Genomic DNA, 144,179 nt, shown 5'->3' on the forward strand with positions numbered 1-144,179 from the left:
AAACGGATACAAAATTGGCTTAACAACAGGAGACCGAGGGTGATAGTGGAGAGTTGTTTTTTCGGACTGGAGGCCAGTTACCAGCAGTGTTTCACAGGAATCGGTACTGGGTTCACTTTTGTTTGTCATTTAAATAAATGATTGTGATGAGAATATAGAAGGCATGATTAGTTCGTTTGCACGTGACAGTGGACACTGAGAAAGGTTATCCAAGGCTACAAAGAAATCTTGATCAAATGGGTCAATGCACTGTGGACTGGCAGACAGTTTAATTTGGATAAATGCATTTTGGTAAAACAAACATGGTCAGGAATTACACAATTAAAAGTAGGGTCTTAGGTAATCTTGTAGAACAGAGAGACCTAGGGATTCAAGCACATAACGTTTTGAAGTTTGCGTCCCATAGAGACAAGGTGGTTAAGCACCCTGTTTAGCACGCTTGGCTTCATTGCTCCTTTGAGTATAGGAGTTGGGATGTCATGTTAAGGTTATACAGGATGTTGGTGAGGCATCTTCTGGAGTACTGTGTCCATTTCTGGTTCCCTTGTAATAGGAAGAATATTATTAAACTTGGGACGATACAGAAAAGATGCACCAGGTTGTCGCTGGAATGGAGGGTTTGAGTTATATGGATAGGCTGCGACTTTTTCGACTGGATTGAGGGGTGACCTTACAAAGAGGTCTATAAAATCATGAGCGGTATAGATTGGGTGCCTTTTCCCTAGGGTGGGAATTTCAAAGACATGAGAGGCACGCTTTTAAGCTGAGAGGAGAAAGAGTTTTTTTTTAAAAGTTGCCTCTCATGTCTTTTTTTAGAGTGTTTCATTTGTGGAATGAACTTCCAGAGGAAGTGGTACATGCGGGACAGTTACAACATGTAAAAGACATTTGGGTAAGTACATGAATAATGAATGTTTAGAGGGATATGGGCCAAGCATATGGAATGTGGGACCAGTTTAGTTTAGAAACATGGTTAGCATGAACTAGTTGGGCTGAAGGGTCTGTTCCCTTGTTGAATGACTTTATGATTCCTCTGCCTATGGTTCTTGCATTAGCAAGGGAACCAGACTGGCATCATTGTGAAAATTAACATCTTGTACTTAGCAGACTTAATTTTGAAACAGATCGACCTGAGGATGCAAACCTGAGGAAGCAGGGACCAGTGAATAGATCTCATGTTTGCTGTACTCCTGTGGTATTGTGCAGTGACATGCACCTAGAAATGTTTCTGAACAGGATGTAATTTGTAATATAATGAATGATTTCTGATGCCATCAGAATAACTGAGCCATCGGTTTTTTCTCACTCATTGTGTTATTTTCTTCACAATTAATTGTGTTGTTTAAATCACAGTTATCCAGCAACTTTAATTTTTAAAATTAATTGTTGATATACTCAATATGTAATTTATTACACTTTCATAGAAACCCAACAGCATGGAAGCAGGCCATTCGGCCTATGGATTCCACACCAACCTTCTGAACAGAATCTCACCCATCCCTGTAATACCACATTTTCCATGGCTAATCCACCAAGCCGATGCATCCCTGGTCACCGTGGACAATTTAACATGGCCAATCCACCCAGCCTGCACATCTTTGGACTGTGGGAGGAAACCTACTTAGACATGGGGAGCATGTGCAAAGTCCATGCAGATAGTCACCGGAAGCAAGAATCGAACCCAGGTTCCTGGTGCTGTGAGGCAGCAGTGCTCACTACTGAGCCACTGTGCTATCCATGCTCATTATGTTCGTGTGTTAATTAAATATTGCCAGTTGACAAGATGTTGTCTGACTTGTTTAAAACATTTGACAAGAAAGATTAAACAGATTTGTGTAGAAGCTTGTGGGGATTTGAATTGAGGATGGGTAAAGCTTACGTATATAATGCAGTTTTGATTTTTCACAAGATGATTCAACAGAACAATCTTAGACATTATTCACTTTTAGGTTGGGAGGAAAAGCACACAAAGTTCCATAGTGATGGTGTATCGTGAAGAGGTAAAGGTTAAATTAAGAAGGCGTCAAGTACAAGAACTGGCAAATCATGTTGCAGCAATATAAAACCCTTGTTTTATATATTCCAGATTTGGAGTATTGTGTGCATTTTTTACAGTCACTCTACCAGAAGGATGTGGAAGCTTTGGAAGGAGTGCAGAGAAGGTTCACAGGATGTTGCCTGGTCTCAAGGGCATTGGCTATGACAAAAGGTTAAAAAGACTAGGATTGTTTGCACTGGAAGGACGGTGGCGAAGAAGAGATCTGATCAAGGTCTACAAAATTATGAGAGGCATAAGTAGAGGCTTTTCCTCGGGTTGAAGTTTCAAGGTGAGAGGGGGAAATGTTTAAGGAAGATGTGCGAGGGAAGCCTTTCACGCCGAGAGTGGTAGGAGCCAGAAGAGGTGGTGGAAGCAGGGACATTGGCAACATTTAAAAAGCATCTGGATAGTCACATGAATAGGGAGGGAATAGAGGGATATAGACAGAATAAGGGTAGAAGGTTTGTTTGTTAGCTTAGTTAGGGCATGATGATTGGCGCAGGCTTGGAGGGCTGAAAAGCCTGGTCCTGTGCTTTCCTTCTCTTTTGTTCTTTGTTCTAAATCTTCTCCCTTGCCATGTATTTGTTGGAACCGAACAGGATTTATAATACACAGTCCTCTGTTTCAGAAAGAAGTGTCACTGGTGAACCAAAACTAACATTGATATGAAATGTAAATCCATCTGCATGACTGAGCCATGTTACAGATATCAAGGAATGATCAGGTATGTAAGGATAATGTACAAAAAGATCTACAGGATATGGTCTGGACCAAGACTCCAGTTTCAGTCCTGGGAACTGACCCAGTATCTGGTGACACATTAAGTAGGACATGGTTGAACGGCAGGTGCCCAGCTACAAATCTAGGGCTCAGGCTCTCCAGCGAGGAGAAGAATACAGAAATAGAGAACATTTACAGCACAGAAGGAAGCCATTTGGCCCAAAGCATCAGTGCAGATTGGAAAAGGGGTGGAGCCCCTGTCTCACTTTCCAGCTCTTGGTCTGTAGGTTGTGATCTCTCAGGTGTGTATCTGAGGTGTTATATAACTGTGATAAGAATTACCACACTTTCAAATAGTGTTCCTAACACCCACTGCCCTCTGAGTATAACACACCCTGGTAGCATGGTGGCTCAATGGCTCGCACTGCTTCCTCACAGCACCAGGGACCCAGGTTCAATCCTAGGCTCAGGCGACTGTCTGTGTGGAGTTTGCATGTCCTCCCTGTGTCTGTGTGGGTTTCTGCCCACAACCCAAAGATATGCAGACCAGGTGAATTGGCCATGCTAAATTGCCCGTAGTGTTCAGTGAAGTGTAGGTTAGGTGCATTAGAGTGATGGGGAATGGGTTTGAGTGGGATACTATTCAGAGGGTCAGTGGTAGACTTATTGGGACAAAGGGCCTGTTTCCATACTGTCAGGATTCTAATTCTAATTCGTAAAGAATCATCTGTGCCTGTCCTCGAATTTTATATATTATTGTCCCTGATTATCAACCTCTCTGATAACAGAATAGGTCTTTCCTATAGACTGCAGCCAGACCTGAATAATTATTTACATTTCAGTGTCCTCTATTCACAAGAACACAACTTCAGCCTGTCAACCAAGACAAGGCAAGTAGAGGAGGAGATCTCCAAGCACATCTCATTTACAACTTGTGTTGGTACTGTGACTTTAAGATGAATTTATATAGTGAATGGCAGAACCCTTAGGAGTATTGATATGCAGACGGATTTCCGTGTGCAGGTCCATAGATCACTAAAGATGACAATGCAGCTGGATAAGATAGTAATAAAGGCCTATGGCATGCTTGCCTTCATTGGAAGGGGCACTGAATATAAGGACAGGAAAGTTATGCTGCAGCTTTATAGAACTTTAGTTAGGTTGCATTGGAAATTTTGCGTACAGTTCTGGGCACCATACTACCAGAAGGATGTGGATGCTTTGGAAAGAGTACAGAAAAGTTTTACAGGATATTGCTTGGTATGGGGCATTTTAACTATGAAGAAAGGTTGGATAGACTAGAATGCAGGAGGTTGAGAGGCAACCTGACTGAAGTTTATAAGATTGTGAATGGCATGAATAGAGTGCAAAGTATGAGGCTTTTTCACAGGGTGAAGGAGTCAATTTCTAGCGGACATAGGTTCAAGGTATGGGATGAGGGAGGAATTTAAAACAGATATGCAAGGCAAATTGTTCACACAAAGGGTAGTGAGTGCCCGGAACACACTGCCAGAGGAGGTGGTGGAAACAGACACATTAGCAGCATTCAAGAAGCACCTGGATGAAGACATGAATAAGAAGGGAATTGTAGGATACTGATCCTTAAATGAAGACAGTTTTAGTATGGAAGGGCAAAATGTGTTGGTAGGCCGAAGGGCCTGTTCCTGTGCAGACTTGTTCAGTTGGCATTTAGAGTTGCCTAGTGAAGCTGGTGCAGATACAGCTCCCTCTACGCTACAGCAAAAAGCCCAAGGTCTGTCTCTGCTGCTCAATTGTTCTGGTGTTCCTTTCTCCTGGTCTGGAAGGGAGATATTCCATGAGAAAAATCTGTTGCATTGAATTTGCCCTCGCCTAGAGTGTGTTTATGAGATGCTGCTATATTGGAATAGTCGATGATTAGTAATTAAACATATTATTTTATCAGGTTTTACAATAGAGTTATGCCAATTCTTCTTTTGTATCATTTTATTTAACTGTATTATAACAATAAACATGTTTTGCTTAAAGCCCTATGTGGACCAATTGAATCACATCTGGAATGCAGTACCTTATACTTGCCTTCAAATAAGGTAGAAATTCGGGTCGAGGCTATCTCTTTGATATATTTTGAGGGGGTTTGGTCTGGTTCATAACAAATCGATATTCAGTCCTGAATACTAGGGAGAATGATGGTGCAACAGGGGGTGCAGCCGGAGATGATGCCTCAGTTGAGTTATCACTAGACTATTATCCCGGCTCAGTCTGGCCTGCCGACGGACACAGACATTTATGCTCAGTGTTCCTGGGTTTGGGTGTAAAGTATCCCAGATTCCCACTCAGTATCAGTGCAATGACTATACCTTGAATCCATTTATGGCAAAGATAAATAATACAGGACTTATTCAACTGGAGCAGGTCCCACCATCTGATCGAGCCAAGTACCCACTATCTGTGTCTCAGAGAATTCTCCGCTCAGACTAGTGGGGTCATTACACAAGTGAAAATGCACAAACTGATAGTGAGAATGCTACTGTTCTACATTCGTGATTGGTTCATCAACAAGTCACAAACATTCTGCGTTTCTGGTATCAACAGGAGAATATATAATGGAAATTAAAGTCTATGTACTTGTTACAGATTTGAGCATTAAATAAAATCACTTCTGTGACCTCTAAATAGGAGTTAAAAATCACACAACACGAGGTTATAGTCCAACAGGTTTATTTAGAAGCACTAGGTTGTGGAGAATAAGGTTGTAAGACACAGTTTATAGCAAAAGTTTACAGTGTGATGTAACTGAAATTATATATTGAAAAAGACCCAGACGTTTGTTAAGTCTGTCATCTGTTAGAATGACCATGTTAGTTTCACTTATTTCATATGTAAATTGCAAAACCTTTTTTAAAAAGTTACATTCTCAAGTGCACTTTAACAACTGGTGTCATGTCGGCCCAGATAAGGTCTTGAAGGTGTTAACTCCCTGTGAGGCTGTCTGTGCCACAATGGTCAAACTGATTCTAATCTAAAAAACATATTTACAGAATCTTACATGGATTCACGCAGTGTTTGAGAAAAGTAAAATGTAATTCTGCAAGTACAATTTCACCCCACAAACTTATATGTGTATGTGTGCATGTGGTGGGTGGGGGGGGGGGGGGGGCGGGTTATGAGTGTCTGTGGGAGGGTGTGTGTATCCAAATCACTCTAAAGATGAGATTATGAAAGCACTAAACATGCTGAAGAATATAGAGACTGATGAATGCATTTGTTGTTAGCTGTAGTCATGTGCGTTTGTTCCTGTGATTTATGCTTGGGAATGTCTCCGAATTGTTAACACTTTGAACCATCACACACCATTGTTGCCTGCATTTCCCTTTGCTGGGCACTTGCACAAAACACACACACACACAGTCTCATGTGTATTTCCCTTTGTGTGAATATCACACTGACCATAGTGTATTTCTGTCCCACGTCTCTTCAAATACAACAGAGCTCCTAACACTAATGAGAGCCTGATATTTCATTTCTTGAACAAATTTGTGCTGATTTGTCTTATAAACTTGCTTTCTGCTGCTTTAAGTTTGAAGCTGCAGCTTTTTGCCTGGTATGACATCCAGCTTTCTGATTCTTGTTGGAGGAGGATTCATCTGACGTAAGTGAAGTATTCCATCACTGTGTTGACTTACACCTTGTAGATGTGGGAAAGAGTTTGTGGATTTAAGAGGCAAATATTTACTCACACACAAATATCTGAAGGATTCTATCAAAAATAAGAAATCTACATACTAAAAATTAAAATAAAAAGCCGTATAATAAGATATTGAATCACAGATTAAAAGTAATGTCCCAGAATCCAGCATTTCTATTCTTGAGCATGTTGTTTCACAACAGCAGTGTGGGCAGTATTGTTCAATATGGAGATGTGAGGAAATGATGGTATATTGATATTCTCACCACATCAATACTCTCGAACCCTACATTAATGCTTTGGGGACATGGGTTCAAATCCCACCATGGTAGATGGCATAATATAAATTCAGTAAAAATCTGGAATAAAAAGCAAGTCCAAAATCAACCATGTAAATAATGCTGATTGTCATATAAATCAAACACGTCTGGTTCACTAATGTTTATTTAGTAATGATTTGGAAATGCCAGTGTTGGACTGGGGTGTATAAAATTAAAAATCACACAACACCAGGTTATAGTCCAACAGGTTTAACTGGAAGCACTAGTTTTCGGAGCACTGCTCCTTCATCAGGTTTATTTCATAGTCATCCTTATCTAGCCTGGCCTACAAGTCACTAAAGACCCACTGCAATGTAGCTGACTCATAACTACCCTATGGGCCTAGTCAGTAACATTTACACTCCCTGTAAAGGAATATAAATCTTATACCTCCTAGCTTCTGGAGTAGAGTCAATGAGGGGCCACTTGTGGTGCAGTGTGAGTGTCCTACCTCAAAGGCAGAAAACCCAAGTTTAAGTCCTCACTACTCCAGAGCTATGTCATAACATTACATTACCTACAGGGTGGAAACAAGCTATTTGGCCCAACAAGTCCACACCGACCCACCGAAGCGCAACCCACCCAGACCCATTCCCCTACATTTACCCCTTCACCTAACACTACGGGCAATTTAGCATGGCCAATTCACCTAACCTGCATATTTTTGGATTGCGGGAGGAAACTGGAGCATCCGGAGGAAACCCACGCAGACACGGGGAGAATGTGCAAACTCCACACAGAGAGTCACCTGAGATGGGAATCGAACCCAGGTCTGCTGGCGCTGTGAGGCAGCAGTGCTAACCACTGTGCCACCCATTTCCTGTGTTCTTCCCACTTGATATTTGTGTGTTTGCTGAGGTAGGTGGTAACATTTCTGGTAATGTTTCTTAGTGGTTGGAATATGGGATCTGACTCGAAATGTTTGTTAATGGAATGCCAGGTTGAGTGCCAGACCTTCAGGAATTTCTGTGCATTTCTTTGCCATACGTCAAGGACATTTCTGAAACAAACACCAGACTACTCTGACCCCTAGGTATTATGGTAGCCCACAAATCAGCAATTACGCTACAACAGCTACTGATGAGCATAAAGGATCCCATACCTGCAACTAACAGAATCAACATTATATACAAAATACCATGGAAAGATTGCCACAAAAGGCACACTGGAAAAAAAAACTAGCCATCAGGATACATGAACACCAACTAGCCACCAAGATATATGATCAACTATCACTTGTGTCCATACACATGGACAAAGAAGGAGACCAATTTGACTGGGACACACGTACCTATCCACGGACAAGCTAAAGACATGCATGGGAATCCCTGGAGGCCTGGCACCCAACCTAGAACTCCATGAACAAACATGTAGAATTATACCCCATACACCAACAACTAAGAAACAAAACCAGATATGAAACAACCCACCTCAGCAAACCGGGAGACATAAATAACAACCAGGACAGAACACCAACGCTTCACGGGAGATGGACTGGTTATGTTACCTAATACGGTGTTGAAAAGTCTGCAAACAAACTTTCCAACAAGCAAGTCAACAACCTCTGATCCAAATCGTTTTGATGAACAGCAGTGGACCCAGCACCGAAACTTGCTGAACACCACTGGTTACCGGCCTCCAGTCTAAAAACAACTCTACAATCTTCCTCTGTTTTCTATTGTCAAGCTAATTTTGTATCCAATTGTATCCCATGTGATCTAACTATACTAATTAGTCTACCATGTAGAACATTATCAAAGGTTTTACTAAAGTCTATGTCAATAACATCTAATGCTCTACCTTTATTAATCCTTTTAATTACGTCCTCAAAAACCTCAATCAAATTGATGGGACACAATTTCCCAATCACAAAACCATACTGACTATCCTTAATCTGTCTTTACCTCTCCAAATGCAATGTATTTTATAATTTTATTTTTATAAATATGATATTTTATAATCTCTTCAACAACTGGCTCGAAGGTAGAAGATAGTGTGCTGACGCATGATTGCCTTCAGATTGGGGGCCTGTGACCAGTAGTGTGCCACAAGGATCGGTGCTGGGTTCATTGCTTTGTGTCATTTATATAAATAATATGGATGTGAAGTGTCGTTAGTCAGTTTGCAGATGACCACAGAATTGGAGGTGTAGTGGACAGCGAAGAAGGTTACCTCAGATTACAACAGGATCTTGACCAGATGGGCCAATGGGCTTAGGAGTGGCAGATGGAGTTTAATTTAGATAAATGTGAGGTGCAGCATTTAGGAAAGGCAAATCAGGGCAGGACTTGTATACTTAACACTAAGGTCCTGGGGAGTGCTGCTAAACAAACAGACCTTGGAGTGAAGGTTCATAGTTCTTTGAAAGTGGAGTCGCAGGTAGATAGGATAGTGAAGGTGGTGTTTGGTCAGAGCATTGAGTAAAGGAGTTGGGAGATCATGTTGCGGCTGTACAGGACCTTGGTTAGGCCACTTTTGGGATACGGTGTGCAATTTTGCTCTTCCTGCTATAAGATGGATGTTGTGAAACTTGAAAGGGTTCTGAAAAGACTTACAAGGATTTTGCTAGGGTTAGAGAGTTTGAGCAAAAGGGAAAGGCTGAATGGGTGGGGCAATTTTCATTGGAGTATCTGAGGCTGAGGGGTGACCTTATAGAGGTTTATAAAATCATGCAGGGGCATGGATAGGACAAATAGACAAGGTATTTTCCCTGAGATGGGGGAGCTCCAGAATTAGAGGGCATAGGTTGAGGGTGAGAGGGGAGATATTTAAAAGGGACCTAAGAGGCAACTTTTCCACATAGAGGGTGGTGCATGTATGGAATATGCTGCCAGAGGAAGTGGTGGAAGCTGGTACAATTACAACATTAAAAGGCACAGGATGAGCACAGGAATAGGAGGCATTTAGATGGATCTGGGCCAAGTGCTGGCAAATAGAACTAGATTAGTTTAGGATATCTGGTCAGCGTGGATGAGTTGGACCGAAGGGTCTGTTTCTGTGCTGTACATCTCTATGACTCTATAACTCCATGTAACACCGATGACAGATTCACTGGTCTATAGTTCCCTGGCTTCTCCTTAGAGCCTTTCTTTAAATAAAGGCACATTAATCGACCTGCAGTCCTCTAGTGCCCCATAGATATCTATGGTAGGGGGCCCACAATTTCTTCTCTGTCTATCCACAACGTCCTGGGATACACTTGATCAGGTCCCAGAGATTTATCCACCTTTATGTGTTTTTAAGATCTCCAGCACCTCCTCTTCTGTAATGTGGATTCTTTTCAAAACATCAATATTTATTCTCAGTTCTCTTGCCTTCATGTTTCTCCACAGTAAAAACTGGCACAAAATTTAGTAAGCCTGCCATCATCTGTGGTTCCACACAAAGATAACCTCATCCATCTTTAAGGTGCCTTATTTTTTCCTTAGCTGCTCTTAACATATGTGTTGAATCTCTGGATTATTGTTAACCTTATCTGCCATGGCTATCTCATCTTCTTTTGTCCCCCGATTTCCCTCTTAATAATGGACCTATCTATCTCTCTTGAAATACTCTTCAAAGGATTCACTTGATCCCAGTTGTCTATACCTAACATATGCCTCCTTATACTTGTTCAAACAGAGCCTCAATGAAGGCAGCATTTGGTATACATGCCGTTATTGCATAGTGCATTGAGTATAGACTTTGGGAGGTCATGTTGCAGCTGTACAGGACATTTGTTAGGCCATTATTAAAATACTGTGCGCAATTCTGGCCTCCCTGCTATGAGAAGGATGTTGTGAAATTTGTAAGGGTTTAGGAAAGTTTTCCAAGGATGTTGCCAGGATTGGAAGATTTGAGCTATAAGGAGAGGTGGAATACACTGGGGCTATTTTCCCTGGAGGCTGAGGGGTGACCTTACAGAGGTTTATAAAATCATGAGGGGCATGAATAGGGTAAATACACAAGGTACTTTCCTCGGGTTGGGCGAGTCAAAAGCTTGAGGGCACAGGTTTAGTATGAGAGGGGAAACATTTAAAAGGGGCAGTTTTTTCACGCAGAGGGTGGTGCGTGTATGGAATGAGCTGCCTGAGAAATTGTTGGAGGCTAGTACAATTACAACACTTAAAAGGCCTCTGGATGGGTATATGAATAGGAAGGGTTTAGAGGGATATGGGCCAAGTGCTGGTGAATGGGACTAGATTAATGTAGGGTATCTGGTTGGCATAGACGAGTTGGACCAAAGTCTGTGCTGTATGTCTCTGCGACTTAATGTCTTCATCCACTGTACTCGCATTTACCAGCTTTACTCTAACAGGAACATAATGGTGTCCAGAAAGAAAATCACTGCCAAGGTGCTGCAGGGATTAAAATCCCAAATTTGTGATGATTTTTGCATCCCCAGGATTAAGAGGCGATTGGTGAAATCTCTCATTTTCTGGAACAGTCTCAGTGGAATGGAATTTTTTTTAGTCACTTGTGGGACATGAGCATCACTAGCTGGCCAGCATTTATCACCAGTGCCCAGTGGCTCTTGAGAAGTTGGTGATGAGCTGCCTTCCTGAATTGCTGTAGTCCATGAGATATAGGTAGACCCCTCAGGGAGGGAATTCCATGATTTTGAACCAGCGACGGTGTAGGAATGGCAATATATTTCCAAGTCAGGATGGCGAGTGTCTTGGAGTGGAACTTGAGGGGTTGGGGTTCCATGTATCTGCTGCCCTTGTCCTTCTAAATGGAAATGGTCATGGATGCTTAGCTATCTACTAATCTGTCTCTTCACCTTCAGGGATCTGTGGGCAAGACCCCTGTTCCTCTGAGTTTCCTAGTGTCCTATCATTCACTGAGTACTCCCCTTGTCTTGTAACACAGGAACAGGAGATCATTCAGTTCCTCAATCCTGTTACACAGGAATAGGAAGGAGACCAGTCAGTCCCCCAGCAGATAAGATCAGTGAGCTCAGAATAAACCTTGGCTGATGGGAGGGAGATGGAGCAATCTGGGATCATCTTGCTGTGTGTGAAGCCTGCACCCTCACCCCGCATCCCTTATGACAACCCGTGAAAAGAATGAGTTCTGAAGTCAGACAGAATCTTTTGCTTTATTTAGGAATTGAAAGGAACTTGTTGCGATGCCTTTGCCCCATCTCACCTTCGGTCCCAAATTCCCATGCATCGACTGGTACACTCTCCGTGGTTCGCTGAGGATCAGCCCACTGTCTTTTAGCGCAGAGCGGAATCGCTGGATCTACAGAGCACAGAGAGATGGAGATGAGATGAGTTTGTTCGCTGATAGCCCCTTGCTGCCCTCCCTCTCTCTATCCCACAGGGTAGCTGTCACTTCTCTGCCCAATCCTGAGGCAGTGATTCTTCTCCTCCAGTCAAATCTACCCTCTTCTTCTGTAATACCTCTCCCAGACAACTATCCCTATGGGATTGTGATTCCTACCTCAATCGATGAGCCTAAAAAAATTCTGATTGTTTCCTCCTCCCCCACAAACTTTCTTTCATTATTCCAGGGTTTTGTGATTGCTATTTGGACTGACAAACTCCCATTTTTATCCCAGGTTAAAACTCAGTTTAGAAGATTGCGATACTGCAGACTTGAACTGTTTCCTGAGATGTAAGGGACAAGGAGAAGTTGTTATGAAGGAATTAAAGGCAACATTCCAATTAACCATACCTGGGAGAAAAAGGAGTCAAAGCAACATAAATAACCCGTTTCCAGGGTTAGCAAAGTTAATTGTTTGACAACCAGCTGTCTTGTGACTAATAGGTAATTAATATTCCCTGCATGAGGGATGTACTGAAGTGAAGGGGTTACTGGCACAACATGCAATGTTTTGAATAGAAAGTTGGCATCAAGTGTAACAAGGAACAGAAAAGCTACTCCCAATAAGAAGGCAATCCAAAGACTTGAATACTCCAGAATCAATATTGTGGATGAACAAATCTAAAGGAGCATCAATCATGTCACATTACAAGGCAGAAAATTCTAGAAGATTTCAGATTCAGGATTCCTCAGCAGCAGAACTCTGAAGAACGGCACTGTACAAGGATGATACCCTGGACATCCAAAGACAGACATTGTAGGTCGTAATCGTAGCTAAATTCCACCATGAATCAGGTAATACCCAAGCTGGGTTGTGAGGCCTAACTCGCTGACCGGAGGTCCTTATTTTGGCTGCCACGTGCAATAAAGATTAAGTACAGACTAACCTCAATTATCCGTATTTTGGATTATCCGAACAAGGTCTCAAGGTCTAATAAAAATATTACATCAAAGAGGTAGGTGAATTTGGATTGCCTGTACTGAAGAACATGTGAAAACACTGGCAAAATCAAAGAAACACAATCACCTCAAGCAACAATGAGTGGAGTTTTTGGTTTCACGTAAGGATTAGTTACACAGTCCTTTTCAAACGTGTGCTTTATTTCCGTCACTTTACTGGGCAGTTCTTGAAATAAATTGCCGAGAAAGTAAACATGCGCAAGGCAGTGCTTCTGATTTCCTACTGTGACACTGAGTTCACAGAAACTTGATAAATGCTCTTGTGATTGTAGAAGCTGTTCAGGACCTTGCTTAATGCAGGGATTTCATATATTTATGTGATGTTAAGGGTTTAAGTCCTTCTCAGTTTAACCTGCAATTTGCAGAATGCAAAGATTAGTTTGTTCAAATAGCAGACTCATCAAAATTATTGATTTAAACAAACTGTCTGGTAGAGCACTGCGATCCGAACGAAAAGGTGCTCGCCCAACTCATTCAGATAATAGAGGTTCCTCTGTTTTAAGACTGGATTGTCTTGGAGATTCCTTAGTAAGTAGCCAAATTAAAGGTAGCTTGTGGTAATTCACCCACAAGATCTAATTGAAGTTTGTAAGATGCTAAAGGAGATTAACAAAGTAGACGCAGAGAAGATGTTTCCCCTTGTGGGGCAATGTAGGTTAAGAGGCTGAAAGATTTGGGAGGATGCACTGCAACATTGAGTCAAAGTTAAAATCAGATCGGCCATGACCTTATTGAACGGCAGAGTAAGCTGGAGGAGCTGAGTGGCTTCCTTACGGTCCTCGTTCATATGAGAGGTCATCGTTTTAGGCTTAACATATGGCACGTTTAATAACAGACATGACGAGGGTTGGTACCTGGGACTTCGATGTTGTGGCCATTACAGAGATGTGGGTAGAACAGGGACAGGAATGGCTGTTGCAGGTTCCAGGGTTTAAATGTTTTAGTAGGGTCAGAGATGGGGGTAAAAGAGGGGGAGGTGTGGCATTGCTTGTCAAGGATAATATTACAGCAGTAGAAAGGGTGATGGAGGAAGACTTGCCATCTGAGGTAGTGTGGGCGGAGGTTAGAAATAGGAAAGGTGAGGTCACCCTGTTCGGAGTTTTCTACAGGCCTCCTAATAGTCCGAGAGAAGTAGAGGAAAGTATTGCCAGGATGATTCAGGAGAAGAGTGAAAGTAGCAGGGTGGTTGTTATGGGGGACTTTAACTTCCCAGATATTGACTGGGAAAGCTATAGCTCGAGTTCGTTAGATGGGTCGGTGTTTGTCCAATGTGTGCAGGAGGGTTTCCTGACACAATATGTAGACAGGCCAACAAGAGGTGAGGCTATACTGGATTTGGTTCTAGGTAATGAACCAGGCCAGGTGTTTGACTTGGAGGTAGGTGAGCACTTCAGGGGCAGTGACCACAACTCGGTGACTTTTACTCTAGTGATGGAGAGGGATAAGTGTGCACTGCAGGCCAACAGTTATAGCTGGGGGCCGGGAAATTATGATGCGGTGAGGCATGACTTAGGATGCGTGGATTGGAAAAATAGGCTTCAAGGGAAGAACACAAATGATATGTGGAGATTGTTCAAGGAACAGCTAATGGGTGTCCTTGATAAGTATGTACCAGTCAGGCAGGGAGTAAAGGGTCTTGTGAGGGAGCCGTTTAATAAGGAATTGGAATCCCTTGTGAAAGGGAAGAGGGCGGCCTATGTAAAGATGAGGCGTGAAGGTTCAGTTGGGGCGATTGAGAGTTATAAGGTAGCCAGGAAGGATCGAAAGACAGAGCTAAGAGCAGCGAGAAGGGGTAATGAAAAGTCCTTAGTTGGTAGGATTAGGGAAAACCCAAAGGCTTTCTACAGGTATGTCAGGAATAAAAGGATGACTAGGGTAGGTATCGGTCCAGTCAAGGATAGTAGTGGGAAGTTGTGTGTGTGGAGGTGGAGGAGATTGGTGAGACACTGAATCAAAACTTTTCGTCAGTATTCACTCAGGAACAGGACATTGTTGCCGATGTGAATATTGAGTCACAAGTGATTAGAATGGATGGCCTTGAGGTACGTAGGGAAGAGGTCTGGGGAATACTGGAAAGGATGAAAATAGATAAGTCCCCTGGGCCTGATGACATTTATCCTAGGATCCTCTGGGAAGCTAGGGAGGAGATAGCGGATCCATTGGCCTTGATTTTTATGTCGTCAATGTCTACGGGAATAGTGCCAGAAGACTGGAGGATAGCAAATGTGGTCCCCTTGTTCAAGAAGGGGAGCAGGGATAGCCCGAGTAACTATAGGCCAGTGAGTCTCACTTCTGTTGTGGGCAAAGTCTTAGAGAGAATTGTAAGGGATAGGATTTAATGAACATCTGGATAGGAATAATGTGATCAAGGATAGTCAGCATGGTTTTGTGAAGGGCTGGTCGTGCCTCACAAACCTTATTGAATTCTTTGAGAAGGTGACCAAGGAAGTGGACGAGGGTAAAGCAGTAGATGTGGTGTATATGGATTTTAGCAAGGCGTTCGATAAAGTATCCCATGGCAGGCTAATGCAAAAACTACGGAGATATGGCATTAAGGGTGCATTAGAGGCTTGGATTAGGAATTGGCTGGCTGGAAGGATACAGAGGGTAGTAGTTGATGGTATAGTTCATCTTGGAGCGCAGTTACTAGCGGTGTTCCAGAAGGATCTGTTTTGGGACCATTGCTGTTTGTCATTTTTATAAATGACCTGGAGGAGGGGCTTGAAGGCTGGGTGAGCAAGTTTGCGGATGACACAAAAGTCTGTGAAGTTGGGGACAGCGAAGGAGGATGTGGCAGGTTACAGCGCGATATAGATAAGTTGCAGAGCTGGGCAGTAAGGTGGCAAATGGAATTCAATGTAGCTAAGTGTGAAGTCATTCACTTTGGTAGGAGTAACAAGAAGATGGATTACTGGGCTAATGGTAGACTACTTGGTAGTGTGGATGAGCAGAAGGATGTTGGTGTCCATGTACACAGATCTTTGAAAGTTGCCACCCAGGTAAATAGTGCTGTGATGAAGGCATATGGTGTACTGGGCTTTATTGGTAGAGGAATTGAGTTCCGGAGTCCTGAGGTCATGTTGCAGTTGTATAAGACTCTGGTGTGGCCTCATCTGGAGTATTGTGTGCAGTTTTGGTCGCCATACTATAGGAAGGATGTGGAGGCATTGGAACGAGTGCAGAGAAGGTTTACCAGGATGTTGCCTGGCATGGTAGAAAGATCATATGAGGAAAGGCTGAGGCACTTGGGACTTTTCTCATTGGAGAAAAGAAGGTTTAGGGGAGATTTGATAGAGGTGTACAAGATGATTAGGGGTTTAGATAGGGTTGACAGTGAGAACCTTTTTCCGCGTATGGAGTCAGCTGTTACTAGGGGACACAGCTTTAAATTAAGGGGTGGTAGGTATAGGACAGATGTTAGGGGTAGATTTTTTACTCAGCGGGTTGTGAATTCATGGAATGCCCTGCCAGTAGCAGTGGTGGACTCTCCCTCTTTATGGTCATTTAAGCGGGCATTGGACAAGCATATGGAGGTTATTGGGCTAGTGTAGGTTAGGTAGGCTTCGGTCGGTGCAACATCGAGGGCCGAAGGGCCTGTACTGCGCTGTATTTTTCTATGTTCTATGTTCTCATAAGGGGATTTGCCTCTCCAGAGTGTGATAGTCACTGAATAAATTTGAGGTGGTAGACAATTTTTTAGTCAGTAATGGTTTCAAGACAGTGGGCAGGACTGTGGAGTTGAGGCCGGATGCAATCAGCCACAATCCTGTTTAAGTGAGTCACCCATCTTTCCTCCTAAACTAATCAGGACCCTCATTCTCTTAAAGTTCTCGGGACTTACCGACTCTGCCCGGTATTCCCAAGGGATAGCCCGGAATTGGAGGTAGCCGATCCCGGCCTCAAGGCAGCGTTGAGCTAGCACACGGCCCACAGTCTCGGCTGCAGTGACGTCCCGGGTGCTGTATAGGTGCTTCTTGATGGACCACTCTTGGGTCGAAGCTGAGATGACCACCTCGCCCTGACTGCTTGCTGCCTCCACACAGGCTGTGACGTGCCTCTGGCTCTTCCTGAAACGCAACCTGGCATCAAGCAGTAGAGAGACAGAAAAATCAATGACAAAGGAAATGAGAGATATCAGCAGCAAATCATCCTGTGAGGCACCACTTACCACAACTGCACTCCCCTGCCTTCTTCAATCGTCTTTGTCACTTCATCAAAAACTCAATTAAGTTGGTGAGATACCATTTCTCATGCACAAAACCATGTTGACTATCCCTAATAAGTCCTTGGCTTTCCAAATGCACATAGATCCTATCCCTCACAATCCCCTCCAACAACTTACCCACCACTGACATCAGTTCCCTGGCTTTTGCTTACTACCTTTCTTAAATAATCACACCACATTAGCCACCCTCCAATCTACTGGCACTTCATTCGTGGCTATCGATGATACAAATATATCAGCAAGGGACCCAAAAATCACTTCCCATACTTCTGAGGCGTTAGATAAAGTCCTTGGGATTACAGGAATGAAATGGGATCAGGGAACCGAGTTGGCTGATCAGCCATGATCACATGGATTGTTAAAAGGGGTAAACAGCCTCCTCCTTTGCTTATACTGTATGTTTCTATGAGCCTTGTGTGACCTTATTTCTAAGTCAATGAATGCGAACATGGCGCTACAGCTAGCAATTTGGAAAACAAGTAGTCCTTTGGCCTTTTTATGAGTAGTAGTGAGTCCAGCCGTTAAACTGTCTTCCATTTTCTTCCACGCAATTTTGGTGAGATGGAATATTCCATCTAGTTTTGTCATTCCTGATAAAGGGCTTACCCCCGGAACGTCGACTCTCCTGCTCCTCGGATGCTGCATGACCTGCCATGTTTTTCCAGCGCCACACTTTTCGACTCTAGTTTTGAGGCACAGTCTCAGAATAAAAGGGAAGCATGAGGAGGAATTTCTTCTCTCAGAGGGGAGTGAATCTGCGGAACTCTTGACCACAGAGGGCGGTCGAGGCTGAGTCATTAATTATATTGAAGGCTGCGATGAGATTTTTAATCTGGAAGGGATCAAAGATTATAAAGAAAGACAGGAGAGTGGAGTTGATAATTGCCAAATCAGCCATGACCCCATCGGACAAAAGAGTACATTCAATTGGCTGACCTCTGTTCCAACATCATATGGACTGTCAGGTAGATACTGCGGTTACTCAGGGAACACAGCAACTAACGTGCAGACAGCAAGAACTGACTAACAGCACTGTGATATCGGGCTGATTGCCTGTTTTCACCAACTGGACACAAGTTTTAAAGATTCAGATTGGAATTCACAGTGCTTCTTCCAAGGAGGTCACGAAATCTTTAATATGGACTTCAGACAGCAGTCAGCCAGTTAGATGTCGCAGAGGGACACAGTCTGGCACTCCCTCAGCACTGACCCTCCAACAGTGTGCTACTCCAGTACAACAGTTCTCACATCAGCCCAGATACCAGTGGTTAGATTTCTGCTCTCCCATCTAACCCAGAATCTCGGAAGTCTGAGACAAGAGGACTATTCACTGAAGAATTTTCACATTCACTCGGCCAGAGGCAGAACTCAGGGACAAAGAGCTGACAGCCACTGGCAATGGAAACGGGAAATTGGCAGAAATTGACACAGCAGTGAACCTGCACAGTTACTGCCTTTGCTGTTTGAATTCGTGAATCACTGGACATTGGAATACATCTGGGAAAACAAACAAGTGAAATTCACAACTAATCTTGGAGGAACCTGTTTGGGAGAGGGGACAGCACAGAAACAGGTAAGTGGATATTTTAAGCATGGCCTTACAGTAAATCTGCAGTTGTGAGTAGAGTTGGTGTTTTATTATGTTTTTTTGAGATATGCCTCTTGATTAAACTTAAAATATAAGCCACAAGTATTAATTTAACCTGGAGCAGTGTTTTGTAGAGGAATAAGACAGTGCTATTTTCTGTGTCTGTAGACTAAAAGCAAAAATGGCCTTTAGTAGAGTGATATGCTCTTCTTGTCGGATGTAGGAGTTCAGGGAGAGTTTAAGGGTTACTGAGGACTATATCTGCAATATATGCCGTTGATTACGAATCCTTTCAAATTGAATGGATCGGTTGGAGAGACAGTTCGAGGTAATGAGGAATTTACAAGAGCAGGGAGACATGAAGGATGGCAGTTATAGGAAGAAGGAAAAGATGCAGATACAGTCACATAGATTGGTTAACTCCAGGAAAGGTAAGAGAGGTAGACAGTTCGTGCAGGAGTCTTCTGTGGCTATCCCCATTTCAAATAAGTATGCTGTTTTGGAACATGTGGGGTTGATGATTCTCAGGGAAACGTAGCAAACAGCCAAGATTCTGGTACTGAGACCAGTTCTAATGCAATGACAGGTACATCAGGTTCCAAGAGATCGATTGAATTTGAGGACTGTCTAGAATTTGAGGACAGATGGTCCTGTGGCCAGCGGCATAAAATCAGAATGGTGTGTTGCATTCCTGGTGCCAGAGTCAAGGATGTCTCAGAGGGGATGCAGAATGTTCTCAAGTGGAAGAGGGGCCAGCAGGAGGTCATTGGAACCAATGACATAGGAAGGGAAAAGATTGAGATTCTGAAAGGAGATTACAGGGAGTTAGGCAGGAATTTAAAAAGGAGGCCCATGAGAGTACTAATATCTGGATTACTCCTGGTGTTATGAGCTAGTGAGGGCAGGAATAGGAGGATAGAGCAGATGAATGCATGGCTGAGGAGCAGGTGCACGCGAGAAGGATTCAAAATTTTGGATCATTGGAAGCTCTTTTGGGGTAGAGGTGACCTGCACAAGAAGGATGGATTGTATCTAAATTGGAAGAGGACTAATATACTGGCAGGGAGATTTGTTAGAGCTGCTTGGGAGGATTTAAACTAGTATGATGGGGGTGTGGGACCCAGGGAGATAGTGAGGAAAGAGATCAATCTGAGACTGGTACAGTTGAGAACAAAGGCGAGTCAAACAGTAAGGGCAGGCAGGAACAAAGCAGACAACAGAGTAGGACTGATAAATTAAACTGCATTTATTTCAATGCAAGAGGCCTAACAGGGAAGGCAGATGAACTGAGGGCATGGTTAGGAACATGGGACTGGGATATCATAACAATTAGAGAAACATAGCTCAGGGATGGACAGAACTGGCAGCTTAATGTTCCAGGATACAAATGCTAGGAAGGATCGAAAGACAGAGCTAAGAGCAGCGAGAAGGGGTAATGAAAAGTCCTTAGTTGGTAGGATTAGGGAAAACCCAAAGGCTTTCTACAGGTATGTCAGGAATAAAAGGATGACTAGGGTAGGTATCGGTCCAGTCAAGGATAGTAGTGGGAAGTTGTGTGTGTGGAGGTGGAGGAGATTGGTGAGACACTGAATCAAAACTTTTCGTCAGTATTCACTCAGGAACAGGACATTGTTGCCGATGTGAATATTGAGTCACAAGTGATTAGAATGGATGGCCTTGAGGTACGTAGGGAAGAGGTCTGGGGAATACTGGAAAGGATGAAAATAGATAAGTCCCCTGGGCCTGATGACATTTATCCTAGGATCCTCTGGGAAGCTAGGGAGGAGATAGCGGATCCATTGGCCTTGATTTTTATGTCGTCAATGTCTACGGGAATAGTGCCAGAAGACTGGAGGATAGCAAATGTGGTCCCCTTGTTCAAGAAGGGGAGCAGGGATAGCCCGAGTAACTATAGGCCAGTGAGTCTCACTTCTGTTGTGGGCAAAGTCTTAGAGAGAATTGTAAGGGATAGGATTTAATGAACATCTGGATAGGAATAATGTGATCAAGGATAGTCAGCATGGTTTTGTGAAGGGCTGGTCGTGCCTCACAAACCTTATTGAATTCTTTGAGAAGGTGACCAAGGAAGTGGACGAGGGTAAAGCAGTAGATGTGGTGTATATGGATTTTAGCAAGGCGTTCGATAAAGTATCCCATGGCAGGCTAATGCAAAAACTACGGAGATATGGCATTAAGGGTGCATTAGAGGCTTGGATTAGGAATTGGCTGGCTGGAAGGATACAGAGGGTAGTAGTTGATGGTATAGTTCATCTTGGAGCGCAGTTACTAGCGGTGTTCCAGAAGGATCTGTTTTGGGACCATTGCTGTTTGTCATTTTTATAAATGACCTGGAGGAGGGGCTTGAAGGCTGGGTGAGCAAGTTTGCGGATGACACAAAAGTCTGTGAAGTTGGGGACAGCGAAGGAGGATGTGGCAGGTTACAGCGCGATATAGATAAGTTGCAGAGCTGGGCAGTAAGGTGGCAAATGGAATTCAATGTAGCTAAGTGTGAAGTCATTCACTTTGGTAGGAGTAACAAGAAGATGGATTACTGGGCTAATGGTAGACTACTTGGTAGTGTGGATGAGCAGAAGGATGTTGGTGTCCATGTACACAGATCTTTGAAAGTTGCCACCCAGGTAAATAGTGCTGTGATGAAGGCATATGGTGTACTGGGCTTTATTGGTAGAGGAATTGAGTTCCGGAGTCCTGAGGTCATGTTGCAGTTGTATAAGACTCTGGTGTGGCCTCATCTGGAGTATTGTGTGCAGTTTTGGTCGCCATACTATAGGAAGGATGTGGAGGCATTGGAACGAGTGCAGAGAAGGTTTACCAGGATGTTGCCTGGCATGGTAGAAAGATCATATGAGGAAAGGCTGAGGCACTTGGGACTTTTCTCATTGGAGAAAAGAAGGTTTAGGGGAGATTTGATAGAGGTGTACAAGATGATTAGGGGTTTAGATAGGGTTGACAGTGAGAACCTTTTTCCGCGTATGGAGTCAGCTGTTACTAGGGGACACAGCTTTAAATTAAGGGGTGGTAGGTATAGGACAGATGTTAGGGGTAGATTTTTTACTCAGCGGGTTGTGAATTCATGGAATGCCCTGCCAGTAGCAGTGGTGGACTCTCCCTCTTTATGGTCATTTAAGCGGGCATTGGACAAGCATATGGAGGTTATTGGGCTAGTGTAGGTTAGGTAGGCTTCGGTCGGTGCAACATCGAGGGCCGAAGGGCCTGTACTGCGCTGTATTTTTCTATGTTCTATGTTCTCATAAGGGGATTTGCCTCTCCAGAGTGTGATAGTCACTGAATAAATTTGAGGTGGTAGACAATTTTTTAGTCAGTAATGGTTTCAAGACAGTGGGCAGGACTGTGGAGTTGAGGCCGGATGCAATCAGCCACAATCCTGTTTAAGTGAGTCACCCATCTTTCCTCCTAAACTAATCAGGACCCTCATTCTCTTAAAGTTCTCGGGACTTACCGACTCTGCCCGGTATTCCCAAGGGATAGCCCGGAATTGGAGGTAGCCGATCCCGGCCTCAAGGCAGCGTTGAGCTAGCACACGGCCCACAGTCTCGGCTGCAGTGACGTCCCGGGTGCTGTATAGGTGCTTCTTGATGGACCACTCTTGGGTCGAAGCTGAGATGACCACCTCGCCCTGACTGCTTGCTGCCTCCACACAGGCTGTGACGTGCCTCTGGCTCTTCCTGAAACGCAACCTGGCATCAAGCAGTAGAGAGACAGAAAAATCAATGACAAAGGAAATGAGAGATATCAGCAGCAAATCATCCTGTGAGGCACCACTTACCACAACTGCACTCCCCTGCCTTCTTCAATCGTCTTTGTCACTTCATCAAAAACTCAATTAAGTTGGTGAGATACCATTTCTCATGCACAAAACCATGTTGACTATCCCTAATAAGTCCTTGGCTTTCCAAATGCACATAGATCCTATCCCTCACAATCCCCTCCAACAACTTACCCACCACTGACATCAGTTCCCTGGCTTTTGCTTACTACCTTTCTTAAATAATCACACCACATTAGCCACCCTCCAATCTACTGGCACTTCATTCGTGGCTATCGATGATACAAATATATCAGCAAGGGACCCAAAAATCACTTCCCATACTTCTGAGGCGTTAGATAAAGTCCTTGGGATTACAGGAATGAAATGGGATCAGGGAACCGAGTTGGCTGATCAGCCATGATCACATGGATTGTTAAAAGGGGTAAACAGCCTCCTCCTTTGCTTATACTGTATGTTTCTATGAGCCTTGTGTGACCTTATTTCTAAGTCAATGAATGCGAACATGGCGCTACAGCTAGCAATTTGGAAAACAAGTAGTCCTTTGGCCTTTTTATGAGTAGTAGTGAGTCCAGCCGTTAAACTGTCTTCCATTTTCTTCCACGCAATTTTGGTGAGATGGAATATTCCATCTAGTTTTGTCATTCCTGATAAAGGGCTTACCCCCGGAACGTCGACTCTCCTGCTCCTCGGATGCTGCATGACCTGCCATGTTTTTCCAGCGCCACACTTTTCGACTCTAGTTTTGAGGCACAGTCTCAGAATAAAAGGGAAGCATGAGGAGGAATTTCTTCTCTCAGAGGGGAGTGAATCTGCGGAACTCTTGACCACAGAGGGCGGTCGAGGCTGAGTCATTAATTATATTGAAGGCTGCGATGAGATTTTTAATCTGGAAGGGATCAAAGATTATAAAGAAAGACAGGAGAGTGGAGTTGATAATTGCCAAATCAGCCATGACCCCATCGGACAAAAGAGTACATTCAATTGGCTGACCTCTGTTCCAACATCATATGGACTGTCAGGTAGATACTGCGGTTACTCAGGGAACACAGCAACTAACGTGCAGACAGCAAGAACTGACTAACAGCACTGTGATATCGGGCTGATTGCCTGTTTTCACCAACTGGACACAAGTTTTAAAGATTCAGATTGGAATTCACAGTGCTTCTTCCAAGGAGGTCACGAAATCTTTAATATGGACTTCAGACAGCAGTCAGCCAGTTAGATGTCGCAGAGGGACACAGTCTGGCACTCCCTCAGCACTGACCCTCCAACAGTGTGCTACTCCAGTACAACAGTTCTCACATCAGCCCAGATACCAGTGGTTAGATTTCTGCTCTCCCATCTAACCCAGAATCTCGGAAGTCTGAGACAAGAGGACTATTCACTGAAGAATTTTCACATTCACTCGGCCAGAGGCAGAACTCAGGGACAAAGAGCTGACAGCCACTGGCAATGGAAACGGGAAATTGGCAGAAATTGACACAGCAGTGAACCTGCACAGTTACTGCCTTTGCTGTTTGAATTCGTGAATCACTGGACATTGGAATACATCTGGGAAAACAAACAAGTGAAATTCACAACTAATCTTGGAGGAACCTGTTTGGGAGAGGGGACAGCACAGAAACAGGTAAGTGGATATTTTAAGCATGGCCTTACAGTAAATCTGCAGTTGTGAGTAGAGTTGGTGTTTTATTATGTTTTTTTGAGATATGCCTCTTGATTAAACTTAAAATATAAGCCACAAGTATTAATTTAACCTGGAGCAGTGTTTTGTAGAGGAATAAGACAGTGCTATTTTCTGTGTCTGTAGACTAAAAGCAAAAATGGCCTTTAGTAGAGTGATATGCTCTTCTTGTCGGATGTAGGAGTTCAGGGAGAGTTTAAGGGTTACTGAGGACTATATCTGCAATATATGCCGTTGATTAAGAATCCTTTCAAATTGAATGGATCGGTTGGAGAGACAGTTCGAGGTAATGAGGAATTTACAAGAGCAGGGAGACATGAAGGATGGCAGTTATAGGAAGAAGGAAAAGATGCAGATACAGTCACATAGATTGGTTAACTCCAGGAAAGGTAAGAGAGGTAGACAGTTCGTGCAGGAGTCTTCTGTGGCTATCCCCATTTCAAATAAGTATGCTGTTTTGGAACATGTGGGGTTGATGATTCTCAGGGAAACGTAGCAAACAGCCAAGATTCTGGTACTGAGACCAGTTCTAATGCAATGACAGGTACATCAGGTTCCAAGAGATCGATTGAATTTGAGGACTGTCTAGAATTTGAGGACAGATGGTCCTGTGGCCAGCGGCATAAAATCAGAATGGTGTGTTGCATTCCTGGTGCCAGAGTCAAGGATGTCTCAGAGGGGATGCAGAATGTTCTCAAGTGGAAGAGGGGCCAGCAGGAGGTCATTGGAACCAATGACATAGGAAGGGAAAAGATTGAGATTCTGAAAGGAGATTACAGGGAGTTAGGCAGGAATTTAAAAAGGAGGCCCATGAGAGTACTAATATCTGGATTACTCCTGGTGTTATGAGCTAGTGAGGGCAGGAATAGGAGGATAGAGCAGATGAATGCATGGCTGAGGAGCAGGTGCACGCGAGAAGGATTCAAAATTTTGGATCATTGGAAGCTCTTTTGGGGTAGAGGTGACCTGCACAAGAAGGATGGATTGTATCTAAATTGGAAGAGGACTAATATACTGGCAGGGAGATTTGTTAGAGCTGCTTGGGAGGATTTAAACTAGTATGATGGGGGTGTGGGACCCAGGGAGATAGTGAGGAAAGAGATCAATCTGAGACTGGTACAGTTGAGAACAAAGGCGAGTCAAACAGTAAGGGCAGGCAGGAACAAAGCAGACAACAGAGTAGGACTGATAAATTAAACTGCATTTATTTCAATGCAAGAGGCCTAACAGGGAAGGCAGATGAACTGAGGGCATGGTTAGGAACATGGGACTGGGATATCATAACAATTAGAGAAACATAGCTCAGGGATGGACAGAACTGGCAGCTTAATGTTCCAGGATACAAATGCTAGGAAGGATAGAAAGGGAGGCAACAGAGGAGGGGGAGTGGCGTTTTTGATAAGGGATAGCATTACTGCTGTACTGAGGGAGGATATTCTCGAAAATACATCCAGGGAAGTTATTTGGGTGGAACTGAAATAAGAAAGGGCTTGTTGGGCTTGTATTATAGACTCCCTCATAGCCAGAGAGAAATTGAGAAACAAATTTGTAAGGAGATCTCAGAACTAGAGCAATAAGCTTAGGGTGAGAGGGGAAGACATAAAAGAGACCTAAGGGGCAACTTTTTCACACAGAGGGTGGTGCGTGTATGAAATGAGCTGCCAAAGGAAGTGGTGGAGGCTGGTACAATTACAACATTTAAAAGGCAATGAATGGGTATACGAATAGGAATGGTTTGGAGGGATATGGGCCAGGTGCTGGGAGGTGCCAGACTGGGTTGAGATATCTGGTCGGTATGGACAAGTTGGACTGTTCCCATGCGGTACATCTCTATGACTCTTTGACTTGCTATCTGAATGCTCATCATTTGGAGATGCCACTGCTGGACTGAGGTGTACAAAGTTAAAAATCACACAACACCAGGTTATAGTCCAACGGGTTTAATTGGAAGCACACTAGCTTTCGGAGTGCCGCTCCATCATCACAACCACCTGAAGAAGGACGAGCGGCACTCCGAAAGATAGTGCTCCCAATTAAACCTGTTGGGACTATAACCGGGTGTTGTGTGATTTTTAACTTTGTATCGGAATGCTGTTGACAAACTGAGGGCAGAAGCTGGAAGAGGGGAAAGCAGACAGATACATTCAAGGGCAAAGCGAACGAAGAGGGAGTGGATTTTTCCCGATAGAGGTGTACAAGTTAATGAGAGGCTTAGATAGAGTAGGTAGCCAGAGACTTCCCCACCCCCCACCCCCGGGCAGAAATGGGTGACACAAGAGGTCATAATTTTAAGGTGACTGCAGGAAGGTATAGGGGCGATGTGAGAGGTAGGTTCTTTCTTCAGAGAGCGGTGGGTGTGTGGAATGCACTGCCAGCGGTGGTAGAAAAGTCAGTGACATTAGGGACATTTAAGCAACTGCTGGACAAGCACATGGACGGCAGTAATTTGCAGGGTGTGTAGATGTGGTTGATGTTAGATAAATGCTCAGCACAACATGGTGGGCCGAAGGGCCTGTACTGTGCTGTCCCATGTGGTGTCCGGTGCTCACCGGTGCCAGTAGCTGCCCCTCGGCCAGGTGCTCTGCCAGCCGTTGTCCTTCCTCGCCAGCGCCAGACGCTCCAGGTTCCGGGGGTTGCGGTTCACAAATCGCGGCGAGACCGTCTCGTTCTCTCGCGTGTCCGGGGCTATCGAGGCTTCAGCCGAGGCCGACATCAACCGCCAACCTTCAGGCCCAGAGAGAGAGACGGGGTTAATGCAGGTGCACATGGGTCATCACTGCTGACAATGGCCGGGTGATAGGGGCATGACTCTGCCCACCCAGTACCTGCTCGAGCGGGAGCCGCCGCCGCCGCCGCCGCCGCTCGCTCCAGCTGCAACCCGAGAGCGACCACCACCGCCGCCATTGCGCTGAGAACCCCGCCCCCTGACGTTACGACGGGACACGTAGCCCCGCCCCTCGACCTCACTCCCAGACACTCAGCACTGTCCCCTGAAGCCTCGCCCTCCACCCATGACACCCTCTGCCCAGACACCCTCTGATCTATATGTCCTTGTTTGTTATGATCTCCATGTACTGCTCACAAAACAAAGCTGCACTTAGATTACGACAAAAAATACTGCAGGAGGCTGGAGGACACAGCAAGCCAGGCAGCATCAGGAGGTCTTGAAGAAGAGTTATACCCGAAACATCGACATCTCCACCTCCTGATGCTGCCTGGCTTGCTGTGTTCTTCCAGCCTCCTGCCTGTTTATTTCACTCTACTTGGGTACACGTGAGTACAATAAGTCAAGATGTGGAGGCACATTCTCTCCCAGTCAGGGAACACTTCAGCAGTCAGGGACATCCGGCCTCAGATCTTCAGGGGACTGTCCTCCAAGGCCGACTTCGGGATACGCAACATTGCACTGTGGCCGGGCAGAGGCTCATATAAGTTTGGTACCCATGAGGATAGCTTCAACCAGGATTTTGGGTTCATGCCACACTACAGGGGACCGCACTACACAATACCCACACACTGTTACATACTCACATGGACCCTATCATACACACACATACACCACCCACACTCACACCCATGTACACACTCTCTCACAGGCTTATTCTCCGTCATACTCATGCACACACTCTACCAAGAATGCACACACCCAAACACACCCTCTCACAAGCATTAACACTTACATGCACACACTCACAGTCTTTACCACACACCCACATAAAATCACTCAGAGTCTCTGAGACTTACATGCACGCACACACTCATGTAAGTCTATGGGGTGATTTTGCGTTTACAGTATTGTAATTGCAGATAGATTCTATTTTGTTCAAAAAGCACACAATTTGCAAGCAGTCAATGCAAGCAAGTCAATCCATGTAACATTTTCCAAATTCCTACTTTGGAAATAGAACCAGTCTGGCTCAAGATTAAGATACAGACAGGCTCTAACTTCACACAGTTAATGCATTGTCTGAGCTGAAATGTCATCTCTTTTCTAATAAAGCCTGAAGTTATCTCAAGCATGTGACTTGAAAGAAGTTCTGGGATTTACATATTAATGAACTGAAACCTGCAGCCCATTCGAAAAGATGAAAGACTTAACAGCAATCTAGGTTTGTTCAACATATCATTTCAGTTGCATGACACTGTGATCTTTTTCTATAAAGTCTGTGTCTTATAGTCCTGCTCCACAGCTCCCTCATGAAGGAGCAGTGCTGTGAATGCTGGTACTTCCAAATAAACCTGTTGGACTACAACCTGGTGCCGTGTGATTTTTAACAATCTCCATCCCCTGTCTTCATCCTCCACACTATCACATATCTCATATCATCCCCATCCCTACACTGTTCCAAAACTCCACACCATCCTCATTCCACACACCATGTCCATCATTACTCTCACTTTCCCACACCATTTCTCTCATCCCATTGGACAATCTCCACGTCAAGCAACACATTCATCCCAACTATTAGCCCCCATCGAATTGGCCATTCCCCTCATCCAAGGTAACTGTCTATAATTTTCAGTGAGGCCCCACATCATCTATCTACTCAGCCTTGTGTTCTGGCTCAGATTCCTCGACTTCTCCTCATATGACAACCCAGAACCATTCTTGTAGACCTTCTCTGTCACTTCCTTGGGTAACACATCCCTCCTTTGACACAGGGCTCATAGCTGCTCACAATGTAGAAAATGCCGTCTGACCAGAACTTTGTACAGCCTCAACAGTTCACTTCTGCTCTTGTATTCTAGTCCATTCAAAACAAATGCAAACATTGCATTTGCCTTCCTAACTGTTCACTGAATCCACTTGATAACTCAAAAGATTTCTGAATTAAAACTCTGAAATACAGTATCCACATACTTCATCCTGTGTCCTACTGCCCACCTCACCATCACTGCTATGTTATTGGCGAGTTTCCATGTTCATCACCAAACCTCCTCTGCGCTATCTCCCACATCCTATTGGCCATTCCCAGAATCCAACATTACTGGCATCCCAATGGTCAGTTACCATGGCCATCATAGCACTCCATACCTAACCCACCATCACTCTAAACCCAGCATGCACATCTCCATGTCCAGTCTCCATGTATATTATCACTCTCTTTCTCACACATACCTCACCAACATTCCCATCCTATTGGCATTCATGCCATCATTCCTCTGCCTGACCGCCCACATCATCACACCAACACCAATGGCCAATCACCATGTTCATTATTACTCTGACAGCTCACCATTGTTGCAAGCCCAGTCACTCATCTCCGGAGGCAGCATCATTCTGTCTTCTGTGATGATACTATGGCTTTATGTATTGTATTATGACACGGTGGTGAACTCCTCTGTTATTTAAACGAAACACCCAAAAAGGTTCACCTCACCTCATAATCTGTTAAAATATGAGTAATAGAGAACATCCAAATTCCACTATTTAGAGAAAATAACATTAATTTATTCCTTAACTCTAAAAGTGAACATTAAACAACAAATCACAACTCTAAGCTCCTTCCTCCCTCTCTTAACTGCTTATTGTCTGCCTACAATTCTATAACAATGAACACTTCCAATAAAAAAAATATATTAATATTACATCAATTTAGTTTCAAAACCATATAGTGGCTGTCGTCTCCGGTGTCTGTCTTCTTTTGGCTGAAGATCTCTCTGGGTTGCTTTCTGCCTTTTAATGTGAAGATATTTCATATGAAGAAGATACCTCTGACAGAGAGTGTTTTTGAATGGCAGTCTTTCTTGATAGCAGTTACTCTCTCAATAACAGTTGCTCTGTCAGACTTTCTAAATGCCAGCTTTTTTTTTAATACCCCAACATCAGATCGTCTCACTGGTTGTATGTTTGCAAAAACAATCAATACAAACGCGATTGGGTTTTAGTATCCTGGGGCATAATTCAAAATGATTGGTTTAGTTTGAATTCTTGTCAAAGCAGCAACCAACTCATGTATCCATTTCACAGCCAAATTATACATATTTTCAAATTTCCAATACTCTCTGAAACTGCCATCTAGTCACCACAGGTGCGTGTCAGCTCTCAGTTCAGAACAGCATTTACTCTCTCTTAAACTTCAACTTCATAACACCTCCCCCCCGGTTAAGAAAAAGATGGACCATCATAATGAAACAACTGCTTCATCTTTTTTCTAATTCTTAAATCCCATTACAATAAAATACATAAGACATTAATTTAAGATCATATTAAATTTCTACAAACATATACATAACATAAGGTATCTGTCCAATCTTAGTTGTAATTTATCTGTTGAATTCACAATAACACGTGCTGTCAGATGAAATTCCTTGATGGCCTTTGTCTTTGCGATCCTTGAGGTCAACCTTCCATGACAGATTTTATGCCCCAAAAGCATCACCTCGGTTTTCGCAAATTCTGTTTTCTTTACATTTATTACGGTTTTATTTCTCTTAATTGTTCAAAGAGCTCTGCCAACTGTACCATGTGATCTTTCCATGACTTGCTAAACATCAATATATCATCCAGATAAACTGCACAGTTTGTTAACTCAGCCACGACTCTGTTCATAAATCTTTGGGATGTGGCTGGTGTGTCCTTCATTCCACTTTGAATTGATATAGCCCATTTGGAATGACAAATGCAGAAACCTCTTTCACTTTCTCTGATAAAGGTACCTGTCAATAACCACACAGGAAGTCCAACTTTCTGATGTAACTCGTTTATCCAACCTTCACCCTACAGTCCTCCAATCTTGTATGAGTCTGATTTTGTTACGGCATTGATCTTCCAATAGTCCACACAAAACCATTCAGTCTTGTCAGGTTTGGGAACTATCACGATCGGCGAACTCCACTTGCTCTGACTCAGTTCGAAGATATCTCCGTTAAGCATGACATCCACTTCCTTCTGGACCTGTGTGGCTTTGAAATGAAGAAGTCTGCAGGGGTGTTATTTTATGCATCAGCATTCCCAACTTCCAGCTCATGCACAACAGTATTAGTCCTCCTCATCTTATTCCTGCATATGTTGTCATGCTGCTGCACCAATCATTTCAACTGGATTCTTTGCTCCTGAGACAGAGAGTTCATTAACCTATCCCACTCCTCAAGGACTTCCTCACTGAGACAATGAAATGTCCCCCCTACCTCCACGTGGATTGGATTCGCAGACGGGGAGTGTGAGGAGCGTTTAGAGACAGCCTGCAAAACCTCGCTCCTGCAGTAGCCCAAGGGTCTCGCGTGTTGGGGAAATGGCTCAATCATAATACAGGAGGCGTGCGGAGGCTCTATCTGTGGATGGGCACCGTTTCGCTGAGTACCTGAGGGTAGTGCATGGGTGGACTGCTACAAGAGGGGCTGTGATCCAATAATCCCTTGTCCAGTGACCCTGCTCTCTGTGTCCCCTGCATTGATCGGTATTCCTGTCCCGACATCACTGTGCCTGGCTCCGACTTCCTCCCAGGCTAATGGTTCCTCTGTTTTTGCCGTTTTTGTTTTCTAAGAAAACTCTTGAGAAGTTTTAGAAACTGAAAGAACTGCAGAATTATGTGGGGCATGGATAGGATAAATAGACAAAGTCTTTTCCCTGGGGTCGGGCAGTCCAGAACTAGAGGGCATAGGTTTAGTGTGAGAGGCGAAAGATATAAAAGCGACCAAAGGGTCAACGCTTCATCCAGAGGGTGGTACATGTGTGGAATGAGCTGCCAGAGGAAGTGGCGGAGGCTGGTACAATTGCAACATTTTCGAGGCATTTGGATGGGTATATGAATAGGAAGGGTTTGGAAGGATATGGGCCGGGTGCTGGCAGGTGGGACTAGATTGGGTTGGGATATCTGGTCGGCATGGGCAGGTTGGACCGAAGGGTCTGTTTCCGAGCTGTACATCTCTATCTCGATGACTATGTCTACGCTGTAAATCAGAAACCAAACCCGAAGTCGGTGGTAAAGCTGTATGAAGAGAAATCAGAGATCACGTTTCGGTCCGGTGAACCTTTCTGAGAACTTGACAAGTTTTAATTGTGTGATCGTTCCAGGGTTGCCCTGGGATTTTCGTGCTATTTCTGTTATTGATTGATTTCAGATGATGAGAAATCCGAAATGCTGCTTTGTGTGTATTAAAAAGTGAGGCGGGGCATCAGGAGACCGATCCACTCAGTACAAGTCGGTCTTTGATGACTTCTCAATTCTTATATTTCACTGCAAATTTCCAACAAAACAACAACGAAATTTCGAGTCAAGAACTATTATGGCACATCAGCTGATTTCTAGAGCGCTTCTGGCTGTAGCGATGGTGGTATAGTGGTGAGCATAGCTGCCTTCCAAGCAGTTGACCCGTGTTCGATTCCTGGCCATCGCAAGCAGTGCATTTTAACACCACTCCACAACCGAAAGAGCCGATCGATTCAGTGGGAATGAAACAGCTCCGTCTGCACATCACATTGAGTCTGCCAGACCTCTGGAGTGCAGACACAACTTTGAAGTTGAGGATGTCCCCAGGAGGATGAAGGAGTCAAGTCGAGCACGGTTCAAAGAAACACGAGTCATGGCAGAATTCCTTGGATTTCCATCTTATTTCGAAAGAAATGTTTCCGGATTTCACTCATTTCAACATTACTCTCATTTTGTTTTTTGTGAACTACAGCCTAATATCAAGTGAAATGTGGGTGGACAGTTCACAAATATCCAAACAACGTTATTTCTCATATCGAATCGGTAATGTTATTGTTTTAGGTGCAGGTCAGAAATAGGAGGAGTGGACACCAGCTGCTTTTATATTTCCAGTCTGAGAAAATGATTCGATAAAACTCTGAGAGATGATAGAAGTGACCACACAGTGAGTGAAAGTTTAATCCAAGATAAAGATAAAAATCACACAACACCAGATTACAGTCCAACAGCTTTATTTGGAAGCACTAGTTTTAGGAGTGCTCCGAAAGCTACTTGGACGTTAACCTGGTATTGTGTGATTTTGAACTTTGTCCTCCCCAGTCCACCACAGGCTCCCCTACGTCATCATCCGAGATAGTCATCATGGATTTGTTAAGGGAAGGTCGTGTCTGATGAAGGTGACTGATTTTCTTTGAAGGATGAAGAATGGATGGAGTGTATCCGATGTCGATCAACCTGATGATAAGAAGGACCATAAGACGCAGTATTTATAGCAAAAGGATTACAGTTTCATGCAGCTGAAATGATATATTAAACACATTTAGGTTAAGCCTTTCATCTTTTATAATGGGTTTACTAGTTTCCGTTCTTTAATATAAGAACCTCAGAACATTTTAAAATTACGTTGTCGAAATAACTTCAGGTTGTCTAACAAGAGATGCCATCTCAGCTCAGACAATGCATTAAAGGTGTGAGGTTAAAGTCTGTCTGTGTCCCAATCTTGAGTCAGACTGGTTCTAGCCTCCCAGTCGGAGAGCACTTCAGCGCTCTGTGTCTTTCGGTCTCGGACCCCTGGGAGACAATCCTCCAAGGCAGACTATGGGACAGCCAACAATGCAAAGTGGCCAAGCAGAGGCTGATAGTCAAGTTCGGTACCCATGGGGATGACTTTAACTGGGCACTTTGGTTCATGTCACACGACACGTGACAACACTGCACTGTATACTATTTCACCGACACTCACAAGTACACGCACACACACAAATGCACACTCCTACCGACCCATACACACATGCATACCCTCTCTCAAACACAAGCTCTCTCTCATAAACTCACTCAAACACTTCCACATTCACAGCCACTCACGCACCTTCTCACAAACTGATACCCCAGTACACACACACATGCACCTACACACACTCTCACAGACCCGCATATCCCTACATGCACACACACAGACACACACACACACAGCCACACACACCCACACATGCAGCCACACACACACGCATGCACCCACACACGCAGACACACACACACACACACACACACACACAGTCCAGCCCCCCCCCCCCCCCCCAACACACACTGATTCCGGTTTCTCATGACTCTCAGCTGGAGACTATCATTGCCTGCAGACCCGACCTTCATCCCCCCACGACACCATGAAGGGTAACACTTGTTCATGCCCTTACACAGCCGTCTGTGCCCTCCCTTGACCCCGTCCTTTCCATCTTGCCCACCGCCCCTCCATGACGCTCTACCTCCTTCCTGCGCAGGGTTGCTCTGACAATGTCAATTTCACGTCCTTTGTCAATTTCACTTCCTGTGTCAATTTCACCACACTACGTTTTCTTTTTCCCCTCACGAACCGGGATCACCCTACGCTGTGCTTGCTGACCCCACCCCCTACGTTTGCCTTCCCGGATAGCGCTTTGTGTTTCGTTGGACCCGCAGGAGTAGCTGCGGACGTTCTGCTTTAACCTGAGCGGATAACACTGTTCTGCTCGCAGACAGGGAGGTCTGCAGATGCTGGAGCCCGAAACATCGATTTCCCTGCTGTGCGTTTCCAGCAACACACTCTCGACACTGTTCTGCCACGACCCTGTCTCGGTTGCACACAATCCCATTCATCATTAAGGCGCCACGGCATCCCAAGGACTTGGGACCCATGGGAACTAAATGATGACTGCGGCCTCAGCACTCTGCACCCCCTGACCTTGGAAATCCCATCTTGGTTCAGGTTACCTATCTAGGGCAGGGAGGGTTTTGCGTGCACTGCCTTCCCACATCAGTGGAAGCGACCTTCACTAAACAGCTGCCCATGACTACCCCTTGCTGTGAAGTTAAACATCACACAACACCAGGTTATAGTCCAACAGATTTAATTGGAAGCTCTAGATTTCGGACAACCACCTGATGAAGGAGCAGCGCTCCGAAAGCTAGTGCTTCCAATTAAACCTGTTGGTCTATAACCTGGTGTTGTGTGATTTTTAACTTTCTATACCCCAGTCCAACACTGGCATCTCCAAATCATGCCCTCCTGTGAAAACCCCTTACTGCTGACTGACACCTCCCCCTCTTCTACAAAGTAAAAGAGAAACCTGCAAATCTATCAACGGGATCGAACTTCAAATTAATACATATTCCTCGAGAGGGTTCTGCTTCCCGAACTGTTACCCGGAATTCCCTCCTCTCCACAATTACTGCAGCGTGGCCTCAGTCTAATGGTTCCTCTGTTTTTGCCGTTTTTGTTTTCTAAGAAAACTCTTGAGAAGTTTTAGAAACTGAAAGAACTGCAGAATTATGTGGGGCATGGATAGGATAAATAGACAAAGTCTTTTCCCTGGGGTCGGGGAGTCCAGAACTAGAGAGCATAGGTTTAGTGTGAGAGGCGAAAGATATAAAAGCGACCAAAGGGTCAACGCTTTCATCCAGAGGGTGGTACGTGTGTGGAATGAGCTGCCAGAGGAAGTGGCGGAGGCTGGTACAATTGCAACATTTTCGAGGCATTTGGATGAGTATATGAATAGGAAGGGTTTGGAAGGATATGGGCCGGGTGCTGGCAGGTGGGACTAGATTGGGTTGGGATATCTGGTCGGCATGGGCAGGTTGGACCGAAGGGTCTGTTTCCGAGCTGTACATCTCTATCTCGATGACTATGTCTACGCTGTAAATCAGAAACCAAACCCGAAGTCGGTGGTAAAGCTGTATGAAGAGAAATCAGAGTTCACGTTTCGGTCCGGTGAACCTTTCTGAGAACTTGACAAGTTTTAATTGTGTGATCGTTCCAGGGTTGCCCTGGGATTTTCGTGCTATTTCTGTTATTGATTGATTTCAGATGATGAGAAATCCGAAATGCTGCTTTGTGTGTATTAAAAAGTGAGGCGGGGCATCAGGAGACCGATCCACTCAGTAAAACTCGGTCTTTGATGACTTCTCAATTCTAATATTTCACTGCAAAATTTCCAACAAAACAACAACGAAATTTAGAGTCAAGAACTATTATGGCACATCAGCTGATTTCTTGGGCGCTGCTGGCTGTAGCGATGGTGGTATAGTGGTGAGCATAGCTGTTTTCCAAGCAGTTGATTTGGGTTCAATTTCCCGCTATCGCATGCTCTGAGCTTTGAACCACTCAACAATAATAAACAAAAAGAGCCAGTGCATTCAGTGGTAATTAAACACTTCCATCTCTACGTGACATTGAGGCTGCCTGCATCTTCTGAGATAGACAATTTTGGTCAAGTACCTGCCGCGTACATGGTGGGTGTGTCCCCACGTGCAATGGTGGTATCTGTGTTGACACTCTGACACATCTTGCAGCAGCTGCCCTGACAGGGTTATATGGTGTCATGGTCAATGTGGTCCTGAAGGCTAGGCAGTTTGCTGTGAACAATGATCTGTTTCAGGTTTGGTGGTGATCTAAAGCTGAGCAGTGGAGGCAGAGGGAAGGTCTTGGCGAGGTGCGCATCCTCAGCGACAATGTGTTGCAGTCTGCGAAGAACATGGTGCAGTCTTTTGTTTCTGACCTGCACCATCCAACACAAGGGCAACAATTATTGTCTGTTCTCTCATTCTCTCTGATCAGGGAACTTCATTGTTCCACAAGTTAGTGACCACTACTGGCCACAAGTGGGAATTGCAACCAACCCGCAGAAATACTCAAGAGTCTGTCCGGGTGAATGAAGTGAGCAAAACAGATTCTGTCTGTGCACGACACAATCAGATTGGTGTACATTTCAATTAAAAAAGAAAATTACCGATTCGATGTAATAAATAATGTTCTTTGGATATTTGTGAACTTCCCACCCACATTTCACTTGATATTAAGCTGTATTTCACAAAAAAACCTGAGAGTTATGTTGAAAGGAGTGAAATCCGGAAACATTTCTTTTGAAATAAAATGAAAAACCAAGGAATGCTGCCCTGACTCCAGTCTATTTGAACCATTTATTGACCTGACTCCTGAATCCGCTCGGGCGCAACATCAACTTCAAAATTGTGGTTTCACTACAAAGGTCTGGCAGATGGAAGTGTTTAATTACCACTGAATGCACCGGCTCTTTTTGTGTTTTATTGTTGAGTGGTTTAAAGTTGGCAGCTTGCGATGGCTGGCAATTGAACCCAAGGCAACTTCTTGGAAGGCAACTCTGTTCACCACTATACCACCATCACAACAGCCCACAACGCCCGACAAATCAGCTGATGTACAATAATAGTTCTTGACTCTAAATTTTGTTGTAGTTTGGTTCGAAATTTTGCAGCGAAATGGTAGAATTGAGATTTACTGTGAGGGTTGGTCTCATGATGCCCCGCCTCACTTACACACAAAACAGCATTTCGGATTTCTCATCATCTGAAATCAATCAATAACGAAATTAGCAAGAAAATCTAAGGGCAACCGTGAAACCATCACACAATTAAAACTTTTGAAATTCTCAGAAACTTGGCAGAACAGTGTTGAGAGTGTGCTGCTGGAAACGCACAGCAGGGAAATCGATGTTTCGGGCTCCAGCATCTGCAGACCTCCCTGTCTCCGAGCAGAACAGTGTTATCCGCTCAGGTTTAAGCAGAACGTCCGCAGCTACTCCTGCGGGTCGAACGAAACACAAAGCGCTATCCGGGAGGGCACACGTAGGGGGTGGGGTCAGCAAGCACAGAGTAGGGTGATCCCGGTTCGTGAGGGGAAAAAGAAAACGTAGTGCGGTGAAATTGACATAGGAAGTGAAATTGACGTAGGACGTGAAATTGACAATGTCAGAGCAACCCAGCGCAGGAAGGAGGTTGAGGGGCATGGAGGGGCGGTGGGAAAGATGGAAAGAACGGGGTCAAGGGAGGGCACGGACGGCTGTGTAAGGGCATGACCAAGTGTTAACCTTCATGGTGTGGTGGGGGGATAAAGGTCGGGTCTGCAGGCAATGATAGTCTCCAGCTTAGAGACATGAGAACCCGGAATCACTGTGTGTGTGTGTGGGTCTGTGTGTGGGTGTCGCTGCATGTGTGTGTGTGGGTGCATGTGTGGGTGTGTGTCCTGTCTGTGTGTCTGTGTGTGGGTGCATGTGTGGGTATGTGTGGCTGTGTGTGTGTGTCTGTCTATGTGTGTGGCTGCATGTGTTGGTGTGTGTGTGAGTGGGTGTCTGTGTGTGTGGGTGCATGTGTGGGTGTATGTGGCTGTGTGTGTGTGTCTGTGTATGTGTGTGCATGTAGGGATATGCGGGTCTGTGAGAGTGTGTGTAGGTGCATGTGTGTGAGTGTACTGGGGTATCAGTTTGTGAGAAGGTGCGTGAGTGGCTGTGAATGTGGAAGTGTTTGAGTGAGTTTATGAGAGAGAGCTTGTGTTTGAGAGAGGGTATGCATGTGTGTGTGGGTCGGTAGGAGTGTGCTTTTGTGTGTGTGCGTGTACTTGTGAGTGTCCGTGAAATAGTATACAGTGCAGTGTTGTCACGTGTCATGTGACATGAACCAAAGTGCCCAGTCAAAGTCATTCCCATGGGTACCGAACTTGACTATCAGCCTCTGCTTAGCCACTTTGCATTGTTGGCTGTCCCATAGTCTGCCTTGGAGGATTGTCTCCCAGGGGTCCGAGACCGAAAGGCACAGAGTGCTGAAGTGCTCTCCGACTGGGAGGCTAGAACCAGTCTGACTCAAGATTGGGACACAGACAGACTTTAACCTCACACCTTTAATGCATTGTCTGAGCTGAGATGTCATCTCTTGTTAGACAACCTGAAGTTATCTCGACAACGTAACTTTAAAAAGGTTCTGAGGTTCTTATATTAAAGAACGGAAACTAGTAAACCCATTATAAAAGATGAAAGGCTTAACCTAAATGTGTTTAATATATCATTTCAGCTGCATTAAACTGTAATCCTTTTGCTATAAATACTGCGTCTTCTGGTCCTTCTTATCATCAGGTTGATCTACATCGGAAACACTCCATCCAGTCTTTATCCTTCAAAGAAAATCAGTCACCTTCATCAGACACTACCTTCCCTTAACAAATCCATTGTGTCTATCTCGTATGATGACGTGGAGGAGCCTGTGGTGGACTGGGGAGGACAAAGTTCAAAATCACACAATACCAGGTTATCGTCCAAGTAGCTTTCGGAGCACTGCTAAAACTAGTGCTTCCAAATAAAGCTGTTGGACTGTAATCTGGTGTTGTGTGATTTTTAACTTTATCCTGGATTAAACTTTCACTCACTGTGTGGTCATTTCTATCATCTCTCAGAGTTTTATCGAATCATTTTCTCATACTGGAAATATAAAAGCAGCTGGTGTCCACTCCTCCTATTTCTGACCTGCACCTAAAACAATAACTTTACCGATTCGATATGATAAATAACGTTGTTTGGATATTTGTGAACTGTCCACCCACATTTCACTTGATATTAGGCTGTAGTTCACAAAAAACAAAATGAGAGTAATGTTGAAATGAGTGAAATCCGGAAACATTTCTTTCGAAATAAGATGGAAAACCAAGGAATTCTGCCATGACTCTAGTTTATTTGAAACGTGATCGACTTGACTCCTTAATCTTCCTGGGGACATCCTCAACTTCAAAGTTGTGTCTGCACTCCAGAGGTCTGGCAGACTCAATGTGATGTGCAGACGGAGGTGTTTCATTCCCACTGAATCGATCGGCTCTTTTGGTTGTGAAGTGGTGTTAAAATGCACTGCTTGCGATGGCCGGGAATCGAACCCGGGTCAACTGCTTGGATGGCAAATATGCTCACCACTATACCACCATCGCTACAGCCAGGGGCACTCTAGAAATCAGCTGATGTGCCATGATAGTTCTTGACTCTAAATTTCGTTGTTGTTTTGTTGGAAATTTTGCGGTGAAATATTAGAATTGAGAATTCATAAAAGACCGAGTTTTACTGAGTGGATCGGTCTCCTGATGCCCCGCCTCACTTTTTAATACACACAAAGCAGCATTTCGGATTTCTCATCATCTGAAATCAATCAATAACAGAAATAGCACGAAAATCCCAGGGCAACCCTGGAACGATCACACAATTAAAACTTGTCAAGTTCTCAGAAAGGTTCACCGGACCGAAACGTCAACTCTGATTTCTCTTCATACAGCTTTACCACCGACTTCGGGTTTGGTTTCTGATTTACAGCGTAGTCATCGTCATCGAGATAGAGATGTACATCGCTTCTCGGCCTTTTGGCTAAGATCAAGTGTCTGTTCTTATCAGGACAGGTGTCGAGTTGCGAGTCATCAGAGCTCGTGAAGAGATCATCGCTGGATCGTGATTGGACGTTGGAGGATCGTTTGGTTGTGCTGACCTGCTCTTGGTGGATCTTCATGCATGCTTCGGCCTAATGCTAATTCAGGGACCAGCCCCCCTCAGAGCTATGGCCTCGACAGCTGCCCGCAGCCCTGGGCAGGGTGTTCGAAACACAATCAGGGTGACTGTGATGAAGATTGAGGATCGTATACCACTCGACCGCACCCTGCTTCTTAAGAAGGTGCTGTTGGGATGCTGTGGGTTTTCTGCTGCAGAGACCAGTAAGGTCCACCCGGACAGCAGGGAACCGGAGTCTGGTGGCACCCAGAAAGAAGAACAGGCTGGAGTGGAGGAGGCCACAACCAGTGGAGAGACACAGCAGCTGATCCTAGCTCCAGCCGAGCAGATAGAAGAAATGGAGGAGGAGGAAGTAATCAAGCAGGCAGAGGAGTGGATACCTGTTAAAAATAGGAGGAGGAAATCTTGCCAGGCTCCCAAAGCCCCCCAGCAAAAGGGGAAAAGACAACTGCACGAGGGAGGGACGGCCAGCTCTTCGGAGGGGGAAGATGGACGCAAAGAAGGCCATCACCACCAGAAGAAGAGACAGAGCGCCGTCGGTAAAGAGGAGGGCATTTCCTCCCAACCAGGAAACAATGGACCACCCGAAGTCCACCCTCCACCCAGTGAGAACCAAGAGGTACCCACTGGCCCACAACTACAGGCAACCGAGATCTGTGATCCTCTGACAGTCCCACTGTCAGACACAGAACTGGACAGGGAGGACCCTTGACTTGGCTCAATGACACCAGAGCGGGCAAATGACCCCAGTGAGGAGCTGGATAGCTACCTCAGCCCAGCGAAGGTCCAGCAGTTCGTGCTAACCATGGGGATGTAGACAAGCTACCCCAGAGACAGGACAGTCAAATGAACAATGGTAACCCCATAAACTGGGGTTTAAAGAAGTTTAAATTTGCTTTCATATAACAGGGCAACCAATCTTCAGGGTTCTGCTGCAGCCACAGCCAAACACCAAGAGACTGGATAGTTAATAAATGTAACTGTTAATAGGATAACTGTGAATTCGATTAATTCAATTTGTTCTTTGTAATTTTAAGACATGCAATGTATATAACTATGAACGACATGGAAAATTGTACAATTACCAAAGATTTATTTACATGAATAAAGTATATTTTGAAATTAAAAAAAGGATGTGTACTGCCTGCTGGATTTCCCTGGGGCAGGCTACTTTAATGAGACCTTCAGAAGCGTGAAGCAGTGCGAACAGCTCCTGAAGGTCTTCAAGGAGAAGGAAGGGGAGCCGCTGTTTTCCATCTTGTCAGGGACCCCATTGTGTGTGCTTCCTGCACAGAGGAATCGGGTTGTTACAATTCATATATACAACCCCGATGTTCCAGCGGCTGATGTTCTGACCTTCCTGGGAAGGTAAGTCCAAGTTGAGGGAGAAGCCACTGATGTGATCGACCCCTTTGGGATCTGGACCAGTAAGTGGCAGGTCAGGGTAACTCTGAGGGCCGATAATAGTGGGAACATCCTCCACCCACCCTCGAGCTTCGCAATTGGAGTAAGCAGAGACTACCTGACATATGCAGGGCAGCTGAAAGTGTGCCGAACCTGCGGGAAGTCGGGACACGTGGCGGCGGATTGCAAAGTGACCATCTGCAGGAACTGCAAACAGGAGGGTCACTTGACTAAGGACTGTCAGGAAGAAAAGAGCTGCAACCTGTGCGGAGAGGCGGGCCACATGTATAAGACCTGCCCAAGACGGGGGGGGGGGGGGCCCACTTACGCACAGATGGCTGGAGGTGGCAATGTGAGCCGTGGACCCACAAAGACCAGTAAGGTCCACCCGGACAGCAGGGAAACGGAGTCTGGTGACACCCAGCAAGAAGAACAGGCTGGAGTGGAGGAGGCGGCATCCAGCGGAGAGAAACAGCAGTTGATCCTAGCTCTAGCCGGGCAGATGGAAGAAATGGAGGAGGAGGAGGTAATCAAGCAGGCAGAGGAGTGGATACCTGTTAAAAACAGGAAGAGGAAATCTTGCCAAGTCCCCAAAGCCTCCCAGCTAAAGGGGAAAAGACAGCTGCACGAGGGAGGGACGGCCAGCTCTTCGGAGGGGGAAGATGGACGCAAAGAAGGCCATCACCACCAGAAGAAGGGACAGAGCACCGTCGGTAAAAAGGAGGGCATTTCCTCCCAACCAGGAAACAACGGACCCCCCGAAGTCCACCCTCCACCCAGTGAGAACCAGGGGGTACCCACTGCACCACAACTACAGGCAACCGAGAGCTGTGATACTCTGACAGTCCCATTGTCAGACACAGAACTGGACAGGGAGAGCCCTGCCTTGGCTCAATGACACCAGAGTGGGTAAATGACCCCAGTGAGGGGCTGGATAGCTACCTCAGCCCAGCGAAGGTCCATCAGTTCGTGCTTACCATGGGGATGTAGACAAGCTACCCCAGAGACAGGACAATCAAATGGACAATGGTAACCCCAAAAACTGGGGGTTAAAGAAGTCTCATTTGCTTTCATATAACAGGGCACCCACTCAGTAGGTGGGTTCCGCTGAAGCCACAGCCAAATACCAAGAGACTGGGTAGTTCATAAAGGTAACTGTTAATACGATAACTGTGAATTCGATTAATTCAATTTGTTCTTTGTAATGTTAAGACATGCAATGTACATAACTATGAACAACATGGAAAAATTGTACAACTACCAGAGATTTATTTACATGAATAAAGTATATTTTGAAATTTAAAAAAAAAGATGTACAGCTCGGAAACAGACCCTTCGGTCCAACCTGCCCAGGCCGACCAGATATCCCAACCCAATCTAGTCCCACCTGCCAGCACCCGGCCCATATCCTTCCAAACCCTTCCTATTCATATACCCATCCAAATGCCTCGAAAATGTTGCAATTGTACCAGCCTCCGCCACTTCCTCTGGCAGCTCATTCCACACACATACCACCCTCTGGATGAAAGCGTTGCCCCTTTGGTCGCTTTCATATCTTTCGCCTCTCACACTAAACCTATGCCCTCTAGTTCTGGACTCCCCGACCCCAGGGAAAAGACTTTGTCTATTTATCCTATCCATGCCCCACATAATTCTGCAGTTCTTTCAGTTTCTAAAACTTCTCAAGAGTTTTCTTAGAAAACAAAAACGGCAAAAACAGAGGAACCATTAGACTGAGGCCACGCTGCAGTAATTGTGGAGAGGAGGGAATTCCGGGTAACAGTTCGGGAAGCAGAACCCTCTCGAGGAATATGTATTAATTTGAAGTTCGATCCCGTTGATAGATTTGCAGGTTTCTCTTTTACTTTGTAGAAGAGGGGGAGGTGTCAGTCAGCAGTAAGGGGTTTTCACAGGAGGGCATGATTTGGAGATGCCAGTGTTGGACTGGGGTATAGAAAGTTAAAAATCACACAACACCAGGTTATAGTCCAACAGGTTTAATTGGAAGTACTAGCTTTCGGAGCGCTGCTCCTTCATCAGGTGGTTGTCCGAAATCTAGAGCTTCCAATTAAATCTATTGGATTATAACCTGGTGTTGTGTGATGTTTAACTTCACAGCAAGGGGTAGTCATGGGCAGCTATTTAGTGAAGGTCGCTTCCACTGATGTGGGAAGGCAGTGCACGCAAAACCCTCCCTGCCCTAGATAGGTAACCTGAACCAAGATGGGCTTTCCAAGGTCAGGGGGTGCAGAGTGCTGAGGCCGCTGTCATAATTTAGTTCCCATGGGTCCCAAGTCCTTGGGATGCCGTGGCGCCTTAATGATGAATGGGATTGGGATTTCCCTGGGGCAGGCTACTTCGATGTGACCTTCAGAAGTGTGAAGCAGTGCGAACAGCTCCTGAAGGTCTTTAGGGAGAAGGAAGGGCAGCCGCTGTTTTCCATCTTGTTGGCGACCCCATTGTGTGTGCTTCCTGCACAGAGGAATCGGGTTGTTACAATCCATATGTACAACCCCTACGTTCCAGCGGCTGATGTCCTGACCTTCCTGGGAAGGTACGTCCAAGTTGAGGGAGAAGCCACTGATGTGATCGACCCCTTTGGGATCTGGACCAGTAAGCGGCAGGTCAGGGTAACTCTGAGGGCCGATGACAGTGGGAACATCCTCCACCCACCCTCGAGCTTCGCAATTGGAAGGAGCAGAGGCTACCTGACATATGCAGGGCAGCCGAAAGTGTGCCGAACCTGTGGGAAGTTGGGACACGTGGCGGTGGATTGCAAAGTGACCATCTGCAGGAACTGCAAACAGGAGGGTCACTTGACTTAGGACTGTCGGGATGAAAAGAGCTGCAACCTGTGCGGAGAGGCGGGCCACATGTACAAGGCCTGCCCAAGACAAGGAGCCGCCACCTACGCACAGATGGCCGGAGGCGGAAACACGAGCCGCGGACCGACAAAGTCCAGCGAGGTACCGCGAATCAGCAAAGGAACGGTGTCTGGAGGCACTCAGAAGGAAGGGCTGGCTGTAGCGGAGCAGGCGGCAGACAGCGGGGAGATGCAGCAGCCGACCCAAGCTCCTGCAAGACAGACGGAGGAAATGGAAGAGGAGGGATCAAAGGAGGCAGAGCAGTGGATTATCGTCAAAAACAGGAAGAGGAAACCTCTCGAGGGCCCCAAAGCCACCAAGCGAAGGGGGGAGAGACACCTCCAAGATGAGGACACAGGCAGCTCCTCCGAGGGTGAGAACGGGCGCAAGAAGGGTCGCCACCGGAGGAAGAGGCAGAGCGCCGTGGGGAGAAAGGAGGGCAGCACCGCCCAAGAAGGAAAAGACGATCCCTCTGAGGGGATGGGTGAAGGCCTCCTCCTACCCGGTGAGAACCAAGGGGTACCCACCGGCCCACAGCTCCAGGTAACTGGGAGCAGCGGCCCTGTGACAGCCCTGCTGTCAGATGGAGAACTGGACGATGCGGACCCTGGGCTCGACACGATGACACCAGAGCGGGGAAATGACTCCAGCATGGAGCTGGACAACTACCTCAGCCCTGGGAAGGTCCAGCAGTTTGCCGTCACCACGGGGATGCACACAGCTACCCCACTGGAGCAACACCAGAAGAAAATGGACACTGGTAACCCCGTAAACTGGTAAAATGGGGTTTAAAATTGCCAGCATAAATGTGCGTAGCATTAAATCGGCTACGCGATGTGTATCAACGCTGGCCTTCCTGGCCAACGTCAAAGCCGATGTCCTGTTTCTGCAGGAGTGTGGGATACCGCACCTCAGCAGTTACAGTAGATGGTCGAGCTTGTAGGCCCACGGGCCGTCAGTGTGGTCGGGAGGCAACGATAGCCGCACCTCCGGCCTGGGTATCCTGTTGCGGGGAGGCAACTTCACCATCTCCGAGGTTAAGGAGGTGGTGGGCGGGCGCCTCCTCGTCGCGGACGTTAAATACAGAAACGCTCCCGTGAGACTAATCAACGTGTACGCCCCAGTGGGTAAGAGTGAACGGTTGGCCGTCCTGCAACAGCTTCCACTGCTGCTGGCTACGTCCAGGCCGGTCATTCTGGCCGGAGACTTCAACTGCATCATTGATGCAGATGGACGATCCGGCGGGGGGGACAGTAAACCGGACGCTACGTCCAGGGCCCTGATGGAAACGGTCAAAGACGCCAAGCTGCATGACGTCTTCAGCACCCCTGCAGATGGAGCACAGCGTAGATACACCTGGTCACGGGCAGACGGGTCTATCCGCTCAAGGATAGATTACCTGTTTGTGTCCCGAACGCTCTCGGTCAGATCCACCGACGTCAAGCCGGTGTTCTTCTCTGACCACTGCCTCCTGCTGGCCGACTGTCACCTACAGGACGAACAGCGGGCGGGCAAGGGAACGTGGAAACTGAACACTAAGCTGTTGACCCCAGGAAACATCGAAGAGCTCAAGAGGGATTACGCAAGTTGGAGAACCGTGAAGCCCCTCTTTGAGTCTCCAGCGGACTGGTGGGAAACGGTAAAAGGGAACATCAAGAGGTTCTTTATCCTCAAAGGTGTCCAGGAGGCGAGAGAGAGGCGGGGAAAACTGTCCCAGCTCCAGGAAAGTATGCAGAACCTGCTCCTGCTGCAGACGATGGGGGTCGATGTCACGGAGGACCTCCAGGAGGTGAAGGGCCAGCAAGCCTCGCTCTTTGCCTCGGAGGCCTCCAGGATAATCTTCCGGTCCAGGGTCCGCTCGGTGGAGCAGGATGAGACGTGCTCACGTTTCTTCTTCCAGAAGGTGCACAAAGAGAGCTCCGTGCTCAGCAGCCTGAAGAAAGAAGATGGCTCGGTAACGTCATCTCAGGCTGACGTCATGAGGATCAGCAAATCCTTCTACGCCAGCCTGTATGACTCGAAGCCAACCGACAGCGCGGACTCCCAGTCGTTCCTGTCCTCTATCACGGAGGTCCTAGATGACGGAACACGAGAGAGTCTGGACCAGCCGCTATCTCTGGATGAACTGACCAAGGCCCTCGAGTCCTTCGAAAAGAATAAAACTCTCGGATGCGATGGCTTACCGGTCCAGGTTTATTCCGCTCTTTGGGACTTGATCGGCCAGGACCTGCTGGAGGTGTATGTCAGTATCCTTCGGAAGGTACCATGAGTGAATCCATGAGGAAAGGCATCATCACCCTCGTCTACAAGCGGAAGGGGGAGAGGGAGGAAATTAGAAATTGGAGACCGATCTCACTGTTAAATGCAGACTACAAAATCTTGTCAAAGGTCATCGCCAACCGTGTCAGGTCTGCTCTGGGATCGGTGATCCACCTGGACCAACCCTGTGCTGTACCGGGCAGGAAGATCTCTGAGAGTCTCGCACTCCTCAGGGACACGATCGCCTACGTGCAGGACAGAGGGGTGGACACCTGCCTCATCAGCCTGGACCAGGAGAAAGCCTTTGACAGGATATCGCATACATATATGAGGGATGTCCTCTCCAAAATGGGCTTTGGGGAGGGAATTGGAAATTGGATCAGACTGCTCTACACCAACATTGTCAGTGCAGTCTCAATCAATGGGTGGGAATCAGATAGCTTCCCTGTAAGATCTGGAGTCAGGCAGGGATGCCCCCTCTCACCCGCCTTGTTTGTGTGTTGCATAGAGCCATTTGCCGAATCCATCAGGAAGGATGCGAGCCTGAGAGGGGTGACTTTTCCTGGCAGCGGGGGCCTGCAGGTTAAGGCCTCCCTGTACATGGATGACGTCGCTGTTTTCTGCTCGGATCCGCTGTCCGTGCACAGACTCGTGTGCATCTGTGACCAGTTCGAACTGGCCTCAGGGGCCAAGGTAAACCGAGGCAAGAGCGAGGCCATGCTCTTCGGGAACTGGGCCGACCAATCCTCTATCCCCTTCACCGTCAGGACTGACCACCTGAAGGTGCTGGGTATTTGGTTCGGGGGGGCTGGGGCGTGCACCAAGACCTGGGAGGAGCGGATCAGGAAGATGAGACAGAAACTAGGCAGATGGGGGCAACGGTCGCTCTCCATCGCGGGAAAAAACCTGGTCATCAGGTGTGAGGTACTCTCAGTATTGCTGTATGTGGCACAGGTCTGGCCTATCCCCATGACCTGTGCCGCTGCAGTCACCCGGGCTATCTTCCAATTCATTTGGAGATCAAAGATGGACCAGGTCCGAAGAGACTGTATGTACAAAGACCGGTGCAATGGGGGAAAAAACACGCCCAATGCCACCCTCACCCTGATGGCCACCTTTGTGTGTGGCTGCATCAAGCTGTGCGTGGATCCCCGGTACGCAAACACCAAGTGTCACTACGTACTGAGTTTCTACCTGTCCCCGGTGTTGCGAAGGATGGGCCTGGCCTCGCTGCCGCGGAACGCTCCGAGTAGTTGGACCGTTCTGTATCACCTGTCCTTCGTGGAGAAATTTATGAGGAAAAACACCTTTGACCACGAGTTCATCAGGAAGTGGTCAGCACGTAGCGTCCTTGAGACGCTTCGGGAAAAGGAGAGGGCGGATCCTGTCGAGCGGTTCCCTGAGCAGACTGTCAAAGCCATTTGGCAGAATGCCTCATCGCCAGAACTTTCCAACAAGCACCAAGACGTGGCTTGGCTGGTGGTGAGAAGGGCTCTGCCTGTGAGATCCTTTATGCACGCCCGGACTCTCTGCCGCACCGCACGCTGCCCTCGACGTGGCTGCGGGGGGGACGAGACTGTCACACACCTCCTTCTGGAATGTGCCTATGCTGAGGAAGTCTGGAGAGGAATGCAGTGGTGCTTGTCGAGGTTCGTCCCGAGCAGCGCCGTGACGTGGGACTCCGTGCTCTACGGCCTGTTCCCCGGGACTCACACCGAGACGAAAATTAACTGCGCCTGGAGGATCATCAACTCGGTGAAGGACGCTCCCTGGGCGGTCCGAAACCTGTTGATCTTCCAGCTGAAGGAGTTGACCCCGACCGAGTGTTGCAGACTGGCACATTCCAAGGTCCAAGACTACGTGTTGAGGGATGCGCTGAAGCTTGGGGCAGCTGCCGCCAAGGCGCGGTGGGGAAAGACCACCGTGTAAGATCGGCCTGCCTAAAGAAGAACAGGGGACCCATACGGACGTTTTTTTGGGCTCTGCTGATGCCTCAGCCAAATATATGTACAAGATTGAAAAATGCACAGGATTGTAAATGACAAGGATAAATTCGAATCTGTGTTTGTAAATGTGGACATATGTATGGCATGATCAAATGTACAGACCATCAAATCATTTTATGAAAAAAGTATATTTTTGAAATAAAAAAAAGGACGTATACTGCCTGCAGGATTTCCCTGGGGCAGGCTACTTCAGTGTGACCTTCAGAAGTGTGAAGCAGTGCGAACAGCTCCTGAAGGTCTTCAAGGAGAAGGAAGGGGAGCCGCTGTTTTCCATCTTGTCAGCGACCCCATTGTGTGTGCTTTTTGCACAGAGGAATCGGGTTGTTACAATCCATATATGCAACCCCTATGTTCCAGCAGCTGGTGTCCTGACCTTCCTGGGAAGGTCCGTCCAAGTTGAGGGAGAAGCCACTGATGTGATCGACCCCTTTGGGATCTGGACCAGTAAGCGGCAGGTCAGGGTACCTCTCAGGGCCGATGATAGTGGGAACATCCTCGACCCACCCTCGAGCTTCGCAATTGGAGGGAGCAGACACTACCTGACATATGCAGGGCAGCCGAATGTGTGCCGAACCTGCGGGAAGTCGGGACACGTGGCAGCGGATTGCATAGTGACCATCTGCAGGAACTGCAAACAGGAGGGTCACTTGACTAAGAACTGTCAGGAAGAAAAGAGCTGCAACCTGTGCGGAGAGGCGGGCCATATGTATAAGACCTGCCCAAGACGTGGGGGCCCCAATTACGCACAGATGGCTGGAGGTGGCAATGTGAGCCGTGGACCCACAAAGACCAGTAAGGTCCAACCAGACAGCAGGGAAACGGAGTCTGGTGACACCCAGAAAGAAGAACAGGCTGGAGTGGAGGAGGCGGCATCCAGCGGAGAGACACAGCAGTTGATCCTCGCTCTAGCCGGGCAGATGGATGAAATGGAGGAGGAGGAGGTAATCAAGCAGGCAGAGCAGTGGATACCTGTTAAAAACAGGAAGAGGAAATCTTGCCAAGTCCCCAAAGCCTCCCAGCTAAAGGGGAAAAGACAGCTGCACGAGGGAGGGACGGCCAGCTCTTCGGAGGGGGAAGATGGACGCAAAGAAGGCCATCACCACCAGAAGAAGAGACAGAGCGCCGTCGGTAAAAAGGAGGGCATTTCCTCCCAACCAGGAAACAACGGACCCCCCGAAGTCCACCCTCCACCCAGTGAGAACCAGGGGGTACCCACTGCCCCACAACTGCAGGCAACCGAGAGCTGTGATCCTCTGACAGTCCCATTGTCAGACACAGAACTGGACAGGGAGAGCCCTGCTTTGGCTCAATGACACCAGAGCGGGTAAATGACCCCAGTGAGGAGCTGGATAGCTACCTCAGACAAGCGAATTTCCAGCATTTCGTGCTGACCATGGGGATGTAGACAAGCTACCCCAGAGACAGGACAATCAAATGGACAATGGTAATCCCAAAAACTGGGGGTGAAAGAAGTTTCATTTGCTTTCATATAACAGGGCACGCACTCAGTAGGTGGGTTCCGCTGAAGCCACAGCCAAATACCAAGAGACTGGGTAGTTCATAAAGGTAACTGTTAATACGATAACTGTGGTTTCGATTAATTCAATTTGTTCTTTGTCATGATACGACATGCAATGTACATAACTATGAACAACATGGGAAAATTGTACAACTACCAGAGATTTATTTACATGAATAAAATATATTTTGAAATTTAAAAAAACGATGTCCAGCTCGGAAACAGACCCTTCGGTCCAACCTGCCCAGGCCGACCAGATATCCCAACCCAACCTAGTCCCACATGCCAGCACCCGGCACATACCCTTCCAAACCCTTCCTCTTCATATACCCATCCAAATGCCTCGAAAATGTTGCAATTGTACCAGCCTCCGCCACTTCCTCTGGCAGCTCATTCCACACACGTCCCACCCTCTGGATGAAAGCGTTGCCCCTTTGGTCGCTTTTATATCTTTTGCCTCTCACACTAAACCTATGCCCTCTAGTTCTGGACTCCCCAACTCCAGGGGAAAGACTTTGTCTATTTATCCTATCCGTGCCCCACATAATTCTGCAGTTCTTTCAGTTTCTAAAACTTCTCAAGAGTTTTGTTAGAAAACAAAAACGGCAAAAACAGAGGAACCATTATACTGAGGCCACGCTGCAGTAGTTGTGGCCTGTAATCTGGTGTTGTGTGATTTTTAACTTTATCCTGGATTAAACTTTCACTCACTGTGTGGTCACTTCTATCATCTCTCAGAGTTTGATCGAATCATTTTCTCATACTGGAAATATAAAAGCAGCTGGTGTCCACTCCTCCTATTTCTGACCTGCACCTAAAACAATAACATTACCGATTCGATATGAGAAATAACGTTGTTTGGATATTTGTGAACTGTCCACCCACATTTCACTTGATATTAGGCTGTAGTTCACAAAAAACAAAATGAGAGTAATGTTGAAATGAGTGAAATCCGGAAACATTTCTTTCGAAATAAGATGGAAAACCAAGGAATTCTGCCATGACTCGTGTTTCTTTGAACCGTGCTCGACTTGACTCCTTAATCCTCCTGGGGACATCCTCAACTTCAAAGTTGTGTCTGCACTCCAGAGGTCTGGCAGACTCAATGTGATGTGCAGACGGAGGTGTTTCATTCCCACTGAATCAATCGGCTCTTTTGGTTGTGGAGTGGTGTTAAAATGCACTGCTTGCGATGGCCGGGAATCGAACCCGGGTCAACTGCTTGGAAGGCAGCTATGCTCACCACAATACCACCATCGCTACAGGTGGAAGCGCTCTAGAAATCAGCTGATGTGCCATAATAGTTCTTGACTCGAAATTTCGTTGTTGTTTTGTTGGAAATTTTGCAGTGAAATATTAGAATTGAGAAGTCATCAAAGACCGAGTTTTACTGAGTGGATCGGTCTCCTGATGCCCCGCCTCACTTTTTAATACACACAAAGCAGCATTTCGGATTTCTCATCATCTGAAATCAATCAATAACAGAAATAGCACGAAAATCCCAGGGCAACCCTGGAACGATCACACAATTAAAACTTGTCAAGTTCTCAGAAAGGTTCACCGGACCGAAACGTGAACTCTGATTTCTCTTCATACAGCTTTACCACCGACTTCGGGTTTGGTTTCTGATTTACAGCGTAGACATAGTCATCGAGATAGAGATGTACAGCTCGGAAACAGACCCTTCGGTCCAACCTGCCCATGCCGACCAGATATCCCAACCCAATCTAGTCCCACCTGCCAGCACCCGGCCCATATCCTTCCAAACCCTTCCTATTCATATACCCATCCAAATGCCTCGAAAATGTTGCAATTGTACCAGCCTCCGCCACTTCCTCTGGCAGCTCATTCCACACACGTACCACCCTCTGGATGAAAGCGTTGACCCTTTGGTCGCTTTTATATCTTTCGCCTCTCACACTAAACCTATGCTCTCTAGTTCTGGACTCCCCGACCCCAGAGAAAAGACTTTGTCTATTTATCCTATCCATGCCCCACATAATTCTGCAGTTCTTTCAGTTTCTAAAACTTCTCAAGAGTTTTCTTAGAAAACAAAAACGGCAAAAACAGAGGAACCATTAGACTGAGGCCACGCTGCAGTAATTGTGGAGAGGAGGGAATTCCGGGTAACAGTTCGGGAAGCAGAACCCTCTCGAGGAATATGTATTAATTTGAAGTTCGATCCCGTTGATAGATTTGCAGGTTTCTCTTTTACTTTGTAGAAGAGGGGGAGGTGTCAGTCAGCAGTAAGGGGTTTTCACAGGAGGGCATGATTTGGAGATGCCAGTGTTGGACTGGGGTATAGAAAGTTAAAAATCACACAACACCAGGTTATAGACCAACAGGTTTAATTGGAAGCACTAGCTTTCGGAGCGCTGCTCCTTCATCAGGTGGTTGTCCGAAATCTAGAGCTTCCAATTAAATCTGTTGGACTATAACCTGGTGTTGTGTGATGTTTAACTTCACAGCAAGGGGGAGTCATGGGCAGCTGTTTAGTGAAGGTCGCTTCCACTGATGTGGGAAGGCAGTGCACGCAAAACCCTCCCTGCCCTAGATAGGTAACCTGAACCAAGATGGGCTTTCCAAGGTCAGGGGGTGCAGAGTGCTGAGGCCGCTGTCATCATTTAGTTCCCATGGGTCCCAAGTCCTTGGGATGCCGTGGCGCCTTAATGATGAATGGGATTGTGTGCAACCGAGACAGGGTCGTGGCAGAACAGTGTCGAGAGTGTGTTGCTGGAAAAGCACAGCAGGGAAATCGATGTTTCGGGCTCCAGCATCTGCAGACCTCCCTGTCTGCGAGCAGAACAGTGTTATCCGCTCAGGTTTAAGCAGAACGTCCGCAGCTACTCCCGGGGGTCCAACGAAACACAAAGCGCTATCCGGGAGGGCAAACGTAGGGGGTGGGGTCAGCAAGCACAGCGTAGGGTGATCCCGGTTCGTGAGGGGAAAAAGAAAACGTATTGCGGTGAAATTGACATAGGAAGTGAAATTGACAAAGGAGGTGAAATTGACATTGTCAGAGCAAACCTGCGCAGGAAGGAGGTAGAGCGTCATGGAGTGGCGGTGGGCAAGATGGAAAGGACGGGGTCAAGGGAGGGCACAGACGGCTGTGTAAGGGCATGAACAAGTGTTACCCTTCATGGTGTGGTGTGGGGATGAAGTTCGGGTCTGCAGGCAATGATAGTCTCCAGCTGAGAGTCGTGAGAACCCGGAATCAGTGTGTGTGTGTGGGGGGGGGGGACCGTGTGTGTGTGTGTATGTCTGTGTGTGTGTGTGTGTGTGTGTGTGTGTGTGTGTCTGCGTGTGTGGGTGCATGCGTGTGTGTGTGGCTGCATGTGTGTGTGTGTGGGTGCATGTGTGGGTGTGTGTGGCTGTGTGTGTGTGTGTCTGTGTGTGTGTGTATGCATGTAGGGATATGCGGGTGTGTGAGAGTGTGTGTAGGTGCATGTGTGTGAGTGTACTGGGGTATCAATTTGTGAGAATGTGCGTGAGTGGCTGTGAATGTGGAAGTGTTTGAGTGAGTTTATGAGAGAGAGCTTGTGTTTGAGAGAGGGTTTGCATGTGTGTGTGGGTCGGTAGGAGTGTGCTTTTGTGTGTGTGCGTGTACTTGTGTAGTGTCCGTGAAATAGTATACAGTGCAGTGTTGTCACGTGTCGTGTGACATGAACCAAAGTGCCCAGTTAAAGTCATCCCCATGGGTACCGAACTTGACTATCAGCCTCTGCTTGGCCACTTTGCATTGTTGGCTGTCCCATAGTCTGCCTTGGAGGATTGTCACCCAGGGGTCCGAGACCGAAAGGCACAGAGCGCTGAAGTGCTCTCCGACTGGGAGGCTAGAACCAGTCTGACTCAAGATTGGGACACAGACAGACTTTAACCTCACACCTTTAATGCATTGTCTGAGCTGAGATGGCATCTCTTGTTAGACAACCTGAAGTTATCTCGACAACGTAACTTTGAAAAGGTTCTGAGGTTCTTATATTAAAGAACGGAAACTAGTAAACCCATTATAAAAGATGAAAGGCTTAACCTAAATGTGTTTAATATATCATTTCTTCTGCATTAAACTGTAATCCTTTTGCTATAAATACTGCGTCTTATGGTCCTTCTTATCATCAGGTTGATCTACATCGGATACACTCCATCCATTCTTTATCCTTCAAAGAAAATCAGTCACCTTCATCAGACACTACCTTCCCTTAACAAATCCATGATGACTATATCGGATGATGACGTGGAGGAGCCTGTGGTGGACTGGGGAGGACAAAGTTCAAAATCACACAATGCCAGGTTATCGTCCAAGTAGCTTTCGGAGCACTCCTAAAACTAGTGCTTCCAAGTAAAGCTGTTGGACTGTAATCTGGTGTTGTGTGATTTTTAACTTTATCCTGGATTAAACTTTCACTCACTGTGTGGTCACTTCTATCATCTCTCAGAGTTTTATCGAATCATTTTCTCATACTGGAAATATAAAAGCAGCTGGTGTCCACTCCTCCTATTTCTGACCTGCACCTAAAACAATAACATTACCGATTCGATATGAGAAATAACGTTGTTTGGATATTTGTGAACTGTCCACCCACATTTCACTTGATATTAGGCTGTAGTTCACAAAAAACAAAATGAGAGTAATGTTGAAATGAGTGAAATCCGGAAACATTTCTTTCGAAATAAGATGGAAAACCAAGGAATTCTGCCATGACTCGTGTTTCTTTGAACCGTGCTCGACTTGACTCCTTAATCCTCCTGGGGACATCCTCAACTTCAAAGTTGTGTCTGCACTCCAGAGGTCTGGCAGACTCAATGTGATGTGCAGACGGAGGTGTTTCATTCCCACTGAATCGATCGGCTCTTTTGGTTGTGGAGTGGTGTTAAAATGCACTGCTTGCGATGGGCGGGAATCGAACCCAGGTCAACTGCTTGGAAGGCAGCTATGCTCACCACTATACCACCATCGGTACCGCCAGCAGCGCTCTAGAAATCAGCTGATGTGCCATAATAGTTCTTGACTCGAAATTTCGTTGTTGTTTAGTTGGAAATTTTGCAGTGAAATATTAGAATTGAGAAGTCATCAAAGACCGAGTTTTACTGAGTGGATCGGTCTCCTGATGCCCCGCCTCACTTTTTAATACACACAAAGCAGCATTTCGGATTTCTCATCATCTGAAATCAATCAATAACAGAAATAGCACGAAAATCCCAGGGCAACCCTGGAACGATCACACAATTAAAACTTGTCAAGTTCTCAGAAAGGTTCACCGGACCGAAACGTGAACTCTGATTTCTCTTCATACAGCTTTACCACCGACTTCGGGTTTGGTTTCTGATTTACAGCGAAGACATAGTCATCGAGATAGAGATGTACAGCTCGGAAACAGACCCTTCGGTCCAACCTGCCCATGCCGACCAGATATCCCAACCCAATCTAGTCCCACCTGCCAGCACCCGGCCCATATCCTTCCAAACCCTTCCTATTCATATACCCATCCAAATGCCTGGAAAATGTTGCAATTGTACCAGCCTCCGCCACTTCCTCTGGCAGCGCGTTCCACACACGTACCACCCTCTGGATGAAAGCGTTGACCCTTTGGTCGCTTTTATATCTTTCGCCTCTCACACTAAACCTATGCCCTCTAGTTCTGGACTCCCCGACCCCAGGGAAAAGACTTTGTCTATTTATCCTATCCATGCCCCACATAATTCTGCAGTTCTTTCAGTTTCTAAAACTTCTCAAGAGTTTTCTTAGAAAACAAAAACGGCAAAAACAGAGGAACCATTAGACTGAGGCCACGCTGCAGTAATTGTGGAGAGGAGGGAATTCCGGGTAACAGTTCGGGAAGCAGAACCCTCTCGAGGAATATGTATTAATTTGAAGTTCGATCCCGTTGATAGATTTGCAGGTTTCTCTTTTACTTTGTAGAAGAGGGGGAGGTGTCAGTCAGCAGTAAGGGGTTTTCACAGGAGGGCATGATTTGGAGATGCCAGTGTTGGACTGGGGTATAGAAAGTTAAAAATCACACAACACCAGGTTATAGACCAACAGGTTTAATTGGAAGCACTAGCTTTCGGAGCGCTGCTCCTTCATCAGGTGGTTGTCCGAAATCTAGAGCTTCCAATTAAATCTGTTGGACTATAACCTGGTGTTGTGTGATGTTTAACTTCACAGCAAGGGGTAGTCATGGGCAGCTGTTTAGTGAAGGTCGCTTCCACTGATGTGGGAAGGCAGTGCACGCAAAACCCTCCCTGCCCTAGATAGGTAACCTGAACCAAGATGGGCTTTCCAAGGTCAGGGGGTGCAGAGTGCTGAGGCCGCTGTCATCATTTAGTTCCCATGGGTCCCAAGTCCTTGGGATGCCGTGGCGCCTTAATGATGAATGGGATTGTGTGCAACCGAGACAGGGTCGTGGCAGAACAGTGTCGAGAGTGTGTTGCTGGAAACGCACAGCAGGGAAATCGATGTTTCGGGCTCCAGCATCTACAGACCTCCCTGTCTCCGAGCAGAACAGTGTTATCCGCTCAGGTTTAAGCAGAACGTCCGCAGTTACTCCTGCGGGTCCAACGAAACACAAAGCGCTATCCGGGAAGGCAAACGTAGGGGGTGGGGTCAGCAAGCACAGCGTAGGGTCATCCCGGTTCGTGAGGGGAAAAAGAAAACGTAGTGCGGTGAAATTGACATAGGAAGTGAAATTGACAAAGGACGTGAAATTGACATTGTCAGAGCAAACCTGCGCAGGAAGGAGGTAGAGGGGCATGGAGGGGCGGTGGGCAAGATGGAAAGGACGGGGTCAAGGGAGGGCACAGACGGCTGTGTAAGGGCATGAACAAGTGTTACCCTTCATGGTGTCGTGGGGGGATGAAGGTCGGGTCTGCAGGCAATGATAATCTCCAGCTGAGAGTCGTGAGAACCCGGAATCAGTGTGTGTGAGGGGGTGCGGGGGGGACTGTGTGTGTGTGTGTGTGTATATGTGTGTGTGTGTGTGTGTGTGTGTGTCTGCGTGTGTGGGTGCATGCGTGTGTGTGTGGCTGCATGTGTGTGTGTGTGGGTGCATGTGTGGGTGTGTGTGGCTGTGAGTGTGTGTCTGTGTGTGTGTGTATGCATGTAGGGATATGCGGGTGTGTGAGAGTGTGTGTAGGTGCATGTGTGTGAGTGTACTGGGATATCAATTTGTGAGAATGTGCGTGAGTGGCTGTGAATGTGGAAGTGTTTGAGTGAGTTTATGAGAGAGAGCTTGTGTTTGAGAGAGGGTATGCATGTGTGTGTGGGTCGGTAGGAGTGTGCTTTTGTGTGTGTGCGTGTACTTGTGTAGTGTCCGTGAAATAGTATACAGTGCAGTGTTGTCACGTGTCGTGTGACATGAACCAAAGTGCCCAGTTAAAGTCATCCCCATGGGTACCGAACTTGACTATCAGCCTCTGCTTGGCCACTTTGCATTGTTGGCTGTCCCATAGTCTGCCTTGGAGGATTGTCACCCAGGGGTCCGAGACCGAAAGGCACAGAGCGCTGAAGTGCTCTCCGACTGGGAGGCTAGAACCAGTCTGACTCAAGATTGGGACACAGACAGACTTTAACCTCACACCTTTAATGCATTGTCTGAGCTGAGATGGCATCTCTTGTTTGACAACCTGAAGTTATCTCGACAACGTAACTTTGAAAAGGTTCTGAGGTTCTTATATTAAAGAACGGAAACTAGTAAACCCATTATAAAAGATGAAAGGCTTAACCTAAATGTGTTTAATATATCATTTCAGCTGCATTAAACTGTAATCCTTTTGCTATAAATACTGCGTCTTATGGTCCTTCTTATCATCAGGTTGATCTACATCGGATACACTCCATCCATTCTTTATCCTTCAAAGAAAATCAGTCACCTTCATCAGACACTACCTTCCCTTAACAAATCCATGATGACTATATCGGATGATGACGTGGAGGAGCCTGTGGTGGACTGGGGAGGACAAAGTTCAAAATCACACAATGCCAGGTTATCGTCCAAGTAGCTTTCGGAGCACTCCTAAAACTTGTGCTTCCAAGTAAAGCTGTTGGACTGTAATCTGGTGTTGTGTGATTTTTAACTTTATCCTGGATTAAACTTTCACTCACTGTGTGGTCACTTCTATCATCTCTCAGAGTTTGATCGAATCATTTTCTCATACTGGAAATATAAAAGCAGCTGGTGTCCACTCCTCCTATTTCTGACCTGCACCTAAAACAATAACATTACCGATTCGATTTGAGAAATAACGTTGTTTGGATATTTGTGAACTGTCCACCCACATTTCACTTGATATTAGGCTGTAGTTCACAAAAAAGAAAATGAGAGTAATGTTGAAATGAGTGAAATCCGGAAACATTACTTTCGAAATAAGATGGAAAACCAAGGAATTCTGCCATGACTCGTGTTTCTTTGAACCTTGCTCGACTTGACTCCTTAATCCTCCTGGGGACATCCTCAACTTCAAAGTTGTGTCTGCACTCCAGAGGTCTGGCAGACTCAATGTGATGTGCAGACGGAGGTGTTTCATTCCCACTGAATCGATCGGCTCTTTTGGTTGTGGAGTGGTGTTAAAACGCACTGCTTGCGATGGCAATCGAACCCGGGTCAACTGCTTGGAAGGCAGCTATGCTCACCACTATACCACCATCGCTACAGGCTGAAGCGCTCTAGAAATCAGCTGATGTGCCATAATAGTTCTTGACTCGAAATTTCGTTGTTGTTTTGTTGGAAATTTTGCAGTGAAATATTAGAATTGAGAAGTCATCACAGACCGAGTTTTACTGAGTGGATCGGTCTCCTGATGCCCCGCCTCACTTTTTAATACACACAAAGCAGCATTTCGGATTTCTCATCATCTGAAATCAATCAATAACAGAAATAGCACGAAAATCCCAGGGCAACCCTGGAACGATCACACAATTAAAACTTGTCAAGTTCTCAGAAAGGTTCACCGGACCGAAACGTGAACTCTGATTTCTCTTCATAAAGCTTTACCACCGACTTCGGGTTTGGTTTCTGATTTACAGCGTAGACATAGTCATCGAGATAGAGATGTACAGCTCGGAAACAGACCCTTCGGTCCAACCTGCCCATGCCGACCAGATATCCCAACCCAATCTAGTCCCACCTGCCAGCACCCGGCCCATATCCTTCCAAACCCTTCCTATTCATATACTCTTCCAAATGCCTCGAAAATGTTGCAATTGTACCAGCCTCCGCCACTTCCTCTGGCAGCTCATTCCACACACGTACCACCCTCTGGATGAAAGCGTTGACCCTTTGGTCGCTTTTATATCTTTCGCCTCTCACACGAAACCTATGCTCTCTAGTTCTGGACTCCCCGACCCCAGGGAAAAGACTTTGTCTATTTATCCTATCCATGCCCCACATAATTCTGCAGTTCTTTCAGTTTCTAAAACTTCTCAAGAGTTTTCTTAGAAAACAAAAACGGCAAAAACAGAGGAACCATTAGACTGAGGCCACGCTGCAGTAATTGTGGAGAGGAGGGAATTCCGGGTAACAGTTCGGGAAGCAGAACCCTCTCGAGGAATATGTATTAATTTGAAGTTCGATCCCGTTGATAGATTTGCAGGTTTCTCTTTTACTTTGTAGAAGAGGGGGAGGTGTCAGTCAGCAGTAAGGGGTTTTCACAGGAGGGCATGATTTGGAGATGCCAGTGTTGGACTGGGGTATAGAAAGTTAAAAATCACACAACACCAGGTTATAGACCAACAGGTTTAATTGGAAGCACTAGCTTTCGGAGCGCTGCTCCTTCATCAGGTGGTTGTCCGAAATCTAGAGCTTCCAATTAAATCTGTTGGACTATAACCTGGTGTTGTGTGATGTTTAACTTCACAGCAAGGGGTAGTCATGGGCAGCTGTTTAGTGAAGGTCGCTTCCACTGATGTGGGAAGGCAGTGCACGCAAAACCCTCCCTGCCCTAGATAGGTAACCTGAACCAAGATGGGCTTTCCAAGGTCAGGGGGTGCAGAGTGCTGAGGCCGCTGTCATCATTTAGTTCCCATGGGTCCCAAGTCCTTGGGATGCCGTGGCGCCTTAATGATGAATGGGATTGTGTGCAACCGAGACAGGGTCGTGGCAGAACAGTGTCGAGAGTGTGTTGCTGGAAACGCACAGCAGGGAAATCGATGTTTCGGGCTCCAGCATCTGCAGACCTCCCTGTCTCCGAGCAGAACAGTGTTATCCGCTCAGGTTTAAGCAGAACGTCCGCAGCTACTCCTGCGGGTCCAACAAAACACAAAGCGCTATCCGGGAGGGCAAACGTAGGGGGTGGCGTCAGCAAGCACAGCGTAGGGTGATCCCGGTTCGTGAGGGGAAAAAGAAAACGTATTGTGGTGAAATTGACATAGGAAGTGAAATTGACAAAGGAGATGAAATTGACATTGTCAGAGCAACCCTGCGCAGGAAGGAGGTAGAGCGCCATGGAGTGGCGGTGGGCAAGATGGAAAGGACGGTGTCAAGGGAGGGCACAGACGGCTGTGTAAGGGCATGAACAAATGTTACCCTTCATGGTGTCGTGGGGGGATGAAGGTCGGGTCTGCAGGCAATGATAGTCTCCAGCTGAGAGTCGTGAGAACCCGGAATCAGTGTGTGTGTGTGTGGGGGGGGGGGGGGACCGTGTGTGTGTGTGTATGTCTGTGTGTGTGTGTGTGTGTGTGTGTGTGTGTGTGTGTGTGTGTCTGCGTGTGTGGGTGCATGCCTGTGTGTGTGGCTGCATGTGTGTGTGTGTGGGTGCATGTGTGGGTGTGTGTGTCTGTGTGTGTGTGTGTCTGTGTGTGTGTGTATGCATGTAGGGATATGCGGGTGTGTGAGAGTGTGTGTAGGTGCATGTGTGTGAGTGTACTGGGGTATCAATTTGTGAGAATGTGCGTGAGTGGCTGTGAATGTGGAAGTGTTTGAGTGAGTTTATGAGAGAGAGCTTGTGTTTGAGAGAGGGTATGCATGTGTGTGTGGGTCGGTCGGAGTGTGCTCTTGTGTGTGTGCGTGTACTTGTGTAGTGTCCGTGAAATCGTATACAGTGCAGTGTTGTCACGTGTCGTGTGACATGAACCAAAGTGCCCAGTTAAAGTCATCCCCATGGGTACCGAACTTGACTATCAGCCTCTGCTTGGCCACTTTGCATTGTTGGCTGTCCCATAGTCTGCCTTGGAGGATTGTCACCCAGGGGTCCGAGACCGAAAGGCACAGAGCGCTGAAGTGCTCTCCGACTGGGAGGCTAGAACCAGTCTGACTCAAGATTGGGACACAGACAGACTTTAACCTCACACCTTTAATGCATTGTCTGAGCTGAGATGGCATCTCTTGTTAGACAACCTGAAGTTATCTCGACAACGTAACTTTGAAAAGGTTCTGAGGTTCTTATATTAAAGAACGGAAACTAGTAAACCCATTATAAAAGATGAAAGGCTTAACCTAAATGTGTTTAATATATCATTTCAGCTGCATTAAACTGTAATCCTTTTGCTATAAATACTGCGTCTTATGGTCCTTCTTATCATCAGGTTGATCTACATCGGATACACTCCATCCATTCTTTATCCTTCAAAGAAAATCAGTCACCTTCATCAGACACTACCTTCCCTTAACAAATCCATGATGACTATATCGGATGATGACGTGGAGGAGCCTGTGGTGGACTGGGGAGGACAAAGTTCAAAATCACACAATACCAGGTTATCGTCCAAGTAGCTTTCGGAGCACTCCTAAAACTAGTGCTTCCAAGTAAAGCTGTTGGACTGTAATCTGGTGTTGTGTGATTTTTAACTTTATCCTGGATTAAACTTTCACTCACTGTGTGGTCACTTCTATCATCTCTCAGAGTTTTATCGAATCATTTTCTCATACTGGAAATATAAAAGCAGCTGGTGTCCACTCCTCCTATTTCTGACCTGCACCTAAAACAATAACATTACCGATTCGATATGAGAAATAACGTTGTTTGGATATTTGTGAACTGTCCACCCACATTTCACTTGATATTAGGCTGTAGTTCACAAAAAACAAAATGAGAGTAATGTTGAAATGAGTGAAATCCGGAAACATTTCTTTCGAAATAAGATGGAAAACCAAGGAATTCTGCCATGACTCGTGTTTCTTTGAACCGTGCTCGACTTGACTCCTTAATCCTCCTGGGGACATCCTCAACTTCAAAGTTGTGTCTGCACTCCAGAGGTCTGGCAGACTCAATGTGATGTGCAGACGGAGGTGTTTCATTCCCACTGAATCGATCGGCTCTTTTGGTTGTGGAGTGGTGTTGAAATGCACTGCTTGCGATGGCCGGGAATCGAACCCGGGTCAACTGCTTGGAAAGCAGCTATGCTCACCACTATACCACCATCGCTACTTTCGGAAGTGCTCTAGAAATCAGCTGATGTGCCATAATAGTTCTTGACTCGAAATTTCGTTGTTGTTTTGCTGGAAATTTTGCAGTGAAATATTAGAATTGAGAAGTCATCAAAGACCGAGTTTTACTGAGTGGATCGGTCTCCTGATGCCCCGCCTCACTTTTTAATACACACAAAGCAGCATTTCGGATTTCTCATCATCTGAAATCAATCAATAACAGAAATAGCACGAAAATCCCAGGGCAACCCTGGAACGATCACACAATTAAAACTTGTCAAGTTCTCAGAAAGGTTCACCGGACCGAAACGTGAACTCTGATTTCTCTTCATACAGCTGTACCACCGACTTCGGGTTTGGTTTCTGATTTACAGCGTCGACATAGTCATCGAGATAGAGATGTACAGCTCGGAAACAGACCCTTCGGTCCAACCTGCCCATGCCGACCAGATATCCCAACCCAATCTAGTCCCACCTGCCAGCACCCGGCCCATATCCTTCCAAACCCTTCCTATTCATATACCCATCCAAATGCCTGGAAAATGTTGCAATTGTACCAGCCTCCGCCACTTCCTCTGGCAGCTCATTCCACACACGTACCACCCTCTGGATGAAAGCGTTGACCCTTTGGTCGCTTTTATATCTTTCGCCTCTCACACTAAACCTATGCCCTCTAGTTCTGGACTCCCCGACCCCAGGGAAAAGACTTTGTCTATTTATCCTATCCATGCCCCATATAATTCTGCAGTTCTTTCAGTTTCTAAAACTTCTCAAGAGTTTTCTTAGAAAACAAAAACGGCAAAAACAGAGGAACCATTAGACTGAGGCCACGCTGCAGTAATTGTGGAGAGGAGGGAATTCCGGGTAACAGTTCGGGAAGCAGAACCCTCTCGAGGAATATGTATTAATTTGAAGTTCGATCCCGTTGATAGATTTGCAGGTTTCTCTTTTACTTTGTAGAAGAGGGGGAGGTGTCAGTCAGCAGTAAGGGGTTTTCACAGGAGGGCATGATTTGGAGATGCCAGTGTTGGACTGGGGTATAGAAAGTTAAAAATCACACAACACCAGGTTATAGACCAACAGGTTTAATTGAAAGCACTAGCTTTCGGAGCGCTGCTCCTTCATCAGGTGGTTGTCCGAAATCTAGAGCTTCCAATTAAATCTGTTGGACTATAACCTGGTGTTGTGTGATGTTTAACTTCACAGCAAGGGGTAGTCATGGGCAGCTGTTTAGTGAAGGTCGCTTCCACTGATGTGGGAAGGCAGTGCACGCAAAACCCTCCCTGCCCTAGATAGGTAACCTGAACCAAGATGGGCTTTCCAAGGTCAGGGGGTGCAGAGTGCTGAGGCCGCTGTCATCATTTAGTTCCCATGGGTCCCAAGTCCTTGGGATGCCGTTGCGCCTTAATGATGAATGGGATTGTGTGCAACGGAGACAGGGTCGTGGCAGAACAGTGTCGAGAGTGTGTTGCTGGAAACGCACAGCAGGGAAATCGATGTTTCGGGCTCCAGCATCTACAGACCTCCCTGTCTCCGAGCAGAACAGTGTTATCCGCTCAGGTTTAAGCAGAACGTCCGCAGCTACTCCTGCGGGTCCAACGAAACACAAAGCGCTATCCGGGAAGGCAAACGTAGAGGGTGGGGTCAGCAAGCACAGCGTAGGGTCATCCCGGTTCGTGAGGGGAAAAAGAAAACGTATTGCGGTGAAATTGACATAGGAAGTGAAATTGACAAAGGACGTGAAATTGACATTGTCAGAGCAACCCTGCGCAGGAAGGAGGTAGAGGGGCATGGAGGGGCGGTGGGCAAGATGGAAAGGACGGGGTCAAGGGAGGGCACAGACGGCTGTGTAAGGGCATGAACAAGTGTTACCCTTCATGGTGTCGTGGGGGGATGAAGGTCGGGTCTGCAGGCAATGATAGTCTCCAGCTGAGAGTCGTGTGAACCCGGAATCAGTGTGTGTGGGGGGGGCGGGGGGGACTGTGTGTGTGTGTGTGTGTATATGTGTGTGTGTGTGTGTGTGTGTGTCTGCGTGTGTGGGTGCATGCGTGTGTGTGTGGCTGCATGTGTGTGTGTGTGGGTGCATGTGTGGGTGTGTGTGGCTGTGTGTGTGTGTGTCTGTGTGTGTGTGTATGCATGTAGGGATATGCGGGTGTGTGAGAGTGTGTGTAGGTGCATGTGTGTGAGTGTACTGGGGTATCAATTTGTGAGAATGTGCGTGAGTGGCTGTGAATGTGGAAGTGTTTGAGTGAGTTTATGAGAGAGAGCTTGTGTTTGAGAGAGGGTATGCATGTGTGTGTGGGTCGGTAGGAGTGTGCTTTTGTGTGTGTGCGTGTACTTGTGTAGTGTCCGTGAAATAGTATACAGTGCAGTGTTGTCACGTGTCGTGTGACATGAACCAAAGTGCCCAGTTAAAGTCATCCCCATGGGTACCGAACTTGACTATCAGCCTCTGCTTGGCCACTTTGCATTGTTGGCTGTCCCATAGTCTGCCTTGCAGGATTGTCACCCAGGGGTCCGAGACCGAAAGGCACACAGCGCTGAAGTGCTCTCCGACTGGGAGGCTAGAACCAGTCTGACTCAAGATTGGGACACAGACAGACTTTAACCTCACACCTTTAATGCATTGTCTGAGCTGAGATGGCATCTCTTGTTAGACAACCTGAAGTTATCTCGACAACGTAACTTTGAAAAGGTTCTGAGGTTCTTATATTAAAGAACGGAAACTAGTAAACCCATTATAAAAGATGAAAGTCTTAACCTAAATGTGTTTAATATATCATTTCAGCTGCATTAAACTGTAATCCTTTTGCTATAAATACTGCGTCTTATGGTCCTTCTTATCATCAGGTTGATCTACATCGGATACACTCCATCCATTCTTTATCCTTCAAAGAAAATCAGTCACCTTCATCAGACACTACCTTCCCTTAACAAATCCATGATGACTATATCGGATGATGACGTGGGGGAGCCTGTGGTGGACTGGGGAGGACAAAGTTCAAAATCACACAATACCAGGTTATCGTCCAAGTAGCTTTCGGAGCACTCCTAAAACTAGTGCTTCCAAGTAAAGCTGTTGGACTGTAATCTGGTGTTGTGTGATTTTTAACTTTATCCTGGATTAAACTTTCACTCACTGTGTGGTCACTTCTATCATCTCTCAGAGTTTTATCGAATCATTTTCTCATACTGGAAATATAAAAGCAGCTGGTGTCCACTCCTCCTATTTCTGACCTGCACCTAAAACAATAACATTACCGATTCGATATGAGAAATAACGTTGTTTGGATATTTGTGAACTGTCCACCCACATTTCACTTGATATTAGGCTGTAGTTCACAAAAAACAAAATGAGAGTAATGTTGAAATGAGTGAAATCCGGAAACATTTCTTTCGAAATAAGATGGAAAACCAAGGAATTCTGCCATGACTCGTGTTTCTTTGAACCGTGCTCGACTTGACTCCTTCATCCTCCTGGGGACATCCTCAACTTCAAACTTGTGTCTGCACTCCAGAGGTCTGGCAGACTCAATGTGATGTGCAGACGGAGGTGTTTCATTCCCACTGAATGGATCGGCTCTTTTGGTTGTGGAGTGGTGTTCAAATGCACTGCTTGCGATGGCCGGGAATCGAACCCGGGTCAACTGCTTGGAAGGCAGCTATGCTCACCACTATACCACCATCGCTACAGGCGGAAGCGCTCTAGAAATCAGCTGATGTGCCATAATAGTTCTTGACTCGAAATTTCGTTGTTGTTTTGTTGGAAATTTTGCAGTGAAATATTAGAATTGAGAAGTCATCAAAGACCGAGTTTTACTGAGTGGATCGGTCTCCTGATGCCCCGCCTCACTTTTTAATACACACAAAGCAGCATTTCGGATTTCTCATCATCTGAAATCAATCAATAACAGAAATAGCACGAAAATCCCAGGGCAACCCTGGAACGATCACACAATTAAAACTTGTCAAGTTCTCAGAAAGGTTCACCGGACCGAAACGTGAACTCTGATTTCTCTTCATACAGCTTTACCACCGACTTCGGGTTTGGTTTCTGATTTACAGCGTAGACATAGTCATCGAGATAGAGATGTACAGCTCGGAAACAGACCCTTCGGTCCAACCTGCCCATGCCGACCAGATATCCCAACCCAATCTAGTCCCACCTGCCAGCACCCGGCCCATATCCTTCCAAACCCTTCCTATTCATATACCCATCCAAATGCCTGGAAAATGTTGCAATTGTACCAGCCTCCGCCACTTCCTCTGGCAGCTCATTCCACACACGCACCACCCTCTGGATGAAAGCGTTGACCCTTTGGTCGCTTTTATATCTTTCGCCTCTCACACTAAACCTATGCCCTCTAGTTCTGGACTCCCCAACCCCAGGGAAAAGACTTTGTCTATTTATCCTATCCATGCCCCACATAATTCTGCAGTTCTTTCAGTTTCTAAAACTTCTCAAGAGTTTTCTTAGAAAACAAAAACGGCAAAAACAGAGGAACCATTAGACTGAGGCCACGCTGCAGTAATTGTGGAGAGGAGGGAATTCCGGGTAACAGTTCGGGAAGCAGAACCTTCTCGAGGAATATGTATTAATTTGAAGTTCGATCCCGTTGATAGATTTGCAGGTTTCTCTTTTACTTTGTAGAAGAGGGGGAGGTGTCAGTCAGCAGTAAGGGGTTTTCACAGGAGGGCATGATTTGGAGATGCCAGTGTTGGTCTGGGGTATAGAAAGTTAAAAATCACACAACACCAGGTTATAGACCAACAGGTTTAATTGGAAGCACTAGCTTTCGGAGCGCTGCTCCTTCATCAGGTGGTTGTCCGAAATCTAGAGCTTCCAATTAAATCTGTTGGACGATAACCTGGTGTTGTGTGATGTTTAACTTCACAGCAAGGGGAAGTCATGGGCAGCTGTTTAGTGAAGGTCGCTTCCACTGATGTGGGAAGGCAGTGCACGCAAAACCCTCCCTGCCCTAGATAGGTAACCTGAACCAAGATGGGCTTTCCAAGGTCAGGGGGTGCAGAGTGCTGAGGCCGCTGTCATCATTTAGTTCCCATGGGTCCCAAGTCCTTGGGATGCCGTGGCGCCTTAATGATGAATGGGATTGTGTGCAACCGAGACAGGGTCGTGGCAGAACAGTGTCGAGAGTGTGTTGCTGGAAACGCACAGCAGGGAAATCGATGTTTCGGGCTCCAGCATCTACAGACCTCCCTGTCTCCGAGCAGAACAGTGTTATCCGCTCAGGTTTAAGCAGAACGTCCGCAGCTACTCCTGCGGGTCCAACGAAACACAAAGCGCTATCCGGGAAGGCAAACGTAGGGGGTGGGGTCAGCAAGCACAGCGTAGGGTGATCCCGGTTCGTGAGGGGAAAAAGAAAACGTAGTGCGGTGAAATTGACATAGGAAGTGAAATTGACAAAGGAGGTGAAATTGACATTGTCAGAGCAAACCTGCGCAGGAAGGAGGTAGAGCGTCATGGAGGGGCGGTGGGCAAGATGGAAAGGACGGGGTCAAGGGAGGGCACAGACGGCTGTGTAAGGGCATGAACAAGTGTTACCCTTCATGGTGTCGTGGGGGGATGAAGGTCGGGTCTGCAGGCAATGATAGTCTCCAGCTGAGAGTCGTGAGAACCCGGAATCAGTGTGTGTGGGGGGGGGGGGCGGGGGGGACTGTGTGTGTGTGTGTGTGTGTGTATATGTGTGTGTGTGTGTGTGTGTGTCTGTGTGTGTGTGTGTGTCTGCGTGTGTGGGTGCATGCGTGTGTGTGTGGCTGCATGTGTGTGTGTGGGTGCATGTGTGGGTGTGTGTCCTATGTGTGTTTGTGTGTCTGCGTGTGTGGGTGCATGCATGTGTGTGTGTGTGGGTGCATGTGTGGGTGTGTGTGGCTGTGTGTGTGTGTGTCTGTGTGTGTGTGTATGCATGTAGGGATATGCGGGTGTGTGAGAGTGTGTGTAGGTGCATGTGTGTGAGTGTACTGGGGTATCAATTTGTGAGAATGTGCGTGAGTTGCTGTCAATGTGGAAGTGTTTGAGTGAGTTTATGAGAGAGAGCTTGTGTTTGAGAGAGGGTATGCATGTGTGTGTGGGTCGGTAGGAGTGTGCTTTTGTGTGTGTGCGTGTACTTGTGAGTGTCCGTGAAATAGTATACAGTGCAGTGTTGTCACGTGTCGTGTGACATGAACCAAAGTGCCCAGTTAAAGTCATCCGCATGGGTACCGAACTTGACTATCAGCCTCTGCTTGGCCACTTTGCATTGTTGGCTGTCCCATAGTCTGCCTTGGAGGATTGTCACCCAGGGGTCCGTGACCGAAAGGCACAGAGCGCTGAAGTGCTCTCCGACTGGGAGTCTAGAACCAGTCTGACTCAAGATTGGGACACAGACAGACTTTAACCTCACACCTTTAATGCATTGTCTGAGCTGAGATGGCATCTCTTGTTAGACAACCTGAAGTTATCTCGATAACGTAACTTTGAAAAGGTTCTGAGGTTCTTATATTAAAGAACGGAAACTAGTAAACCCATTATAAAAGATGAAAGGCTTAACCTAAATGTGTTTACTATATCATTTCAGCTGCATTAAACTGTAATCCTTTTGCTATAAATACTGCGTCTTATGGTCCTTCTTATCATCAGGTTGATCTACATCGGATACACTCCATCCATTCTTTATCCTTCAAAGAAAATCAGTCACCTTCATCAGACACTACCTTCCCTTAACAAATCCATGATGACTATATCGGATGATGACGTGGAGGAGCCTGTGGTGGACTGGGGAGGACAAAGTTCAAAATCACACAATACCAGGTTATCGTCCAAGTAGCTTTCGGAGCACTCCTAAAACTAGTGCTTCCAAGTAAAGCTGTTGGACTGTAATCTGGTGTTGTGTGATTTTTAACTTTATCCTGGATTAAACTTTCACTCACTCTGTGGTCACTTCTATCATCTCTCAGAGTTTTATCGAATCATTTTCTCATACTGGAAATATTAAAGCAGCTGGTGTCCACTCCTCCTATTTCTGACCTGCACCTAAAACAATAACATTACCGATTCGATATGAGAAATAACGTTGTTTGGATATTTGTGAACTGTCCACTCACATTTCACTTGATATTAGGCTGTAGTTCACAAAAAACAAAATGAGAGTAATGTTGAAATGAGTGAAATCCGGAAACATTTCTTTCGAAATAAGATGGAAAACCAAGGAATTCTGCCATGACTCTACTTTCTTTGAACCGTGATCGACTTGACTCCTTCATCCTCCTGGGGACATCCTCAACTTCAAAGTTGTGTCTGCACTCCAGAGGTCTGGCAGACTCAATGTGATGTGCAGACGGAGGTGTTTCATTCCCACTGAATCGATCGGTTCTTTTGGTTGCGGAGTGGTGTTAGAATGCACTGCTTGCGATGGCCGGGAATCGAACGCGGGTCAATTGCTTGGAAGGCAGCTATGCTCACCACTATACCACCATCGCTACAGCCCAAAGCGCTATAGAAATCAGCTGATGTGCCATAATAGTTCTTGACTCGAAATTTAGTTGTTGTTTTGTTGGAAATTTTGCAGTGAAATATTAGAATTGAGAAGTCATCAAAGACCGAGTTTTACTGAGTGGATCGGTCTCCTGATGCCCCGCCTCACTTTTTAATACACACAAAGCAGCATTTCGGATTTCTCATCATCTGAAATCAATCAATAACAGAAATAGCACGAAAATCCCAGGGCAACCCTGGAACGATCACACAATTAAAACTTGTCAAGTTCTCAGAAAGGTTCACCGGACCGAAACGTGAACTCTGATTTCTCTTCATACAGCTTTACCACCGACTTCGGGTTTGGTTTCTGATTTACAGCGTAGACATAGTCATCGAGATAGAGATGTACCGCGCGGAAACAGACCCTTCGGTCCAACCTGCCCATGCCGACCAGATATCCCAACCCAATCTAGTCCCACCTGCCAGCACCCGGCCCATATCCTTCCAAACCCTTCCTATTCATATACCCATCCAAATGCATGGAAAATGTTGCAATTGTACCTGCCTCCGCCACTTCCTCTGGCAGCTCATTCCACACACGTACCACCCTCTGGATGAAAGCGTTGACCCTTTGGTCGATTATATATCTTTCGCCTCTCACACTAACCTATGCCCTCTAGTTCTAGACTGCGCGACCCCAGGGAAAAGACTTTGTCTATTTATCCTATCCATGCCCCACATAATTCTGCAGTTCTTTCAGTTTCTAAAACTTCTCAAGAGTTTTCTTAGAAAACAAAAACGGCAAAAACAGAGGAACCATTAGACTGAGGCCACGCTGCAGTAATTGTGGAGAGGAGGGAATTCCGGCTAACAGTTCGGGAAGCAGAACCCTCTCGAGGAATATGTATTAATATGAAGTTCGATCCCGTTGATAGATTTGCAGGTTTCTCTTTTACTTTGTAGAAGAGGGGGAGGTGTCAGTCAGCAGTAAGGGGTTTTCACAGGAGGGCATGATTTGGAGATGCCAGTGTTTCACTGGGGTATAGAAAGTTAAAAATCACACAACACCAGGTTATAGACCAACAGGTTTAATTGGAAGCCCGAGCTTTCGGAGCGCTGCTCCTTCATCAGGTGGTTGTCCGAAATCTAGAGCTTCCAATTAAATATGTTGGACTACAACCTGGTGTTGTGTGATGTTTAACTTCACAGCAAGGGGTAGTCATGGGCAGCTGTTTAGTGAAGGTCGCTTCCACTGATGTGGGAAGGCAGTGCACGCAAAACCCTCCCTGCCCTAGATAGGTAACCTGAACCAAGATGGGCTTTCCAAGGTCAGGGGGTGCAGAGTGCTGAGGCCGCTGTCATCATTTAGTTCCCATGGGTCCCAAGTCCTTGGGATGCCGTGGCGCCTTAATGATGAATGGGATTGTGTGCAACCGAGACAGGGTCGTGGCAGAACAGTGTCGAGAGTGTGTTGCTGGAAACGCACAGCAGGGAAATCGATGTTTCGGGCTCCAGCATCTGCAGACCTCCCTGTCTCCGAGCAGAACAGTGTTATCCGCTCAGGTTTAAGCAGAACGTCCGCAGCTACTCCTGCGGGTCCAACGAAACACAAAGCGCTATCCGGGAAGGCAAACGTAGGGGGTGGGGTCAGCAAACACAGCGTAGAGTGATCCCGGTTCGTGAGGGGAAAAAGAAAACGTAGTGCGGTGAAATTGACACAGGAAGTGAAATTGACAAAGGACGTGAAATTGACATTGTCAGAGCAACCCTGCGCAGGAAGGAGGTAGAGCGTCATGGAGGGGCGGTGGGCAAGATGGAAAGGACGGGGTCAAGGGAGGGCACACACGGCTGTGTAAGGGCATGAACAAGTGTTACCCTTCATGGTGTCGTGGGGGGATGAAGGTCGGGTCTGCAGGCAATGATAGTCTCCAGCTGAGAGTCGTGAGAACCCGGAATCAGTGTGTGTGTGGGGGGGGGGGGGAACTGTGTGTGTGTGTGTGTGTGTGTGTGTGTGTGTGTGTGCATGCGTGTGTGTGTGGCTGCGTGTGTGTGTGTGTGTCTGCGTGTGTGGGTGCATGCATGTGTGTGTGTGTCGGTGCATGTGTGGGTGTGTGTGGCTGTGTGTGTGTGTCTGTGTGTGTGCGTGCATGTAGGGATATGCGGGTCTGTGAGAGTGTGTGTAGGTGCATGTGTGTGAGTGTACTGGGGTATCAGTTTGTGAGAAGGTGCGTGAGTGGCTGTGAATGTGGAAGTGTTTGAGTGAGTTTATGAGAGAGAGCTTGTGTTTGAGAGAGGGTATGCATGTGTGTATGGGTCGGTAGGAGTGTGCATTTGTGTGTGTGCGTGTACTTGTGGGTGTCGGTGAAATAGTATACAGTGCAGTGTTGTAACGTTTCGTGTGACATGAACCAAAGTGCCCAGTTAAAGTCATCCCCATGGGTACCGAACTTGACTATCAACCTCTGCTTGGCCACTTTGCATTGTTTGCTGTCCCATAGTCTGCCTTGGAGGATTGTCTCCCAGGGGTCCGAGACCGAAAGACACAGAGCGCTGAAGTGCTCTCCGACTGGGAGGCTAGAACCAGTCTGACTCAAGATTGGGACACAGACAGACTTTAACCTCACACCTTTAATGCATTGTCTGAGCTGAGATAGCATCTCTTGTTAGACAACCTGAAGTTATCTCGACAACGTAACTTTGAAAAGGTTCTGAGGTTCTTATATTAAAGAACGGAAACTAGTAAACCCATTATAAAAGATGAAAGGCTTAACCTAAATGTGTTTAATATATCATTTCAGCTGCATGAAACTGTAATCCTTTTGCTATAAATACTGCGTCTTATGGTCCTTCTTATCATCAGGTTGATCTACATCGGATACACTCCATCCATTCTTTATCCATCAAAGAAAATCAGTCACCTTCATCAGACACGACCTTCCCTTAACAAATCCATGATGACTATATCGGATGATGACGTGGAGGAGCCTGTGGTGGACTGGGGAGGACAAAGTTCAAAATCACACAATACCAGGTTAACGTCCAAGTAGCTTTCGGAGCACTCCTAAAACTAGTGCTTGCAAATAAATCTGTTGGACTGTAATCTGGTGTTGTGTGATTTTTATCTTTATCCTGGATTAAACTTTCACTCACTGTGTGGTCACTTCTATCATCTCTCAGAGTTTTATCGAATCATTTTCTCATACTGGAAATATAAAAGCAGCTGGTGTCCACTCCTCCTATTTCTGACTTGCACCTAAAACAATAACATTACCGATTCGATATGAGAAATAACGTTGTTTGGATATTTGTGAACTGTCCACCCACATTTCACTTGATATTAGGCTGTAGTTCACAAAAAACAAAATGAGAGTAATGTTGAAATGAGTGAAATCCGGAAACATTTCTTTCTAAATAAGATGGAAAACCAAGGAATTCTGCCATGACTCGTGTTTCTTTGAACCGTGCTCGACTTGACTCCTTAATCCTCCTGGGGACATCCTCAACTTCAAAGTTGTGTCTGCACTCCAGAGGTCTGGCAGACTCAATGTGATGTGCAGACGGAGGTGTTTCATTCCCACTGAATCGATCGGCTCTTTTGGTTGTGGAGTGGTGTTAAAATGCACTGCTTGCGATGGCCGGGAATCGAATCCAAGTCAACTGCTTGGAAGGCAGCTATGCTGACCACTATACCACCATCGCTACAGGCTGAAGCGCTATAGAAATCAGCTGATGTGCCATAATAGTTCTTGACTCGAAATTTCGTTGTTGTTTTGTTGGAAATTTTGCAGTGAAATATTAGAATTGAGAAGTCATCAAAGACCGAGTTTTACTGAGTGGATCGGTCTCCTGATGCCCCGCCTCACTTTTTAATACACACAAAGCAGCATTTCGGATTTCTCATCATCTGAAATCAATCAATAACAGAAATAGCACGAAAATCCCAGGGCAACCCTGGAACGATCACACAATTAAAACTTGTCAAGTTCTCAGAAAGGTTCACCGGACCGAAACGTGAACTCTGATTTCTCTTCATACAGCTTTACCACCGACTTCGGGTTTGGTTTCTGATTTACAGCGTAGACATAGTCATCGAGATAGAGATGTACAGCTCGGAAACAGACCCTTCGGTCCAACCTGCCCATGCCGACCAGATATCCCAACCCAATCTAGTCCCACCTGCCAGCACCCGGCCCATATCCTTCCAAACCCTTCCTATTCATATACCCATCCAAATGCCTGGAAAATGTTGCAATTGTACCAGCCTCCGCCACTTCCTCTGGCAGCTCATTCCACACAAGTACCACCCTCTGGATGAAAGCGTTGACCCTTTGGTCGCTTTTATATCTTTCGCCTCTCACACTAAACCTATGCCCTCTAGTTCTGGACTCCCCGACCCCAGGGAAAAGACTTTGTCTATTTATCCTATCCATGCCCCACATAATTCTGCAGTTCTTTCAGTTTCTAAAACTTCTCAAGAGTTTTCTTAGAAAACAAAAACGGCAAAAACAGAGGAACCATTAGACTGAGGCCACGCTGCAGTAATTGTGGAGAGGAGGGAATTCCGGCTAACAGTTCGGGAAGCAGAACCCTCTCGAGGAATATGTATTAATTTGAAGTTCGATCCCGTTGATAGATTTGCAGGTTTCTCTTTTACTTTGTAGAAGAGGGGGAGGTGTCAGTCAGCAGTAAGGGGTTTTCACAGGAGGGCATGATTTGGAGATGCCAGTGTTGGACTGGGGTATAGAAAGTTAAAAATCACACAACACCAGGTTATAGACCAACAGGTTTAATTGGAAGCACTAGCTTTCGGAGCGCTGCTCCTTCATCAGGTGGTGGATGCATGAGTTGGTTGCTGCTTTGACAAGAATTCAAACTTAACCAATCATTTTGAATTATGCCCCAGGATACTAAAACCCAATCGCGTTTGTATTTATTGTTTTTGCAAACATACAACCAGTGAGACGATCTGATGTTGGGGTATTAAAAAAAAAGCCGGCATTTAGAAAGTCTGACAGAGCAACTGTTATTGAGAGAGTAACTGCTATCAAGAAATACTGCCATTCAAAAACACTCTCTGTCAGAGGTATCTTCTTCATATGAAATATCTTCACATTAAAAGGCAGAAAGCAACCCAGAGAGATCTTCAGCCAAAAGAAGACAGACACCCGAGACGACAGCCACTATATGGTTTTGAAACTAAATTGATGTAATATTAATATTTTTTTTATTGGAAGAGTTCATTGTTATAGAATTGTTGGCAGACAATAAGCAGTTAAGAGAGGGAGGAAGGAGCTTAGAGTTGTGATTTGTTGTTTAATGTTCACTTTTAGAGTTAAGGAATAAATTAATGTTATTTTCTCTAAATAGTGGAATTTGGATGTTCTCTATTACTCATATTTTAACAGATTATGAGGTGAGGTGAACCTTTTTGGGTGTTTCGTTTAATTAACAGAGGAGTTCACCACCGTGTCATAATACAATACATAAAGCCATAGTATCATCACAGAAGACAGAATGATGCTGCCTCCGGAGATGAGTGACTGGGCTTGCAACAATGGTGAGCTGTCAGAGTAATAATGGACATGGTGATTGGCCATTGGTGTTGGTGTGATGATGTGGGCGGTCAGGCAGAGGAATGATGGCATGAATGCCAATAGGATGGGAATGTTGGTGAGGTATGTGTGAGAAAGAGAGTGATAATGTACATGGAGACTGGACATGGAGATGTGCATGCTGGGTTTAGAGTGATGGTGGGTTAGGTATGGAGTGCTATGATGGCCATGGTAACTGACCATTGGGATGCCAGTAATGTTGGATTCTGGGAATGGCCAATAGGATGTGGGAGATAGTGCAGAGGAGGTTTGGTGATGAACATGGAAACTCGCCAATAACATAGCAGTGATGGTGAGGTGGGCAGTAGGACACAGGATGAAGGATGTGGATACTGTATTTCAGAGTTTTAATTCAGAAATCTTTTGAGGTATCAAGTGGATTCAGTGAACAGTTAGGAAGGCAAATGCAATGTTTGCATTTGTTTTGAATGGACTAGAATACAAGAGCAGAAGTGAACTGTTGAGGCTGTACAAAGTTCTGGTCAGACGGCATTTTCTACATTGTGAGCAGCTATGAGCCCTGTGTCAAAGGAGGGATGTGTTACCCAAGGAAGTGACAGAGAAGGTCTACAAGAATGGTTCTGGGTTGTCATATGAGGAGAAGTTGAGGAATCTGAGCCAGAACACAAGGCTGAGTAGATAGATGATGTGGGGCCTCACTGAAAATTATAGACAGTTACCTTGGATGAGGGGAATGGCCAATTCGATGGGGGCTAATAGTTGGGATGAATGTGTTGCTTGACGTGGAGATTGTCCAATGGGATGAGAGAAATGGTGTGGGAAAGTGAGAGTAATGATGGACATGGTGTGTGGAATGAGGATGGTGTGGAGTTTTGGAACAGTGTAGGGATGGGGATGATATGAGATATGTGATAGTGTGGAGGATGAAGACAGGGGATGGAGATTGTTAAAAATCACACGGCACCAGGTTGTAGTCCAACAGGTTAATTTGGAAGTACCAGCATTCACAGCACTGCTCCTTCATGAGGGAGCTGTGGAGCAGGACTATAAGACACAGACTTTATAGAAAAAGATCACAGTGTCATGCAACTGAAATGATATGTTGAACAAACCGAGATTGCTGTTAAGTCTTTCATCTTTTCGAATGGGCTGCAGGTTTCAGTTCATTAATATGTAAATCCCAGAACTTCTTTCAAGTCACATGCTTGAGATAACTTCAGGCTTTATTAGAAAAGAGATGACATTTCAGCTCAGACAATGCATTAACTGTGTGAAGTTAGAGCCTGTCTGTATCTTAATCTTGAGCCAGACTGGTTCTATTTCCAAAGTAGGAATTTGTAAAATGTTACATGGATTGACTTGCTTGCATTGACTGCTTGCAAATTGTGTGCTTTTTGAACAAAATAGAATCTATCTGCAATTACAATACTGTAAACGCAAAATCACCCCATAGACTTACATGAGTGTGTGCGTGCATGTAAGTCTCAGAGACTCTGAGTGATTTCATGTGGGTGTGTGGTAAAGACTGTGAGTGTGTGCATGTAAGTGTTAATGCTTGTGAGAGGGTGTGTTTGCGTGTGTGCATTCTTGGTAGAGTGTGTGCATGAGTATGACGGAGAATAAGCCTGTGAGAGAGTGTGTACATGGGTGTGAGTGTGGGTGGTGTATGTGTGTGTATGATAGGGTCCATGTGTGTATGTAACAGTGTGTGGGCATTGTGTAGTGCGGTCCCCTGTAGTGTGGCATGAACCCAAAATCCTGGTTGAAGCTATCCTCATGGGTACCAAACTTATATGAGCCTCTGCCCGGCCACAGTGCAATGTTGCGTATCCCGAAGTCGGCCTTGGAGGACAGTCCCCTGAAGATCTGAGGCCGGATGTCCCTGACTGCTGAAGTGTTCCCTGACTGGGAGAGAATGTGCCTCCACATCTTGATTTATTGTAGTCACGTGTACCCAAGTAGAGTGAAATAAACAGGCAGGAGGCTGGAAGAACACAGCAAGCCAGGCAGCATCAGGAGGTGGAGATGTCGATGTTTCGGGTATAACTCTTCTTCAAGACCTCCTGATGCTGCCTGGCTTGCTGTGTCCTCCAGCCTCCTGCAGTATTTTTTGTCGTAATCTAAGTGCAGCTTTGTTTTGTGAGCAGAACAAGCAGATCATAACAAACAAGGACATATAGATCAGAGGGTGTCTTGGCAGAGCCAGGCATACACGTTACACTGCACAGAAGGTGCACAAAGCAGTTTCAACAACAGCAATATCAACATTATTTTAACTGAGAGGGGTCCTTGCAGCAGTCTAATAACAGCAGGGGATGAGGCCAGTTATGAGAGATTGAGGATGATGTGTGGAATGGGGACAGATTGGAGGATAGTTGTGAGGGAAGGGGATGGGGTGTGGATTGGAGATGGGACTTCATCCAAACGCCAATCAAATGAAGGATGCGAACGGAAGCCCCGCCCACTGCGACGGTTCCGTCACTGCCGTGAAGGCCAGCTTCCGGCTGAGCGATGAGGGGGCGGGGCTAGTGACGAGTCAATGGTGTCAGGGGACGACGGGGATGGGTCTCCGGGTGGGGCGGGGCTTGATATTGGGGAATAGACGTCAGTGGACCGGGCGCGTTATCCAGGAGAGGCGTCGGAAGCCAGGCGAGGTGTCCGGGGAGGATGTCCAGGGGGGCGGGGCTTGGTTGCCAGGGGGCGTGGGTTGGCAAACCGGGTGAGGCGTTAGGGGGCGGTGCTTAGTTGCCGGGGTGGGGCTTAGTTGCCTGAGCGGGGAATAAGTGGGCGGGGCTTGGTGTCCATGGGCGGAGGGCGACGTTTCAGGGGACAGTGCTGAGTGTCTGGGAGTGAGGTCGAGGGGCGGGGCTACGTGTCCCGTCGTGACGTCAGGGGGCGGGGTTCTCAGCGCAATGGCGGCGGTGGTGGCCGCTCTCGGGTTGCAGCTGGAGCGAGCGGCGGTGGCGGCTCCCGCTCGAGCAGGTACGGGGTGGGCAGAGTCATGCCCCTGTCACCCGGCCATTGTCAGCAGTGATGACCCATGTGCACCTGCATTAACCCCGTCTCTCTCTCTCTGGGCCTGAAGGTTGGCGGTTGATGTCGGCCTCGGCTGAAGCCTCGATCGCCCCGGACACGCGAGAGAACGAGACGGTCTCGCCGCGATTTGTGAACCGCAACCCCCGGAACCTGGAGCGTCTGGCGCTGGCGAGGAAGGACAACGGCTGGCAGAGCACCTGGCCGAGGGGCAGCTACTGGCACCGGTGAGCACCGGACACCACATGGGACAGCACAGTACAGGCCCTTCGGCCCACCATGTTGTGCTGAGCATTTATCTAACATCAACCACATCTACACACCCTGCAAATTACTGCCGTCCATGTGCTTGTCCAGCAGTTGCTTAAATGTCCCTAATGTCACTGACTTTTCTACCACCGCTGGCAGTGCATTCCACACACCCAATGCTCTCTGAATAAAGAACCTACCTCTCACATCGCCCCGATACCTTCCTGCAGTCACCTTAAAATTATGACCTCTTGTGTCACCCATTTCTGCCCGGGGGTGGGGGGTGGGGAAGTCTCTGGCTACCTACTCTATCTAAGCCTCTCATTAACTTGTACACCTCTATCGGGAAAAATCCACTCCATCTTCCTTCGCTTTGCCCTTGAATGTATCTGTCTTCTTCCCCCTCTTCCAGCTTCTGCCCTCAGTTTGTCAACAGCATTCCGATACAAAGTTAAAAATCACACAACACCCGGTTATAGTTCCAACAGGTTTAATTGGGAGCACTATCTTTCGGAGTGCCGCTCGTCCTTCTTCAGGTGGTTGTGATGATGGAGTGGCACTCCGAAAGCTAGTGTGCTTCCAATTAAACCCGTTGGACTATAACCTGGTGTTGTGTGATTTTTAACTTTGTACACCTCAGTCCAGCAGTGGCATCTCCAAATGATGAGCATTCAGATAGCAAGTCAAAGTGTCATAGAGATGTACAGCATGGGAACAGTCCAACTTGTCCATACCGACCAGATATCTCAACCCAGTCTGGCACCTGCCAGCACCTGGCCCATATCCCTCCAAACCATTCCAATTCGTATACCCATTCATTGCCTTTTAAATGTTGTAATTGTACCAGCCTCCACCACTTCCTCTGGCAGCTCATTTCATACACGCACCACCCTCTGTGTGAAAAAGTTGCCCCTTAGGTCTCTTTTATGTCTTCCCCTCTCACCCTAAGCTTATTGCTCTAGTTCTGAGATCTCCTTACAAATTTGTTTCTCAATTTCTCTCTGGCTATGAGGGAGTCTATAATACAAGCCCAACAAGCCCTTTCTTATTTCAGTTCCACCCAAATAACTTCCCTGGATGTATTTTCGAGAATATCCTCCCTCAGTACAGCAGTAATGCTATCTCTTATCAAAAACGCCACTCCCCCTCCTCTGTTGCCTCTCTTTCTATCCTTCCTAGCATTTGTATCCTGGAACATTAAGCTGCCAGTTCTGTCCATCCCTGAGCTCTGTTTCTCTAATTGTTATGATATCCCAGTCCCATGTTCCTAACCATGCCCTCAGTTCATCTGCCTTCCCTGTTAGGCCTCTTGCATTGAAATAAATGCAGTTTAATTTATCAGTCCTACTCTGTTCTCTGCTTTGTTCCTGCCTGCCCTTACTGTTTGACTCGCCTTTGTTCTCAACTGGACCAGTCTCAGATTGATCTCTTTCCTCACTATCTCCCTGGGTCCCACATCCCCATCATACTAGTTTAAACCCTCCCAAGCAGCTCTAACAAATCTCCCTGCCAGTATATTAGTCCTCTTCCAATTTAGGTACAATCCATCCTTCTTGTGCAGGTCACCTCTACCCCAAAAGAGCTTCCAATGATCCAAAATTTTGAATCCTTCTCCCGTGCACCTGCTCCTCAGCCATGCATTCATCTGCTCTGTCCTCCTATTCCTGCCCTCACTAGCTCATAGCACCAGGAGTAATCCAGATATTAGTACTCTCATGGGCCTCCTTTTTAAATTCCTGCCTAACTCCCTGTAATCTCCTTTCAGAATCTCAATCTTTTCCCTTCCTATGTCATTGGTTCCAATGACCTCCTGCTGGCCCCTCTTCCACTTGAGAACATTCTGCATCCCCTCTGAGACATCCTTGACTCTGGCACCAGGAATGCAACACACCATTCTGATTTTATGCCGCTGGCCACAGGACCATCTGTCCTCAAATTCTAGACAGTCCTCAAATTCAATCGATCTCTTGGAACCTGATGTACCTGTCATTGCATTAGAACTGGTCTCAGTACCAGAATCTTGGCTGTTTGCTATGTTTCCCTGAGAATCATCAACCCCACATGTTCCAAAACAGCATACTTATTTGAAATGGGGATAGCCACAGAAGACTCCTGCACCAACTGTCTACCTCTCTTACCTTTCCTGGAGTTAACCAATCTATGTGACTGGATCTGCATCTTTTCCCTCTTCCTATAACTGCCATCCTTCATGTCTCCCTGCTCTTGTAAATTCCTCATTACCTCGAACTGTCTCTCCAACTGTTCCATTCAATTTGAAAGGATTCTTAATCAACGGCATATATTGCAGATATAGTCCTCAGTAACCCTTAAACTCTCCCTGAACTCCTACATCCGACAAGAAGAGCATATCACTCTACTAAAGGCCATTTTTGCTTTTAGTCTACAGACACAGAAAATAGCACTGTCTTATTCCTCTACAAAACACTGCTCCAGGTTAAATTAATACTTGTGGCGTATATTTTAAGTTTAATCAAGAGGCATATCTCAAAAAAACATAATAAAACACCAACTCTACTCACAACTGCAGATTTACTGTAAGGCCATGCTTAAAATATCCACTTACCTGTTTCTGTGCTGTCCCCTCTCCCAAACAGGTTCCTCCAAGATTAGTTGTGAATTTCACTTGTTTGTTTTCCCAGATGTATTCCAATGTCCAGTGATTCACGAATTCAAACAGCAAAGGCAGTAACTGTGCAGGTTCACTGCTGTGTCAGTTTCTGCCAATTTCCCGTTTCCATTGCCAGTGGCTGTCAGCTCTTTGTCCCTGAGTTCTGCCTCTGGCCGAGTGAATGTGAAAATTCTTCAGTGAATAGTCCTCTTGTCTCAGACTTCCGAGATTCTGGGTTAGATGGGAGAGCAGAAATCTAACCACTGGTATCTGGGCTGATGTGAGAACTGTTGTACTGGAGTAGCACACTGTTGGAGGGTCAGTGCTGAGGGAGTGCCAGACTGTGTCCCTCTGTGACATCTAACTGGCTGACTGCTGTCTGAAGTCCATATTAAAGATTTCGTGACCTCCTTGGAAGAAGCACTGTGAATGCCAATCTGAATCTTTAAAGCTTGTGTCCAGTTGGTGAAAACAGGCAATCAGCCCGATATCACAGTGCTGTTAGTCAGTTCTTGCTGTCTGCACGTTAGTTGCTGTGTTCCCTGAGTAACCACAGTATCTACCTGACAGTCCATATGATGTTGGAACAGAGGTCAGCCAATTGAATGTACTCTTTTGTCCGATGGGGTCATGGCTGATTTGGCAATTATCAACTCCACTCTCCTGTCTTTCTTTATAATCTTTGATCCCTTCCAGATTAAAAATCTCATCGCAGCCTTCAATATAATTAATGACTCAGCCTCGACCGCCCTCTGTGGTCAAGAGTTCCGCAGATTCACTCCCCTCTGAGAGAAGAAATTCCTCCTCATGCTTCCCTTTTATTCTGAGACTGTGCCTCAAAACTAGAGTCGAAAAGTGTGGCGCTGGAAAAACATGGCAGGTCATGCAGCATCCGAGGAGCAGGAGAGTCGACGTTCCGGGGGTAAGCCCTTTATCAGGAATGTCAAAACTAGATGGAATATTCCATCTCACCAAAATTGCGTGGAAGAAAATGGAAGACAGTTTAACGGCTGGACTCACTACTACTCATAAAAAGGCCAAAGGACTACTTGTTTTCCAAATTGCTAGCTGTAGCGCCATGTTCGCATTCATTGACTTAGAAATAAGGTCACACAGGGCTCATAGAAACATACAGTATAAGCAAAGGAGGAGGCTGTTTACCCCTTTTAACAATCCATGTGATCATGGCTGATCAGCCAACTCGGTTCCCTGATCCCATTTCATTCCTGTAATCCCAAGGACTTTATCTAACGCCTCAGAAGTATGGGAAGTGATTTTTGGGTCCCTTGCTGATATATTTGTATCATCGATAGCCACGAATGAAGTGCCAGTAGATTGGAGGGTGGCTAATGTGGTGTGATTATTTAAGAAAGGTAGTAAGCAAAAGCCAGGGAACTGATGTCAGTGGTGGGTAAGTTGTTGGAGGGGATTGTGAGGGATAGGATCTATGTGCATTTGGAAAGCCAAGGACTTATTAGGGATAGTCAACATGGTTTTGTGCATGAGAAATGGTATCTCACCAACTTAATTGAGTTTTTGATGAAGTGACAAAGACGATTGAAGAAGGCAGGGGAGTGCAGTTGTGGTAAGTGGTGCCTCACAGGATGATTTGCTGCTGATATCTCTCATTTCCTTTGTCATTGATTTTTCTGTCTCTCTACTGCTTGATGCCAGGTTGCGTTTCAGGAAGAGCCAGAGGCACGTCACAGCCTGTGTGGAGGCAGCAAGCAGTCAGGGCGAGGTGGTCATCTCAGCTTCGACCCAAGAGTGGTCCATCAAGAAGCACCTATACAGCACCCGGGACGTCACTGCAGCCGAGACTGTGGGCCGTGTGCTAGCTCAACGCTGCCTTGAGGCCGGGATCGGCTACCTCCAATTCCGGGCTATCCCTTGGGAATACCGGGCAGAGTCGGTAAGTCCCGAGAACTTTAAGAGAATGAGGGTCCTGATTAGTTTAGGAGGAAAGATGGGTGACTCACTTAAACAGGATTGTGGCTGATTGCATCCGGCCTCAACTCCACAGTCCTGCCCACTGTCTTGAAACCATTACTGACTAAAGAATTGTCTACCACCTCAAATTTATTCAGTGACTATCACACTCTGGAGAAGCAAATCCCCTTATGAGAACATAGAACATAGAAAAATACAGCGCAGTACAGGCCCTTCGGCCCTCGATGTTGCGCCGACCGAAGCCTACCTAAACTACACTAGCCCAATAACCTCCATATGCTTGTTCAATGCCCGCTTAAATGACCATAAAGAGGGAGAGTCCACCACTGCTACTGGCAGGGCATTCCATGAATTCACAACCCGCTGAGTAAAAAATCTACCCCTAACATCTGTTCTATACCTACCACCCCTTAATTTAAAGCTGTGTCCCCTAGTAACAGCTGACTCCATACGCGGAAAAAGGTTCTCACTGTCAACCCTATCTAAACCCCTAATCATCTTGTACACCTCTATCAAATCTCCCCTAAACCTTCTTTTCTCCAATGAGAAAAGTCCCAAGTGCCTCAGCCTTTCCTCATATGATCTTCCTACCATGCCAGGCAACATCCTGGTAAACCTTCTCTGCACTCGTTCCAATGCCTCCACATCCTTCCTATAGTATGGCGACCAAAACTGCATACAATACTCCAGATGAGGCCACACCAGAGTCTTATACAACTGCAACATGACCTCAGGACTCCGGAACTCAATTCCTCTACCAATAAAGCCCAGTACACCATATGCCTTCATCACAGCACTATTTACCTGGGTGGCAACTTTCAAAGATCTGTGTACATGGACACCAAGATCCCTCTGCTCATCCACACTACCAAGTAGTCTACCATTAGCCCAGTAATCCATCATCTTGTTACTCCTACCAAAGTGAATGACTTCACACTTAGCTACATTGAATTCCATTTGCCACCTTACTGCCCAGCTCTGCAACTTATCTATATCGCGCTGTAACCTGCCACATCCTTCTTCGCTGTCCCCAACTCCACAGACTTTTGTGTCATCCGCAAACTTGCCTTCAAGCCCCTCCTCCAGGTCATTTCTAAAAATGACAAACAGCAATGGTCCCAAAACAGATCATTCTGGAACACCGCTAGTAACTGCGCTCCAAGATGAACTATACCATCAACTACTACCCTCTGTCTCCTTCCAGCCAGCCAATTCCTAATCCAAGCCTCTAATGCACCCTTAATGCCATATCTCCGTAGTTTTTGCATTAGCCTGCCATGGGATACTTTATCGAACGCCTTGCTAAAATCCATATACACCACATCTACTGCTTTACCCTCGTCCACTTCCTTGGTCACCTTCTCAAAGAATTCAATAAGGTTTGTGAGGCACGACCTGCCCTTCACAAAACCATGCTGACTATCCTTGATCCCATTATTCCTATCCAGATGTTCATTAAATCCTATCCCTTACAATTCTCTCTGAGACTTTGCCCACAACAGAAGTGAGACTCACTGGCCTATAGTTACTCGGGCTATCCCTGCTCCCCTTCTTGAACAAGGGGACCACATTTGCTATCCTCCAGTCTTCTGGCACTATTCCCGTAGACAACGACGACATAAAAATCAAGGCCAATGGATCCGCTATCTCCTCCCTAGCTTCCCAGAGGAACCTAGGATAAATGTCATCAGGCCCAGGGGACTTATCTATTTTCATCCTTTCCAGTATTCCCCAGACCTCTTCCCTACGTACCTCAAGGCCATCCATTCTAATCACTTGTGACTCAATATTCACATCGGCAACAATGTCCTGTTCCTGAGTGAATACTGACGAAAAGTTTTGATTCAGTGTCTCACCAATCTCCTCCACCTCCACACACACAACTTCCCACTACTATCCTTGACTGGACCGATACCTACCCTAGTCATCCTTTTATTCCTGACATACCTGTAGAAAGCCTTTGGGTTTTCCCTAATCCTACCAACTAAGGACTTTTCATTACCCCTTCTCGCTGCTCTTAGCTCTGTCTTCAGATCCTTCCTGGCTACCTTATAACTCTCAATCGCCCCAACTGAACCTTCACGCCTCATCTTTACATAGGCCGCCCTCTTCCCTTTCACAAGGGATTCCAATTCCTTATTAAACCACGGCTCCCTCACAAGACCCTTTACTCCCTGCCTGACTGGTACATACTTATCAAGGACACCCATTAGCTGTTCCTTGAACAATCTCCACATATCATTTGTGTTCTTCCCTTGAAGCCTATTTTTCCAATCCACGCATCCTAAGTCATGCCTCACCGCATCATAATTTCCCTGCCCCCAGCTATAACTGTTGGCCTGCAGTGCACACTTATCCCTCTCCATCACTAGAGTAAAAGTCACCGAGTTGTGGTCACTACCCCCGAAGTGCTCACCTACCTCCAAGTCTAACACCTGGCCTGGTTCATCACCTAGAACCAAATCCAGTATAGCCTCACCTCTTGTTGGCCTGTCTACATATTGTGTCAGGAAACCCTCCTGCACACATTGGACAAACACCGACCCATCTAACGAACTCGAGCTATAGCTTTCCCAGTCAATATCTGGGAAGTTAAAGTCCCCCATAACAACCACCCTGCTACTTTCACTCTTCTCCTGAATCATCCTGGCAATACTTCCTCGACTTCTCTCGGACTATTAGGAGGCCTGTAGAAAACTCCGAACAGGGTGACCTCACCTTTCCTATTTCTAACCTCCGCCCACACTACCTCAGATGGCAAGTCTTCCTCCATCACCCTTTCTACTGCTGTAATATTATCCTTGACAAGCAATGCCACACCTCCCCCTCTTTTACCCCCATCTCTGACCCTACTAAAACATTTAAACCCTGGAACCTGCAACAGCCATTCCTGTCCCTGTTCTACCCACGTCTCTGTATTGGCCACAACATCGAAGTCCCAGGTACCAACCCTCGTCATGTCTGTTATTAAACGTGCCACATGTTAAGCCTAAAACGATGACCTCTCATATGAACGAGGACCGTAAGGAAGCCACTCAGCTCCTCCAGCTTACTCTGCCGTTCAATAAGGTCATGGCCGATCTGATTTTAACTTTGACTCAATGTTGCAGTGCATCCTCCCAAATCTTTCAGCCTCTTAACCTACATTGCCCCACAAGGGGAAACATCTTCTCTGCATCTACTTTGTTAATCTCCTTTAGCATCTTACAAACGTCAATTAGATCTTGTGGGTGAATTACCACAAGCTACCTTTAATTTGGCTACTTACTCAGGAATCTCCAAGACAATCCAGTCTTAAAACAGAGGAACCTCTATTATCTGAATGAGTTGGGCGAGCACCTTTTCGTCCGGATCGCAGTGCTCTACCAGACAGTTTGTTTAAATCAATAATTTTGATGAGTCTGCTATTTGAACAAACTAATCTTTGCATTCTGCAAATTGCAGGTTAAACTGAGAAGGACTTAAACCCTTAACATCACATAAATATATGAAATCCCTGCATTAAGCAAGGTCCTGAACAGCTTCTACAATCACAAGAGCATTTATCAAGTTTCTGTGAACTCAGTGTCACAGTAGGAAATCAGAAGCACTGCCTTGCGCATGTTTTCTTTCTCGGCAATTTATTTCAAGAACTGCCCAGTAAAGTGACGGAAATAAAGCACACGTTTGAAAAGGACTGTGTAACTAATCCTTACGTGAAACCAAAAACTCCAGTCATTGTTGTTTGAGGTGCTTGTGTTTCTTTGATTTTGCCAGTGTTTTCACATGTTCTTCAGTACAGGCAATCCAAATTCACCTACCTCTTTGATGTAATATTTTTATTAGACCTTGAGACCTTGTTCGGATAATCCAAAATACAGATAATTGAGGTTAGTCTGTACTTAATCTTTATTGCACGTGGCAGCCAAAATAAGGACCTCCGGTCAGCGAGTTAGGCCTCACAACCCAGCTTGGGTATTACCTGATTCATGGTGGAATTTAGCTACGATTACGACCTACAATGTCTGGCTTTGGATGTCCAGGGTATCATCCTTGTACAATACCGTTCTTCAGAGTTCTGCTGCTGAGGAATCCTGAATCTGAAATCTTCTAGAATTTTCTGCCTTGTGATATGACATGATTGATGCTCCTTTAGATTTGTTCATCCACAATATTGATTCTGGAGTATTCAAGTCTTTGGATTGCCTTCTTATTGGGAGTAGCTTTTCTGTTCCTTGTTACACTTGATGCCAACTTTCTATTCAAAACATTGCATGTTGTGCCAGTAACCCCTTCACTTCAGTACATCCCTCATGCAGGGAATATTAATTACCTATTAGTCACAAGACAGCTGGTTGTCAAACAATTAACTTTGCTAACCCTGGAAACGGGTTATTTATGTTGCTTTGACTCCTTTTTCTCCCAGGTATGGTTAATTGGAATGTTGCCTTTAATTCCTTCATAACAACTTCTCCTTGTCCCTTACATCTCAGGAAACAGTTCAAGTCTGCAGTATCGCAATCTTCTAAACTGAGTTTTAACCTGGGATAAAAATGGGAGTTTGTCAGTCCAAATAGCAATCACAAAACCCTGGAATAATGAAAGAAAGTTTGTGGGGGAGGAGGAAACAATCAGAATTTTTTTAGGCTCATCGATTGAGGTAGGAATCACAATCCCATAGGGATAGTTGTCTGGGAGAGGTATTACAGAAGAAGAGGGTAGATTTGACTGGAGGAGAAGAATCACTGCCTCAGGATTGGGCAGAGAAGGGACAGCTACCCTGTGGGATAGAGAGAGGGAGGGCAGCAAGGGGCTATCAGCGAACAATCTGATCTCATCTCCATCTCTCTGTGCTCTGTAGGTCCAGCGATTCCGCTCTGCGCTAAAAGACAGTGGGCTGATCCTCAGCGAACCACGGAGAGTGTACCAGTCGATGCATGGGAATTTGGGACCGAAGGTGAGATGGGGCAAAGGCATCGCAACAAGTTCCTTTCGATTCCTAAATAAAGCAAAAGATTCTGTCTGACTTCAGAACTCATTCTTTTCACGGGTTGTCATAAGGGATGCGGGGTGAGGGTGCAGGCTTCACACACAGCAAGATGATCCCAGATTGCTCCATCTTCCTCCCATCAGCCAAGGTTTATTCTGAGCTCACTGATCTTATCTGCTGGGGGACTGACTGGTCTCCTTCCTATTCCTGTGTAACAGGATTGAGGAACTGAATGATCTCCTGTTCCTGTGTTACAAGACAAGGGGAGTACTCAGTGAATGATAGGACACTAGGAAACTCAGAGGAACAGGGGTCTTGCCCACAGATCCCTGAAGGTGAAGAGACAGATTAGTAGATAGCTAAGCATCCATGACCATTTCCATTTAGAAGGACAAGGGCAGCAGATACATGGAACCCCAACCCCTCAAGTTCCACTCCAAGACACTCGCCATCCTGACTTGGAAATATATTGCCATTCCTACACCGTCGCTGGTTCAAAATCGTGGAATTCCCTCCCTGAGGGGTCTACCTATATCTCATGGACTACAGCAATTCAGGAAGGCAGCTCATCACCAACTTCTCAAGAGCCACTGGGCACTGGTGATAAATGCTGGCCAGCTAGTGATGCTCATGTCCCACAAGTGACTAAAAAAATTCCATTCCACTGAGACTGTTCCAGAAAATGAGAGATTTCACCAATCGCCTCTTAATCCTGGGGATGCAAAAATCATCACAAATTTGGGATTTTAATCCCTGCAGCACCTTGGCAGTGATTTTCTTTCTGGACACCATTATGTTCCTGTTAGAGTAAAGCTGGTAAATGCGAGTACAGTGGATGAAGGCATAAAGTCGCAGAGACATACAGCACAGACTTCGGTCCAACTCGTCTATGCCAACCAGATACCCTAAATTAATCTAGTCCCATTCACCAGCACTTGGCCCATATCCCTCTAAACCCTTCTTATTCATATACCCATCCAGAGGCCTTTTAAGTGTTGTAATTGTACTAGCCTCCAACAATTTCTCAGGCAGCTCATTCCATACATGCACCACCCTCTGCGTGAAAAAACTGCCCCTTTTAAATCTTTCCCCTCTCATACTAAACCTGTGCCCTCAAGCTTTTGACTCGCCCAACCCGAGGAAAGTACCTTGTGTATTTACCCTATGCATGCCCCTCATGATTTTATAAACCTCTGTAAGGTCACCCCTCAGCCTCCAGGGAAAATAGCCCCAGTGTATTCCGCCTCTCCTTATAGCTCAAATCTTCCAATCCTGGCAACATCCTTGTAAAACTTTCCTAAACCCTTACAAATTTCACAACATCCTTCTCATAGCAGGGAGGCCAGAATTGCGCACAGTATTTTAATAATGGCCTAACAAATGTCCTGTATAGCTGCAACATGACCTCCCAAAGTCTATACTCAATGCACTATGCAATAACGGCATGTATACCAAATGCTGCCTTCATTGAGGCTCTGTTTGAACAAGTATAAGGAGGCATATGTTAGGTAAAGACAACTGGGATCAAGTGAATCCTTTGAAGAGTATTTCAAGAGAGATAGATAGGTCCATTATTAAGAGGGAAATCAGGGGACAAAAGGAGATGAGATAGCCATGGCAGATAAGGTTAACAATAATCCAGAGATTCAACACATATGTTAAGAGCAGCTAAGGAAAAAATAAGGCACCTTAAAGATGGATGAGGTTATCTTTGTGTGGAACCACAGATGATGGCAGGCATACTAAATTTTGTGCCAGTTTTTACTGTGGAGAAACATGAAGGCGAGAGAACTGAGAATAAATATTGATGTTTTGAAAACAATCCACATTACAGAAGAGGAGGTGCTGGAGATCTTAAAAACACATAAAGGTGGATAAATCTCTGGGACCTGATCAAGTGTATCCCAGGACGTTGTGGATAGACAGAGAAGAAATTGTGGGCCCCCTACCATAGATATCTATGGGGCACTAGAGGACTGCAGGTCGATTAATGTGCCTTTATTTAAAGAAAGGCTCTAAGGAGAAGCCAGGGAACTATAGACCAGTGAATCTGTCATCGGTGCCACATGGAGTTATAGAGTCATAGAGATGTACAGCACAGAAACAGACCCTTCTGTCCAACTCATCCATGCTGACCAGATATCCTAAACTAATCTAGTTCTATTTGCCAGCACTTGGCCCAGATCCATCTAAATGCCTCCTGTTCCTGTGCTCATCCTGTGCCTTTTAATGTTGTAATTGTACCAGCTTCCACCACTTCCTCTGGCAGCATATTCCATACATGCACCACCCTCTATGTGGAAAAGTTGCCTCTTAGGTCCCTTTTAAATATCTCCCCTCTCACCCTCAACCTATGCCCTCTAATTCTGGAGCTCCCCCATCTCAGGGAAAAGACCTTGTCTATTTGTCCTATCCATGCCCCTGCATGATTTTATAAACCTCTATAAGGTCCCCCCTCAGCCTCAGATACTCCAATGAAAATTGCCCCACCCATTCAGCCTTTCCCTTTTGCTCAAACTCTCTAACCCTAGCAAAATCCTTGTAAGTCTTTTCAGAACCCTTTCAAGTTTCACAACATCCATCTTATAGCAGGAAGAGCAAAATTGCACACCGTATCCCAAAAGTGGCCTAACCAAGGTCCTGTACAGCCGCAACATGATCTCCCAACTCCTTTACTCAATGCTCTGACCAAACACCACCTTCACTATCCTATCTACCTGCGACTCCACTTTCAAAGAACTATGAACCTTCACTCCAAGGTCTGTTTGTTTAGCAGCACTCCCCAGGACCTTAGTGTTAAGTATACAAGTCCTGCCCTGATTTGCCTTTCCTAAATGCTGCACTTCACATTTATCTAAATTAAACTCCATCTGCCACTCCTAAGCCCATTGGCCCATCTGGTCAAGATCCTGTTGTAATCTGAGGTAACCTTCTTCGCTGTCCACTACACCTCCAATTCTGTGGTCATCTTCAAACTGACTAACGACACTTCACATCCATATTATTTATATAAATGACACAAAGCAATGAAAACAGCACCGATCCTTGTGGCACACTGCTGGTCACAGGCCCCCAATCTGAAGGCAATCATGCGTCAGCACACTATCTTCTACCTTCGAGCCAGTTGTTGAAGAGATTATAAAATATCATATTTATAAAAATAAAATTATAAAATACATTGCATTTGGAGAGGTAAAGACAGATTAAGGATAATCAGTATGGTTTTGTGATTGGGAAATTGTGTCCCATCAATTTGATTGAGGTTTTTGAGGACGTAATTAAAAGGATTAATAAAGGTAGAGCATTAGATGTTGTTGACATAGACTTTAGTAAAACCTTTGATAATGTTCTACATGGTAGACTAATTAGTATAGTTAGATCACATGGGATACAATTGGATACAAAATTAGCTTGACAATAGAAAACAGAGGAAGATTGTAGAGTTGTTTTTAGACTCGAGGCCGGTAACCAGTGGTGTTCAGCAAGTTTCGGTGCTGGGTCCACTGCTGTTCATCAAAACGATTTGGATCAGAGGTTGTTGACTTGCTTGTTGGAAAGTTTGTTTGCAGACTTTTCAACACCGTATTAGGTAACATAATCAGTCCATCTCCCGTGAAGCGTTGGTGTTCTGTCCTGGTTGTTATTTATGTCTCCCGGTTTGCTGAGGTGGGTGGTTTCATATCTGGTTTTGTTTCTTAGTTGTTGGTGTTTGGGGTATAATTCGACATGTTTGTTCATGGAGTTCTAGGTTGGGTGCCAGGCCTCCAGGGATTCCCATGCATGTCTTTAGCTTGTCCGTGGATAGGTACGTGTGTCCCAGTCAAATTGGTCTCCTTCTTTGTCCATGTGTATGGACACAAGTGATAGTTGATCATATATCTTGGTGGCTAGTTGGTGTTCATGTATCCTGATGGCTAGTTTTTTTCCAGTGTGCCTTTTGTGGCAATCTTTCCATGGTATTTTGTATATAATGTTGATTCTGTTAGTTGCAGGTATGGGATCCTTTATGCTCATCAGTAGCTGTTGTAGCGTAATTGCTGATTTGTGGGCTACCATAATACCTAGGGGTCAGAGTAGTCTGGTGTTTGTTTCAGAAATGTCCTTGACGTATGGCAAAGAAATGCACAGAAATTCCTGAAGGTCTGGCACTCAACCTGGCATTCCATTAACAAGCATTTCGAGTCAGATCCCATATTCCAACCACTAAGAAACATTACCAGAAATGTTACCACCTACCTCAGCAAACACACAAATATCAAGTGGGAAGAACACAGAAAATGGGTGGCACAGTGGTTAGCACTGCTGCCTCACAGCGCCAGCAGACCTGGGTTCGATTCCCGTCTCAGGTGACTCTCTGTGTGGAGTTTGCACATTCTCCCCGTGTCTGCGTGGGTTTCCTCCGGATGCTCCAGTTTCCTCCCGCAATCCAAAAATGTGCAGGTTAGGTGAATTGGCCATGCTAAATTGCCCGTAGTGTTAGGTGAAGGGGTAAATGTAGGGGAATGGGTCTGGGTGGGTTGTGCTTCGGTGGGTCGGTGTGGACTTGTTGGGCCAAATAGCTTGTTTCCACCCTGTAGGTAATGTAATGTTATGACATAGCTCTGGAGTAGTGAGGACTTAAACTTGGGTTTTCTGCCTTTGAGGTAGGACACTCACACTGCACCACAAGTGGCCCCTCATTGACTCTACTCCAGAAGCTAGGAGGTATAAGATTTATATTCCTTTACAGGGAGTGTAAATGTTACTGACTAGGCCCATAGGGTAGTTATGAGTCAGCTACATTGCAGTGGGTCTTTAGTGACTTGTAGGCCAGGCTAGATAAGGATGACTATGAAATAAACCTGATGAAGGAGCAGTGCTCCGAAAGCTAGTGCTTCCAGTTAAACCTGTTGGACTATAACCTGGTGTTGTGTGATTTTTAACTTTATACACCCCAGTCCAACACTGGCATTTCCAAATCATTACTAAATAAACATTAGTGAACCAGACGTATTTGATTTATATGACAATCAGCATTATTTACATGATTGATTTTGGACTTGCTTTTTATTCCAGATTTTTACTGAATTTATATTATGCCATCTACCATGGTGGGATTTGAACCCATGTCCCCAAAGCATTAATGTAGGGTTCGAGAGTATTGATGTGGTGAGAATATCAATATACCATCATTTCCTCACATCTCCATATTGAACAATACTGCCCGCACTGCTGTTGTGAAACAACATGCTCAAGAATAGAAATGCCGGATTCTGGGACATTACTTTTAATCTGTGATTCAATATCTTATTATAAGGCTTTTTATTTTAATTTTTAGTATGTAGATTTCTTATTTTTGATAGAATCCTTCAGATATTTGTGTGTGAGTAAGTACTTGCCTCTTAAATCCACAAACTCTTTCCCACATCTACAAGGTGTAAGTCAACACAGTGATGGAATACTTCACTTAGGTCAGATGAATCCTCCTCCAACAAGAATCAGAAAGCTGGATGTCATACCAGGCAAAAAGCTGCAGCTTCAAACTTAAAGCAGCAGAAAGCAAGTTTATAAGACAAATCAGCACAAATTTGTTCAAGAAATGAAATATCAGGCTCTCATTAGTGTTAGGAGCTCTGTTGTATTTGAAGAGACGTGGGACAGAAATACACTATGGTCAGTGTGATATTCACACAAAGGGAAATACACATGAGACTGTGTGTGTGTGTGTGTGTGTGTGTGTGTGTGTTTTGTGCAAGTGCCCAGCAAAGGGAAATGCAGGCAACAATGGTGTGTGATGGTTCAAAGTGTTAACAATTCGGAGACATTCCCAAGCATAAATCACAGGAACAAACGCACATGACTACAGCTAACAACAAATGCATTCATTAGTCTCTATATTCTTCAGCATGTTTAGTGCTTTCATAATCTCATGTTTAGAGTGATTTGGATACACACACCCTCCCACAGACACTCATAACCCGCCCCCCCCCCCCCCACCCACCACATGCACACATACACATATAAGTTTGTGGGGTGAAGTTGTACTTGCAGAATTACATTTTACTTTTCTCAAACACTGCGTGAATCCATGTAAGATTCTGTAAATATGTTTTTTAGATTAGAATCAGTTTGACCATTGTGGCACAGACAGCCTCACAGGGAGTTAACACCTTCAAGACCTTATCTGGGCCGACATGACACCAGTTGTTAAAGTGCACTTGAGAATGTAACTTTTTAAAAAAGGTTTTGCAATTTACATATGAAATAAGTGAAACTAACATGGTCATTCTAACAGATGACAGACTTAACAAACGTCTGGGTCTTTTTCAATATATAATTTCAGTTACATCACACTAAACTTTTGCTATAAACTGTGTCTTACAACCTTATTCTCCACAACCTAGTGCTTCTAAATAAACCTGTTGGACTATAACCTCATGTTGTGTGATTTTTAACTCCTATTTAGAGGTCACAGAAGTGATTTTATTTAATGCTCAAATCTGTAACAAGTACATAGACTTTAATTTCCATCATATATTCTCCTGTTGATACCAGAAACGCAGAATGTTTGTGACTTGTTGATGAACCAATCACCAATGTAGAACAGTAGCATTCTCACTATCAGTTTGTGCATTTTCACTTGTGTAATGACCCCACTAGTCTGAGCGGAGAATTCTCTGAGACACAGATAGTGGGTACTTGGCTCGATCAGATGGTGGGACCTGCTCCAGTTGAATAAGTCCTGTATTATTTATCTTTGCCATAAATGGATTCAAGGTATAGTCATTGCACTGATACTGAGTGGGAATCTGGGATACTTTACACCCAAACCCAGGAACACTGAGCATAAATGTCTGTGTCCGTCGGCAGGCCAGACTGAGCCGGGATAATAGTCTAGTGTTAACTCAACTGAGGCATCATCTCCGGCTGCACCCCCTGTTGCACCATCATTCTCCCTAGTATTCAGGACTGAATATCGATTTGTTATGAACCAGACCAAACCCCCTCAAAATATATCAAAGAGATAGCCTCGACCCGAATTTCTACCTTATTTGAAGGCAAGTATAAGGTACTGCATTCCAGATGTGATTCAATTGGTCCACATAGGGCTTTAAGCAAAACATGTTTATTGTTATAATACAGTTAAATAAAATGATACAAAAGAAGAATTGGCATAACTCTATTGTAAAACCTGATAAAATAATATGTTTAATTACTAATCATCGACTATTCCAATACAGCAGCATCTCATAAACACACCCTAGGCGAGGGCAAATTCAATGCAACAGATTTTTCTCATGGAATATCTCCCTTCCAGACCAGGAGAAAGGAACACCAAAACAATCTAGCAGCAGAGACAGACCTTGGGCTTTTTGCTGTAGCGTAGAGGGAGCTGTATCTACACCAGCTTCACTAGGCAACTCTAAACGCCAACTGAACAAGTCTGCACAGGAACAGGCCCTTCGGCCTACCAACACATTTTGCCCTTCCATACTAAAACTGCCTTCACTTAAGGATCAGTATCCTACAATTCCCTTCTTATTCATGTATTCATCCAGGTGCTTCTTGAATGCTGCTAATGTGTCTGTTTCCACCACCTCCTCTGGCAGTGTGTTCCGGGCACTCACTACCCTTTGTGTGAACAATTTGCCTCGCATATCTGTTTTAAATTCCTCCCTCATCCCATATCTTGAACCTGTGTCCGCTAGAAATTGACTCCTTCACCCTGTGAAAAAGCCTCACACTTTGCACTCTATTCATGCCATTCACAATCTTATAAACTTCAGTCAGGTTGCCTCTCAACCTCCTGCATTCTAGTCTATCCAACCTTTCTTCATAGTTAAAATGCCCCATACCAAGCAATATCCTGTAAAACTTTTCTGTACTCTTTCCAAAGCATCCACATCCTTCTGGTAGTATGGTGCCCAGAACTGTACGCAAAATTTCCAATGCAACCTATCTAAAGTTCTATAAAGCTGCAGCATAACTTTCCTGTCCTTATATTCAGTGCCCCTTCCAATGAAGGCAAGCATGCCATAGGCCTTTATTACTATCTTATCCAGCTGCATTGTCATCTTTAGTGATCTGTCGACCTGCACACGGAAATGCATGTGCATATCAATACTCCTAAGGGTTCTGCCATTCACTATATAAATTCATCTTAAAGTCACAGTACCATCACAAGTTGTAAATGAGATGTGCTTGGAGATCTCCTCCTCTACTTGCCTTGTCTTGGTTGACAGGCTGAAGTTGTGTTCTTGTGAATAGAGGACACTGAAGTGTAAATAATTATTCAGGTCTGGCTGCAGTCTATAGGAAAGACCTATTCTGTTATCAGAGAGGTTGATAATCAGGGACAATAATGTACAAAATTAGAGGACAGGCACAGATGATTCTTTACGAATTAGAATTAGAATCCTGACAGTATGGAAACAGGCCCTTTGTCCCAATAAGTCTACCACTGACCCTCTGAATAGTATCCCAGTCAAACCCATTCCCCATCACTCTATTGCACCTAACCTACACTTCAACCTACATAGTGTTCAACTATGGGCAATTTAGCATGGCCAATTCACCTGGTCTGCATATCTTTGGGTTGTGGGCAGAAACCCACACAGACACAGGGAGGACATGCAAACTCCACACAGACAGTCGCCTGAGCCTAGAATTGAATCTGGGTCCCTGGTGCTGTGAGGAAGCAGTGCGAGCCATTGAGCCACCATGCCACCAGGGTGTGTTATACTCAGAGGGCAGTGAGTGTTAGGAACACTATTTGAAAGTGTGGTATTAAACCTCAGATACACACCTGAGAGATCACAACCTACAGACCAAGAGCTGGAAAGTGAGACAGGGGCTCCACCCCTTTTCCAATCTGCACTGATGCTTTGGGCCAAATGGCTTCCTTCTGTGCTGTAAATGTTCTCTATTTCTGTATTCTTCTCCTCGCTGGAGAGCCTGAGCCCTAGATTTGTAGCTGGGCACCTGCCGTTCAACCATGTCCTACTTAATGTGTCACCAGATACTGGGTCAGTTCCCAGGACTGAAACTGGAGTCTTGGTCCAGACCATATCCTGTAGATCTTTTTGTACATTATCCTTGCATACCTGATCATTCCTTGATATCTGTAACATGGCTCAGTCATGCAGATGGATTTACATTTCATATCAATGTTAGTTTTGGTTCACCAGTGACACTTCTTTCTGAAACAGAGGACTGTGTATTATAAATCCTGTTAGGTTCCAACAAATACATGGCAAGGGAGAAGATTTAGAACAAAGAACAAAAGAGAAGGAAAGCACAGGACCAGGCTTTTCAGCTCTCCAAGCCTGCGCCAATCATCATGCCCTAACTCAGCTAACAAACAAACCTACTACCCTTATTCTGTCTATATCCCTCTATTCCCTCCCTATTCATGTGACCATCCAGATGCTTTTTAAATGTTGCCAATGACCCTGCTTCCACCACCTCTTCTGGCTCCTACCACTCTCGGCGTGAAAGGCTTCCCTCGCACATCTTCCTTAAACATTTCCCCCTCTCACCTTGAAACTTCAACCCGAGGAAAAGCCTCTACTTATGCCTCTCATAATTTTGTAGACCTTGATCAGATCTCTTCTTCGCCACCGTCCTTCCAGTGCAAACAATCCTAGTCTTTTTAACCTTTTGTCATAGCCAATGCCCTTGAGACCAGGCAACATCCTGTGAATCTTCTCTGCACTCCTTCCAAAGCTTCCACATCCTTCTGGTAGAGTGACTGTAAAAAATGCACACAATACTCCAAATCTGGAATATATAAAACAAGGGTTTTATATAGCTGCAACATGATTTGCCAGTTCTTGTACTTGACGCCTTGTTAATTTAACCTTTACCTCTTCACGATACACCATCACTATGGAACTTTGTGTGCTTTTCCTCCCAACCTAAAAGTGAATAATGTCTAAGATTGTTCTGTTGAATCATCTTGTGAACAATCAAAACTGCATTATATACGTAAGCTTTACCCATCCTCAATTCAAATCCCCACAAGCTTCTACACAAATCTGTTTAATCTTTCTTGTCAAATGTTTTAAACAAGTCAGACAACATCTTGTCAACTGGCAATATTTAATTAACACACGAACATAATGAGCATGGATAGCACAGTGGCTCAGTAGTGAGCACTGCTGCCTCACAGCACCAGGAACCTGGGTTCGATTCTTGCTTCCGGTGACTATCTGCATGGACTTTGCACATGCTCCCCATGTCTAAGTAGGTTTCCTCCCACAGTCCAAAGATGTGCAGGCTGGGTGGATTGGCCATGTTAAATTGTCCACGGTGACCAAGGATGCATCGGCTTGGTGGATTAGCCATGGAAAATATGGCATTACAGGGATGGGTGAGATTCTGTTCAGAAGGTTGGTGTGGAATCCATAGGCCGAATGGCCTGCTTCCATGCTGTAGGGTTTCTATGAAATTGTAATAAATTACATATTGAGTATATCAACAATTAATTTTAAAAGTTAAAGTTGCTGGATAACTGTGATTTCAACAACACAATTAATTGTAAAGAAAATAACACAATGAGTGAGAAAAAACCGATGGCTCAGTTATTCTGATGGCATCAGAAATCATTCATTATATTACAAATTACATCCTGTTCAGAAACATTTCTAGGTGCATGTCACTGCACAATACCACAGGAGTACAGCAAACATGAGATCTATTCACTGGTCCCTGCTTCCTCAGGTTTGCATCCTCAGGTCGATCTGTTTCAAAATTAAGTCTGCTAAGTACAAGATGTTAATTTTCACAATGATGCCAGTCTGGTTCCCTTGCTAATGCAAGAACCATAGGCAGAGGAATCATAAAGTCATTCAACAAGGGAACAGACCCTTCAGCCCAACTAGTTCATGCTAACCATGTTTCTAAACTAAACTGGTCCCACATTCCATATGCTTGGCCCATATCCCTCGAAACATTCATTATTCATGTACTTACCCAAATGTCTTTTACATGTTGTAACTGTCCCGCATATACCACTTCCTCTGGAAGTTCATTCCACAAATGAAACAATCTAAAAAAAGACATGAGAGGCAACTTTTTTAAAAAAAACTCTTTCTCCTCTCAGCTTAAAAGCGTGCCTCTCATGTCTTTGAAATTCCCACCCTAGGGAAAAGGCACCCAATCTATACCGCTCATGATTTTATAGACCTCTTCGTAAGGTCACCCCTCAATCCAGTCGAAAAAGTCGCAGCCTATCCATATAACTCAAACCCTCCATTCCAGCGACAACCTGGTGCATCTTTTCTGTATCGTCCCAAGTTTAATAATATTCTTCCTATTACAAGGGAACCAGAAATGGACACAGTACTCCAGAAGATGCCTCACCAACATCCTGTATAACCTTAACATGACATCCCAACTCCTATACTCAAAGGAGCAATGAAGGCAAGCGTGCTAAACAGGGTGCTTAACCACCTTGTCTCTATGGGACGCAAACTTCAAAACGTTATGTGCTTGAATCCCTAGGTCTCTCTGTTCTACAAGATTACCTAAGACCCTACTTTTAATTGTGTAATTCCTGACCATGTTTGTTTTACCAAAATGCATTTATCCAAATTAAACTGTCTGCCAGTCCACAGTGCATTGACCCATTTGATCAAGATTTCTTTGTAGCCTTGGATAACCTTTCTCAGTGTCCACTGTCACGTGCAAACGTACTAATCATGCCTTCTATATTCTCATCACAATCATTTATTTAAATGACAAACAAAAGTGAACCCAGTACCGATTCCTGTGAAACACTGCTGGTAACTGGCCTCCAGTCCGAAAAAACAACTCTCCACTATCACCCTCGGTCTCCTGTTGTTAAGCCAATTTTGTATCCGTTTGGCAAATTCACCCTGAATCCCATATGATCCAACTTTACTAATTAGTCTACCATGCGGATCCTTGTCAAAAGCTTTATTAAAGTCAAAGTAAACAATGTCTACCACACTGTCCCTCATTAATCTTCTTGATTATTTTCTGAAAAATCTCAATCAAGTTTATGAGACATGATTTCCCTTGCATAACACCAAGTCATTAAACAGTGCCAATGCTCCTTCTTACCAAGGAGCAGCACGCCCATTCGGCACATGCCCCATTTCTTCTTTCGGTCTGCTGATCCATCCTGGCTACATAAATCTCAGAAACCTGCCAACAAGGCTGCTCTCTCTCGATCTCTGAGTAACTCCGGGTATTTGCTGGTGGGCCCTTTCTGATGGTGGGTCCACCTACAGATCCTGTCTCCAATCCGGTTCCCTTCCTGGAAGGAACATCAAGCATGAGCATGAACCCCGGAATATCGAGTGCAACTATCAGCATGCCACTGCAGCCAGACTCAGCATCACCCTGGCTCCTTCCCAGAAATAACCAGCAGGATTTCAATCTGGAGTGCAGCTGCTTAAAGGGAAGGGGCAGGAAATAAGGCAACAACATTCACATGGTGAGAGCAGCTTATAAAGTGAAATGCTCATACTGTCACACACAACCTAGGTCTGGTTCCTGTTGCAACACTGAGCCTCTCTTTCTAGATGGACTGAACAGATTCTCCTGCAGTCTGAAACAGATTAAAATAATAAACTGAGTGAACAAGAGTAAAATACAGGAAAACTGGAGTTATTATGCTAATACTTCATAGCATTGACCATAACCTTGACTTAATCCAATTTTATTTATTACGTAAACTAACCCAAAACTTTTCAGATCTGTTGCATACTCCTCAGACCATTATCAGCTGACAGCTTGTGGGGACAGATTTGTCTGTGACAGTATATGATGCCAGGTTCAGAACTATTAGTGACCAGTATGTGCTGAAATTGGAGGCAAGATTATCAATACTAGAATCTGAGAGACTGACACCCCATCGTCTGGGGTTCAGAGAGAAAAATATCAGGAGTCAGAGTTTTTAAAAAAAGTGTTTATTGATGACAGTATTATGCATAATAATAATGATATACAGCATTTTTAAAACACCACTTCACAGATGACCCCAGTTTCTGTATTTTACAAGCCATGTTCCTCAGAACTGCAGACCCCAGTTTCATTCCTGAATCCGCCAGTACATTATTCATCGGGTTCAGATTCATCAGCGATTGGTTAGTTCCGAGGGCAGAGGTGAAGTCCTTGACACAGAAAACTGAGAGCCTGACAGCTTTCAGCCTGGGAATCAGAGCGAGAAGTAACAGGAATCAGAGGAAACCCCTGGTGTTTGTCAAAAAAGTGATTGCAGGAACTATTAAAAATGCACAGTGCTTAATATTAACGCCACTGATGACATAAATAATGTGCAGTTGTAATAATAACCTTATTACTGACACGAAAACTGTAATGTTTATTAAAAACACCTACCGATTCCACTTATGATTAATGTAGTCATTTCGAACAACAATTATTATAAACATTTTCAGAAAGTCTGATATTCAAGTGTCTGTATTTTACAATCCTGATTCTTCATAACTACAAACAATTGCTTCAATCCTGAATCTCCCAGTTTATTCTTACCTAGGTTCAAATCCATTGGTGACTCACTTTAACAGTGAGCAGAGGTGTGATCCTCAACATAAGGATCTTTGATAGCACTATGATCAAGGGTAAGCAATGGCCTAGTGGCCATTTGACTATTGACTATTAATCCCAGAAACCCAGAATAATGTTCTGGGCACCTGGGTTTGAATACTGCATCAACACATGGGGAATTTGAATTCAATTTTTTTTAAAATGATGACCATGAAACCATTGTCAATTGTTGGAAAAACCCATCTGGTTCAGTAATGTCCTTCAGGGAAGGAAATTCACCATCCTTGCCTGGTCTGGCCTACATGTGACTCCAGACCCACAGCCATGTGGTTGACTCTCAACTGCCCCCTGAAATGTCACAGACTGATGCTTTCAGAGTGCAGTTGAGAGTCTAGCAATCCACTTAGTTGTATCAATCACTAGAAAGTCACAACAAAGAAATGAAACTGGATGGACCACCTCGCATCAACCTTGGAACAGGAAAAGAAATGGCAAAAACACAAGCAGTCCTGTTGACGACGCAAAGTCCTCCTTACCAAGATCTGGGGGCTAGTGCCAAAATTGGAAGAGCTGTCTCAAAGCTTAACATAGTCATTCTTACAGAATCATACATTACAGATAATACCCCAGACACCACCAGCAGGACAGACCCAGCAGCAGTGGCGACACAGGAGGATACAATCGGGAGGAGTTGCCCTGGGAGTCCTTGACATCGACTCCAAACCCCATGATGTCTCTTGGCTTCAGGTTAAACATGGGCAAGCAAACCTCTTACTGGTTACCATGTCCCGCCCTCCTTCGGCAGATAAACCAGTACTGCTCCATGATGAACAACAAATGGAGGAAGCACTGAGGGTGGCAAGAATGCAAAATGTACTCTGGGTGGGGGATTTCAATGTCCACCACCAAGAGGGGCTTGGCAGCAGCATTACCGATCAAACTGGTTGGGTCCTAAAGGATATGACTGCTAGATTGGGTCTGCAGCAGGTGGTGAAAGAACCAACAAGAGGGAAAAAAATCCTTACTAATCTGCCAGCTGCAGAAGCATCTGTCCATGACAGTATAGGTACAAGTGCCCACTGTCCTTGTGGAGACTAAATCCCGCCTTCACATTGAGAATAACCTCGATCGTGTTGCTTGGCACGATCACCATGCTAAATGGGACAAACTTCGAACCAATTCAGCAGCTCAAGACTGGGCATCCATGAGGTGCTATGGGCCATCAACAGCAGCAGAATTGTACACCAGCTCAATCTATAACCTCATGGCCTGGTATATCCTCCACTCAACTATTACCATCAAGCCAGGGGATCAACCATGGTTCAACAGAGAGTGCAGGAGGGCATGCCAGCAGCAGCATCAGCCATACCTAAAAATGACGTGTCGACCTAGTGAAAATACCAACAGGACTACTTGTGTGCCAAACGGCATAAACAGCAAGTGATAGAGCTAAGTGATCCCACGACCAACGAATTAGATCTAAGCTCTGCAGTTCTTCCACATCCAGTTGTGAATGGTGGTGAACAATTAAACAACTCACTAGAGGAGGAGGCTCAACAAACATGCCCATCCTCAATGATGGAGGAGCCTAGCACATCAGGGCAAAAGATAAGGCTGATGATTCGCAACAACCTTCCAGTGGTCCCCAGCATCACAGATACCAGTCTCCAGCGAATTTGATTCACTCCATGTGATATCAAGAAACAGGTGGAGGCACTGGATACTGCAAAGGCAATGGGCCCTGATAACATTCCAGCAACAGTGCTGAGGACCTGTGCTCCAGAACTTGCCACTCCCTTAGCCAAGCTCTTCCAGTACAGTTACAACACTGGCATCTACCCTACAATGTGGAAACTTGCTTAGGTCTGTCTGTACACAAAACGCAGGACAAATCCAACACGGCCAATTACTGCCCAGTCAGTCTACTCTCCATCATCAGTAAAGTGATGGAAGGGGTCATCAACAGTACTATCAAGCAGCATCTGCTCAGTGATTCCCAGTTTGGGTTCCACCAGGGTCACTCAGCTCCTAATCTCATTACATCCTTGGTTCGAACATGGACAAAAGAGCTGAATTCCAGAGAGAATGTGAGAGTGACAGCCCTTGACATCAAGGCCACATTTGACCGAGTATGACATCAAGGAGCCCTGGCAAAACTGTAATCAATGGGTATCGGGGGCAACACTCCAGTGGTTAGAGTCATACTTGGAACAAAGGAAGAAGGTTGTGGTTGTGGAGGGTCAGTCATCTCAGCTCCAGGACATCTCTGCAGGAGTGCCTCGGGGTAATGTCCTAGGTCCAACAATCTTCAGCTGCTTCATGAATGACATTCCCTCTGTCAGAATGTCAGAAGTGGGGATGTTCACCAATGATTGAACAGTGTTCAGCACCATTTGTGACTTCTCAGATACCGAAGCAGTCCGTGCTCAAATGCAACAAGATCTGGACAATTTCCAGGCTTGAGCCAACAAGTGGCAAGTAGCATTCGCGCCACACAAATGCCAGACAATGACCATCACCCCTCGACATTCAACGGTATTAGCATCACCGAATTGCCACCTTGGGTTACCATTGACCAGAAACTCAATTGGACTCACCACATAAACACAGTGGCTACAAAAGCATGTCAGAGACTAGAGGTAATGTGGCGGGTGACTCACCTCCTGACACCCCAAAGTCTGACCATCATCTACAAGACACAAGTCAGGAGTGTGATGAAATATTCCCCACTTGCCTGGATGGATGCAGCTCCAACAACACTCAAGAAGTTTAACACCACCCATGACAAAGCAACCCACTTCATTGTCACCGCATTACAAACATTTGATCCCTCCACGACTGATGCTCAGTAGCAGCAATGTGTACTATCTACAAGGTGCACTGCAGAAATTCATCAAAGATCCTTAGCATTTTCCAAACCTATGACAACTTCCACCTAAAAGGACAAGGGCAGCAGATACTTGGGAACACCACCACAAGTTCCCCTCCAAGCCACTCACCACCTGGATTTGGAAATATACTGCAGTTGCTTTACAGTTGTTACATCAAAATCCTGGAATTCCCTCCCTACTGGCATTGTGGGTTAACCCACTGCAAATGGACTGCAGCGGTTCAAGAAGGCAGCTCACCACCACCTTCTCAAGGGCAAATAGGGATGGGCTATCAATGCAGGCCAGCATCGATGCCCAAGTCCAACAAATGAATAAAAAAAAGCTCTCTCCTTGAAAATCCTGGGGTGGAGTCCATCTGGTCCATGTGATTTTTCCACCATCAGACATTTAAGTTTTTCTAGCACTTTCTCCTTGGTGATAGCCATGATATTCAGCTCTGCTCCCCAACTCCCTTGAATCTTTGGGATGTTACTCGTGTCTTTAACCGACTCCCTTGTCAGATCCACACCTCCCCCAGCAGCACACACCCTTCCCACCAGCACCTTCCCCCGCCACCACAAGAAGTGCAAAACCTGCGCCCACACCTCCCACCTCACCTCCATCTTCGGCCCCAAAGGATCCTTCCACATCTAAAAGAAATTTACCTGTACTTCCATAAATGTCACATACTGTATCTGTTGCACCTGATGTGGTGTCCTCTACATCAGGGAGACAGGACACCAACTTGCAGATCGCTTCAGAGGACACCTCTGAGATACCTGCACCAACCAACCCCACCGCCCCATGGCTGAACATTTTAACTCCCCCTCCCACTCCATCAAGGACATGCAGGTCCTGGGCTGCCTCCATCACCAAATCCTAATCTCCCATTGCCTGGAGGAAGAATGCCTTATCTTCTGCCTTGGGATCCTGCAACCACATGGAATTAATGTGGATTTCACCAGTTTCCACATTCCCCCTCCCCCCACTTTATCCCAGTCCCAAGCCTCCAACTTGGCACCGCCCTCTTGACCTGTCCATTGCCTTTCCCATCTGTCTGCTCCATTCCTCTCTCCGACCTATCACCTACTATCCACCTTCATCTACCTAGCACATTCTCAGCTACCTTTCCCCCAGCCCCAATGCCTCCCTGCCCATTTATCTCTCATCACCCCCAGCCCACAATCCTCATTCCTGATGAAGGACTTAAACCCGAAATGTCAATTCTCCTGTTCCTTGGATGCTGCCTGACCTGTGCTTTTACAGCTCCACACTCTCGACTTTGATCTCCAGCGTCTGCCGTCCTCACTTTCTCAGAGTCTTCCACCGTGAAGACTTATGCAAAGTACTAGTTCAATTCCTCCACCATTTCTTTGTTCCCCATTACTATTATTTCAGCATTACTTTCCAGTGGCCCAATATCCACTTGTGCCTCTTTTGCTCTTTAAATTTCTCTCAAGTAATTCTTGCAATCTTCTTTTTATATTAGCTCACTCTCATATATAATCTTCTCCCTCCTTCATTTTTAGTTGTCCTCTGTTGATCTATGTAAGCTTTCCAATTCCGTGGCTTCCCACTGCCCTTCGCCACATTATATGCTTTTGTTTTGCTTTTATGCTGTCCCTAACTTCTCTTGTCAGCCATAGTTACCCCATCCTCCCTTTAGAATGCTTCTTTTTCCGAGGGATGAATTTTTGCTGTGTCTCCTGAATTACTCCAGAAACTCCTGCCATTTCTGTTCCAATGCTTCCTGCTAGGCTCCTCTCCAATTCTGGCCAGCTCCTCCCTCATGCCTCCGTAGTTACCTTTATTCAACCATAACACCATTACATCTGATTCCAGCTTCTCCCTCTCAAATAGCGGAGTAAATTTTATCATATTGTGATCACAACCTTCTAAGGATTTCTTCATCTGAAGCTTCCTTATCAAATCTGCCTCATTGCACAACACTAAATCTAGAATTGCCTGTTCCCTATTGGAATCCATCACAAACTGCTCCAAAAAGCCATCTCGTAGACATTCCACAAATTCCTTTTCTTGCAATTCATTACCATCCTGTTTTTCCCAGTCCAACTGCATGTTGAAACTCCCCCATGATCATTGTAACCTTGCCTTTCTTACACGCCTTTTCTGTCTCCTGGTGTATCTTGTGCCCCATATCCTGACTACTGTTTGGAGGCCTGTACATAATTCCCATTTTGTTTTACCTTTTGTGGTTCCTCAACTCTACCCACACAGATTCTCCATCATCTGACCTTCCACTGTTTCTTGCTATTGTAATGGTGTTGCCCCTTTAACAAGGTTATTGTACTCCTTTTTTTTGAGAGGGCTCATAAAGGCAGAGATGCCAATATGTCTGAATTGGCTATTTTAATAATGGCTAACAGATACTGCTGACGTCAACAATCAGAGAAGGCCTTCAGGTTTTTTTAAAAACAGTTGTATAATGAAAGGGGAGTGGCCAATTCTCCCAGCTCAGTTTTTTTTTGTTTGGTTTACTTTGAAGCTGCTAGTTAGAGAAAGCTGCTGGGGATAAAGATTTCCGGATTCAACAGAGCTTTCTTGGCGGACTGTCTCTCTCTCTCTCTCTGACATCTCTTCTGTAAGAACCTGTGTTTGATTTTACCTTTTTTGCCAAAGGGATGTTTATGGGGATGTTGCAAAGAATTGGAACAGCATTAAGTTGCAATAGAGTCGCTTTGGTTTTCAGATAGATTAAGTTATTCTCTATTCTGTTCTCTTGCTCATGTTTCATTTGGTAGTCTGAAAATAAATTCTTTTTTTTAAACTATGTGGTTTGACCAGCTGTATCACTTCTGGAATATCCATCTTACACCTGCTTAAAACAAGCAAAGTTAGGGTCTATGCTACTTTCCTGATATGTTTTGAGGGGCTTTGGTCTGGTCCATAACGCTATTGATTTAAATTCATTTCTCACTCATAAGGCAACCCCATCCCTTCTGCCGACCTGCCTCTCTTTTCATAGGATGTATATCCTTGGAATTTAAGCTCCCAGTCCTGATCCTCTTATAGTCATGTGTCTGTAGTGCCCACCATATCATACCTGCCAATTCTGATCTGCTCCACAATTTCATTTACCTTATTTCATATACTGCGTGCATTCAAATACAACAACTTCAGCCCTGTATTTTCCATGACTAGTCTCAATGTCATTCCTTTATCCGATGAGCTTGAGATTAGATTCTCAATTCTTTCCAAACACTCTGTCCTATTTTATCTTCTGGAGGCTTGAATAAACTCTCCAGAGTTCTCCTTTCATAGAATCATAAATCCATACAATGGGGAAAAAGGCCCTTCAGCCCAACAAGTCTATACCAATCCTCCAAAGAATAACCCACCCAGAAACATTCCCCTACCCTATTATCCTATGTTTACCCCTGACTAACGCACCTCACCTACAAATCCCTGAACAGTATGGGCAACTTAGCATGGCCAATTCACCTGACCTGCACATTTTTGGTAGGAAACCGGAGCACCTGGAGGAAACCCACGCAGACATGCGGAGAATGTGCAAACTCCACACAGATAGTCACCCGAGGCTGGAATCGATCCCGGATGCCTGGCACTGTGAGCCAGCACCAAGCCACCACACTCTTTCATTTTTTTTCATACTTTTCCATGCAGTTGAATCCAACACCACAGATATTAACCTGCTGTTTTGTTTCCAATTAGCCATTATACTTCTTGGAGTTTAACCTCCCCCTCCTCCCGCCCCCCACTCACTTTCTAGTTTAATATCCTGTTGACCGTCCTATTTACCCTTTTCTTTAGGTGACTCCTGAAACGTCGACTCACCTGCTTCTCTAATGCTACTTAACCTGCTGTGCTTTTCCCAGCTCCCACTTTTTTGACTGTGACTTTCCAGCATTGGCAGTCCTCATGATCTCCAAGATACTACATATTAAACATATGAAGAGTTCAACAGAGTGACATTCATTGTCAGTGATAGAAAAATTTATTCTACTGATTGCCTGACTTTTATTTTCAGTTCTTCTAATATCTGGGATTGCAAAACTGGTATCATCAGGGCGGAAGTTTGATTCATTTTGTTTCTCACTCCACATATTTAGATTGGAAGAATAGAGGCATAAACTATTTTTTAAATGGGAGAAAGTTTAAAAGTCTGAAGTGCAAAGGGACTTGAGAGTACTAGTTCAGGATTCACATTAGGTAAACTTGCAATTGAGTCAGTAGTTAGGAAGGCAAACACAATGTTTATAGAATCATCAAATCCCTACAGTGTGGAAACAGGCCATTCGGCCCAACAATTCCACACCAACTAAAGAGTATCCCACCCAAACCCATTCCCCTATCCTAATTACTTTATGTTTCCCCTGACTAATGCACCTAACCTACACACCCCTAAACACTGTGGGCAATTTAGCATGGCCAACTTACCTAACCTGTGGGAGAAAACCCACGCAGACACGGGGAGAATGTGCAAACTCCACACAGACACTTGTCTAAAGCTGGAATCTATCCCATGTCCCTGGCGCTGTGAGGCAGCAGTGCTAACCACTGAGCCACCTTGCCATCTATGTTGCCATTTATTTCGGGGGGACCCTAATATAAAAGCAGGAATGCACTTCTGAGGTATTATAAGATTCTGGTCAGGCCACATTTAGAATATTGTGAGCAATTTTGGGCCCCACAGCTGGATGATCCCAGGAATACAAATTTTAACATATACAGAATGTTTGACGTCTCTGGATCTATACTCTATGATTTAAGAAGGATGAGGAGGAATGTAATTGGATTTTACAGAATACTAAACAGCCTGGACAGAATGAATGTTGGGAAAATGTTTCCATTGGCAGGAGTGACTATAACTCGTGGGCACAGTTTTAGAGTGAAAGAAGACCCTTTAGAATGGAGATGCCGAAACACTTCTTCAGTCGGAGAATGGTGAATCTATAGAATACATTGCCACAGAAGGCTGTGGAGGCCAGGTCACTGAATATATTTAAGACAGAGATAGATTGCAATGAGGATCAAAGGTTACAGAGAGACAGTGGCAAAATGGAATTGAGAAACTTATGAGCCATGATTGAATGGCGGAAGCAGACTCAATGGGCCAAATGGCCTAATGTTTGCTCCTATGTCATATGGTCTTATGGCTTGAGGACACGGACATGCTGAGAGGTTTACTCTCCTGAGCTGGAACTTCCACAGAACTGGCAATTGCAGGCAGGATGGAGGTGGAGGTGCTGTATGTTCTCTCAGGGGGATTTTGTTCAATGTGGATGTCAACTGGCATCATCCTGTCTTGTTGTGAGGAAGGGGCACTTGGAGTGAGGGCAATGCTCATCATCTCCTCCTCTTCATTGCCACAGATGAAGATCAACATCTGAATTTTAATTTAGTTCATTCTCCAATTGTTCTTATTTTAATTGTGCTCCACATTTCCTTCACTGCCACAAATATATTTTCTTTGACTATTCTCTCATCATGTTATTTCCTTAACATGGCAAATTCGTCGATTTTTCTTTTCCCCCTCCCATTCAGAGAACTCACTATATATTTCACATCGTTACATTTCGCTTTGATTTGATGAAATATAGCTGAAGCGATGACATACAGGCCTGCATGCAATTCCAGGAGGTTCTGCTGGAGCTGGGTCTCCATGGCACCTGTGAAGCTGCCAGACATATGCATGCTGAGACTGATTCCTCCCACCTTCCAGATAGATAATCGAATATTTCTAACAACTATTTGGGTAGCATGGTGGCTCAGTGGTTAGCACTGGTTCAAGTAATAGGGTAGGGGAATGGGTTTGGGTGGGTTACTCTTCGGAGGGTCGGGGTGGACTTGTTGGGCCAAATGGCCTGTTTCCACACTGAAGGGATTCTATGTCTATGTACAAATCTGCCTCCAGCTCCTGGATCTACCCATAGATTTGCTCAAAGTAATTAATCGTCAATCCCACCCTGGAGTCATCTAGTGCTTAAGGTAAAGCAGAAGCCTAGTCACCAGCAGTCCTGAGTGCCAGAGAACTGGGATGCTTTTCCCCCGAAACTGCTGCAAAGACATGCCAGAAATGTGCTCACCAGATGTTGTTCCCAAATCAAATCTCTGAAGTGAATTAAACAAGGTGACAGGCTCTGGGCTGGTGGAGGGTGAGAAAGTGTTGCAAACACAATAGTGCTCCCTTTTGAGTGTTCAGTAACTTCATCCTCAGTCGGGGGGGGGGGGGTGAAAACTGATGGGCTGAGGATGCGGACTCGGTGGTGAATTTGTATGCAGGGTGAAAGAGACAAGAAACAGTTGGGTCATTTTCAGAGAGGAAAGCAGTGATTAGTTGCATATGGCAGATATCAGTTTTTGAGGCTCAGCTATTCACAAGAGTTATGATTGATATGGATGAGGGAATCAAATGTAGTAATGCCATTGTTGCTGACAACACAAAACTAGGTGAGATGGTGAGGAGGATGTAAGAAAAATAACTGAGTTTAAAATGTTGAGTGAGTGGGCAAATTCATGGTCAATGCAGTACAAGGTGGTTAACTACAAAGCTGTCCACTTCGGAAGGTAACAAAGAATACTAGAGTATTATTCAAATTGTGATAGATTGGGAAATGTTGATGTACGAAGAGATTTGGCTACCCTTGGGCAGTGGTCAATGAAAGAAGAATACAGCAGCACTTAGGAGATCAAATTGTCCAACATTGCAAGATGATTTGAATAGAAGGACAAGGCAGTTTTACTGCAGCTGCACAGTGCCTTGGTGAGATCACACCTGGACTATTGCAGACGGTTTTGATCTGCTTAGAGGGAGTATGGTGAAGATTCAGCAGACTGATTCTTAGCATGACACCCTATGTGGAGAGATTGGGCCAACTGGGTATATATTCACTTGGCTTTAGAAAACTGAGACAGCATCTCTTTGAAACATATAAAATTCTGATACAGCTGGTCAGATGTGACTCAGGCTGGATGATGTTTGCCCAGACATGGGGATATGGGGTTAACTATTTTGAACTGTGATTAGGAAGCTGATGAGTCACCAAATATTCTAAAGAAGAAATAGGTCGTGTCCAAGAGGCTTAAGGGTGTCAATGGGTATGGGAAGAGCATGGGAGCATGACATTGAGGCAAATAATCACTCATGATCATGTTGAAAGGTGGAGCAGGCTTGATGGTCTGAATGGCCCACTCCTGCTCCTATTTCCTATGTTTCAATGTTCCCCAACTTTTAGTAAAATTCAGCCCCAAGAGTGGGAATCACAATTTTTAATAAATATGGAATTGGCAGCATGATTTCATGAAGCAGTGCCTTTGGGGAAAATTAGGGCAAGAATGGTGGTGAAAAAGTTCATTTTTAAAAACAAAGCAGGACACAGTTACGCAAAATAATTTCAATCAAATCAAGGTTCAAATTTTGTGTCACAAATATTCAAAACAATAATTAGTTTGGGAATGAAACTAATTTTGTCTTCAGCCCATCATCCAGAATCAACGTTCCCTCTAAGCTGAGCACGTGTAGATGCTCTGAAGTTTCATTCAAGGGCAATTAGTATCGGTGCTATGATCGCAGCATTGACTTTCGATTCTGGAAGCTGTTGCATCTCAAAGGCCCATACAGCCAGAAAGAAATTTAGAGGGAATGATGTCCATAATCTCAAGGTGCATTGAAAAGATAAAAGCGAATTTGAAAAAGAGAAGTAGAACTTACTGTTAGAAGCACCAATTATTAAGGATAAAGGAACTCCCTTGTTACTAATTGCCATAAGGATGTTCCTAATTAGTTGGACTGAAGGGTCTGTTTCCATGTTGTACATCTCTATGACTACAACTGTCACCTCCAAAGTAGTGAACACGCTAGTCATTTAGATAGCTGAAATGATTGTTGAAGGTTTTCGCTGTATCTTATCAAAAATGGTTAAAAATCAATCATATCAGGTTACAGAGGGCTTTACTCAGCAAGACTAGTGGGTTTTTGTGTGAAATTGTCCCAAACACACCTGAAATAAAACAAAGGAGGCTGGAAATCTGAAGCAAATTCAGAAACTTCTGGATAAACTCAGGCGGCAACTGTTGTCAGAAAGCAGAGTTAACACCTTGGGCAAGTGACCCTTCTTCAGCATTTCAAACTGGAAAGAAATACAAAAGGAACCAACCTTAGTGTCATTGTCAAATTTAATAATCCGTCCTTCCATGCCCTCATCCAGGTCATTTATAAAAATGACAATCAGCAATGAACCCAAAACAAATCCTTGCAGAATACCACTAGTAACTGAACTCCGGGTGAAAATTTCGCATCAACTAGCTAGCTAGTTTCAGCGAGCAAAATTCTGATCCAAACCGCTAAATCACCAAAATCCCATGTCTATCTTCTGCAATAGCCTACCGTGGGAAACCTTATCAAATGCCTAGCTGAAATCCATATACACCACATCAACTGCTTTACCCTCAGAAACTTGTTTGGTCATCTTCTCAAACAACTCAATAAGGTTTGTGAGGCATGACTTGCCCTTCACAAAACCATATCCCTAATCAAGATGTGGAGGAACTGGTGTTGAACTGGGGTGGACAAAGTTAGAAATCACACAACACCAGGTTATAGTCCAACAGGTTTATTTGGAACATTAGTTTTCACAGAGCCGCCCCTTCATCAGGCAGCTGTGAAGCAGGACCATTAAACACAGAATTTATAGCAAAAGATTACAGCGTCATGCAACTGAAATGATATACTAAACAAACTTTGATTGTTGTGAAGTCTTTCATCTTTTAGAATGGGTTGCAGGTTTCAGTTCATTAATATGTAAATTAAGTCACATTCTCGAGATATCTGAAGGTTTAATTAGAAAAAGATGACATCTCAACTCAGAGAATGCATTAAAGCTGTGAGGTTAGAGTTTATCTGTTTCTCAATCTTGAGTCAGATTGGTTTTATTTCCTAAGTGGAATTTACAAAACTATTAAGTGATTGAGTGCCTGCATTAGCCGCCGACAGGATGTGCATTTTTTGAGCAAAATAGAATGTATCTGTAAGTATAAATCTGTGAATTAAATTCATGAGAGAAAGAGAGAGAGACAGACAGACAGAAGTATTCCCCAATTTGGAGGGAACACTTCTGTCTGGTGATGGCTTGGTCTTGTTAATGTACCACACCTGCAGCATATGATGGACAACATCGGCCAAATCACACGAGTACCAGCCGCATACATGGTCAGTGGTGTCCCCAAGTGTAATGGTGGCACTCATGTCGACACTCTGACACCTCTTGCAGTGGTTACCATGACAGGGTTGTACAGTGTTGTGGTCAATGTAGTCCTGAAGGTTGGACAGTTTGCTGCGAACAATGATCTATTTAAGATTTGGTGGTTGTTTAAAGGTGAGAAGTGGAGGCATAGGGAAGGTCTTGATGAGGTGCTCATCCTCATTGATAATGTGTTGCAGGCTGCAAAGAACGTGGCATAGTTTCTCGGCTCCCGGGAAGTATTAGACAATGAAGGGTACCCAGTTGGGGAATAGTCAGGGACATTTGGCCTTGGACCATTCTCCAAGGCAGACTTCGGGATAGGAACAACGCAAAGTGGCCAAGCAGAGGCTAAGAGCTAACCTTGGGTTCATGTCAAACTGCAGTACATTATACACTACTACCCCACTACATTAAACACACTCTCTCTCACACACAACTCCCATGGATGTACCTTCTCACAGACTAATACCCCATCACACTCACACTTTACCGAGATTAAACACATACTCTCTCACATGCACACATTTAAGTCTCTGGGGTGAATTTGTATTTGCAGAATTATATTTGCAGATACACTCTGCTTCACAACTACGTGATGAAGGAGCAGCGCTCCAAAAGCTAGTGCTTCCAAATAAACCTGATGGACTCTAACCTGGTGATTTTTAACTTTATCCCAAATCAAATTGTTCCCTGTTACGTGATTATAAATGCTGACTGTTATAATCCTTTCCAACACTTTACCCACAACTGAAGTAAGACTCACAGATCTATAATTGTCAGGGTTGTCTCTATTCCCTTTTATGAAGAAGGGTACAACATTTGCTAACCTCCAGTCTTCTGGCACTATTCCTATAGACAATAACATAAAGATCAAAGCCAATCTCCTCCTTGGCTTCCCAGAGAATAGTAGGATAAATCCTATCAGACCCGGGGGTCTTATCTATTTTCACACTTTCCAGAATTGCTAACACCTTCTCTTTATGAACCTCAATCTCGTCTAGTCTAATAGCGTACATCTCAGTATTCTCCAATTGCCAGTACCCGAGTTTCTAGTAAACTTTTCCCCCGTAGAGAAGATTTTACTTGTCACTTCTACCAAATGCAACTGATACAGCAAACATGACACACCGTTCCTCCATCATCCCAGCTCCCCTGCACTCTTTCCCCATCTCTATCATCCCAGCTCACCCGTGCACCCTTCCCCTGTCTCCATCATCCCATCTCCCTCGTGCAGTCTCACCCCCGTCTCCAATATCCCCCAGCTCCCCCATGCACCCTCTCCCCGTATTCATCATCCCAGATCCCCCGTGAACTCTCCCCACCCCATCTCCATCATCCCAGTCCCCATGAACTCTCCCCAACCCTGTCTCCATCATCCCAGTCCCCAAGAACTCTCCCCAACCCTGTCTCCATCATCCCAGTCCCCAAGAACTCTCCCCAACCCTGTCTCCACCATCCCAGTCCCCTGTGAACTCTCCCCACCCCATCATCCCAGTCCCTGTGAACTCCCCACAACCACGTCTCCATCATCCCAGTCCCCTGTGAACTCTCCCCAACCCTGTCTCCATCATCCCAGTCCCTGTGAACTCCCCACAACCACGTCTTCATCATCCCAATCCCCTGTGAACTCTCCCCACCCCATCTCCATCATCTCAGTCCCCATGAACTCTCCCCAACCCTGTCTCCATCATCCCAGTCCCTGTGAACTCCCCACAACCACGTCTCCATCATCCCAGTCCCCTGTGAACTCTCCCCACCCCATCTCCATCATCCCAGTCCCCTGTGAACTCTCCCCACCCCATCTCCATCATCCCAGTCCCTGTGAACTCCCCACAGCCACGTCTCCATCATCCCAGTCCCCTGTGAACTCTCCCCAACCCTGTCTCCATCATCCCAGTCCCTGTGAACTCCCCACAACCACGTCTTCATCATCCCAGTCCCCTGTGAACTCTCCCCACCCCATCTCCATCATCTCAGTCCCCATGAACTCTCCCCAACCCTGTCTCCATCATCCCAGTCCCCTGTGAACTCCCCACAACCCCATCTCCATCATCCCAGTCCCCTGTGAACTCTCCCCACCCCATCTCCATCATCCCAGTCCCCTGTGAACTCTCCCCACCCCATCTCCATCATCCCAGTCCCCTGTGAACTCTCCCCACCCCATCTCCATCATCTCAGTCCCCATGAACTCTCCCCAACCCTGTCTCCATCATCCCAGTCCCCCATCTCCATCATCCCAATTCCCGTGAACTCTCCCTGACGTCTTCTCCATCATCCCTATTCCTGTGCTCTCTTGATGAATAGGTGGCACGGTGGTCAGCACTGCTGCCTCACTGCGCCAGGGACCACGGTTCGATTCCAGCCTCGGGTGACCGTCTGTGTGGAGTTTGCACATTCTCCCTGTGTCTTGTGTGGGTTTCCTTTGGGTGCTATGGTTTCCTCCCACAGTCCAAAGATGTGCAGGTCAGGTGAATTAGCCATGCTAAATTGCGCATCGTGTTAGGTGCATCAGTCAGAGGGAAATAGGTCTAGGAGGGTTACTCTGTGGAGGGTCGGTGTGGGCTTGTTGGGCTAAAGGGCCTGTTTCCACACTGTTGGGGATCTAATCTAATCTAATCAAACTCCGGTGGTGACAGATCGCCACTGGTGCGCATGCTGCCGGTAGTATTACGTGCATTTCCTGAAGGGCTCCAGCCCGAAACGTCGCCTCTCCCGCTCCGCGTGATGGGTTTCGCCACGTTGATGACGGTCGCGTGAGCGGGACGGCATTTCCTATTGGCCGGAGCGGTGCGATGATGGACGGGCGGGCCAATCAAAACGGTGGGAGGGAGCTAGGTCCCGCCCTGTCGGAGTCCCGCGCGCCCTGACAGGTGTTCGATGTGTGACCGTTAAACGGTCGGGCGCGCGGGATAGAACATGTGGCGGGACCGATGGCCAGAGGGGGCTTTTAATCGTGAAGCTGCAGTCAGGGTGCGAGTAACAGTGTCACTATTTATTATCCAACTGTTAGTGTGCGGTGGTGCTGGGGAGGGAGTGACATCAGACCGGGGACGATGGAAAAGAATGGTTCGTTTTCTACTGAGTGCCTTGGTATTTATTGGGAGCCCAGGCCATCTTCCTGGGGGATTTGGCGAGTCAAATACTGTTTCAAACAAGTGATGGGCTAGTACTGAAAATAACATATGCTGGGGACTATAGTGAGTCAGGTAGCGTTCATGGTGGGAGAACCAGCTAGTGTTTGGAGTCCAGATGAAGCACGGGGGGGGGGGGGGTCAGCATTTATGCTGTGGTTGGGTTGGGGGTTGCGATGGGGTGGGGTTGTAGCGTGGTGGGGCAGAAAGGATGGTGATCGTTCAAGAATAAGTGTTTGGAAATGCGAGAATGGCAGAACAATGTTGTGTCTAGCTGCCGGACTGGAAAGAGCAGACGGTCCCACTGCGGTGGTGGAGGGTGGAGAGAGAGGACATGGTGACAGAGAATGGAGAAGTTAACAAGTAAAGCTACAAGAAAGGGGAAGGAGTGGGAGTTGGTTCACAGTTTGAAGGGGTTGAACTCTAAAGTCCAGAAAGCTATGAAGTGCCTAGTCTGAGGATACCACAGTGTAAAGATGTGCAGGTGAGGTGAATTGGCCATGCTAAATTGCCTGTAGTGTTAGGTGAAGGGGTAAACGTAGGGGAATGGGTCTGGGTGGGTTGCTCTTCGGAGGGTCAGTGTGGACTTATTGGGCTGAAGGTTCTGTTTCCACACTGTAAGTAATCTAATCTAATCTACTCTAATCAAACATGTGGTTCCTAGAGTTTGTGCTGTGATTCACTGGAGCTCTGCCAGCATGACCAGGACAGACATGTGGGCATATGAGAACAATGACTATGGGAAGCTGAAAATGTGTTGCTGGAAAAGCGCAGCAGGTCAGGCAGCATCCAAGAAGCAGGAGAATTGACGTTTCGGGCATGAGCCCTTCATCAGGAATGGAATCTGCAGCATCTCCAGCATCTGCTGTCCTCACTTTCTCCTAAATGACTATAGGAAGGTCAGGGTTGTGCTTGTGCCAATCCTTTCGGTTTGTATGCAGAGTTTATACTTCCGAAAATCTGACTTAAGCCATCTATACCTGTAAATATTAATGGTAACTGTTAAAATTGCAAGTAAAATTCTGAATTTGATGAAAAAGATAATATTCATACTCCTTGTACTGAAATTTTTTGGAAAGGCAAGTAATTCATTAAACTCCAGTTAGCTGTAACATGAGCTTCTGATTTGTACTGGAAACAGGTCCTCACAATCATGATCACTCAAATATCACCCAAAAGTCTACCCCAAAGTATCGCACAGCTTGAATGAAGATTGAAATTATATATTTATTAACAAAACAAAATTCTCTCTACTGTACCTCTCGTAGAAAGCGACTCTGTGTTGGCAGTACATGCGCAGAATGATGCATGCAAACTGATCCCCACTGGGATCCCGCTATTGCGAACAGAAGTCAGCATTCTCAAAAATACCATTTCCTAATTCTTCAATGACATTACAGCCAAATCGTGCAGTCAAAACACTTGTTATCCCAGAAATCTGTAATTCCAAGATGGGTGGCTTGGAGAGAAAGTTGCATGTGGTGATATTCCCATGTATTTGTTGCCCTTGTCATTCCAGATGGTCAAGATCATAAGTTTAAAAGGGGTTACCTATTGTTGCAGTGCATCTTGTAGATGGAACACACATTTGCCACAATGCATCAATGGTGGGAGAAATGAATGTTGAAGGTGTTTGATGTGTGCCCATCTAGCAGATGCTTATCTTGGATAATGTCGAGCTTCTTAAATGTTGTTGGAGCTTCATTCATTCCATCAAACTTCTCACTTCTGCCTTACAGATGGTGGATGAGCTTTGAGCCGTCACGAGGCAAGTTCCTTCCCACAGATTTTCGTGGCTCTGACTTGCTCTTGTAGTCACAGTATTTATATGGCTGGTCCTGTTAATATTCACTCCCATCTTTGGTATGGGCCTGGAAGCCATGATCTTCAGAACAAGAGTGCAACTGAGCTTGTCTGTGATAAACTGGGTATGTAAAATTATGCAATAACCCCACGTATCAGTGTTGCATACTATTTCCTTACACAGGATCGCTGTTCGATCCTCTTGTTTCACTTGGCTCTTGGCGAAAGGGTAATCAATCTCTACTCGTACAAATACTGTTATTAATGCATTACCATTCCCATGTCTGTAGTGATCACATTACAGTTGGACGTACTTTCAGCTTCCTATATCAGCATTCCTCAGCCTAGTTCAACTCAACACCACAAATCATTTTTCAGAGTTCCAATTTATTCCAAATCCTCACAACTGTCATTATATCAAAATTTCACGCATCTTCAGTTATTAACACCAAACTGCATTTACCAAACAGCAATGTAGAAAATATTCCTAACATTCTTCAAAGTAAATTGTGTTTGTAATGCTTCTGTGTGAAGAAATATTATCAGTAGTGAATGAAAACTTGTTCAATAACAGATTTTAAGAAGTGTCATAGAGGCAGAGTTTGAGAGAGTATATTTCAGATTAGATTACTTACAGTATGGAAACAGGCCCTTCGGCCCAACAAGTCCACACTGACCCACCGAAGCGCAACCCACCCAGACCCATTCCCCTACATTTACCCCTTCACCTAACACTACGGGCAATTTAACATGGCCAATTCAACTAACCTGCACATTTTTTTGGATTGTGGGAGCAAACCGGAGCAAAACCACGCAGAATGTGCAAACTCCACACAGAGTTGCCAGAGGTGGGAATTGAACCCAGGTCTCTGGCACTGTGAGGCAGTAGTGCTAGCCACTGTGCCACTGTGCCGCCCATTTAGGTCCGAGGCTCTTAAAGGCAGTGCTATATGCAGTAAACTGATTAATATTGAATTCAGAGATATCAAACACATACAAAAATGTTTCAGCAGCAGATGAGCTGAAGCAGAAACGAGATGAACAATGTCGTGGAAGAAGAATAGCATACGGGGTTACAGAGCAAATGGGAGGTCAGAATTTTAATTCAAGATCAAACATGACAAGCCAATCAATTTCATTAAATAAAAGTAATTCAAATTCTAGAAAAATCAATAAAGTGGAAATTACTGTAGCTTCAAATATATTTCATTACAATTTCTAGCATTCTAATCATTCTTTCCTGCCTCAAATCTTTTGCATTTAAATTTAGATGGCTTAAGTCAGATTTTCAGAAGTATAAACCCTGCATATAAACCGACATTTTCCTAGCTCCCATCAGTTCTGAGGAAGAGTCACCAGACCTGAAACATTAACTCTGATTTCTCTTCACAGATGCTGCCAGACCTGTTGAGCTTTTTCAGCGACTTCTATTTTTGTTTTCAGTAGTAGCAAAGCTCATTTCTAACAATGTGACTATATATTTTATTGATCTACTTCTGTAGATGTTCTGCTGCTTAATATCCTCTACACAGATCCTGACAATATGTTCAATCAATCCATGCTGTCGTGTCTTAGTGCAGAAAATCTTTCATCAGAATATCAGCATCATTGCTGAATTTTAAAAAAAGCCTGTCTGAATGTTCAAGGTTAATCATCACCTTAATTGAATTAAGCGCACATAATCTTTGTTTTATTGTTAGGTTGTTTTCAGTTGTTTTTTCTAAGCGACTTCCTGCATTATCAGAAACAGAATCTGTCAAGTCTCAGTACGAGAGACTGATTCACGGAAGGAAGGAAATGTGGTTGTGGCGGGAGATACTGTTACTCAGGACAGGCAAGGGAGATTTCGAGTAATAGTCATAGAGATGTACAGCACAGAAACACACCCTTTGGTCCAACCTGTCTATGCCAACCAGATATCCAAACCTAATCTAGTCCCATTTGCCAACACTTGACCCATATCCCTCTAAACCCATCCAAATGCCTTTTAAATATTGCAATTGAACCAGCCTCCACCACTTCTTCTGACAGCTCATTCCATACATGTAGTTGCCTCTGCGCTGAAGAAGTTGCCCCTTTTAAATTTCCCCCCCCCTCACTGTAATCCTATGCCCTCTAGTTCTGGACTTCCCTTACCCCAGGGAAAAGACTTTATCTATTTATCCATGCCCCTCACCCCAGGGAAAACAGCCCCAGCCTATTCAGCCTCTCCCTATAGCTTGAATCCTCCATCCCTGATAACATCCTTGTAAATCTTTTCTGAACCCTTTCGAGTGTCACAACATCCTTCCAAAAGGAAGGAGACCAGAATTGCACGCAATATTCCAATAGTGGCCTAACCAACATCCTATACAGCCATAACATGACCTCCCAACTCCTGTACTTCATACTCTGACCAATAAAGGAAAGTGTACTAAATGCCACATTCACTATTCTATCTACCTGTGACTCTACTTTCAAGGAGCTATGAATCTGCACTCCAAAGTTTCTTTGTTCAACAACACTCCCTAGGACTTTACCATTATGTGTATAAGTCCTGCTAAGATTTGCTTTTCCCAAACTGCAGTACTTGTGGAGCCAGACAAGTTTACACTGTTGTGGAAAGCAGGATCAGGGTCAGGCCAAGAACAAGCGTAAAAAGGAAACACACAAGGCTAAGGCAAATAAGGATAGATGAAAGGATTGAGCGAGACATGTAATACAAGTGAGCAAGGAAGGTAGAACTGAGAGCATTAAAAAAAATGAACATTTAAGGGAGACTGTGGATGGAGAGAGGTGGTAGTGAAGGGGCACATGTGGGGAGATGATATGTATGGTGTAAGGAAAGAGGGAGAAAATGGGCAATCATGTTTGGTGAGACCAAGTGAGGGACATTGTGGCTGGGGAGGGTAGGCCTACACAAAGAGAACCAGACAGATTGCAGGTTAAAAACAAGGACTGCAGATGCTGGAAACCAGAGTCTAGATTAGAGTGGTGCTGGAAAAGCACAGCGGGTCAGGCAGCATCTGAGGAGCAGGAAAATCGACGTTTTGGGCAAAAGCCCTTCACCAGGAATAGAGTCAGGGTGCCTGCAGATTGGAGAGATAAATGAGAGCGGGTTGGGGGGTGGGGAAAAAGTAGCATAGAGTACAACAGGTGAATGGGGGTGGGGTGGAGGTGATAAGTCAGAGAGGAGGGTGGGGGAACGTAGCAAAGGGTGGGGATGAAGGCAGTAGGTCAGAAAGGAGGGTGGAGTGGATCAGTGGAAAGGACGACAGGAAGGTAGGACAGGTCATGGGGACAGAGCTGAGCTGGAAGGTTGGAGCTGAGGTGAGGTGGGGTAAGGGAAAATGAGGAAACCGGTGAAATCCACATTGATGCCATGGGGTTGAAGTGTTCCGAGGTGGAAGATGAGGCGTTCTTCCTCCAGGCGTTGGATGGTGAGGGAGTGGTGGTGGAGGAGGCCCAGGACCTGCATGTCCGCGGCAGAGTGGGAGGGGGAGTTGAAATGTTGTGCCACAGAGCGGTGGGGTTGATTGGTGCGGGTGTCCCAGAGATGTTCCTGAAAGCGCTCTGCGAGGAGGCTTCCAGCCTCTCCAATGTAGAGGAGACCGCATCGGGAGCAATGGATACAATAAACGATATTGGTGGATGTGCAGGTAAAACTTTGGATGTGGAAGGCTCCTTTGGGGCTTGGATGGAGGTGAGGGAGGAGGTGTGGGCGCAGGTTTTGCATTTCCTGCGGTGGCAGGGGAGGGTGCCAGGAAGGGAGGGTGGGTTGTTTGGGGGGCGTGGACCTGACCAGGTAGTCATGGACGGAACGGTCTTTGTGGAAAGCGGAAATGGGTGGGGAGGGAAATATATCTCTGGTGGTGGGGTCCATTTGGAGGTGGTGGAAATGTAGTCAGACAGATTGAAGGCAGGTGAATGCGATGAAGCAGACAGTAGAGAAGCAGAAAACCAGAAGAGTGGAGACAGACAGGTAGGCAGACATGGAAAACAGCCAGAAGGATAGAGGAAGAAAACATGAGATGGTGAAGAGATTGCTGAGAAGAGGAAAACACTGGGAATAAACTAGAGGTGTAGACTGGAGAAGAAAGCAGATGGTGGCAATGAATGGGAAGACCGTTTTGTGTGAGGTACATTTGAGTCATAGGGTACTGAACAAAGATGGTTTGAGGACACATTTGATAGAAGCATCAGAAATGTTAATTCCCCTAAGAATATTGTGTGTTTCAAGAAGTGTTCAAATAGTGCCTTCCCTGTCACTTGCTGAACTTGGTTTAATAATTCTAAATCTTGCATTTCCATCCAGGAGATAAACTGGCAGATGTTGGAGGGCATTGCAGCAAAGCAGAGGCCAGTATAAAACTACCGGAGCTCAAGGATTGCAGCTAGTTGACAGAAAGTTGTCGGAGAGCGTTGCAGCAGAGCAGAGGCAAGCAAAGAAAACTGGAGTGAAGTCACAGGGAGGCTGTGACCTGATTGGCTGGTAGGAAATCTGCACTAAATTATGAAAAAGAACTCTGCATAGAAGAATGAATAAATGTAACTAATTCACTATAAAATAAATATTTAAATTAATAAAGTAATTAACTAAGTAGAAATGGCTGGACAGATGATGTATTCCAGCTGTATGATACGGGAGCTGGCTGATCCCATTGCAAACAGTGGTGAACACATCCATTGTGGTTCTGTTTGCAGAGTTAGGAATTTGTGTTGCAGACGTTTTGTACCCTGTCTAGGTGACACCCTCAGTGCTTGGGTGCCTCCTGTGAAGCGCTTCACAGGAGGCACCCAAGCACTGAGGATGTCACCTAGACAGAGGACGAAATGTTTGCAACACAGATTCCCAGCTCGGTGAACAGAACCACAACAACGAGCACCCAAGCTACAAATCTTCTCACAAACTTTGAACACATCTGCAGCAAGTGTTGATTGCTTGAGGAACTGCAGCTCAGATATGAGCTGGAATCTGAGCTTCAAACACTGCAGCACATGTGGGAGGGAGAGAAGTACCTGGACACTGTATTTCAGGAGGCAGTCACACCTGGTAAATTAAGTACTTCACATTTGGCCAGTGGCCAGGGACATCAGGGTGTGATTGCAAGCAAGGCAGGTGCCATGTAGTAGGATTCTGCAGTCAGGAACAGAGGATCCTCCGCTCTTGAACTTGTCCAACAGGTACAAGGTGCTTGCTCCCTATGAGAATGTTGGGAGGATGAGTCAACTGAGCATTGTACCGTGGAACAGGAGGCCATTCATGAGGGAGGAGCAAAAAGACAAGTGGTAGTTGTAGGGGATTTTATAATTAGGGGAATAGATATAATCCTTTGCAAGTAGGATCGATAGTCTTGCATGGTGTGATGCCTGCAAGTGGGCGGCATGGTGGCACAGTGGTTAGCACTGCTGCCTCACGGCGCCAGAGACCCGGGTTCAATTCTCGACTCGGGCGACTGACTGTGTGGAGTTTGCACATTCTCCCCATTCTACGTGGGTTTCCTCCGGGTCCTCCGGTTTCCTCCCACAGTCCAAAGATGTGCAGGCCAGGTGAATTGGCCATGCTAAATTGACCGTAATGTTAGATAAAGGGATAAATGTAGGGGAATGTGTGGGTTGCGCTTCGGTGGGTCGGTGTGGACTTGTTGGCCCGAAGGGCCTGTTTCCATACTGTAAGTAATCTAATCTGCCTGGTGCTAGGGATATATCTGACCGGCTTGAAAGGATATTGGAGGGGGGGGGAGAGGATCTAGTTTGTTCCGGCATGGGCAAGACTAGGGAAGACAACCTGCTCAGGGATTACCAGGAGTGAGTAACCCAATTAAAGAACAAGTTAGCAAGGGTCCCAGAGGACTGGAAAATAGCTAACATGACATCCCTGCTTAAAAAAGGAATAATACAAAAGATGGAAAATTACAGACTGTTTAGCCAAACCTTACTCGTGGGTAAGATTTTGAAGTCCATTGTGAAGGATGAGATTTCTGCGTACTTAGAAGTGTGTCATAAAATAACACAAAGTCAACATGATTTCATTAAAGGGAGGTCATGCCTAACAAATCTGCTAGAATTCCTTGAAGTAACAAGCAAGTTAGATCAAAGAGAGCCAATGGATGTTATTTACCTGGACTTCAAGAAGGCCTTTGACAAGGTGGCATGCAAGAGACTGCTGAGTATGATAAGGGCCCATGGTGTTGGAGGCAAGTCCTAAAATTGGTAGAAGCTTGGCTGTCTAGCCGAAAACAGAGTGGGGATAAAAGGGTGTTTCTCAGGATGGTAGCCAGTGTGTTGACAAAGATGAAGGAACTGCGGGTATTCTGGCTAAATTTGCAGACATTACAAAGATAGGTAGTGGGATAAGTAGTATTGAGGAGACGGGGAGGCTGCAGAAGGATTTGAACAGGTTGGGGCAGTGGGCAATGAAGTTGCAGATGGAGTACAATGTGGGAAAGTATGCGGTCATGCACATTGGGAGGAAGTATAAAGGATGGACTATTTTCTAAATGGGGGGGAAAAATTCATAAGTCTGAAGTGCAGAGACTTCGGAGATCTAGCCCAGGATTCTGTCAAGGTAAACTTGCAGGTTGATTCATTAGTTAGAAAGACAAATGCGATGTTGGCATTTCTTTTGAAGACTTGAATATAAGATCGGGGGTGTACTTCTGAGGCTCTATAAGTCTCTGGTCAGACCACATTTGGAGTATTGTGTGCAGTTTTGGGCCCCATATCTCAGAAAAGGTGCACTGGCTCTGGAGAATGAAGAGTGAGGTTGAGAAACTTATCAGCTAAATGGCCTGATTTCTCCTCCTATGTCTTTTGGTTTTATAAATACCTCTCTTCAATAGTTTTCTGTAATCCTTCTTCATTTAAATAACATTCAGCTCCTCTATTCTTCTTGCCAAAGTGCATAACCTCACATTTCCCCATATTATATTCCACCTGGTATATTTCACTGCTGACATTGTGTCATCATTACCACTTGCTATCCCAACTATTTTTGTGTCATCTCCAACTTGGCTATGTTCACTTTCCTCTTCCAAGTAATATGTATTCTAAATAATTGTGGCCCTAACATTGAGCTGCTAGTTACAGGTTTCCATCCTGAAAATACCCATTTATCCCAACTCTCTCGTTGCCTTATTTAGTCAATCCTGTATGCGTGCTAATATACTACCTCCAAAACCATGAGCTCTTATTAAGTTGCCTAATATATGGCACCTGATCAAACATTTTCTGAAAATATAACTGTGATACCTCAATGCCACATTTTCAGCATGTCACTGCTTACGTGACAAGTATATTGCATTTGCTTCAACTGAGTAGACCTGGCTGGCCAGCCTTTGTTGCTCATCCTTAGTTGCCCATCCTTAGTTGCCCGTGCGAAGGTGGTGGTGAACTGTTTTCTTGAACAGATGCAATCCACCTGCTGTGGGTTGACCCACAATGCCACTTGGGGGGGGGGGGGGGGGGGGATTTCCAGGATTTTGACCCAGCAACAGTGAAGAAATGGCAATATATGTCCAAGTCATGATGGTGAGTGGTTTGAAGGAGATTTTGCAGGTGTTCTTTCCATATATCTGCCCTTGTCCTTGACAGAAGTAGTTGTGGTTTTGGAAGATGCTATCTGAAGATGTTTGGTGAATTTCTTGTAGATTGTACACACTGCCGCTACTGAGTGTTGATGGTGGAGGGAGTGGATGCTCGTGGATATGGTGCAGTCAAGAGGGCTGCTTTGTCCTGGATGGTGTCAAGCTCCTTAAGGTGTTAAGGCTGTACTCATTCAGGTAAATGGGGAGTATTCCATTGTATTCCTAATTTGTGCATTGTAAATAGTGGACATGCTTTGAGGAGTCAGGAGGTGAGCTAGTTGCTGCAGTATTCCTAGCTTCTGACCTGCTTTTGTAGCCACTGCACTTACGTGGTAAGTCAAATTTGAGTTTTTTTTATCCATGATTCATAATCCCCAGAATGTTGATAGTGGAGGATTCAGTGAAGGTAGCACCATTGAATGCCAAAAGGTATTAGGTAGATTGTCTCTTATTCATGATGGTCATAGCCTGGCCATTTGTGTAGTGTGATTGTTACTTGCCGCTTGTCACCCCAAACCTGGATATTGTCCAGATCCTGAGTATTCGCAAATGGTGCTGAGCATTGTGCAATCTTTGGCAAACATCCCCAATTCTGACCTTCTGATGGAGAGCAGGTCATTGGTGAAGCAGCTGAAGGTGTTTGGGCTGGGGACACTACCCTGAAGAACTCTTCCAGTAATTTTCTGCAGCTGAGATGATTTAACCTCCAGCGATCACAGCCTATGTGCCAGTTATGACTCAACCACTGGAGAGTTTGCCCCCTGATACCCATTGATTCCAGTTTTGCTGGGGCTCCTTGATGTCACATTCGGTCGACTGTAACCTTGATGACAAGGGCTGTCACTCTACCTCACCACTGGAATTCAGCTCTTTTGTCCATGTCTGGACCAAAACTTTAATGAGGTCAGGAGCTGAGTGGCCCTGGCAGAATGCAAACTGGGCGTCACTGAGCAGGTTGTTGCTGAGGAGGGAGATCGGATGCCAGTTCCTCAGGGAACAAAGGTCCCCTTTCTTCAGCAGCAGGACGTTGACCGGCCTGTGCCAAGAAAGGGACAGGTCTCGGGCATTAAAACCCTCCCCCAGGGCCTGCACAGAACGCCCTGAAGAACTCCACATCGACCCATCCAGCCTTGGGGACTTGCCCATCGAGAACCAATTGAGAGTGCCGGTCAGCTCCTCAAAAGTGACGGCAGAGTTGAGTCCTCTGGGCTGAGTTGAGGCAAGTCCTCCCACAGAACTCTGTGAACATCCTTGCTGGACAGATCTGTAGAGAACAGAGCTGTGCAATAGGAGTAAATTTGGGCCCTGATACCCTCCAGATCCGAGGTGAGGGACCTGTCATCAGCCATCAGCACGAGGAGTTGCTGACAGGTTCCATGCCTTTTTCCAGCGAGTAGAAGGGGAGCTGCTTTACGGGTTCTGGTGGGGCAGGATCTGTGACCTTGTGACCTGACGCGCTGCAGCCTTCTCTTTGTACAGCCCCTGCAGGGCTGTGTCCATGTCGGGCTGACCGAGACGTGATTGAACATCTCCTTCTCAAACTCCTTGATCCTGGATTTCCACCTCTTTGTCAATTCTTCTCACGTACTCCTGACAGAAAACATGGATGTGAGCCTTACCCATGTCCCACCATAGACTCTGGGGCAGGAAGCCTCCCTGCTTCCTTTTAGAGCTGGTCCAGACCAACTAAACAAGAACCGGAACTGCTTGTCCTCCAGCAGCAGTTGTTAAAGAGCCAGTATGCAGACCCGAGCCCTGCGCCAAATGGAAGGAGTTCAGCCCATGCCAGATGATGGTCCGTGCACAGCACCTGCTGCATGGAGGCCGCCGGAAAGCAGGAGGAGTACACCCACGAAACGTACAGGTGGTTGATTCTGGACGCTCCAGCTCCAGACCTCAAAGGTGAAGGCACTGGAGTCACGATGCAGTTTCTGCCAGACGTCCACCAGGTTGAAGGACTTGACCAAGTCCCCCAACCTCCACCTTGACGCCAAACCAGACTGGGCACTACCGTGCTCCCTGTCCTCGAGGGTGTAGTTAAAATCCAGCCCAAGGACAATGCACTGCCTTTGTTGATGGAGGTGAGATGAGCGGACACTTCTCCGTAGTAGCATGTTTGCCTCGGTCCGAACATGGGAGAAGAGAAGCTCACAAAGTGAAGCACAGCCCTCCCCAGCCACACTGTCAGGTGAAGCAAACGGCCTGGCACAGTCTCCCTGACCTCCAGGATCACTGACTGGAAAAAGTGGGGCCAACAAGATAGCCACCCGTCCAGATCTGCAGGCGAGGTGACTCATGTAGACGCCCCCCCCCCCCCCCCCCCCCTCCAGGAGCCAGTTGGCTTTGTCTCTCTGCATAGTGTGGGTTTCTTGCAGGAAATATACTGCTTATTTCCCATCCAGAAAGGCAGGGAGGGTCTGGAGTCTGTGCTGTGATTCCCTGCTGTCGTTGATTTTTGAGGCTGGCTGTGATAGTCTTTGTCAGCAGTAGTGTGTAGACAGCAAAACACCTAAAACGAAACATACATACTCTTACTGGGAGGACAAGGGATGGGTGCCAAAATCCCTCTCCCTCACGAGGGGTGCACTGGGGAAGTTTCTGACCCACTTTTGCTCGTTTGCATCCAGACAGGGCTGACCAGAATACTTGTTCAAAGGAGTTCGAGCGTTCAAGCACCAGCTAGACTCTCTATTTTGGTGACTGCGAGCTTCCTCAATGAGGTCCCAAAGTTCCCCACGGGATGACTGGGAGCTCGGTGGCAGGCATTGGGGAATCAAAAACCTCGCTGGAGATGGATTCCCCACCAAGCCAGAACCCACCTCTGCATGAAAAGGTTTTCCCTTAGGTTCCTTTTAAATTGTCCCCCTCTTACCCAAAACCTGGTTCCTTTATTTCTGGACTCCCCCATTCCAGAGAAAAGACCTTGTCTATTCTATCCATGTCCCTCATGATTTTATAACCTCTAAGGTCACCCCTCAATCTCTGATGTTCCAGGGAAAGCAGCCCCAGCCTATTCAGCCTGTCCCTATAGCTCAAACTGTCCAGTCCTGGCAACATCCTTGTAAATCTTTTCTGAACCCTTGCAAGATTCACAATATCCTTCCATTCGGAACGAGACCAGAATTGCACACAGTCCTTTAAAGCTGCAAGATCACCTCCCAACTCCTATACCCAGTGCTCTGACCAAAAAAGGAAAGCATACCAAATGCTGCCTTCGCTATCCGATCTACCTGCGGTTCCACTTTCAAGGAACTATGAACTGTGATTGTTCAGTAACACTCCCAAGGACCTTACCATTAAGTGTATTAGTCCTGTTCTGATTTTCTTTTCCAAAATGCAGCACCTCACATTTATCTAACTTAAACTCCATCTGACACTCCACTGCCCATTACCCCATCTCATCAAAATCCCATTATATTCTGAGGTAATATTCTTCGCTGTCCACTACACCTTCAATTTTGGTGTCATATACCTCATATGTTCACATCCAAATCATTTTTATATAAATTACAAAAAACAGTGGACCCAGCACTGATCCTTGAGGCACACCACTGGTCACAGGCCTCCAGTCTGAAAAACAACCCTCCACTACCACCTTGTATCTTCTAACTTCAAACCAGTTCTCTATCCAAATGGCTAGGTCTTCCTGTACTCCAGGAGATCTAACCTTGCTAACCAGTCTGCCGTGAGGAATCTTGTTGAACGTCTTACTGAAGTCCATATAGATGATGTCTAATGCTCTTCCCTCATCAATCCTCTTCATTAAGTCTTCAAAAAACTCAATCAAGTTTGTGAGACGTGATTTCCCGTGCATAAAGCCATGCTGACTACCCTAGTCAGTCCTTACCTTTTCAAATACATGTAAATCGTGTCCCTCAGGATTCCTTCCAACAACTTGTGCACCACTGATGTCAGGCTCACTGGTCTATAGTTCCCTGGCTTTTTCTTACCACCGTTCTTAAATAGTGGCACCATGTTAGCCAGCCTCCAGTCTTCTGGCACCTCAGCTGTGATCATCAATGATACAAATATCTCAGCAAGATGCCCAGCGATCACTTCCCAAGCTCCCTGCAGAGTTCTAGGATATACCTGATTAGGTCCTGGGGATTTAGAAAAGAATGGCCCTTCAGCTTATTATGTCTGTAATTCAATTTTCCAGCATTTGACCCATGTGCTTTTGCATTGCAAGTGCACATCTAATTTTTTAAAAATGTGATGTGGAGATTTTGGAGTTGGATTGGATGGACAAGGTCAAATCTCAAACGGCACAGCAGGAACTCCCTCAGTGCACCCCTTCCAGGAATGCCTCCAGGTTGGGTCATTGGGCGGTGGACGCTCAGAGCCCTGGTCCTCTTCCGACACCGGGACACCCAGATGCTCGGGAGAAAAGGTCCTTCTCCCACGCCAAAGCATCTGGTAAAACAGTCTAGGAGGGAGGAGTGAGGATAACACCTTCCTCCCCTTCACTGCTCGATGACCCAGCAGAGTTATAAAGATTACAGCCTGCACCCCCATGGCCAGTGGAATGGTGGCAGCAAGGGAATCTGCTGCAATCCCCCAGGGTTCTGAGTAAGTCAGGCTGCAGTACTGGAGAGGCAGGAGGCACCACCGGTTCACCCCTGGGGAGGGACAGCATTTTACGCACGACACAGGGAAATCCTCCCTCTGCAGGGCAGCACCTCTTCCCCGAGGAAACAGTGGCTGCAGTAAAGGCTCTCCCTTCACTGCCCGCCCTGTGGTAATGGGGCCTGAGGCTCCTCTGCAACTTCTCCTGGAAAATGGTTGGCTGGGGAAAACAGGTGCATGGTAAGGATGGGGAAATCGAGATGTGACACAGCTCCTGTAGGGTGGAGGTCAGCAGCAGCAGATTCTGAGGTCAGAGCTGGGGCCTGGTTCGGGCTCAGGGACCCCAGGGCCTGCTGTCATAGGGTGAGGGTCAGACATGGAGGTCCAGGGATTGACACATTAGGGCAGGCTTTGCACACGGAAACAGAGAGCTGGGGGCTAGGGTTCCCACGCCAGGACGATGCTGGTGCAGCTGCAGGGGCTTTGTTACGCTGGGGTGGGGTAGGATGAGGGTCCGAGGGGGAATGGTGTTCCGTCAGTGGGAGTGGGATCATTGTGGTGTCTACCCTCTGGTCGGACAGTCACCTTCCATTTCTCCCACCGCCCCCCCCCCTCCCCCGCCACTGCTGCCAGAGGCTGAGGCACCAGCAGCTCCTGGCTTAGACCCCGCTGATGGGGCCTTAGTTGCTGTCTTAGGGGGAGAGGAAGTAGGATGGTAGTGCCACCTATGACTGTCGGTGTAGGCTGGGCAGCCTTCTGGGTGGAGCAATTCTTCCTCATGTGCTGTGAGGTGGGGCGCAAGTGGCACCGCGTGCTGTCTGCAGTCCAGAAAAAGCGGTAGGCCACATTGAGGAAGGTAAAGGAACCCTCGATGATCTTCTCCCGGGCCAAGCAAATGGATGCCTGGTGCTGGAAGAAGTGCACCAGTATGAGGACGGTGTCCTTCAGACCGAGCAGGAGCGACAGTGCATCTGATCACATTTCCCCTAGAGTTTGGAGATGGGGAAGGAGAGTTCATTGTGAATAAAGTGGGATGTTGGAGATCATGACCTGCTAGAAAGTAATCTCCAATGGGTTGATGGGAAGAAATGTCCCGCCCACAGTAAGCCCCTTCTGCACGGTCAGGTGGACTGCCTGCTCAGTCTGAATGAAAAATATGGCCTTCCTGTATATCGTGGAGATTTTGGAATCTCTCATGGCCGACCATACTAGCCATGTCCTCACTGCAAGCCTTGATGGTCATACTTGGATGGTGATCTGCCTTCACACCCGGGTGCTTGGTTAGGGGCATGAAGGGGGTGGGGTTGTAGCCAGGGCTGGAACAGCCACGCCCAAGGCAGGGGCTACACTGGCATAAGTACAGCTGGGGCCTGCCATTTTGGTGCTCACCATGGTGTGCTGCTGGTTGGCCCCAGAAGATCTCCTCCCTCACGGGCCTCATGCAACAGTAGCGATCCTGGCACTGGAAGGCCCTGGCAGCAGCAGCAATCACCCCATTTGCTGATGGGGCCCAGGCAGCAGCAGCAGAGGTAGATCCAGGCAGCAGCAACAGTCCCCAGGTGCAAAGCCCTGTGCCTCTGTGTGCGAAAGTAGCATTCTGCTCATAGAATGCATACTTATTGAGCTAAGAAGTGAAGAGTTGCTTGAGAAAAGTCACCAGGGCTCTTGAAAGGACACCCTTCATGAAACCTGCTGGATTTGTGAACTTAATCATCTCACCTTTTGTCTATGACAAGTTTGGGTAACATACATATAAAACCTGTTTCCGTAAGCTGATTAGTACAAGCACTAGCGGCACAGTTTTAAGATTTGAGCTTGAGATGCTGGGGGGCAATGTGGGGAGGAATTTTTTTTAAAAGAGTAAATGCAAATGACCTGGAATTGTTGCTCACTAGAGTGGAAGCAAAGATCATCAATGATTTCAAAAGGAAGTTGAATTGGTACTTGAAGAAAGTAAACTGCACGGCTTGGGGTTCGGGTGATGTATGGGAGTGATTTGCTTGCACTGCAGACAGCTAGTATGAACTATATGGATTTGGTTGCTGCCTTCTATGCTATAAATTACCCTATGATCCAGTAAATGTCTCTGAATGAATCTTGTGTTTATATAAGAGTAAAGGAACTTGATTCAAAAGGTCATCCACTCAGGGAAGACCTTTGTACTATCCTTGGATTTGCAGAAAGCATTTGACAAAATACCAATGAAAGACTATTGTGCAAGATAAAAGCGCACGGTGAAAGGGCTAATATATTAATAGAAGATTGACTTGCTAGCAGAAAACCAAGTATGAATGAATGCATCGATCTGATTGGCAGGATTGATGAGTAGAACTCTGCATGTGTCTGTGCTTTGGCCTCAGTATTTTACGATGACTTTGAGGGGGAGCAAAGACAAGTTCGCTCTATATACACATGACATCAAGTTAGAAAAGCATGTTGTGTAGTGGATATAAGGTGGTTGGTTGCATGTCAATGCAGGCAGGTTTATTCAGAAATAATGAATCTGCACAGCAAAATGTGAATGACTGCTATCCTTTATTATGAGAGAACACAAACATCAAAGTAAGGTTTTTATGCTTCAGTTATATAGAGCATGAGTGAGATTGTACCTCAAATAGTGTGCAAGTTGGTGACCTGACTCAAAGAATGATGTAAATGCATTGCAGGCAGATTAGAGGAAGTTTTCTGAAATGATACCTGGAACGATTGGCTTGTGCTATGAGGAAAGGTTGAACAGACTAGGTTTGTTTGCATTGGAGTTTAAAAGGGCAAGAGGTGGCTTGCTTGAAGTGCGGACAATCCTGGAATTAGTAAGGATAATTCCCACGTGGGTGAATCCAGAAGAAACCCTTTTAAAAGTGGGAGGTACGGTAGGTCATTAGTTAACACTGCAGCCTCATAACCCCTGGGTTCGATTCCACCCTCCGAGAAATGACTGTGTGTGTGGAGTTTGCAGTTCTCACTGTGTCTGCATGGGTTTCCTCCGATTTCCTCCCAAAGTCCAAAGATGTGCAGGTTAGGTGGATTGGCCATGCTAAATGCGGGGTTGCAGGGATAGGGTTGGGGGTGGTTCTAGGTGGGATGTTCTTTGCAGGGTTGGTGTACACTCGGTAGGCCAATTGGTCTGACTCCACACTGTATGGATGCTAAGATTCTATGGATCACCCTTTAAAGCCAGGAGAGACTTTGTGTAACTTTGGAACACACTCTGCCTCAAAAGATGAATATATTTAAGGCAGAGATAGGTGGATTCTCATTAAGCAAGGAAACCAGACATTACTCAGGGTAGTTAGAAATGTGGAAGTCAAAACAGATTAGCAGTGATCTTGAATGGGGAGCTAGCAGAAGTGGCTGAATAAAGTACTTCTGCTCCTATTTCTATATCAGCAAGTGGTTTCTTGGATCTTGTTTAGAATTGGGTTGTGGAGAGCAGCAGGACTCACTGGATTATACTGGACAGTTGTTTATACCACATTCAAAGTGGAGATAAACACTTAGGAAATGCCCAATTCCAGAACTAACAGCTTTTGGACTGATGGAAGAGCACAAACTGATATTATGTTTAACAAGGAAATGTTGTCCTTCCCATATGAATAATTACACGAAATCTTATTGGATACTGCAGAATATCAGAATTTGGGATCTCCTGTCAACACCATGGCGCAAGGTTCAAACAAAGAAAAAGATTCAGCATCCTCAAAAAGAACAAAAATGGACGCAGGTAGGTTCACATGACACTCAGAAATATTGTTTCTGACTTAAAAAGGATCCCAGAATCGATTATTTTAAAAAAAAGGGAAAAGAACAGCTCAGTAGAAAGAGGAAAGTGAGTAAGTTTCAGTTAGAAGGATGCCCTCACGACTAGAACTGTGCAATAGATACTTGGTACTAGGGAGTGGCTCGAGTCTTGCCGATTAACAATGTGACACCAGGAAGCAGGAGAGCACTCCCAATGGAGGTGGCAAGGTTGAGAGGCAGTTGAGGAATAGGAATAGAAAAGTGACAGCGGTGGAAGATTACATTGTCAGGAAAATAGACAGACCCTTCCACAACCGTGGGCATGACCATAATATCAAGAACTGATGTTTATAGAAAAATATTGTAACTTTATTGTCAGTCTTAAAGGTGAAGTTCAGGATTGTGATTTCTGGATTATTTTCCACGAAACCACTTGAAGGAAATACGAGGTAAATCAATGATTCATTTCAGGGCTGGAGCAGGTGGGAAGTGTTCACATTCTTAGGGTTTTAGCATAGAAAAAAAGAAGATGGGGACAAGAGGAGGCCATTTGGCCCTTCAAGCCTTCTCGTCCATTCATCACAATCATGGCTAATGTTCAACTCAAGGACCTAATCCTGCTTTCTCCCGATTTTGCCTTTGATCCCATTTGTCCTAAGTGCTATATCTCGTCACCTCTTGAGTACAATTAATATTTTGGCATCCAATTCCTGTGGTAATGAATTCCACAGGCCCTCCACACTCTTTGGGTGAAGAACTATCTCCTCATCGCCATCCAAAATGGTCCATCCTGATCCTCCGACTGTGACCCTTGGTTCTGGACACATCCATCATCAGGAGCATCCTCCCTGTCTTGCCCTGTTAGAATTTAATAAATCTCTGAGATCCTCTTGCCTCATTCATCTGAACTCCAGCAAAAACAGTTATAATCGAATAAACTTCTCCTCCATATGTCAGTCCCACCATCCACTGATTCAACCTGGTAAAGCTTTGCAGCACTCCTTGGAGAGCAAGAGCAAGAGACCAAAACTGCATATTGGGCGGCACGGTGGCAGAGACCCAGGTTTAATTCCCGCCTCAGGCTACTGACCGTGTGGAGTTTGCACATTCTCCCTCTGCCTGCGTGGGTTTCCTCCAGGTGCTCCGGTTTCCTCCCACAGTCCAAAAATGTGCAGGTTAGGTGAATTGGCCATGCTAAATTGCCCGTAGTGTTAGGTGAAGGGGTAAATGTAAAGGGAATGGATCGGTGTGGACTTGTTGGGCCGAAGGGCCCGTTTCCACACTGTAAGTAATCTAATCTCATATTCTAGTAGTGGCCTCAACAAAGTATTCCATAACTGCAATAACACATTGTCTGCTCTTGTGCTCAAAATCTCTCTCACTGAAGGCGAACATACCATTTCTTCTTTACCACCTTTTGCATCTGCATGCTCACCTTTCAGCAACTGGTGCACAAGGACATCCAGATCCAGATCCTGCTACACACTCCCCTCTCCCAATTGATAGCCTTCCAGGTAGTAATCTCCCTGCTTGTTTTACTTCCAAAGTGAATAACTTCACATTTATCCAAATTATACTATATCTGCCATTGATTTACCCACTCACTCAACCTGTCCACATCCCTCCTGAAGGATTTCTGCATCCTCATCACAGTTCACCCCCCACCCCAACTTGGTGTCATGTGGAAACATTGAGATGTCACATTTTGTTCCCTCCTGTGTCTCAAACTTGATGGAGTTTTTTGAAGAAGTAACAAACAGGATTGATGAGGGCAGAGCGGTAGATCTGATCCAAATGGACTTCAGTAAGGAGTTTGACAAGGTTCCCTATGGGAGACTGGTTAGCAAGGAGAGATCTCATGGAATACAGGGAGAACTAGCCAGTTGGATATAGAACTGGCTCAAAGGTAGAAAACAGAGGGTGGTGGCGGAGGGTTGTTTTTCAAACTGGAGACCTGTGACCAGTGGAGTGCCACAAGGATCGGTGCTGGGTTCTCTACTTTTTGTTATTTTATATAAATGATTTTGATATGAACATAGGAGGTAGAGTTAGTAAGTTTGCAGATGACACCAAAATTGGAGGTGTAGTGGACAGTGAAGAAGGTTACGTCTCATTACAACAGGATCTTGATCAGATGGGCCAATGGGCTGAGAAGTGGCAGATGGAGTTTAATTTAGATAAACGTGAGGTACTGCATTTTGGGAAAGCAAATCTTAGCAGGACTTGTACACTTAATGGTAAGGTCCTAGGGAGTGTTGCTGAACAAAGACCTTGGATTGCAGGTTCATAGTTCCTTGAAAGTGGAGTTGCAGGTAGATAGGATAGTGAAGAAGGTGTTTGGTATGCTTTCCTTTATTAGTCTGAGTACTGAATACAGGAGTTGGGAGGTCATGTTGTGGCTGTACAGGACATTGGTTAGGCCACTATTGGAATATTGCGTGCAATTCTGGTCTCCTTCCTATCGGAAAGATGTAGTGAAACTTGAAAGGGTTCAGAAAAGATTTACAAGGATGTTGCCATGGTTAGAGGATCTGAGCTATAGGGGGAGGCTGAACAGGCTGGAGCTGTTTTCCCTGGAGGGTCGGAGGCTAAGGGTGACTTTATAGAGGTTTACAAAATTGAGGGGCATGGATAGGATAAATAGACAAAGTCTTTTCCCTGGATTGGGGACGTCCAGAACTAGAGGGCATAGGTTTAGGGTGAGAGAGGAAAGATATAAAAGGGACCTAAGGGGCAACTTTTTCTCGTAGAAGTGGTGTGTGTATGGAATGAGCTGCCAGAGGAAGTGATGGAGGCTGGTACAATTGCAACATTTAAGAGGCATTTGGATGGGTATATGAATAGGAAGGGTTTGGAGGAATATGGGCTGGGTGCTGGCAGATGGGACTCTATTGGGTTGGGGTAACTGGTCGGCATGGATAGGGTGGACAGTGCTGTATATCTTTATGACTCTATGAATAGCTGTGGCACCCCACTAGCTACTGTCTGCCAACTGGAAAAGGACCCATTAATTCCTACTCTTTGCTTCCTCCCTGTCAAACAGTTTTCTGTTCCCCTCAATGCACTTCTCCCTATCCCATGCATTTTAATCTTGCATAATAGTTTCTTCTGCTGGACTTTGTCAAACGCTTCCTGAAAGTCCAAATATAGCATGTCGATTGGTTCCCCCTTGTCAACTCTACTAGTTACATCTTCATAGAATTTCAACAGATTTGTGAAGCATGATTTCCCCTTCATAAATCCTTGTTCCTTCTGCCTGATGCTGCCACTGCTTTCTAGCTGCTCTACTACAAAGTCCTTGATAATGGATTCGAGAATTTTCCTCATTACTGATGTTAGGCTTACTGGTCTCTAATTCCCTGGTTTCTGTTTACCTGCCTTTTTGAATATTGGCGTGACATTAGCTCCCCTCCAATCTGCAGGGGCTGTACCAGAGATTATAGAATCCTTGAAGATGACTACCAATGCAACCACTATTTCTCGCGCCACTTCCTTGAGTACTCTGGGATATAGATTTTCAGGCCATGGGGATTTATTCACCTTCAATTTCCGAGCACCACTTCTCTATTAATATTAGAGATCACGGAATAAAATCTGGCTTGATGGATGGCATATTTAACTTTGGAAGATGATTCAATATGGTGATTAATGACAGAACATATACATGAGATTGCAAAAGTTCTTCTTTAGTAGAACACTGTATATGAGACAATGAAACAAAATGTCGATACAAGACTGTTTTGCCGCTTGTGTTAACACATCTTTCTAAATTAAGTTTCAACCTTTTTACAGACAGTTAATCCTGGGGAAATATCATTTCTGAAATATCTCAACACTTTAGTTTCTTAGTTAAGAGACACTACCCAATTCTGTTCCTTGGACTGCTGAGACAATTTTTATTTCAGAACCTGTTGATATGAACATTTCTGTTCAGTTCTGAGCTCGTCTGGTAAGTTATTACTTTTCTTGTTAGTTTCTTGTTCGTCTGGTTAGTTGTTACTTTTTGCAGAATGTCAACATGATGTTTCACTGACTAAGACCAATTCTGTGAGAATGACAGATTCCACTGTATAGAAACTGAGTCTTTTGCTCTGAAGTGTAAACGAAAATAGCAGTCATGATCTTTTTTCTGTGCTTGTCATCAGTACAGCATTGTAAACATTCTATCCAGGACACTGTGTGTGTCTGACCAGCACTTAAGTGAAAGCACATGTATTCTTGGGAACTTTTGTATTTGGGTCATGTCCCAAATGATTTTAAGGTATAAGAGTAGAAATTAAACCATTCAGCCTGTTGAATCTGCTCTGCCATTCAGCCATGGCTGATAAGTTTCTCAACCCTATTCTCCTGCTTTCTCCCCATAACCCTTGATCCCCTTGATAATCAAGAACCTATCTATCTCAGTTTTAAATATACTCACTGACCTGGTCTCCATAGTTTCTGTGGCAATGGATTCCATAGATTCACCACTCTGGCTGAAGATGTTTCTCCTTACCTCTGTTCTAAAACATCTTTTCTTTACTTTTTAAGGTTGTGTTCTTGAGTGCTAGTCTTTCCTAACAATGGAAGTACCTTTTTAGCATCTACTCGGTCCAGGCCATTCAGTGTTCTATAGATTTTAATTATTTTCAATTAGATCACCCCCTCATTCTTCTTAATTCCAGGTATAAACCCAGAGTCCTCAAACATTCCTCATATGTTAAGCTTATCATTCCTGGGACCATTCTCGTGAACCTCCTCTAAGCCTGCTCCAGGGCCAGTACATCCTTCCTAAGATGTGGAGCCCAAAACGGCACAGAATGCTCCATATGTGGCCTTCCCAGAGCCTTACAGAGCCTTTTCTATTCAAGTCCTCTCAAAAGAAATGCCATCACTGCATTTGCCTTCCTAACTACTGACTTAACCTGCAAGTTTACCTTGAGAGAATCCTGGACTAGAACTCCCAACTCTCTCTGCGTTTCAGACTTGTGAATTTTCTCCTCACTTAGAAAATAGTCCATGTCTCTATTCTTCCTACCAGAGTGCATGACCTCGCACTTTCCCACATTGCATTGCATTCCATCTACTACTACTTTGCCCACTCTCGTAACCTGTCCACATCCTTCTGCAGCCTCCCCGGCTCCTCAGTGCTACCTGTCCCTCAATGTACCTTTGCATCGTCTGTAGAATGCCCCCAGTTCCTTCATCTCGATCGATAATGTATAAAGTGAAAAGTTGTAGTCCCAACACAGCCTTGTAGAACACCACTTGTCACCGGCTGCCATTCTAAAAAAGACCCTTTTAACTCCACTCTGTTTTCTGCCAGACAGTCGAGCTTCTATCCATGCTAGCAGCTTGCCCTTGATACCATGGGCACTCATCTTACTCAGTAGCCGCCTTAAGGTTGAGGTAGATAACATCTATTGGCTCTTGGTGTAACCTGCTCCTTACTTCCTCAAAGTATTCTAGAAGATTTGTCAGGCATGACCTCCCCTTGATGAAACAATGCTGACTTTGCCCTATTTTACCCTAAACTTTCAAGTATTCAGAAATCTCATCCTTCACAATGGATTCAACGATCTTGTCCACGACCGAGGTTAGATTAATTGGTCTGTAATTTTCTTTCTTTTGCATTTTCCCATCTTTAAACAGAGGTGTCATGATAGCAATTTTCCAATCCTCTGAGTCCCTCCCTGACTCGAGCAATTCCTGAAAGATCACTACTATGCCTCCATTATCTGCTCAACTGAGAACCCCTTAGTACACTGCAGTGCAGTTCATCTGCTCCAGGTAATTTATCCATCTTCAGGCCATTCAGTTTTTCTAGTACCTTCTGATTGGTAGTAGAATTCAGCTCTGCCTCCTCACTGTCTTGAATTTTTGGGATATTACTCGTGTCTTCCACCCTGAAGACTGAAATGAATTATTTGTCCATCACCTATTTCCTTGTTCCCCACTACTATCTCTCCAGTGTCGTTTTCCAGCTGCACAACATCCACTTTTGCCTCCCTTGCCTTTTATATGTCTAAATAAGTTCTGAGTCTTTCTTTATGTTACTGGCTAACTTACCCTCCTATTTAATCTTCTCCCTCCCTGTTTTTTTTTGTTGTTGCCCTCTGTTGGTCTTTTTAAACTTCCCAATTCTCTGGTTTCCTAATGCTCTTCATCACATTATATCCTTTCTCTTTTGCTTTTATGTCAGCCATTGTTACCTAATCCTCCTTGTACCATCCTCCTTTTTCCCTCAGGATGAACCTCAACTGAGTCTCCTGAATTCCTCCCAGAAACTCCTGCCATTGCTGTTCCACTATCTTTCCTGCTAGGCTTCTCTCCCAGTCAGGTAAAAGCAATGACTGCAGATGCTGAAAATCAAATACTGGATTAGTGGTGCTGGAAGAGCACAGCAGTTCGGGCAGCATCCAACGAGCAGCGAAATCAATGTTTCGGGCAAAAGCCCTTCTTCAGGAATAAAGGCAGTGAGCCTGAAGCATGGAGAGATAAGCTAGAGGAGGGTGTGGGTGGGGAGAGAGTAGCATAGAGTACAATGGGTGAGTGGGGGAGGAGATGAAGGTGATAGGTCAAGGAGGAGAGGGTGGAGTGGATAGGTGGAAAAGAAGATAGGCAGGTCGGACAAGTCAAGGAGACAGTAACTGAGCTGGAAGTTTGAAACTAGGATGAGGTGGGGGAAGGGGAAATGAGGAAGCTGTTGAAGTCCACATTGATGCCCTGGGGTTGAAGTGTTCCGAGGCGGAAGATGAGGCGTTCTTCCTCCAGGCGTCTGGTGGTGAGGGAGCGGCTGTGAAGGAGGCCCAGGACCTCCATGTCCTCGGCAGAGTGGGAGGGGGAGTTGAAATGTTGGGCCACGGGGCGGTTTGGTTGATTGGTGCGGGTGTCTCGGAGATGTTCCCTAAAGCGCTCTGCTAGGAGGCGCCCAGTCTCCCCAATGTAGAGGAGACCACATCGGGAGCAACGGATACAATAAATGATATTGGTGGATGTGCAGGTGAAACTTTGATGGATGAGGAAGGCTCCTTTAGGGCCTTGGATAGAGGTGAGGGAGGAGGTGTGGGCACAGGTTTTACAGTTCCTGCGGTGGCAGGGGAAAGTGCTAGAATGGGAGGGTGGGTCGTAGGGGGGTGTGGACCTGACCAGGTAGTCACTGAGGGAACAGTCTTTGCGGAAGGTGGAAAGGGGTGGGGAGGGAAATATATCCCTGGTTGTGGGGTCTTTTTGGAGGTGGCGGAAATGTCGGTGGATGATTTGGTTGATGTGAAGGTTTGTAGGGTGGAAGGTGAGCACCAGGGGTGTTCTGTCCTTGTGACGGTTGGAGGGGTGGGGTCTGAGGGCGGAGGTGCGGGATGTGGACGAGATGCGTTGGAGGGCATCTTTAACCACGTGGGAAGGGAAATTGCGGTCTCTAAAGAAGGAGGCCATCTGGTGTGTTCTATGGTGGAACTGGTCCTCCTGGGAGCAGATACGGCGGAGGCGGAGAAATTGGGAATACGGGATGGCATTTTTGCAAGAGATAGGGTGGGAAGAGGTGTAATCCAGGTAGCTATGGGAGTCGGTGGGTTTGACAAAAATTCTCTCCCAGTCAGTTCTACTCAGCTCCTCCCTCATGCCTCTGTAGTTGCCTATATTCAGCTGAAATACTGTTACTTCTGATTCTATCTTCTCCCGCTCAAAATACAGAGTTAATTCAAACATATTATGATCACTGCCTCCTAAGAGTTGCAACAGGTTTATTTGAAGCATTAGCTGTCAGAGCACTGCTCCTTAATCGGGTGGTTGTAGAATCTGTGTGGATAGAATGGAGGAACTGCAAAGGGGACACACTAGGTTTTGGAGTGCTGCTCCTTCATCAGATTTTTCCCAGTCTACCTGCATAGTGGAATCCCCCATGATGGTTGAAACTTTGTGTTACCTACACATCTTTCCTATTTCCTGGTGTATCTTGTGCCCCAACTCCTGACTACTGTTGGAGGCCTGTACATGACTCCTTTCCCCTTTGTGGTTCCTCAATTCTACCCGCACAGATTCTACACCATCTGACACTACTTCATTTCTTATTGTGATTTAATTTCATTTCTTACTGATAAGGCAAACCCACCCCCTCTATCTTTTCGATAGGATGTATATCCTTGAATATTCAGCTCCCAATCCTGATCCCCTTGCAGCTATGTCTCCATGTTTTACCTGTCAATTTCTATCTGTGCCATAAGGCTATTTACCCTATTCTTTTATATTGCGAGCGTTCAGATATAACACCTTCAGTCCTGTATTAACTGTCCCTATTATGACTTTCATTCATTGCGCAGCGTGCTTGAAGTTTGTGCTAACCCTTGCCATACCGTTTGCTGTATTTGTCTGTTTCGAGATTTCACTAACCTCCCCTGAGTTCTGCATTCTAACCTCATCTTTTCATTTGGGTTTTCTAATTTCCCCCATAACTGACCTTTTTTTTTCCCTCTGGTCTTTTTAAACTTCCCAATTCTCTGGTTTCCTAATGCCCTTCATCACATTATATCCTTTCTCTTTTGCTTTTATGTCAGCCATTGTTACCTCATCCTCCCTGTACCATACATGCGCACACACAATTCGGTAGGACTCTGGTCCTAGATGAAGACCGTCCCATCAGAAGGTCCCTTCTTCCCAGTACTGCTGCCAATCTCTCTTATGAATTCAAACCCCATTTTTCCCCACACCAATCTTTGAGCCGCTTAATCTTATTGATTCTGTGGTAATTATCTCATGGTTCAGGTGGTAATCCAGAGATTATTACCTTTTTGGTTCTGCTTTTGGATTTAGCCTCTAGCTGTTCATACTTCCTTAGCAGAACCTCCACCCTAGTTTTATTGATGGACCACGACCACTGGATCTTTACAGTCCCACGCCAAATTCCTCTGCAGCCCAGATAAGATATTCCAAACCCGAGCACCAAGTCAGCAACACAACCTTTGGGATTCTAAATCCTGGTGACAGAAC

The 144,179-nt window shown here is 45.7% G+C and overlaps 2 protein-coding genes and 6 non-coding genes across 8 annotated transcripts; 2 read left to right on the top strand and 6 right to left on the bottom strand.

The window, feature by feature from the left end:
* Positions 1-11,806: 11,806 nt before the first annotated feature.
* On the bottom strand, positions 11,807-27,227 carry LOC140485957 (large ribosomal subunit protein uL18m-like). The gene is made up of 5 exons (XM_072584398.1): positions 27,149-27,227; positions 26,873-27,047; positions 22,310-22,547; positions 16,857-17,094; positions 11,807-11,971 (listed from the first exon to the last, which is right to left on the bottom strand). Exons 1-4 carry the CDS (start codon positions 27,225-27,227, stop codon positions 16,915-16,917), a joined length of 672 nt encoding a protein of 223 aa, XP_072440499.1. The 3' UTR covers positions 11,807-11,971; positions 16,857-16,914.
* A 5,364-nt stretch (positions 27,228-32,591) lies between these two features.
* On the top strand, positions 32,592-32,663 carry trnag-ucc (transfer RNA glycine (anticodon UCC)). Its single transcript has one exon. It is a non-coding gene; the product is annotated as a tRNA-Gly (tRNA).
* A 7,215-nt stretch (positions 32,664-39,878) lies between these two features.
* Positions 39,879-39,950, bottom strand: trnag-ucc (transfer RNA glycine (anticodon UCC)). Its single transcript has one exon. It is a non-coding gene; the product is annotated as a tRNA-Gly (tRNA).
* Positions 39,951-51,755: 11,805 nt separating this feature from the next.
* trnag-ucc (transfer RNA glycine (anticodon UCC)) lies at positions 51,756-51,827 on the bottom strand. The gene has a single exon. It is a non-coding gene; the product is annotated as a tRNA-Gly (tRNA).
* An 11,025-nt stretch (positions 51,828-62,852) lies between these two features.
* trnag-ucc (transfer RNA glycine (anticodon UCC)) lies at positions 62,853-62,924 on the bottom strand. Its single transcript has one exon. It is a non-coding gene; the product is annotated as a tRNA-Gly (tRNA).
* Positions 62,925-66,543: 3,619 nt separating this feature from the next.
* On the bottom strand, positions 66,544-66,615 carry trnag-ucc (transfer RNA glycine (anticodon UCC)). The gene has a single exon. It is a non-coding gene; the product is annotated as a tRNA-Gly (tRNA).
* A 3,715-nt stretch (positions 66,616-70,330) lies between these two features.
* On the bottom strand, positions 70,331-70,402 carry trnag-ucc (transfer RNA glycine (anticodon UCC)). Its single transcript has one exon. It is a non-coding gene; the product is annotated as a tRNA-Gly (tRNA).
* Positions 70,403-78,860: 8,458 nt separating this feature from the next.
* LOC140486107 (large ribosomal subunit protein uL18m-like) lies at positions 78,861-88,847 on the top strand. Its single transcript, XM_072584762.1, has 4 exons — positions 78,861-78,955; positions 79,059-79,233; positions 83,559-83,796; positions 88,675-88,847. The coding sequence occupies exons 1-4, from the start codon at positions 78,886-78,888 to the stop codon at positions 88,837-88,839; spliced, it is 648 nt and encodes a 215-aa protein (XP_072440863.1). The 5' UTR covers positions 78,861-78,885; the 3' UTR covers positions 88,840-88,847.
* Positions 88,848-144,179: the final 55,332 nt, after the last annotated feature.

Source organism: Chiloscyllium punctatum, chromosome 15 (assembly GCF_047496795.1).
Source record: "Chiloscyllium punctatum isolate Juve2018m chromosome 15, sChiPun1.3, whole genome shotgun sequence".
Taxonomy (NCBI): Eukaryota; Metazoa; Chordata; class Chondrichthyes; order Orectolobiformes; family Hemiscylliidae; genus Chiloscyllium; species Chiloscyllium punctatum.

Coding starts and splice junctions, on each gene's coding strand:
- LOC140486107 (XM_072584762.1), top strand. CDS start 78,886: ATGGCGGCGGTGGTGGCCGCTCTCGGGTTGCAGCTGGAGCGAGCGGCG. Junction 79,234..83,558: donor AGGGGCAGCTACTGGCACCG/GTGAGCACCGGA, acceptor GCTTGATGCCAG/GTTGCGTTTCAGGAAGAGCC. Junction 83,797..88,674: donor GGGAATACCGGGCAGAGTCG/GTAAGTCCCGAG, acceptor TGTGCTCTGTAG/GTCCAGCGATTCCGCTCTGC.
- LOC140485957 (XM_072584398.1), bottom strand. CDS start 27,227: ATGGCGGCGGTGGTGGTCGCTCTCGGGTTGCAGCTGGAGCGAGCGGCG. Junction 22,548..26,872: donor AGGGGCAGCTACTGGCACCG/GTGAGCACCGGA, acceptor GCTTGATGCCAG/GTTGCGTTTCAGGAAGAGCC. Junction 17,095..22,309: donor GGGAATACCGGGCAGAGTCG/GTAAGTCCCGAG, acceptor GCTTGATGCCAG/GTTGCGTTTCAGGAAGAGCC.